Genomic DNA, 144,179 nt, shown 5'->3' with positions numbered 1-144,179 from the left:
CAAAAGGCTGATGCGCCTGCAGCCGTTGGTGTAGGGAGAGCATCCAGGATCCAGGGCCAGGGCCTTCCAGGTCGTTTGAAGGAGTATGGACTTTATCCCCATGTCACGGAGGCCTCTGGAGGGCTTTAAGCTGGCAGCGAAGTAACTGATTTATGAATTTGAAAACTCTCTGCTGTGGCACCATAGACCGTGGGTCAAGGGCAAAGCAGGGGTCGGTGAGGAAGCTCTGCAGCCATCCAAATACGCGACGGCCGTGCCTCAGAGGGGGCGGTGTGCTGAGGAGTAGTCAGATCCTGGATACAGTTTGAACATGGAGCTGGCAGGACACGTGGTGAGGGAAAGGGACGAGAGGAGGGAGATCCTAGGTTTTTGACGGAATTGCTAGTTGCTGAGGCCTGAGCAAGCCCAGGGCTTGGCGCAGGCTAGCACCCAGGTGGTGTGACATACATCGTTTGGCTGCCTGATGGACAGCCAGGGACTTCAGTGAGCAGACAGTGAACTGGAGGGTCTGGGCTTCAGGGAGGGCATGCAAATTTCGGAGCCACAGGGGTAGAAGCCCATGAAGTCATCAGGGAGAGCCCGCAGAAAGAAGCGCAACACCGAGGCCTGGGCCCTGGAAAAGCCCCCAGGATGCAGGACCAGCCCAGGAGCCCAGAAGGTGCGCAGGCGAGCGGGAAGGACACGGAGGAGCATGCGCCTGGGAGTGAGGGAAATACCAAGGAAAGGACAAAGGATGTGAACCCTTCTCACAGGAAACCTTCACAAGGGCAGTGGGGGGCGGGGTGCAGAGTAGGTTCGAGAAGGAACACGAAGCCAGAAAGCCAAGCTCGGTGCTGCGTGGAGACCGGGGCCAGGACAGGGATTGGGCTCCGCGGGACGGGGCTGAGGCCCTGGTGCCGTCCACCTCCGCCAGCTGCAGGTTAACCAGCACCTCCTTCCAGCCAAGCTGGACACAGAACTAAAAGGAGAATTTAAAAGTTGCCTTCTTGGGTGGGGGTGGGTGGAGTGAGGGCTGTAGGAAGAAGATGGCTAATGGAAACAACGAACTTACTCTAAGTATGAAAATAGGGCCAGTGCAAGGGTGCATGGAAACACAGGAGGGGCCCATCCCCTTCACCCAGGTCTGTCTGTTTATGGAGGATGGGGGGAATTGTACACTAAGATTTCCAAGGGTTTAATCCAGGCAAGAGCCTGGATCCCACACATGCTGTCAGCAAGATGACGGTGCCCAGTGTGCTGAGTCAGATTCGGGGCAGGTTGGCCCTTCCCAACTCACAGCCGAGACTTGGTGGGCAGGAGACCAGCGTTTCTTTCCACCCTCAGGGTGTTAAGAACCAGGCTGGCCGCCTCCGTCGGTTTGTGTCCGGCACACCCTGTGAGTGAGGAACGCCAGGTCCTTTGAGGCAGCAGGGCCCTGAACACAGAACCCGGGGCCTGGAGGAAGTCACTTCATCTCAGAGCCTCAGTTTCCAAATCTGTGACTTTGGGATAATCGCACTTTGGGGTGCCTGGGAGATGGTTCAAGACAATGTGTGGAAGCTGCTTGTGACCCTGCAGGCTGTGGGCATGATGGGAAAGTCCTCAGTACTCCATGGAAGCATCACATCCACTAAGAATTATCAACAGACCCCAGAGGGAGGGTCATTATTTGTGAGCGAAAAACTTTAGGTATAAAAAATTATCAACGTTTCTTTCCACTTGTCCCACATTGTTCCTTTTTCAATGCATTTAATGTTTGAAAATAGAAACACAGTGGTGGCTTGACTTCTTCCCGCATCCTGCCGCCTTATCGCCCTGCAGCCTGATGTCTGTGTGGCCGGTTGCCGCCTGCCTGCCCTCAGGACCACTGCTGCTGGCTTCTCATTGGTGGATCTGAAGGTCCTGGATACTGTTGCCTTGGTGAAATCACAACGTTGTGCATGTGTAGGGGCAGAAGCTCCTCTGATTTATTACAGTTCTTAAAAATGGGGGTTATCTCCTGATGAAGCTTAAAATCGGTTATGACTCTCTCTCTCCACCGTTTTATTTTTCTTCAGTGTATGCTTCTGTGAGCAAGCAGTGGGGTTTTCTTTTCTTTTGATAGCTGAATGAACAGAAAAAGGAGGAAAAGCAAACTCTGCTGTGTCCCCGTTGAGTCTCCTCTGCCTAACCCTTCCTGGAATGAAGAGAGAAAAATCACAAAGGACGCACCATAATGTTTCTGAAATCAGGTGTCAGTGGCGAGCGGCAGTGGTCCCCTCTGAGGGACCTCACTCCAGCCTGATTTTGGCGCCCGCCGTGCGGTGCGGGGAGCCGTCATTTTCCATTCTGCCTTGTCTTCCTGGGCGAGCTTGAGGATGAGGGAGAGCATCTGATCCCACAGGGCTCTAACAATGGCAGCCGTGCAGCAGACGTTTGTGTGGTTGAAATGTCCTCTGACAGCCAGTGGAATCAAAGTTGATTTTGACGTTACTGTGGTAAACCCACTCAGGAAAGGAACTTTCCCAACTTCCTGATAAAATCACCTAGTGTATCCCTAACCTGTTCATTAACTCAGAACCCAAATGTAATTTATTTTTGGCATTGTCTGTATTACTACTTTCCTCCAGAGGCATATTTAAGAGCTGACCATATAGGTGTTTAATAATACCATACCGTTATTACTAGAGTGATAAAACATCTTAGTGAAGCACATTTCTCACAGGACTACATTTTAACTTGAGTGTGGATGATTATGTTAATTATAATTTTAGACCAATGGTTCACTGATGCAGGAAAATCTACATGTTACAGGTGGTTTTTGTGAACAAAATAGGGATGACATTTTGCATTTTGTAGGTCAACCTAATGGACAACCATTGTTCTAGAATTTATGCAATACGTAGGGCCATTTTAACTCTTTAAATCATGGCATGATAGGGTTGGGAGTGTGCAGGGAAGTATGCAGAAATTGTCAGCATAAACAGTGAACTCAGAGAGAGTGCTGGTGTAAGGACAAACCAATACACACAGAGTGTGCAGCGATGGTCTCATCATGGAAAGTTCTCCACATGTTCTCCAGCTGGGTTTGGAGTATACTGTTTAGAATTTCAGGCTAGAAAAGGACAGTGAAGTCAGAGAGAAGATAAGCAGGGCAGAAAGGGAAGAATAGGTCAGAGAGGCTGGTGAGAACACAGGCCATGGCTACGAAGAGGAGGGCCAGCCTAGGAATGCAGGCGGGGCTGGCTATCACTTTTCCTTTGGAAATGGAAGTACAGGAATATCATTGCTTAGTCTTAAACTCAGAAGGCCTGAGTCTGGGGGCAGGGGTGAGGGGAGATGGTCTCTACTCTTAGACCACCCCAGTGTGCGTCTTACCCACGTGCACCTGCATCGACGCAGACTCGGAGGGAAAGGCTGGCAGCAGATGTGAACCTTGGGACTGGAGGAAAAGGAGAAGGTGTTCACCCTCCCTAGGAATCAGGAAGACCAAAAGCCTAGAAAATCAAAGAATGTGAGCTTTCTCAGGGTGCTACTTCGGAGCCCAGACTTCCCGCTGTCCTGCGTCTGACATAGAGTCATGATCTGAGGACTGCTCTTTCTGTCCTTATGCTATCTCTGGGGAGGGACTGAAAAAGGAAAGAGAGAGAGGAAAGAAGGATCTGAGACTCAGGGAAAGGTGGAGGGGCCAAGAAATAATAATCAAGATACTTATGTTTCCATGTAAGACGGAAACGAAAACTGCAGATGATCTGCTGCGCTTAGTAATTCAACGCGTGCCTCAGGTACCTCTGGGGTGGTGCGCGGCCAGGCCCAGGCGAGCAGAGGGCACAGAAGTGGCGGGATGAGCTTAGTCAGCAGGCCTGGTGTGCGGGGACTAGTTGCACAGAGGAAATGCTGGTAGTCCTGGACTGGACCATTGTCTTGATTGCCGAGTAAAGAGGAGTCAAGCAGAAGAATGCACTGTGCCGGCTGCGGAGTCAACAACTACTTAGCATGTGTTGAGTGCCAACTATATGTCAGGCACAGAGTAGTTTGGGGCACAAAAAGAGAAAAATGAATCAAGGGAGGCTGCTTTATATGTTTTTGTGCATTCAGTGCTCCCAGTCACTGTCTGAGCCAGGTGCTATTCGTTATCCTCGTTTTCCACAAGAGAAGCTCAGGTTTAGAAAGGTTAAGTGGCTTGTCCAAGGCTACACAATACTTGTGATTCTTATTTTTATGTGTGAGTTTGTCTAGGCCATGGTGCCTAGTTATTTGGTCAAACACCAGTCTACAGGGGCTGGCCCCGTGGCCAAGTGGTTAAGTTTGTGCGCTCTGCTGTGGCGGCCCAGGGTTTGGATCCTGGGCATGGACATGGCACTGCTCGTCAGGCCACGTTGAGGCGGCATCCCACATGCAACAACCAGAAGGACCCACAGTTAAGATATACGACGACATACAGGGGGGTTTGGGGAGATGAAGCAGAAAAAAAAAATGTTGGCAACAGTTGTTAGCTCAGGTGCCAATCTTCAAAAAAAAAACAAAACACCAGTCTACATGTTGCTGTGCTAGTATTTTTTAGATGTGATTAACATATAAACCAGTAGACTTTGAGAAAAGCAGATTACTCTCCCTGATGTGGGTGGGCCTCATCCAATCAGTTGAAAGCCTTAAGAGCAAAGACTGAAGTTCCTTGAAATAGAAAAAACTCTCCTCAAGACTGCAACATAGAAACCAGCCAGTTTCCAGCCTGCTGCCGAGTGGAATTTGACTCAAGACGGCAGCATCAACACTTAACTGAATTCACCCCCTCATGGGGCTTGCCCTATGGGTTTTGGACTTGCCTGTCCCCACAACTGCATGAGCCAATTCCTTAAAATAAATTTCTCTCTCTCTCTCAATATATGTATATGTGTATATATATATATATACACACACATAACATATATATATAACATATAAATATATAGCTATATCTATTTTTTTGTTTGTTTGTTAGTACCATTGAGTGGATTCCAACTCCTAGCAACCTGTGTACAGCAGAGAGGAACTGTGACCAGAAGCCAGGCAAGGAAAGGGTTACGGAAAATCTGATCCATAAAGGAACGTACTCTGTCAAATGTTTTCCAGACAAGGAGAAAACTAAATGCTGTTTTTCAGAAGTTGGTGTCCTCATTTTTGCAGATGTTGCCACTCTACAGTGAAACTTAAGGGAACTAAGCTTGCAGCAGGACCCCTGCAAATTGCTCCAGCTCTAACTGTCCAAAAGTTATCATGGAACTGTTGTGAATGATGCGTTCCTTGAACCTGTTATGTAATGATGCCTTGACCTCGTTACGCAATGGACTGTGCATGTGCCCTGATTAGGCCCAGTTGTTACACAGTCGTAACATATCCTCTGCACTCTAGTGTATAAAGTCTCCACTGGCATGGAAGAGTGTGTGTGTGTGTGTGGGGGGGGTGTTCTCCATTGCTTGTGCAAGCAATAAACCTTTTTCTTCATCCACTTCAGCCTTGGTTGTGCTTTTTGGCTTTGCTCACCAAGAGATGGACCCCTTGATTTTGGTTACAGAACCCTGCCCAGTCTTTTTGTGCCATCCTCTCACCTTGCAGCACTATATCAGACAACGCTCTGCTGCTATTCATAGGATTTTCATGGCCAATGTTTTCAGAAGTGGGTGGCCAGGTCCTTCTTCCTAGTCTGTCTTAGTCTGGAAGCTCTGCTGAAACCTGTCCACCAGGGGTGACCCTGCTGGTATTTGAAATACTGGAGGCACAGCTTTCAGCATCACAGCAACACGCAGCCTCCACAGTATGACAACTGACAGATGAGTGGAGTGTTTCTCTGACTGGGAAACGAACCCTGGCTGCACAGGTGAGAGTGCCAAATCTTAACTGCTTGACCACCAATCTATATATCGATATCGATATTGATATCAATATCTATATCTACCTATCCTTTTCTCCTTACTGAGAACAAGAAGTAGAAGGGAAAAGGAACAGAAATCACCTCTTTGACAAACCCCAGAGGCAACTATAGTCCAGGATCCCGTGATACTTCCTGAAGGACTGTGATCAGTGGGGGCCAGATCTCAGCCTGCTGGACAGGGCTGGCAGGACATCATGCTCTCCATGGAGGGGCTCATCACTGAACCACCAACCCAGCCAAGGCCAGGGAGAGCCTCCTGGCCCTGCAAGAGGAGGCACCATCACAGGGAACTCAAATCCTCCCAGGTCAGGCTCAGGGACCCCTGAGAGCTTTGCCCCAAGACTACACGGTTCTCCACGCAGCCAGAAAAAGGAGAGAAAGAGGATGTGTACTGTCTTAGTGACTAGACTATGATAATGGGGCCTCAAGTTTATATTTAGATTAATAAGCCTGGTGAATGGTAAAATCGATTAGATATGTTAATTAAGCACAGTAAATGTTGGCTTGTGCACTTTCCTATGACACTTACTAATTATCTTAACAATGTAGATATTTATAAGCAAGCCATAAGCAAATTAAAGAAAGCTAATGGTTTGCACCATGCCTTTGGGAGAGGGGAAGGACATTGGATGGAGTAGGGACCATTTCAATGGATGCTTTGAGTTCTCGGTTTATTCCAGTCTTTCCTATTAGAGAGTCTGTAGCGGCAAGAGATGACCTCAAAGGCTTACCACAGGGCAAGTTTTATTCTAGCCCATAAAACACGTAATTTGTGAGTCGAAAAATCAAATGAAGGTCACTCATATTTGAGCAACTCCAGAACGTCCCATAAAGGAGTTGAGAATTACAGTTTTTTTTTCCGGGGGTGTGTGCGGGGGTTGGAGAAAAGCACTAGAACACATTTTAGGGGATCACTACACAATTCTTAACCCGTGTTCAGATTTTAGGATTTTACTATTGAAGTGCCTGGTTATCTGGGATGTGCTGAATGAGCAGCATCAGCCTGTTTTGGGCTCCAACAAAGAAGAAAAACTGACAGTCAGGCGCACACTTCAACAGCCTCAACAGCCTGTGATAAAATGGTGCTCTCCAAGTACCATCCTTTCATGCTGTGGAACAAGCCAAGAAGTCACATAGGGGCCTGGGCATGTCCTGGAAAATATGGACATTGGCAAAATGATTTGTGTATGGCCAGAGGACACAGTGGAATGAGAATTACACGCAGAGGAAGAAAACGAAAAGTAAAAGATAAGACTTTTAAAGGTTGCAAACACACTGGGAATGTTAACGTACTTGTTAAATAACTGAAGGCTTTGTTCTCGATCTTCGGTCTCCAGGGCATCGCTGTGTTCAGGTGGAGGTCCAATCCTTCTTTCTTCTTCTGCAGCAGATGCATCTTGTAAGATCCTATGGGTTTGCTCTGCATTTTAACATAAACATGGATCACCGTTCTGGCAAGAAGCCCACCCATTTGTTGCTGCACTGCTCTAAAGTTGTATGTTGCTGGAGATTTGGCATTCCAAATTGTGTATAAAAGGACAAAGATTATTCAGTTCACATTTTTCTAAACAAATATCCATTGGTTCATTGAAAAATGAGTCATTACAAGTTGTTCAAAATAAATAATTGCTCATTTTGGCTAGGAATAGAGTGGCAGTTTTTCAAAACTGCATGCTGGTATTTTTCTGGTTTCAGGGGTTGGAGTAACATATATATTTCTTTGCAATATATAAAAATGGGTTTCATGGAAACAGGGGAAGAAGGGAAAGGAGGAGCCAGAATCTCTTTCAAACATGACTTCTTTCTGAACTGCTGACCAGTGACATACGTGACCTTCCCAACCTTGGATTTGGGCTTTGGTTTGTGAGCCAGAGTCACAGGAAGGTTCTGCTGACTTTTAACCCTCACCAGTAAAACTCATTTTCTTCCTCCCCAGGACCTCACCATGATTTCTGCCATAGCTTGGGCCAGCATCTTCTCCACACCCAGTTCAAAACCTCAGAGACTTTTTTCCCAGTGAGCCTCTTTCCCCACCTCCCATCAGTCACAAGAGACAATCTTCCCAGCATAGCGCTGATGGCACCCCAATAAAAAACTTCTATGGAGCCCCTTCAGCATCCAAAGTCCACCCAGCCAACCTTTTGGCCCACTCCCCGTCCTGCACTGCCCCTCACCCTCATGTACACCTCCTTCTGTCATGTCCCTCTCCTCCTCGACCTCCTGGAAAGCAGTCCCCATTCTCCCATCCGTGTGTGTCCAGTGCTGGGTCCTGAACCTGTGAGGTACAGACATGCTGTGACCTGTGCAGTCAGATCAAATTGTATGGCTGTGGAAAGACTCATCCGAAGAGACGAGCTATGGAAGGGGCTGCCTTTGGCTCCACTCTCCCTGAGCTCTTTGTATGCTCATGCAGAAATTCTCCTTCCAGCTAGATCTTGCCTCCCCTCAATGGGACGGGGATGGAAGAAGAGAAAAGCAGTGGCCACTGTGAGGAGTGGGAACTGCCATAGGGATTAGCCTCATACCCTGATATGGCGGCTTATCCCCTATGATTAGGGATGTCAGGCATTCTTTTCATCCTTGTTGGCACAAGTGACCTGCGGGAACAACCCATGTTGTCCACAAACAACATTAAAATGTGGGCATAAAACATGAGACACTATTGTGCTCCCGGGCTCTGTGATCCCACTAGCTGATGATATTAAATGAAATACAATGGCTTCTTTCCTCTATCTTTATATCGATTAGATAATTTTGGCTTCCACAGAGAGCTCTGAAGCATAACGGCTCACCTGGAGCCTTTCTAGCTCTGTCACTCTGGGATGCATTTCTCTAATAGCAGGTATTTCTAATGATGGCAGCTGGCCCTTTTTGTGTTGTCAGAACTGCAGAGCCTCCTCAGCGTTTATACAAGCTGGTTCTCCCCTCACAGTGAGAGGAGATGGCTTTCCTCCTGAAAGTGGATGTGATTAAAGCTCATTATAAAGAGCCTTCTGGGGTGCCCACAAAGTCCCATGGAGCACAGGGTGATCACACCATGCTGGAGGAAAGTGAGCCTTTGAGAAGAACTTGCTTAAAAGCCCAGAATTACCACCTAGGAAATCACCTACAAAAGTTAGTTTAAAACTCTAAATTCTCACCATTCATGTGACATTCAGGTAGCAAAAGAAATGGAACATTTTAGAATCTTATTTTTCAAAAATAATGTCTCCAGTTAAATTTTGATAATGTTATTGCTATATATATTTTTTAAAACTTTGAATGTTTAAGTAGTTTTAGGCTCACACAGAAGTTGTAAAAATAGTACAGAGACAGAGGTTTGTCAAGATGGTGGCATAGGCAGACTCTGCTCACCTCCTCCCATGAACACAACCAATTTACAACTATTCTTAGAACAATTACCCCTGAGAGAGAACTGAAAACTGGATAAAAAGAACCCCCACAACAAGGGACAGTACTGACTGAGGTGGAAGAGGCATAAATTCCTTTCTGGAGAGAAAAAAAGCCACCTTCATGAGCCACAGAGCTTCACAGCCAGCCAGGAGGAATCCTAAGGCATGTAGCCATCCCTGGAGGGGTGGGAGACCTGAGCAGGGGAGCATTACTGTGATAAGCATCCTCTGGGCTTAGCACAACTGAGACAAGTCTCATAATATCTGGCTTTGCTGGCTATTAACTACAACAGCCCCACTCTGCTGCAATCCTAAGAGAGCTGACAACAGACTTGCAGGCCAGAGGCCTACAGCAACTGTAAGTCCCTGAGCTTAGCAACCAACCATGCTGGGGGCCTACTCTCTTGACAGAAAAACTGCAACAGGAATGTGCTATTAGACCTTGCAGCCAACTGGTTTGGGGCTCCTCAAACCAAATAAAGTGACTGAAGGGTCCAGAGTGAAGGGTCTCAGCCACACGCAAATGAGAATTACAACCAGTCAGTCAGGGGGACAGCCTAGGCTCCCCAGTCACCTTCAGCAAGAGCAATGCTGTCACAACAGAAGGACATAAGTAGCCCACATAGGGCTCACCCTTGGAACATTTGGAACTGGCGATGAGAAGGAAACACACTGTAGGCCTCATAAGGCATCTCTTACATAAGACCACCTCTCCAAGATCAGGAGATACAGCTGACCCACCTAATACATAGATATAAGCAAAGAGAAAGAGGCAAAATGAGGAGGCAAAGGAAACGGGACAAAACCTCAGAAAAAGAAGTAATTGAAACAAAAATAAAGAATCTACCTGACAAAGAGTTCAAACAAAAAGTCATAAAGATGCTTACTGATCTTGGGAGAAGAATGGATGAGCTCAGTGAGAATGTCAACAAAGAATTGGAAAATATAAAAAAGAATAAATCAGAAATGAAGAATACAATACTGGAAATGAAAAATTCACTAGAGGGACTCAATAGCAGAGTAGATGATACAGAAGAAGGGATGAGTGAGCTGGATGAAAGAGGAAATCGCCCAAGCTGAATGGATAAAAGAAAAAAGAATTAAAAAGAACAGGAACAGTCTAAGGGAGCTGTGGGACACGATCAAGTGCACTAACATTTGTATTATAGGTGTGCCAGAAGGATAAGAGAGAGACAAAGAGGGAGAGAATCTACTTGAAGAAATAATAGCTGAAAACTTTCCTAACCTAAGGAAGGAAACAGACCCAGGTACATGAAGCACAGAGAGCACCAAACAAGATAAACCCAAAGAGGCCCACATCAAGATATATTATGATTAAAATGTCCAACATTAAAGATAAAAAGAAAATCCTAAAAGCTGCAAGAGAAAGGCAACAAGTGACATACAAAGGAAAGCCTATAAGGCTATCAGCTGACTTCTCAGCAGAAACCTTACAGGCTAGAAGGGAGTAGCACAATGTATTTAAAGTGCTGAAAGGAAAAAAACTACAGCCAAGAATACTCTACCTGGCAAGATTATCATTCAGAATCAAAGGAGAGATAAAGACAAGCAAAAATTAAAGGAGTTTATCACCCAGAAACCAGTATTACAAGAAATGCTAAAGGGAGTATGCTAAATGCTAAATGCTAAAGTGGGAAAGAGAAGACCACAAATAGGAATAAGAAAATTATCCCCCCCAAAAGGCAACAAAATCACTGGTAAAGGCAAAAATACAGTAAAGGTAGCAGATCAACTATCTATGAAGACAATATGAACGTCAAAAGATAAAAGTACTAAAATTACCTATTTCAATGATAAGAGGGTAATGGATACACACATACCAAAAAAGAGGTTAGATATGATATCAGAAACATAAAATGTGGGAGGAAGGGAGCAAAATATTAGAACTTTTAGTAAGAAGTCAAACTGAAGAGACCATCAACTCAATATAGATTGCTACATGCATAGGTCATTATATATGAAGCTCATGGTAATCACAAACCAGAAACCTATAATAAATACACAAATAATTAAGAGAAAGTAGCCCAAACATAATAGTAAAGAAAGCCATCAAACCACAAGGGAAGAGAGCAAGAGAAGAAGAAAGGAACAGAGAAGAACTACTAATATGCACAGAAAAAAATTAACAAAATGGCAATAAGCACATACTTATCAATAGCTACTTTAAATGTCAATGGACTGAATACTCCAATCATAAAGTGCAGGGTGGCTGACTGGATAAAAAAACAAGACACATATATGCTTCATACAAGAGACACACTTCAGACCTAAAGACACTCACAAACTGAAAGTGAAGGGATGGAAAAAGATACTCCATGTGAACGGCAATGAAGAGAAAGCTGGGGTAGCAATACTTATATCAGACAAAATAGACTTTAAAACAAAAAACTGTAACAAGAGACAAAGAAGGGCACTACATAATAATAAAAGAAACAATCCAAGAAGAGATATAACACATGCAAATATCTATCCACCCAACATAGGAGCACCTAAATATATAAAGTACTTATTAACAGACACAAAGGAGAAACAAACAGTAACATAATAATAGTAGGGGACTTTAACACTCCACTTATGCCAATGGATAGATCATCCAAACAGAAGATCAATAAGGAAACATTTGTCTTAAATGACACATTAGACCAGATGGACTTAGTAGATATATACAGAACATTCCATCCCAAAACTGCACATTACACTTTCTTTTCAAATGCACATGGAACTTTCTCCAGGATCACATATTAGGCCACAAAACAAGTCTCAATAAATTTAAGAAGACTGAAATAATACCAAGTATCTTTTTTGACCACAAATGTTTGAAAGTAGAAATCAACTACAGGAAGAAAATTAAAAAAGCCACAAATATGTGGAGATTAAACAAAATGCTACTGAACAACGATTGGGTCAATGAAGAAATCAAAGGAGAAATCAAAAAATGCCTGGAGACAAATGAAAGTGAAAATATGACATGCCAAAATCTATGGGATACAGAAAAGTGGTTCTAAGAGGGAAGTTTATAGCATTTCAGCCCTACCTCAACAAACAAGAAAAATCCCAAATAAACAATCTCAGAGTGCACCTAAAGGAACTGGAAAAAGAAGAACAAACAAAGCCCAAAATCAGAGAATGAAGGAAATAATAAAAATCAGAGCAGAAATAAATGAAATAGAGACTAAAATAACAATAGAAAAAGTTAATGAAACCAAGAGCTGGTTCTTTGAAAAGATAAACAAAATTACAAACCTTTAGCTAGACTCACCGAGAAAAAAAGAGAGAAAGCTCAAATAAATAAAATCAGATATGAAAGAGCAGAAATCACTACAGACAACTCAGAAATACAGAAGGTTATAAAAGTATACTACAAAAAGCTATACACCAATAATTTGGATAATTTAGAAGAAGTAGATAAATTCTTAGAATCATACAACCTTTCAAAACTGAATCAAGAAGAAACAGAGAGTTTGTATAGACCAATCATCAGCAAGGAGATCACAAGAGCAATTAAAAACCTCCCCAAGATGAAAGTCCTGAAACAGATGGCTTTCCTGGAGAATTCCAGCAAACATTCAAAGAAGATTTGATACATAGTCTTCTCAAACTCTTCCAAAAAATTGAAGATGAGGGGAAGCTTCCTAACTCATTCTATAGGGTCAACATTACCCTAATATCAAAACCAGACAAGGACAACACACAAAAAGAAAATTACAGGCCAATATCACTGAGGAACATTGGAGCAAAACTCCTCAACAAAGTACTAGCAAATCGAACACAACAATACATTAAAAAGATCACACATCATGATCAAGCGGAATTTATTCCAGGGATGCAGGGATGGTTCAACATCCACAAATCAATCAATGTGATACACCGCATTAACAAAATGAAGAATAAAAATCACAAGATCATCTGAATAGATGCAGAGAAAGCATCTGACAAGATACAGCATCCATTTATTATAAAAACTCTGAATAAAATGGATATAGAAGGAAAGTGCCTCAACATAATGAAGGCCATATATGACAAACCCACAGCTAATATCATTCTCAATGGAGAAAAACTGAAAGCTATCCATCTAAGAACAGGAACCAGATGAGGATGCTCACTTTCACCACTCTTATTTAATACAGTATTGGAAATCTTAGCCAAAGTAATCAAGCAATAAAAAGAAATAAAAGGGACCCAAATTGTAAAGGAAGAAGTGAAACTGTCACTATTTGCAGATGACATGATTTTATATATAGAAAACCCGAAAGAACCCACTAAAAAAACTTTTAGAAATAATAAATGAATATGGATAATAAATGAATTTGGTAAAGTTGCAGGATACAAAATCAACATACAAAAATCGGTTGCATTTCTATACACCATCTATGAAATAGCAGAAAGAGAAATCAAGATTTCTCTTTTACATTCCAATTTACAATCCCATTTACAATTGCAACAAAAAGAATAAGATATCTAGGAATGAACTTAACCAAAGAGGTGAAAGATCTGTACACTGAAAACGATAAAACAGTGTTGAAAGAAATTGAAGAAGACACAAAGAAATGGAAAGATATTCCATGTTCTTGGATTGGAAGAATTAACATAGTTAAAATGTCTATACTTCCTAAAGCAATCTGCAGATTCAATGAATCCTTATCAAAGTTCCAATGACATTTTTCACAGAAATAGAAGAAAGAATCCTAAAATTTATGTGGAATAACAAAAGACCCTGAATAGCCAAAGGAATCCTGAGAAAAAAGAATAAAGCTGGAGGTATCATGGTACCACTCTCCCTGATTTCAAAATATACTGTAGTAACCAAAACAGCATAGTACTGGCACAAAAACAGATACACAGATTAATGGAACAGAATTGAGAGCCCAGAAATAAACCTGCACATACGTGGACAGCTAATTTTTGACAAGGGAGCCAAGAACATACTATGGAGATAGGAAATTCTCTTCAATAAATGGTGTTGGGAAAACCAGTCAACCACATGAAAAAGAAAGAAAATAGACCGTTATCTTATACCATACACAAAAATTAACTCCACATGGATTAGGAGAGACATCAGCATCATGGCGGAGTGAACTTGCCCAGGACTTCCTCCCCTCCAACATACAACAAAAAGGGACATCCATACTCCAACAGAAGACATCCTAACAACACAAAAACCTTGGAGAGACACGCAGGCACATGACAGAGGGCAGAAAGGCTGGAGCCCCCCTCAGAGGAGCTGGAACAGGGTAAGAGAGAACTTCACTCCCCCCCCAAAAGATTACAATCACTGCTGCAGGAGGCTCAGGAGGGAAGGAGTTGGGGAGGGGTCGCATGTCCATGGGATCACCCAGGACTCCCACAGGCCCTTGCACCCTAGAGGGAAGCCCTATAATGGGATGAAAGCTTTGGCACAGGGTGACCTCATGAAGCCAAGACCCCAGGAGACCAGATAGCTAGAGCTGGTGGAGAAATACTGGAGTACACGCAGGAGAAAGCATCCCTCCCACGACCCACTCAGCAGGGCTCTAGCCCCTGGGATCTCTGCTGAAGGCAGAGGGCTCAGAGCACGCGGCTCTCGACCCTCACCCAGTGGCGATAGACTGTAACTACAACTGAGTAATATCAGAATGAGAAAGAGCAGAGCTTCCAACATCAGATACTACATCAAATCTCCAGACCAGAGAGGAAATGGCAAGCACCCAGAGCTCAGTCCTGAGGATGCAGAAATCTGTAAGCTAGACAACAATGAATTCAAAATAGCGATGATCAAAAGAATCAACAAAGCAAAAGAGAATGTAGAGAAACAATTCAATGAGTCAGGAGCTAATTCACAAAACAGATTGAAACTATGATGAAGAATCAATCAGAAATATTAGAGATAAAAGACACAATGGAAGAGATAAAACACAATATGGATTCCCTGAATGCTCGAGTGGACCTCATTAGAGGAGCGTATTGGCGTAATCAAAGATAGACATGTTGAAATGCTCCAGACAGAGGAGGAGAGAGAACTAAGGCTAAAAAATGAAGAAAGTCTCTGAGAAATATCCAACTCAATGAGGAAATGCAACATAAGAATTATAGGTATTCAAGAAGGTGAAGAGAAGGCAAATGGAGCAGAAAGCGTGTTCAAAGAAATAATAGCAAAGAACTTCTGAAATCTAGGGAAATATGTGTGGAAGAAGCTTCCAGATCTCCTAGATTTGTCAATGTAAAAAGACCCACTGCAAGGCATATAGTAGTAAAACTGGCAAAAATGAATGACAAAGAAAGAATACTCAGGGCAGCAAGGTAGAAGAAAATAACCTACAAAGGAACACCTATCAGACTTTCAGCGGATTTCTCTGCAGAAAACTTAAAAGCTAGGAGACATATTCAAAACTTTAAAAGATGAGAATCTTCAGCCAAGAATACTCTACCCAGTAAAAATATCCTTCAGATATGAGGGAGAAACTAAATCTTTCCCAGACAAACAAAAGCTAAGGGACTTTGTAGCCATGAGACCCTCCCTATGAGAAATCCTCAAGAAGGCTCTCATACCTGAAAAAGGAAAAAAGGGAGAAAGAGGTCACAAAACACAGAGTAAGGAGATAAATAGGTATACAGAATCAGAATAGGATAGGAAATATTCAACTATAGCATTAGGCTAAAAGGAAGGAAAAGACCAAAAACAAAGATAATCTTGTCACTTTAACCACAAACTCACAACACAAGTGGGAATAAGATATGAGAAAAACAACTTGGGAGGGGAGGCGGAAAGGGACTGAATTGGGTTAGACCAAGAAAATCAGAGGCCATCAGAAAATAGACTATCTTATACATGAGATTCTGAATACAAACTTAAGTGTTACCACTAAACAAAAAAGCAGAACACAGACACGAAAAAATAAATAAGCAAAAATAAAAAAACACGTCATAAAAAACCACATAATTCAATGGGTAGACCAAAACACACAACACATGAAACAAAGGAAATGCAGGAAAACCAGAAAATGAGTCATGTAATCATAGCATTAATTCCTCATACATCACTAATCACCCTAAACGTTAATGGATTCAATTCTCCAATAAAAAGACAGAGAGTCGTGAGATGGATTAAAGAACAAGACCCAACAATTTGCTGCCTCCAGGAAATACACCTCAGCTCCAATGACAAACACAGGCTCAGAGTGAAGGGGTGGAAGACGATACTCCAAGCTAATGGCAAACAAAAAGAAAGCAGGTGTCACAATACTTAGATCAGACAAAGTAGACTTCAAGATAAGGCACATAAAGAGAGGCAAAGGGGGCAGTATATAATGATCAAAGGGACACTCCATCAAGAAGAATTAATGCTTATAAATATCTATGCACCCAACACAGGAGCACCAAAGTTCATAAAGCAGCTATTAATAAACCTAAATGAAGATATTAAAAATAACACAAAAATGGTAGGGGACCTCAACACCCCACTCACATCAATGGATAGATCATCAAGACAGAAACTTAACAAGGAAACAGTGGAACTAAATGAAAAGCTAAACCACTTGGACTTAATAGACATAACATAGAACACTTATCCCAAAACAGCAGAATACACATTCTTTTCAAGTGCCCATGGATCATTCTCAAGGATAGACCATATGTTGGGAAACAAGGCAAGCCTCTATAAATTAAAAAAAAATTGAAATAATAACCAAGCATCTTTTCCAATCATAATGCTATAAACCTACAAATTAATTACTAGAAAAAAGCTGAGAAAGGGACAAAGATGTGGAGACTAAACAACATGCTACTGAACAAACAATGAGTCATTGGAGAAATTAAAGGAGAAATAAAAAATATCTGGAGACAAATGAAAATGATAACATACCATACCAAATCATATGGGACACAGCAAAAGCCATATTAAGAGGGAAATTCATCACAATACAGGCAAACCTTAACAAACAAGAAAAATCCCAAAAAAGCAATCTCAAATTACACCTAACTGGATTAGAAAAAGCAGAACAAACACAGCCCAAAAGTCAGCAGAAGGAGGGAAATAATAACAATCAGAGCAGAAATAAATGCTATTCAAACAAAAAAGGCAGTAGAAAGGATCAATGAAACAAAGAGCTGGTCCTTTGAGAAGATAAATAAAACTGACAAACCCCTAGCCAGACTTACCAAGAAAAAAAGAGAGAAAGCTCAAGTAAACAAAATCAGAAATGAAAGATGAGAAATAGCAACAGACTCCACAGAAATACAATGGATTATAAGAGAATACTGCAAAAAACTATGTGCCAACAAAATGGATAACCTAGAGGAAATGGATAAATTCTTAGACTTTTACAATCTCCCAAAGCTGAGTCAAGAAGCAGCAGACAGTCTGAACAGACCAATCACAAGGAAAGACATTGAAACAGCAATCAAAAGCATCCCAAAGAATAAAACCCCAGGACAAGACGGCTTTCCTGGGGAATTTTACCAAACTTTCAGTGAGGATTTAATGTCTATCCTTCTCAAGCTATTCCAAAAAATTAGGGAAGATGGAACACTTCCTAACACATTCTACAAGGCCAACATCACTCTGATACGAAAGCCTGACAAGGACAGCACAAAAAAGGAGAACTACAGGCCAATATCGCTGAAGAACATAGATGTAAAACTCCTCAACAAAATTTTGGCAAACTGAATACAGCAATACATCAAAAGGATCATACATCATGATCAAGTGGGATTCATACCAGGGACACCCTCCAGTTCAACATTCACAAATCAATCAACGTGATACACCACATTAACAAATTGAGGAATAAAAGCCACATGATCATCTCAATAGATGTAGAGAAAGCATTTGACAAGATCCAGCAGCCATTTATGATAAAAACTCTTAACAAAATGGAGATAGAAGGAGATGACCTCAACATAATAAAGGCCATATGTGACAAACCCACAGCCAACATCATACTCAATGTCCAAAAACTGAGCTCCATCCCCCTGAGAACAGGAATGAGACAAGGATGCCCACTATCCCCACTCTTATTCAACGTAGTACTGCAGGTTTTGGCCAGAGCAATCAGGCAAGAGGAAGGAATAAAAGGAATCCAAATAGGGAGTGAAGAAGTGAAAATCTCGCTGTTTGCAGATGACATGATCTTACACATAGAAAACCTCGAAGAATCCATCAGAAAACTAATAGAAATAATTAACAAATACAATAAAGTTGCAGGCTACAGATTCAACTTACAAAAATCAGTTGCTTTTCTATACTCCAGTAACGAACTTACAGAAAGAACTCAAGAATACAATTGCATTTGCAATCGCAACTAAAAGAATAAAGTACCTAGGAATAAATTTAACCAAGGAGGTGGAGAACTTGTACAATGAAAACTATAAGACATTACTGAAGGAAATTGATAATGACATAAAGAGATGGAAAGAGATTCCTTGTTCATGGATTGGAAGAATAAACATAGTTAAAATGTCTATGCTACCCAAAGCAATCTCAGATTCAATGCAATCCCTATCAGAATCCCAATGACATTCTTCATGGAAATAGAGCAAAGAATCCTAAAATTCATGTGGGGCAACCAAAGACCCCAAATTGCTAAAGCAATCCTGAGAAAAAAGAACAAGCTGGAGGTGTCACAATCCCTGACTTCAAAACATACTACAAAGCCATAGTGATCAAAACGGCATGGTACTGCTACAAAAACAGGCACACAGATCAATGGAACAGAACTGAAAGCTCAGAAATAAAACCACACATCTACGGGCAGCCAATCTCCAACAAAGGTGCCAAGAACATACAATGGAGAAAAGACAGTCTCTTCAATAAATGGTGTTGGGAAAACTGGACAGCCACACGCAAAAGAATGAAGGTAGACCACTATCTCATGCCATACACAAAAATAAACTCAAAATGGATTAAAGACTTGAAGACACGTCCTGAAACTATAAAACTCCTGGAAGATAATATCAGTAGTATACTCTTTGACATTGAACTAAAAAGGATCTTTTCAAATACCATGTCCTCTCAGACAAGGGAAACAAAAGAAAAAATAAACAAGTGTGAATTCATCAGACTAAAGAGCTTCTGCAAGGCAAAAGAAACTAGAATCAAAACGAAGGGACAACCCACCAATTGGGAGAAAATATTTGCAAACCATATATCTGACAAGGGGTTAATATCCATAATATTTAAGGAACTCACACAACTGAATAACAAAAAGACAAACAGCCCGATCAAAAAACAGGCAGAGGAGACGAACAGACATTTTTCCAAAGAAGATATACACATGGCCAGTAAACACATAAAAAGATGTTCAACACCACTAATCATCAGAGAAATGCAAATCACAACTACACTAAGATACCACCTTGTGCCTATTAAAATGGCTACAATCACTAAGACTAAAAATAACAAATGTTGGAGATTGTGTGGAGAGAAGGGAACCCTCATGCTGCTGGTGGGAATGCAAATTGGTGCAGCCACAATGGAAAACCGTATGGAGATTCCTCGAAAAACTAAAAATAAAACTACCATATGACCCAGCTATCCCACTACTGGGTATCTACCCAAACAATTTGAAATCAACAATCCAAAATAACATATGCACCCCTGTGTTCATTCCAGCACTATTCACAATAGCCAAAACATGGAAGCAATCCAAGTGCCCATTGACTGACGATTGGATAAAGAAGATGTGGTATATATATATATATATATATATATATATATATATATATATATATATATATATATATATACATACATACAATGGAATACTACTCAGCCAGAAAAAAGACAAATTCATCCCATTTACAATAACATGGAAGGACCTAGAGGGAATTATACTAAGCGAAAGAAGCCAGTCTGAGAAAGACAGACACCAGATGATTTCACTCATATGTGGAATACAAACAAATACATAGACACAGAAAACAGTTCAGTGGTTACCAGGGGAAGAGGTTGACAGGTGGGCACAGGGGATGAAGGGGAGCACTTATGTGGTGACACACAAGAAATAACGTACAACTGAAATCTCGCATTGATGTAAACTATTATAAACTCAATAAAAAAAATTAACTCAAAATGGATTAAAGACTTGAATGTAAGACCTGAAACCATGAAACTTCTAGAAGAAAACATAGTATGCTCTTTGACATTGGTCTTAGCAGCAATTTTCAAGTACCATGTCTGACTGGGCAAGGGAAACAAAAGAAAAAATGAACAAATGGGACTACATCAAACTAAAATGCTTCTGTGCTGCAAAGGAAACCATCAACAAAACGAAAAGACAACCTAACAATTGGGAGAAGATATTTGCAAACCATATACCAGATAAGGGGTTAATATCCAAAATATACAAAGAACTCATACAGCTCAACAACAAAAAAGCAACAACCCAATTAAAAATGTGCAACAGATATGAACAGACTTTTTTACAAAGAAGATATACAGATGGCCAACAGACACATGAAAAGATATTCAACATCATTAACTATCAGGGAAATGCAAATCAATACTACCATAAAATATCACCTCACTCCCCTCAGAATGGCTATAATTAACAACACAGGAAACACGCGTAGGAGAAGATGTGGAGAGAAGGGAACCCCGTACACTGCTGGTGGAAGTGCAAACTGGTGCACCCACTATGGAAAACAGTATGGAGATTCCTCAGAAAATTAAGAATAGAACTACCATATGATCCTGCTATTCCACTGCTGGGTATTTATCCAAAAAACATGAAAACACAAAGGCGTTAAGATACTTGCACCCTTATTTTCATCGCAGCATTATTCACAATAGCCAGGACTTGGAAGCAACCTCGGTGCCTGTCAAGCGACGAATGGATAAAGAAAATGTGGTATATGTACACAATGGAATACTACTCAGCCATAGGAAATGATGAAATCCGGTCATGTGCAAAAACATGGATGGATCTTGAGGGTATTATGGTAAGTGAAATAAGCCAGGGAGAGAAAGTCAAATACCATACGATCTCACTCATCAGTAGAAGATAAAAACAGCGACAAACAAACACATAGCAACAGAGATTGGATTGGTGGTTACCAGAGGGGAAGGGGGAGGGAGGAGAGCGAGAGGGGTGACTGGGCACACGTGCGTGGTGATGGACTGTAATTAGTCTTTGGGTGGCGAACACGATGTAATCTACACAGAAATTGAAATATAATTTTGTACACCTGAAATTCATATAAAGTTATAAACCAATGTTACCACAATAAAAAAAAATAGTACAGAGAGTTCCAACATACCCTTTAGTCAGCTTCCCTCAATGATGACATTTTACATAACCCATACAATCATCAAAACCAGGAAAGTGATACTGGCGCAATACTAAACTATAGATGTTATTCAGGTTGTACTAGTTTCTATATGCACTCAGTTTTTATGTGATTGTTGTGTAGTTCTATAAAATTTTATCATTGGTATAGATTTGTGTAACCACCACAATAAGATTATTTCTTTTTCAAATCAAATATTTCTATTTTTATTTTTATTTAAGAACATTTTCAAATACGCAGAAAAGTATGGAAATAATATAATAGATATCCATGTTTCCAACTCTAGATTTAACAAATGTTAACATTTTGACACAAACATTTGAGAATTTTTAAAAGAGTAAGTATTGAGGATATAGCTAAAACCTCACTTGCTCCCCTTCCCTTCCCCTCTTCCTTCTCACCCAAGGTTATTTCTTATCTTTTCTTTTTTGCTGAGGAAGATTGGCCCTGAGCTAACATCTGTTGCCAATCTTCCCCTTTTTGCTTGAGGAAGACTGTTGCTGAGCTAATATTTGTGCCAAAATTCCTCTGTTTTTTGTATATGAAATGCCACCACAGCATGGTTTGATGAGCAGTATGTAGTCCTGGGCCCGGGATTGAACCCTCGAACCCTGGGCCACCAAAACAGAGTGCGCAACCTTAACCACTACACCACCAGGCTGGCACCCAAGGTTATTTCTTTGCAAGCAAAATTAAGCAGCAAATAAACAAACAAAACTCCCTCTGTAAAGTGTGAGCTTTTCTTACCTGAAAAGTTAAATGATTACTATAATAGATATTCAGACTATTTTTGACTTAGCATTTTAAATTACATTGTAAAAATATATATCAAAGTTTTAAAAATGTGTAATAGATATTTGATAGCAGTAAAGCGACTTGAGAATAAAAAAATAAAGGAATGCATTGGTCTTGTTTACCGTAGTGCTCTATAAAGTTGTAGTGAATCAATAAATGAATGGATGAAAAAATACTTCCATGATAAATTCATATTACATTACAGCCTATAAGAATGTATTACATGACAACCTAAAATAATGTATAAATAAGAAGTCACTTATAGATACTCACTTTCACCAACTTGACGTTTTCAATAGGTGGACCATTTTACTGAACGTCATGGGGCCTGTGGTATGGGAGTTTACCATAAGACTATAATTCATAACAGCTGCCCTAAAAACCAAGGATAATTTTTTCATTAAGTCAAACCTTAAAATACACGTAACTGTTGGGGCTGGCCCCGTGGCCGAGTGGTTAAGTTCGTGTGCTCTGCTGCAGGCGGCCCAGTGTTTTGTTGGTTCGGATCCTGGGTGCGGACATGGCACTGCTCATCAACCACGCTGAGGCAGCGTCCCACATGCCACAACTAGAAGGACCCACAACGAAGTATATACAACTATGTACCAGGGGGCTTTGGGGAGAAAAAGGAAAAAATAAAATCTCTAAAAAAAAAAATACATGTAACTGTTGTAAAGTCGGGACCATTATGGTTCAGTCTCGGAGAAGTGTTGCGGGCAAATGAAGACCAACAGTCAAACACGGCTTCAAACAGCTCAAATTCTTTTCTGCAATGGATACGCAAGTACACAGGCTACAGCATCTCAAACAAGGATCTCCTTTTGCCTCTGCCTTCATCACTCCTACAACTGCCCCAGAACATCCGCTGCCATCACTTTCCCCAAACTCTCCTCCTCTGTCCAGCTCTACGCTGCTTTTCTCTCCCACGCTCACCTTTCCCTCCTCCACTCGTCACTCCTTTTTATACTGACCAACCCAAACTAGCTCTTAGCAGGAAAGAATCCTTTTCCTTTAGAAGGAACAGGGTAGGGAAATTGGGAGAAGCAATTACAGGGCTCTCTTTAGAAAGCTAGGAGAAGAGAAACAGCTAAGAAGACTTCTGTGCTAATTTTTTTAATAATAGCTTTATTGACAGATAAAACATATATCATAAAATTCCTCCTTTTAAAGTAATACAGCTTTGTGGTTTTTAGTATATTCATGGATGTGCTCAATGATTGCCACTATCTAATTTCAGGACATTTATATCACTTCCCAAAAGAAACACTGTATCCACTGACAGTTACTCTCCATATCCCCTACTTCCAGTCTCTGGCAACCACTAATCTACTTTCTGTCTCTATGGATTTATCTATTCTGGACATTCCATAAGAATGGAATCATACAATACATGGCATTTTGCAACTGGCTTCTTTCTCTTAACATAAGATTTTCCAGGTTCATCTATGTTGTAGCATGTGTCAGGTCTTCGTTCCTCTTTATGGCAGAATAATATTCCATTTAATGCATATACCACGTTTTGTTTATCCATTCACCAGCTGACAGACATTTGAGTTGTTTATACTTTTTGGCTATTATAAATAATGCTGTTATGAACATTCTTACACAGGTTTCTGTGTGGACACATTTTCATTTCACTTGGTTATATACCTAGGAGTGGAATTGCTGGGTCTTATGGTAACCTAACATTTTAAGGAAACGTGATCACTTTGCGCCTTCACCGGCAGAAGGAAAGCTCAGTCCAGCTTCCTTAACCAACTAATAATTTGTGCCTTGCTCTTGACAGTTCCCATTAAATCAAGTAAGGTGCAAATCTTTCTATGAAACAACTGAAATCATCGCCCAGGTCATGTCAGGGGTTATGTAGGGTTTTATTTGGCATCACAGACATTTACTTCTGTATCCTGAGATTTTAGAGAGAAGCATAGGATATTTTTATTGAAATAAAAATTAACACTGCAATGAAGCTCATTACTACATAGTGTTGCTGGGGTGCTGGATATTTTGATTAGACCATCATCAAGCTTACTGCTTTTCAGAGCAAACTCTGTTCTTACCTTGGTAATAAAGAAAAAAGCAGGTGAGCAGGTAAGGGCAGAATTCCTCCAGATGAGAGCAGAAAGCACAGAAAGCCTTTGGACCTTTGGAGTAAAGCTTCAGAAAAAAACACTCCACTCTCTTCTGACAGCAATCCCGAGAGAGGATCTCTTTGTACTCCTTCAAGGAGAACACGCCGTCGTACACCAAGTGTGGCAGCATCCAGCTCACGTTTAATTCCTTCAGTATCTTCTCTTTATAACTCACCGGTATTTCTGAGAGCTTCTTGCTCCTCTTCTCCTTTTCTCTCTGTGTCGTCGACTCACAGTAATAGAACCAGGACCTGGGCCCTCTCTCAGCCATCTTGGCATGTGTAGAGCCAGGGAAATGTCTCCCTCCTGGGCCTTGCTGCTCTGCAGCCTCTGCGGGCAGTGTCCACACCACACGGACCTCTGGAGGCAGACTCATCCTGCTGTCTGGAGTTATTATAGCTCTGCAGGGAGAGGCGAGGCCTCAGATTAAACCAGCAGTGCTGACCGTCACGGCCTAAGAGGATTGCGCGGCACTAATTAGCCCCTTGTAGCAGTTAACTTCGAAAGATGAACAAGGGATGCGGTCTGCCTAACTCCTGTTCAGTTTAAATTCTTCTCCTCATCCCCAAAAGATCATTTCCCCAGGTGGTCCGCTATGTTCTCTCAAATGATCATTTTGGGAACACAACACGCTCACAGTCTGTACGGAATGGTCTCATCACGACGTTGGAAGCCTATCAGGAGCTGGGCTGCTCATCTCTCTCTGGACTTCTCACCACTGCCCTGTGGTGTCAGACACGGCCTTGCAGGAAAGCCTGGACAGCAGAGGAATGTTGCCAAAGCCGGCTGTTGCATGATGGCATTTCCATTTTGAATTGTCTACTGAGTACTATTTCTTAGTAACATAGTCCCTTTTCTTTTAGAAATTGGAACACTTGTACGTCATTGCTTGGTTAAATGATCCAATCCTGTAAATGACCCCTTTCCCTGGTGTTCACTTAATGAGGTCAGATTAGAAAAAGGGATTATTGTTGGCTCAGGGGAGGCCTCTGCCACAAATGATGCCTCACTGTGGATCGTGTGGATATAATACGATTGCTCCAAGCGAGCCTTCATGTGTCCCCCTGGAGTCACCTCAGGACACTCCCGTCTCGGTCTGCAGCTGACCAGTCTTCTCTTGCCCATACCCTCTCTGTCCCAGTCTTCTCCATCTGCCCATATGAGTGAATTATGGCATCCGGGTCCTTCTTCCACTCACGTCGCACGTGTCTCTCTAAGAGTCACCCTAAGATTGTTTGCATTTCAGGAGAAATGATTTAAAGACGCTCAAATTTTTTTCCAGTTAGGAAATTGATGAAAAGATCTATGGTTATTGTAATATTCTTGCCGGTTCAGTTTAGAAGCAATTGGATATTTCTCTACATCATCCAGGTGGAAGACATTTTCCAGAGATCAAACCTCGCTGTGGCGGTAAACCACAGGCAAAGACTTTCCCTGCCTTTGCTTCTGACCTCATGTGCGACCTTGAGAGAACAACTTCATGTCACCATACTCCATTGTGTCAACAGTGTGTTTCTCATGTTTTGACATCTTGGGATCTTGCTGACCCTGGAGAGAGCGACCCTCTTGGGGCTAGCTAATTCCTCAAGACAGCAAATACTCACCTGCAAGCGTGACTTTCATATGTAAGACAAGCAATCCCGAGACCCCACCCCAACCACCTCGTTTATGGGGCTCTTACCCTTGGGGCCACTATCCATGTGCCTTGATCACCCCAGGGCCAGGTACTGACAACAAGGGACAGCCCCCATGCCCCAGGGCCCATCCAAATTATTCCAGCTAGCCAATCCTAACCCTGCTTACCCGGCCTCACCTGTTCCTCTGTGTGGAAACCACAATCAAGGCTCTTGCCCACATTTCCCTCTTGCTCCCTCTGTCTCCTGACCGACCCCAGTGCTTCCCTGTGTGGCCCCTGGTGGTGTGATGCGCCCCCTCCTCTTGAGAACTATGAGTAACAAACTACCTTTTCAATGGCAGTCTTCTCCTGATCCGTTGGCCTCATCATACCTGAAAAGCAATAAACTCTACCTTTTAAAACATCAATGGAAAGTACAGACCTGGGGCTGGGCTGTGACAATATCGTGAAACACTTTGAGTCTCATGAAGAGCTGGGACAGGAAGTCACAGAATCCCCGCTGCTTTCTGCAGCACCAGCAATTGAGGTAAATGTGCCCCGCATTGAAACTTCTGAGGGAAATAATGCCATCCTGTGATATTTTGTAGTCTCTCTGGCCATTTTTTTTCTTTTTCTTTGTGAATGACATTTATTTTTTTAGAGCAGTTTTAGGTTCACAGTGAGGTTGAACAGAAAGTACGATGAGTCCCCATATACCCCAACCCCATAAACTCCCCCCCTCCCCCATTATCAACCTCCCCCACTGGAGTGGTACATTTGTTACAATTATGAACCTAATTGACACCTCATCCCCACCAGGAGTCCATAGTTTACATTAGGGTTCACTCTTGGTATTGTATGTTCTGTGGGTTTGGATAAAGTGTAAGGGCATGTATCCCCCATTATGATATCATACAGAGTATTTTCACAGCCTGAAAAGTCCCCTGTGCTCCACCTTTTCATCAGTCCCTCCCCCCTAGCATCTGGCACCCTCTGATCTTTTTACTGTCTCCAGATTTTTGTCACAGGCCATTTTTGCTCTAAGATTTTCTTTTTTGAATGCCCACTTTGTGCTGGTGCATGATATAGAATCGTGGTGAGTGAGGCAGAAAACTCTACACCCTGGCGAAGAGGTGTGGGGAGGGATAGAAGACAGGAATAAAAAAAAGTCGGGTGGGGAAATAAATAAAATGATTACAATACGGCTGAAAAGGATGCTGAGAGAAAATGGGGTAGGGCCACCTTAAACAGAGTGGAGAGGTGGCACATAAGCCCAAAACTGCCAGGATGAAAAGAAGTCAGATATTAAGAGTGGACAGAAGATGTCACCAAGCAGAGGCTCAAAATGTGTGAAATCCCAGAGGCAGGAAGGAGTGGGAGGTATTTGGGCATCTGAGTGTTCCACAAACCAGCACATGGGGTTAGAGGGCGTGGGGTCATGAGATGATGTTGGAGAGGCCGTCAGGAGCTCCATCTTGCTGGCCCGGTAGGTCCTGATAAGGAATTTGGATTTTCTTCTGTTTGCAGTGGAAAGCTCCGGAAGGCTTTACCCAGGGGAGTGGTGTAAACTGACAGATGTTTTCAGAACTGATATTAATTTTCAGAAGCCTTATGTTTGAGGCTGTTAACATTTTACCCTTTGCTTTATCATTTATTCTCTCTCTCTCTACAATTTTTTTTCTGAACTATTTTGAAATGTTACGTACAAGATGACTCCCTACCCCTAAATATTTCAGCTTGTTTTTACTAAGAATGGAGATATCCTCTTCTATAGCTTTAGAACAATTATCAACTCCATAAATCACATTAACATAATATCACATTAGATATTTTGTCTGATATACCATTCTTTTTCCAGTTTTGTCTGGTTGATCTAATAATGTCCTTTGGAGGTTTTTATTAATTTGAGGTCAGGTATCGAGTATAGTTGTTATGACTCTTGAGCCACCTTTAATCTAGAATGTTTCTACAGAATTTATTTTTTATAATGTCAACATTTTTGAAGAAAACATTTCTTCCCCCTCCCATCACTTAAAAAAAAATTGTATTCCTCATTTTATGCTTGTCCAGTGTTTCCTTGTGATGTGATTGGGGTTATGCACTGGGGGTATGAATTCTGTACGGGCAATGTTATACCTTCTTCAGAATATTACATCTGTAGGTACATGATGCCCACCTGTTCCTCATAGGTGACGTTGATTTTGATCGCTCAGTCAAGGTATTGCCTGGTGTCTCGACTGTACTATTACATCTTTTTTCTCCCTTGCATCTAATCAATAGTCTGTAGGAGGACACTTTACGACCATGCAAATATTCTGCTGCTTCTTACAGCTGCTCCCTGATGGGCATAGATGTTAGCTCAGGGCCAGTCTTCCTCAGCAAAAGAGGAGGATTGGCAGTAGTTAGCTCAGGGCTAATCTTCCTCAAAAAAACCCCCCAAAAACTGCTCCCTAGATGGTTCTTGCCTGATCCAATCTTTACCGTGATGGTGGCAGACTGACGATTTTCTAATTCCACGTTTGCTGTTTAGCCCTATTTTCAGTATGGACTCATGAATTCCTATATTTGTCAACGCTTTATCCTTCCTTACCGTACTTAATTGTTTTTGTTGTTCAAATGGCCTCAGATTTGCCTTGTGGGAGCCCCTCCAAGCTGGTTTCCGTGTCCTTGTGACATGTTCCCATCATTTTGGGGTGGTGGTGAGCACTTGCTTTCTTTCCAGCAAAACAAGGTGCTCCAGGCTTATCTTGAACCTCCGTGCCCCAGCCCTGGAATCAGCGTTTTCTCCCAGGAGCGCTGGTTCCTTTAGTGGGGAATGGTACTAGAGATCAAGAGCTTGATGCTAGGGGTGCTCATTGCTACTGGGTATATTTGCTTCTTGACTCTTCCAGCATACAGCCTAGGAAATATATGCATGCACATATATACATATACACATGCACATGCAGGCGTGTGTGTATGTACATGTGCACACAAACAAGCATATTCACATATATTTTAATGAGTTCATACTGATCCCTTCAAATCCAATCTATTCCCATAGGGCTGTTTCCTGCCTTCCCCTACTCCATATTCATTTCTATCTTCTGCAGAGAGAACTGTAGTTCCCAATGACATCATTTCTCCATCCTATAATATATCAAAAGTTATTTCAGAATTCCTTTGCCCATACCACTACTAGAAACAAACCTTCTAAAGAGGGTTCAGTATTTGTTCGAATTTCTTCCCCGACTCTTCCCTGGCCAAGACTGAGGATATGTAGTCATTCACTCTTTTTTTCCTTCCTTTGGTTTGGTCATGGCATTCATATCAACTTATCAAGTTTGTTTCAAATTGCTTCCAATTTAAGCTTTCCCCTTTCCCATTTCTACTGATTTAATTTGAGTTTTTGAATATGTACGATATTTATATACCTCCAAAACTCAAAACTATACAAAAGAAACACCCGGGAAAGCATCATTCCCTCCTTTCTTCCTCCTACTCCTTCTCCAGATCCCTCGTAGATAAGCAATTTCATAGTTTTCTGGTTTATCCTTCCGTTGCTCTTTTGTGATGATATGCAGACATATGCATGTTTTCTTATTTTCTCTTGTTTCTTACAGAAATTTCTCTTCTTTCTTAATTTATTTTCAGAATTTAGCATACTATATATGCTCTTTTGAACTTTGGTGGGGTTTTTTCACTTCATAATGTCTCCTGGGAATCAGGCCGTGTCAGTTCTTAGAGCTCCTCCTCATTCTTTTTTAACAACTGCGTAGTACTTCACGGTGTTGATGTGCCATAGTTTATTGAAACAATCTCCTATGCAGTATGCTACAATTACAAATGATTTTTGTGCATATGTATTTTGTATTCTTGGCGATGGATCCTCAGAATAAATTTCTGGAATTGGGATTTCTAGATTGGAGGATAAATGTATATGTAGTTTTATCAGAAATTGTCATAATCCCTTCCATAGTGGTTCTATGAGTCTGTATTCCTGCCAGCAATGTATGAGAGTGCCTGTGTCTCCACAGCCTCACCAACGGGGGAACTGTCAAACTTTTGAATTTTTTTAATCTGATGGGTGAGAAATAGTATCTTAATATAGTTTGAATTTACATTTTTCTTATTAGTAGTAAAATTAAATAGCTTTAATACTTTTAAGGGCCATTTTTCTATTTCTTTTTGTAAGTTGTTGTGTCTTTTGACCATTTTCTATAGGATTTTTGGTCTTTTTTTCAAAGTCTTCATAAATTTGCGAGATTAGTCCTTTATCTGTGATGTACATTGAGAATATTTTCTCCCAGTTTGTCATGCTTTTTGACTTGCTTATAGTGACTTTTGCCATGCGAATTTTTTAAATTTTTAGGTAGTCAGATGCATCCATCCTTTTTCTTTGCGTTGTCTCTGGATTTTGAGTCAAAGTTAGGAAGTGTTCACCTGCGCCAAGGTTACAGAGGAATTCACCTGTTTACTTCCAGTACTTGTATAGTTTTAATTTCTACACTTAGATCTCTCATTTATTTTGAATTTATTCTCGTGTATGATGTAAGGAATGGGTCTAACTTCATCTTTTTCCTAATGATGATTGAGCTGTCCTTACACCATTTATTAAAATCCCCACATCTTTTTTTGTGTGTGAGGAAAATTGGCCCTGAGCTAGCATCTGTTGCCAATCTTCCTCTTCTTGCTTGAGGAAGATTGTCGCTGAGCTAACATCTGTGCCAGTCTTCCTCTGTTTTATGTGGGATGCCGCCACAGCATGACTCGATGGAGCAGCGCTAGGTCCACACCTGGGATCCCGGCCTGTGAATCCCCGGCCACTGAAGCGAGTGTGTGAACTTAGCCACTACACCACCAGGCCGGCCTCCTCTACGTCATTTTTTAAAAGACTATATATTAGTTATTTGAGATACTACCTTGATCATCTACTGGATTTTTATATCTGGTTGGGCCTATTTTTGGACTATCTGTTGTATTCTGTAGATATATCTGTCCGTTCGTGCACCAGGTCCATATTCCTAATTATGTAGCCTTTTTAATATGTTTTAATATCTAGTAGGGTTAGCCTCTATGTATAGTTCTTTCTTTTCAGTGTTTTCCTGGCTATTATTATGTGTTTATTTTTCTATGTGAATTTTAGAATCAACTTTTCTATTTTGATGAAAAAGCTCACTGGAATCTTTATTAGGATCACATTAAATTTCTAAATCCACTTGGGAAGGCTGACATCTAAAGGATGTTGAGATATCCTAACCAAGAACAAGGATGTTTTTCCATTAGTCCAAGTCTACCTTTGTGACTTTCAGAAGCATTTTAATGTTTCTTCATATAACTTTTGAATATTTCTTTCTGGCTTATTTCTAATATTTTACCTTTATTGTTCCTGATGTAAATGGGCTTCTCCTATTCATTATATCTTCTGACTGGTTACTACTTGTGCATATGACTACTATTGATTTTTGCATATTAATTTTATATCCTGCTATCTTGAAGAATTCTTCTCATTTTTTGTGTTAGTTTTATTTTTGATTATCCAAAGTTTTCAAGGTATACTACCATGTCATCTTGAGATAAAGACAATTTATTTTCTTTTTGATTGTTATTCTTCTATCATTTCTCTAGTCAAATCTTATTGACTAGTACCTCCATAACAATGTTAAATGGTAGTGGAGTTAATGGGCATTCTTGTCTGTTTCTCACCTTAGGGGGAATGCCTCTAGGGTCTCCCCATTAAGTAAAACTGTGGTTTTATGACTCATATATATATTTATGTTAAATTATATTTAACATATTAAATATATTATATATATTAAATATAAATTTCTGGTATAAGTCGTGCTTGATCATGATATGCTAGTTTTTTGGGTTTTTTTTCAGGAAGAATAGCCCTGAGCTAACTACTGCCAATCCTCCTCTTTTTGCTGAGGAAGTCTGGCCCTGAGCTAACATCCGTGCCCATCTTCCTCTACTTTATATGTGGGACGCCTACCACAGCATGGCTTTTTGCTAAGTGGTGCTACGTCCACACCCGGGATCCAAACCAGCGAACCCTGGGCCGCCGAGAAGCAGAACGTGCGAACTTAAGCACTGTGCCACCAGGCCGGCCCCCTGCTAGTTTTTTTATATAGTATGGAACACTGTTCATTTTTATTAATATTTTACTTAAGATTTTTTCTTTTTCAGGGAGATTAGCTCTGAGCTAACATCTGTTGCCAATTTTCCTCTTTTTTGCTGAGGAAGACTGGCCCTGAGCTAACATCTGTGCCCATCTTCCTCTACTTCATAAGTGGAACGCCTGCCACAGCATGGCTTAGGTCCGCACCCGAGTTCCAAACTGGCGAACCCCAGGCTGCCTAAGTGGAACATGCCAATTTAACCACTGTGCCACTGGGCTGGCCCATTATTTAAGATTTTTGCATCAATATTCTAAATGATGTTGAACTTTAATTTTCTTTTTTAGTGCTGTCTTCATCAGGTTTAGGTATCAATGTTATACTTGTTTCATTAAATCAGTTAAAATATTTTCCTTAATTTTGCATGCTCTGAAACAATTTATTAACATTGGTGCTCTCTGATCTCCAAAGGTTTGATTGAATTCCCCTGTGAAATCATCGGGCCTGCTGCTTTTTGTGGGCTAGTTCTCTGATATAACTTTATCTCTTCTATGAAAATTGGTGTGTTTATGATTTGTACTTCTGTTGGAGTAAACTTTATTTACCTAAGAAATTATCCATTTCTTTTCAGTTTTCAAATTTATTTGCAGAGGTATGTAAAGTAGTCTTTTATAATTTATTAAATTTCTTCCATATCAATAGTTACTTCCTCTGTATCCTTCCTTATCCTTTTTTCTCTGATTGCAGAAGTCAGTGGTTTGTCCATTTTGCTTATTTTTCAGAGTTAGATTTTGATTTACTAATTTGAACGAAAGGTTTTCTGTTTTTTTTATTAATTTCTGCTTTCATCTTTATTTTTTCCTTTCTTGTGCTTCTTTTGGGTTTATTTTGTTGACATTTTTCTAGATTTTTGAGTTGAGAATTTCTTTTCATTCTTTTGTTTTTATTGACATAGGTGTTAGGGTTATGAATTTTCCTCTGATCACTACTTTAAGTGTATCCCCTAGATTCTTTTTTCTTTTTTTATAAGAGTGCCACCTGAGCTAACAACTGTTGCCAATCTTCTTTTTTTTTCTGCTTTTTCTCCCCAAGTCCCCCCAATACGTAGTTGTATATTTTAGTTGTGGGTCCTTCTAGTTGTGGCATGTGCGATGCCGCCTCATTGTGGCCTGATGAGCGGTGCCATGTCCATGCCCAGGATCTAAATTGGTGAAACCCTGGGCCGGTGGAGCACATGAACTTAATCACTTGGCTGGCCCCTATCCCATAGATTCTTAAGTGTAGAGTTTTCATTATCATTATTTTAAAGAAATTCTATAATTTCCGTTTGTTTCCCCTTTCACTAAAGAGTTGAAGTGCTTTCCATGTCCACGTGAAAGATCTTTCTTTTCATTGTTTAATTTCTAATTTCCAATTTTATTGCACTGAGATCCAAGAGTGTTATAAATGTTTCTAATTTACTGAAACTACTGAGGTTTACTTTGAGCTCTAGTGCATGATTAATTTTTGTGAAGATCCATGTGTGTTTAAGAAAAAGGCGTAGTCTCTTTTATCAGGGTATAGTTTTTGATATATATCCAAAACATCTACCTTTTCTGTTATGTTTTTTGGCCCTTTTACCTTCTTTCTTTTGTGTGTGTTCACTTGACATGTCTTGAACAGAGTAGTGTCCTAAGTTTTCCTATTATTAGTGTGTTTTGATCTATTTTTCTGGCAGTTTTTATTTTATATAAGTGAATGCTATTTAGTTTGGTTTATAGATATTAACAATTGCTATATGTCATTGCAGAAAGTGGCTCTTTTTATATTACAAAGTGTCCTTGTTTGTCTCATTTAACACCTTTTAGCTTGAATAATTTTTTAGTATAAATTAGTTCCAAATATTGAATGGGACATACTTATACCAAAAATTATTTGTTGTTTATCTGAAATTCAAATTTAACTGTGCATCATGTATTTTAAGCTGGCAACCCTAAATACAGAGAAGTCCTAGAAATAAGGATGACTGCCAGCACCCAGATTGTGCAGCCTAAACACCAGTGCCCACTAAAAGGGACTAGGGCATGGTGCCTTGGAGAGATGACAGTGTGCATGTATACAAGATGAGTCTGGAATATTGTATCGTACCAGAAAGCAAGGGAGCAACTAAATGTCTCAGGAGTCAACTTGAAGAGGCTTTTACTCCACAAGAGTAAAGAGCCATCTGTAAACCAGGCTCAAATATTTTCTTCCTCAGTCAACTGTCCATATAAAATATCCCATTAGGCCATAGGAGCTGTTGCTTATGCGACTAACTTGTGCCTTGAGAATTTGTTTGAGTTTGATCTTGTGTACACCTCTTTATTTGATGATGGAGTGCTGCCATGCATGCCCAGACTTAGCGCTTGGTGGATCAGACAACATCCAGTTCATGATGGGCAACTTAGGTAGCTTGTAATTTCATGGCCCACAATCAACAATCAGTCTCCACTATGGTCCAGTAGCAAACCAGAAGCTGCTTCTTAAAAGCAGGAAATGACATGCTTTCCCTCCCAATCCTAAAGGAATATGCTGTGATTTACCTATTAGAGTTGTCAAAGGTTACATATGCCACCCATATCTGCACTTTAAGCACTGTCAAATCTATAGGATCGTGTGGTCCATGTCAAAAAGTAGCTTTCACAGCGGTTGCACATAATCTTGTTCTGTTCTTAGTCCCACTCAAAGCCTGCAGTCTTTTGAGTTACATAGTAATTGGGTCAGAGTGACATGCCCAAATGAGTTATAAATTATCTCTAAGATCCAGAGATGCCCATTAAGCATTATGCCTCTTAGTGAAAAGAGGACAAGATTCAGCAACTTTTCCTCCACCTTGAAAATGATATGTCTAGATGCCCTGAATGACTAGATTTGGGGATTTATTTCCCTCCCTATAGCTTTCATAGGTCTTATCATGTGACTACAGTATTTTCTATTTCCTGCTCACCAGGTACAATCAACATGATGGTATCATTTATAGGGCACCAGCATGATGTCTTATGAAGTGGAGCACCAATCAAAGTCCTTTTGGACTAGATAATGACATAAAGCTAGAGTTTATATAGTCCCAAGGTAAGACAGTGAAGGTATTGCTAGTCTTGTCAGCTGAAAGAAAACTGCTTTTGATGGCCTTTAATTAACAGGTAGAGAAAAAAGCATTAGCCAGATCAATAGTTGCATATAAAGTGCCAGGGATTATGTTGATATACTCCACAAGTGATAGCATACCTAGAAGAGCAGTGGCAGCTAACGTCACCATCTAATTAAATTTATGATAATCCACTGAAATTCTTCAATATCCATTTGTCTTCTATACAAGCCAAATAGGTAAGGTAAATGGAGGTGTGGTGAGAATCTCCACACTTGCATCTTTCAAGTCCTTGAGGGTGGCAGTAATCTCTGCAATTTCTCCAGGAGTGGGTATTGCTTTTGGTTTACTATTTTCAGAGGATGAGAAAATTCTAGCAGCTTCCCCTTGACCCTTCATACTAGAATAGCCTTACGTCCGTTGATCAGGGAACCACTGTGAGGCTTCCGCCAGTTGCACGTATGACTGTACAAACGCTGCTTTCTGAACCCGGGGGAATAACCACAAGGTGAGTTTGAGAACGTGAGGAGCTCACTGTGAGATAGAGCCTAGACCAGACCTGGACACAACCCAAATATCCAACCACAGATAAATGGATAAAGAAATTATGGTATATTCGTACAATTGAATACTGCTCAGAAAAAGAGAGAAAAAAAGAAAGAATAAAATGAATAATAGATACACCCAACAACATGGGTACATTTCAAAATTATTATGCTTAGTGAAAGGAGCCAAACAAAAGAAGTACGTATTGTATGATTCCATTTACAGGCATACTCATTTTATTGCACTTCACAGATATTGCATTTTTTACAAATGGGAGGTTTGTGGCAACCCTACACCAAGCAAGTCTATCGGCGCCATTTTTCCAACTGCATTTGCTCACTTCATGTCTCTGTGTCACATTTTGGTAATTCTCACCATATTTCAAACTGTTTCATCATTGTTATACTTATTATGGTGATTTGTGTTCAGTGATCTTAGATGCTACTGTTGTAATTGTTTTGGGGCTCCACAAACTGTGCCCATAGAAGACAGCGATCTGAATTGATAAATGTTGTGTGTGTTCTGACTGTTCCACCGACTGGCTGTTCCCTTATCCCTCCCCCTGGGCCTCCCTATTCCCTGAGACCCAACAATATTAAAATTAGGCCAATTAATAACCCCACAATGGCCTCAAAGTGTTTAAGTGAAAGGAAGAGTTGGACGTCTCTCACTTTAAATCAAAAGCTAGAAATGATAGAGCTTAGTGAGGAAGTCATGTTCAAAGCCAAGATAGGCCAAAAGCTAAGCCTCTTGTGCCAAACAGGTAGCCAAGTTGTGAATGCAAAGAAAAAGTTCTTGAAGGAAATTAAAAGTGCTACTCTGGTGAACACATGAATGATAAGAAAGTGAAAAAGCCTGATTGCTGATATGGAGAAAATTTTTGTGATCTGGACAGAAGATCAAACCAGCCACAACGTTTCCTTTAGCCAAAGCCTAATCCAGAGCAATGCCCTAACTCTCTTCAATTCTCTCAAGGATGAGAGAGGGGAGGAAGCTGCAGAAGAAAAGTTTGAAGCTTTTGAAGTTCATGAGGTTTAAGGAAGGAAGCCGTCTCCGTAACATAAAAGTGCCGGGTGAAGCGGCAAGTGCTGATGTAGAAGCTGCAGCAAGTTCTCCAGAAGGTCTAGCGAAGACAATTCATGAAGCTGGCTACACTGAACAACAGAGTTCCAATGCAGATGAATAGCTTTATATTGGAAGAAGCTGCCATCTAGGGCTTTCATAGCTGGAGAGAAGTCAATGCCTGGCTTCAAAGCTTCAAAGGACAGGCTCACTCTTGTTAGTAGCTAATAGAGCTGATGACTTTAAGTTGAAGCCAATGCTCATTTATCATTCTGAAAATCCTAGGGCCCTTCAGAATTACGCTAAATCTACTCTGCCTGTGCTCTGTAAATGGAACAACAAAGCCTGGATGACAGCACATCTGTTTACAACGTGGCTTATTGAACATTTTAAGCCCACTGTTGAGACCTACTGCTCAGAAAAGAAGATTCCTTTCAAAGTATTACTGCTCATTGACAATGCACCTGGTCACGCAAGAGCTCTGATGGAGATGTACAATGAGATCAATGTTGTTTCCATGCCTGCTAACACAACATCCATTCTGCAGCCCACGGATCAAGGACTCATTTCAACTTTCAAGTCTTATTTAAGAAATACATGTCATAAGGCTATAGCTGCCGTAGATAGTGATTCCTCTGAGGGATCTGGGCAAAATAAGTCAAAAACCTTCTGGAAAGGATTCACATTCTAGATGCCATTAAGAAAATTCGTGATTCATGGGAAGAGGTCAAAATATCAACATTAACAGGAGTTTGGAAGAAGTTCATTTTGAGGGGTTCAAGACTTCAATGGAGGAAGTAACTACAGACGTCATGGAAATAGCAAGAGATCTGGAATTAGGAGTGAGGCCTGAAGATGTGACTGAATTGCTGCCGTCTCATGATAAAACTTTAGCAAATGAGGAGTTGCTTCTTAAGGATGAGCAAAGAAAAGAGGTTTTTAAAAGATGAAATCTATTCCTGGTGAAGATGCTGTGAAGAGTGTTGAAATGACAACAAAGAATTTAGAATATTACATACCCTTAGTTGATAAAATAGTGGCAGGGTTTGAGGGAACCGACTTTAATTTTGAAAGAACTTCTACTGTGGGTAAAATGTTATCAAACAGCATCACATGCTACAGAGAAATCTTTCATGAAAGGAAGAGTCCATTGACGTAGCAAACCTTATTGTCTCTTATTTTAAGAAATTGTCACAGCCACCCCAGCCTTCAGCAACCACCACCGTGATCAGTCAGCAGCCATCAATATCGAGGCAAGACCCTCCACCAGCAAAAGGATTACCACTCACTGATGGCTCAGATGACGGTTAGCATTTTTTATCAACAATGTATTGTTTAATTAAGGTATGTACATTGTTTTTTAGACATAATACTTAGACTACAGTACAGTGTAAACATAACTTATACGCACTGGGAAACCAAAAACTTTTGTGATTTGCTTTATTGTGTATTTGCTTTATTGTGGTGGCATGGAATGGAATCCACAATATCTTCGAGGTATGCCTGGATAGAAAACTCTAGGAAATGAAAACAAACCTATAGTGACAGAAAGCAGATCAGCAGCTGCCTGGGGATTAGGGGTGGGTGGCCAAGAGAGACAAATTACAAAGGAGCCCAAAGAAACTTTTGCGGGCTTAAGTGGGACCACGACATTTGACAATACATAGGTCATGGCAGTGAGTCTCTGTCAGGAACTTATCCAGAATCTTGTCAGGAAAGGGACTAAGAAAGATACAGTGGTATCAGTGTTGTACTTTAGGGAACCTCCTCCTGGCAGCTGTTTTTGATTCCAGTTAGCTTAATCCAATTATCCTGCGCCCCGCCCCCAGCTCCTTCCAGCATGCTGATTCTGCTCCTAGAGTGGCATTCATCTACCTCCCCACCTGCGCAGACCCCTCGGCCTGCCCCACTCCTCCCGGTTGCCCCGTCCCCGTTGGTTTCCAGTGTCTGCCAACCTTTATTCCAGAAAATTGCTAACTTTCTCAACTGCATCTCCAAACTAAACTCTCCCATTTTAGAATTCTGATAGCATTTTTTACCTGTATCTTGTCATATGACATGTTCAATTAAATCTTACCAGAGTTGAAAGGCACCATAGTATTAAACACATTGACACTGGCACCAGATTATCTGAGTTTGAATCTCAACTCTGTCATTCTGTAACTGTGACCCTGGTCAAGTCACTTAGCCTCTCTGTGCTTCAGTTTCTCCATCTATAAATGGATATAACAATAGCATCTGTTATAATAAGTATTAAAGGAGTTAATATTTGTAGAGAGCTTAGAATAGTGTTTGCTACATTCCAAGCCCTAAGAATGTTAATTAAAATCAATCTGTGTTCCTACTACAGGAAGGTTGTGCTCCTGGTTATGAAGGATACTGAGATGTATGTGGCATTTGCCCTAGCCTCAAGGAGCTAACAATATCATGCCAGTCAGATTAAATTTTTGTAGAGATCTGTGCGCCCTGGCCCAGTGGCCTTTGCACTTAGGCAGCCTTATGAAGTATGAAGGCCAGTATGAAGGCCAAAGAGGGTGAAAGCTCAACGGCCACTTTTCAGAACCTGATCGCAAGGTGCAAGAATGTCGACTGCCAAAGTTCGCGAGGGGAAAGACAGGAACCATTCTGGAAGGGAGATGTCAGCCTGCCCAAGAGTTTGGATGATTTGCATTTTAACTGACCAATGGCGACATGCTGGTAACACTGGAGTCACCATGAGCCTACCCGGGCCCCACGCAAATCTCCGAGCCTGGGCCACCCAGCGTGCCGGCTCCCAGCGACGCCCACCACCACGCCGCGCCCCACCTCGGCCCCGCCTCCCGCACTGCGCAGACCCCCGCGGCCCCGCCCCACTCCTCCCGGCTGCCCCGCCCCGCTGATTTGCATAGCCCCGCCCCGCCCCCCGCCCCGCCCCCTGCAGCGTGCCCTGCGGCTACCCGGCTCTCCCAGCCGCCGTAGCCGGCCCTGCTCCCACCGCGGGGCCCGGCGTCGGTCCCCGAGCCCGGCAAGCGCCATGGCGGCCGAGGCGCTGGCGGCGGAGGCCGTGGCTTCGCGCCTGGAGCGGCAGGAGGAGGACATCCGCTGGCTGTGGGCGGAGGTCCAGCGCCTCAGGGACGAGCTGCAGACCGCGCCCGACCGCTGCCAGGCCGAGGGGCCGTGCCTCACGCGGGAGGTGGCGCAGCTCCGGGCCGAGAACCGCGACCTGCGCCACCGCCTGTATCGCCTGCGGCTGTGCCTGGCCGAGGAGCTGAGCCACCAGGCGAAGCTGGAGAGCGCGGCGCGGGCGGCGGCTGCCGGCGCGCAGGTAACGGGGCGGCGGACTTGCCTGCGGGGCCCCGGGCCCGGTGAGCGCGGCGCCCGCGGAGCGGCTTCCCCTGGGCCGGGCCGGGTGCGGGTGCGGGTGCGGGCGCGGGCGCGGGCGGCCTGCGCCCCCGGCCCGCTGCGTGTCCCGCAAGCGCCCGCTGGAGCGAAGGGTGGAATTCCCTGCGGTCCCAGGAAACGGCCTGCCACACGCCTTCTTCAGTACCAGAAATGGGGTTTCCCCATGTTTGAAAAACTGCTGGGGTGTTTGAAACCCACTCCTCTTTCCTTGGACGGGCGGACCAACAGCGACATACGGAAACCCTCCGTTTCCATTATTGAGCCCCTGGCGCTGAGCCCTGACCACAGGTGGTTTTGGTTTCTTTGGGTGGTCTGTCTTGAGATCTGTGTCTTTAACATTATTATTTAATAGAGTTTTAATATTTGGGTTCATTTAAAGACACATTGTCTGCTTCCTGTAACATCATAAATTTTCTGCGTTCGGAAGGCTTTCTCAGACTGTGGGGTGTCCCTCGGTCCTTTACCCAGCGTCACTGTGGAGCGCTAGCCACATCTTCCTGAAATAGTGCGTTTAAAATCCCTGGCAGCAGCTACACAACCATTTTTCCAATGACATTATTTGTTTAAAGATTAGAGGAAAAAACCTTTAAAGAGCAGAACATATTAAATGTGCTTAGCAAGAATGTGTGAAAATGCACAGACAGGAAGGACTGAACCCCAGCAAACGACTTGCGGGTTGAGGTTCGTTGAGGGTCGTGGGCGATGGTCCGAGAGCCCAGCTATGGCCTCTGAACCGGGGACACTTGCTGCCTGCGGCCGGGCCCCCTCCTTGCTCCGGTTTCAGGTGTGTTGCTCTTTCTTTTCGTTGGTATGAGTCGTTTACAGTTTATCTTTATTTCTCAGCCTCCTTCTAGTCAAAGCCCAGAAAAGGACAATAAAAAGAAGAAGGAAAGCGGGCCTGACAGTGAGGTAAGTTGTTGCTGTAGAAATAATATAAAATACTACCTGGAATTTAAATATGCTTATATAGTTAACTGCCCAGGATTTTTAATTAAAACATAATTACTAATTAAATTACGACTTAGGCCACAGTAGGACATTTAAAACTTTGTAAGCCTTCAATACAAGATGTCTTAGGGATGAGTTATAAAGTGCTCCTTAGTCTATTTAAGGTCGGATAGCAGAGCTCTTCTTTTGTGTTAAGGAAACTGGCTACTTTGCTTTTTTAGGTGAGTCATTTAAACGACCAGAGAGTATTTATCAGGCATCAGCCTTTGGTAGGAGCAAAGCAGGAATATCTGGCCTCAAAGGGATCAGTCTGGTTGAGGAGTTCAGACAAACACAGGTTTGAAACCACTAGAGGACAAAGTAGGATGGTGTCTAAGGGCGGGCTGAACTGTGTGACTGCGTACACATGTGCTGAACGTGTGGAAAAAGGGAGAGGCCGGTGGGTGTGATAGTTAGAAGAGGTTGGCTTTGAGCTGGACCCTGAGAACTAAGGAGTCAGATCAGTGGAGAGGAGTCTTCTGGAGGTGAGAGTGAGAAGTCAACTGATCCAGACTAGCCCTGGAGGTGACCTGGGGCCTGCTGAGAAGGGGGTGGAACTTCCTGAGAGCTGAGCAGTTAGGAAAAAGTGGGCTGTGTATGTCAACCTTATGGTATTCTAATGATTTTCAGGTGAAAAATCAACCAAACTTCATAAAGGAAAGATTGAAGCTTTTTGAAATATTGAAGAAAGATCATCAGCTCTTACTTGCCATTTATGAAAAGAAGGGGAATACAAGCAATGTGATCACAGTCCGAGTGGCTGATGGGAAAACAGTGGAAGGGGAAGCTTGGAAAACAACACCTTATCAAGTGGCTGCTGAAATTAGGTAAACCGTAGTTTGGAGAAGATATTCAGTATTAAGTATTGTGCCAGAGCTTGATGAAAATGTGTTCTTAGGGACTCCTAAAATGTTTTTTTCCTACTCGGTTGAATAAGTTAAATGTAATTAGTTAATTTTTTTCCCTCTGGCTTCTAAAGAGGCCATTAAACAGTAGTTGAATATCAGAACACAATCTCTTCCTCTTTAAATAAAAGGTCCAAATTTTAAACTTCTAATAAAAATACATAGTAGAGAAAAGTATATAATCTTTGACAGGCCACATTATATTGACTTTGTTCATCATGAAGATATTTCCATGAGATTTGTCAGGTCTTTTGCTGGACTTGACTCCAAGCCATTGGTCCATCAGGAAGTAACCGTGGGTGGCTCTTTGATCCAACTTGGGCAGATCCCTAAAGCTTTCCAAGCCTGTTTTCTTACATCTTCAGTGGAAATAATACTTTTCCATTTACCTTGTGTGGTTGTAAAGGTTAAATGAAATGCTGTATATGAAAGATACTCTGAAAACTGAAGTGTCTCTAGAAATGTACAAAAAAGCTTATTAATTCTAGATTTAAGATGTATGTGTTAGAGCTATTATTGGCCCTGGAATAAGTATGTTGACTTTCCTAGAAATTAGATACATTAGTGAAGTTATGTTGTTTTGACTAATGTTAATTCCTAGCATTAAATACAAATTTATGAAAGTATAGCTCTAAACTGCCATGTAAATAAAGTTTTATTATTTAAAAAGCAAACTTTTTTAACAATTGAAATCCTGACATTTCCTTTGGAAACTATGGTTAAGATTGTATTTCCTTTTCATCCTATCATATCGTGTACCCTAAGGGCCCCTCCCAACCTGTTCCCATGTTTTCCAAGAGAGATGAATAGATGTACTGGGGAAAAATGGGCTTTGAGGCAAAAATAAGTTGATGTTTCATCCTGGAGAGTCACTGTGCATGTTAGCATGTTAGAGACTGACAAGCCTGCACTGAAGAAACCTGTTCAAGCTTTGGAAGCAAAGTTATTGATTATGGAACATGTGCTTCTTTGTACACTTAGCAATATGCGTTTCCACAGGGTACTAGCTTAGACACTCCACCCTCAGGTTTAATGACAGAGGGGTTGCAGGAGTGTCTAAAAAGTAAAATCATCCAAAACTAAAGGATGGGCCAATCTTTATTGGGCAAACCTGATAAGAAAACAGCGGCCGTAATGTTACTGTCAGACAGCAGAATTCAGGACTGAAATCATCCAGTGGGATACTGAGGCTTACTTTAAAAATAGGTGAACAGTATACAATTATACAATCCACAGTGATTATTTGTCATGAGCCTTTATGAGTTAAATAATATAGCATCATGGGGCCGGCCCGGTGGTGCAGTGGTTAAGTTTGCACGTTCCGCTTCTTGGCAGCCCGCAGTTAGCCAGTTCGGATCCCGGGTGTGGACATGGCACTGCTTGGCAAAAGCCATGCTGTGGTAGTCATCTCCCGTATAAAGTAGAGGCAGATGGGCATGGATGTTAGCTCAGGGCCAGTCTTCCTCAGCATAAAGAGGAGGATTGGCAGTAGTTAGCTCAGGGCTAATCTTCCTCAAAAAAAAAAAATATATAGCATCAAATTAGAAATACAAAATTACAGAAACTCAGGAGTGGTAGACTGTAACACTCCTCTTGACAGATCAAATAGGCAAAATTAAGGTCATATGTGTCTGAGTAATGACACTGTAAGGTAGACTTCATGCCTCCTTGCCCATCTCTGTGCTCTACAGGCAGAGACACTGCCTTCTCTCTTGGCACCTGTGGTCATGCTTTTGGCTCCTCAGAATCCTAAATAAAATGCAGAAACATACAGTTCACATTCTGTGAGTACAGTGAAATCACTTACAAACGCAGTAAACAGATTAATGACAATAAGACAAAAAGTAAAACTTGAAAATTAAAAAAAAAGCTCTTTAAAATAACTTGGGTGAAAGGAAATAAAAACAAGCACAGAATTCTTAGAAAATATTTCTAATGAAGAGAATACATTTCAAAATCTATCACCACTACATCCAGAGTGGTTATCAGAAACAGATTTGTGGCGTTGAAGGCTTTTATTATTGAATAAGAAAGAATGAAAGAAACAGACTAAGAATTCAACTCAGGCAGTTAGTAAAAGAACAGTTAAACAATTTAAAAAGTGAATTAGAGAACAGTATTAACTAAAAACTGTTAGAGTAAGTAAGGGTCCTGGGAGGTGGCTGGATATAAAATAATAGCTTTATTCTGTTATACTGCCTGTTCCCTTGTTTAACTGAGAGCAGACTGCATAGGTGGTTATTCCTGCTCTGGGGGAGCGTAGGCCTTTCTAAGCGTAACATGTGAGGTAGAAATCATTAAGGAAAAGATGTACAGATTCAAACTGCACAAAAATTAAACACTTAAGAAAAATGGCCATGTGTAAAAATGACACACAAAAAGGGAAATGACAGTTGTGGAAAAAAATGTACCATGTAAAACATGATTGCTCTCTAAGTGTTTTTCAAATTAGTAGGAAGCAGATGAAAACTTGAACAGAGGAAAAAATAATCTTATAAATGCAAATGAAAATAATTACCTATTACCTATTGATTTGTCAAAGATGTATGGAAAATAGTTAATATTGATACAATTTTGAGGACATGACCCTGCTGGAGGCAGGATGAATCCACGCAGTCTCTTTCAAGCTTTTAAAGCCTTAAAAATGTGCAGACCCTAACCCTTGGACCTAGGAATTCTATACGTAGCCATTTACCCTAAGAAAATACCCCAGTCGAAAAAATGGGCAAAGGACAGTTCATAGTAGTTCATGAAAGAGTAGTTCTCAGAGTGTGGTCCCCAAACCAACAGCATTAGATCACCTTGGAACGTGTTAGAAAAGCAGACTCTTGGGCCCCATCCCACACCTCCTGAATCAATTAACAGTCTATATTTTTATGAGAGGGGCTTCTGATGCAAGCTAATGTTTAAGAACCACTGAGTTAGGCTAAACTTCTGCAAAAAAGAGACCCCCAAGAAAGTGGCTTAAATAAGGTGGACCTCATGTTCTCTCACATAACAGTACAGAGATGACCAGTCCAGGATGGTGGACATCTCTGGTCCATGCAGTCATTTATGGACCCTGGCTCCTTCCATCTTATGAATCTGCCATTGCCTAGGTAGGGTTTGTTAATGTCTTGGCGTGGAAGCTGGGTCCCATCCGTGGAGCCGCCTGGAGGCAAGGGGAAGAATGGCTGAAGAACGAGGATGCTTGGAGGCCAAGACCCCTAGTGGCACACTGTAATTTCCACTTACATTCTGTTAGCTCACATTTGGTCACGTGGCCACCCCTAGCTGTAAGAGAGAATGGAAGTGTAGCTCCTGCTGGCCAGCCACATGTTCAGCTAAAGCATTCTCACTGTGGAAGAGAGAAGAATGGTTTAGGGGAATAATGTCTGCCACAGTGTGCTCCTCTAACGTCCAGATATCTGTGAGCACCCTTCTTTCATCATCCCACACATTCATTCTCTACCCAAATGAGACAACTCCAGGTCCCATCAACTGGAAGCCCAGGATTTCCAAGTGTTGTGCAGAACACCCCCGTCAGGCTGGCTCCTTGCACTCTAGCAACAAATAAACTAATGGACAAGGCTGCCCATCCACACATGTATACAGTGGTGGAATAAACACAGACAATCACAAAGTTCTATTTGGAAAAAAGAAGAAGGAGCAGTATGGCAGGCACTGGTGTACAGAAGCCATCAGATCCTGCTGGCAGCGGTTGTGAGGCCCACAGCTTGGCAGTGGGTTGTGCTTGGGTCAGCCCATCTGGCCACCCTTTGTTCGCTGGGAGTGGCTCTCTTGTCCACAGTCTCTCGAGGGCCCTCATTTTGCTCTTTGGGAGGTTCATAACTGTCCATCAGCATCATTTGCTGCATCTGAAGTGCAGGGCTGTTTGTCCTCTTGGAGGCCGTGTGGTTTGCACAGCACAGTTCCCACTGGTGCACACTTGGAGGCTGAGGGCTCTTTTCAGGATCAAACAGTCAGAGGTATTTGTAAGCTGGATTTGTAGTTCATTTGGCAATAGAATTCCCTCAAGCAGTTAACTGTAATAGGCCCTTGGTCTGTTTGCTTCTAATCAATTCCGAGTGAAAGTAATCTCACTTAAAGAATTCTTCTAGACAGACTTTTCACCCCTTTATTCCCTGGCTTTTGTACTTGGCTCACTCCCTTCTGTCTCAGTTTAATGGGCTGAGATCAGATGAAACAACAGGCTGTTGTTTACCTGTAATCCTTGTGCCAGATGGGCCCCTGTTGCCTGTCTTGATGCCTGGCCTTTGGGAAGGGCTGTCAGTGCCCGTCCTTCTTGCTGTTTGGGACAGAAGATTGTGTTTCCAGTCTTGCACAGCCTCACATATCCAGGCTTTGTCAGTTTGGGTTACAGGCCATGGGCTAGAAGAGCCTCCCTTGGCAAACCCTGTCCCTTCCATCTCTGCTTGCAAACTGGGCACGTCTCCCCTGATCTTATCTCATTCTGGTTGTATCTTGCTAAAAGCTAAAAGTGGATATCAGCATTCTGCCCTTTTATAACTGCTTCCTTATGTGCTACAGGCATTGGAAGCACATTAGTTTGCCTGCAGTTTTTATCAAATCTTTTGTTCTGCCATAACAAGGGTTATTGGCTTTCCGTATTTTAGTATCTCTTTCCTTTATCCACTGCCCATCTGCTCACCCAATGCCACATGTTTTGTTTTTGTTACTCACTTCCAGGTCCTTATTTCTGTATTAGTTAAGATACAGGTTAAACTACTGCAACAAAAAGACTACAGAAAACTCAGTGGCTTCAATATGGTCAAAGTCTCTCTCATATAGTAGTTTGGAGGTGTGGGGTCCAGGTTGGCAGGGCAGCACTTCTCCATACAGTCATTTGGGGACCTAAAGTCCTTCCATCCAGTTGCTGGGCTGTCTGGTACGGTGTTGCTCTTGTCTACATGGTCCAAAGGGAACAGTACCTCTGTGCTCCAGTCCATAGAAGGCAGGGAGTGGATGGAGAAGTGCCCTCCATTGTCTTAAGGCTGAGATAGAGAAGTGCAACATATCACTTCTGCTTGTATCACGCCTCCAAACTTAGTCACATGCCACATCTAGCTGCAAGGGAGGCTGGAAAACTTACTGTAGAAGAAGGAGAGTGTGGATTTGAGGAGCCCTTAGCAATCTATCAGAGCCAGTAAAAATGAAAATAAAATGCTATTTTGTTAATAACAATGTCTAACATTTATAAATTGTTATTAGGAGTACATTTTATTTAATTCTTAGAATAAGTGTATGAGGAAGGTCCGACAATGCCCAATTTACTACTGGGAAAACTGAGGCTTAGAGAAACGGAGTAAATTGTCCAGTGTTTAAACCCTGGTTGGCCTGACATCAGAGTGCATGCTCTTAAGCACAGTGCTGCACCACTGCTCAAGTTACTCACGGAAATGCAGATTATAACATTACATTGTAAAGAGGGCACAATTTAGTAGTACCTAGCATTATGAGGGCACAGAGAAAAGGTACTCTTGCACCCTTCCTGATAGGAGAATTCGGCAATATGTTCCAACAAAAGTTATTAAAAGTATATTTCCCTTGACCCAAAAGTTTTTCTTCTAGAATTTTTCCTGAGAAAATAATTGGGTACTAAGATGTATGTTCAAGAATGTTCATTGCAGCATTATTTGTCATTACCAAAACAAAACAAAGAAACACAAAACCCACAAAGAAATAATCAAAATGCCCAGCAATAAGGGATTCATTAAGTTCATCTACTGCATTAAATAGCATGTTTTACTAGTCTGTCTAATGTTAGGGAAAATGTTGTGATTTATTGTTAAGCTTAAAAAGTAGGTTACCAATTAGCATATGCAGAATAATACTATTAAACTTTTTATATTGGTGTATATATTTATGAAAATATGTGGAAGGACATACAGCAAAATGTTAACAGCAATTTCTGGGCAATAGGATTGTGGATGATTTTTTTTTCTTGGTGCTTTTCTGTACTTTCCAGGTTTCTTTTAATGTTTTTTTGTAAATTTTCAAACAACAATAAATGTCATTTGAAAGACACACAAAAAAAAGGAAAGGAAAAGATCAACGCATCAATAGAAAATAGGTAAAGGACATGAACAGTTAAAAAAAAAGTAAAAATGGCCAGTAAACATTTACTAAAATTAATAATCAAATAATTCAAGTTAAAATGACAATTCCCAATGTCAAATTGACAAAGACTTAAAAAATCTTTTGGGGTGCATGGAAGTGGTACACTCAGACAATATTTGTCAGAAATCTTTCAAAGGCTCGTGCCCCTTGGCCTGGCAATTTCACTTTGAGGGCTTATTCCCAGAAAACAGTCACGGGAGACACAAAGCTGGATGTGTCTGGATGTCTGTGCAGTCAACTCTATGATAGCAAAACACAGGTGACCGGAATGTGCAGAGTGGAGGCTTCCTCAATGAATATGATACTTCTAGACTGTTTTGGAATCTGTCAGATGGTATTGCAGTGAAAAAGCAGGCTATAAAATTATATTGGCAACTATGCTTTTAAAACCAGTATATATGTTTATGTGTGAGTCGGGGTGAACATAGAAAAAAGACTGGAAAGACATGTACCAAATGTTATGAGTAGTTATCTCTGGGTGATGAGATGTATATGTGATTTTTGTTTTATTCTTGTGCTGTCTGTTTTCCAAGTTTTTTACAGTGAATGCATATTACTTTTGCACTTAATATTGCAAAATAAAAAAATCTGTCTTATTAGTTTACATTTGTACTTTCTATCCACTTAAAAAAAACCCTGGAAATTATTATTATTTTTTATTTTGTTTTGTTTTTTTGCCTGAGGAAGATGAGTCCTGAGCTAACATCTGTACCAGTCTTCCTCTTGTTGTATGTGGGTTGCTGCCACAACATGGCTAACCAGTGGTGTAGGTCCGTGCCCAGGATCCAAACGCGTGAACCTGGGCTGCCGAAGTGGAGTGTGCCAAGAGTGCGCTGAACTTCACCACTTTGCCACAGGGCTGGCCCTGCCCTGGGAATTATTTTAATCTTTTGTTTTAATGAATTGTTGTAGAATGTGATAAGGTTAACTCCCAAGTGACTTTTCTCTCACTAGTCAAGAACTGGCTGAAAGCACAGTGGTAGCCAAAGTCAATGGTGAATTATGGGACTTGGACCGCCCGTTGGAAGGGGACTCCACCTTGGAGCTGCTCATGTTTGATAGTGAGGAAGCTCAAGCTGTAAGTATTTAAAAACCAACCAACCAAACTTTGGGTGGTTATGTTATAAACTACTTTATATACAAAGTCACAAACTGAAGTCAAGAATGAGGAGTTTTGTGGCCAAGATTTAAAATGTGTATATTGGTATTTAATAAATATTTAATATGTTTTATGGAATGAATATATACAAGTATATATCAATTTGTTGTTTCCTTAAGTTAGAATGCCTTAATTATTAAATCAGTGTGTATTTGAAATGAATTTTTATTAGACTTAAAAATGGATCTACTTTATAATTTAATATGTGTGGGAGAATTGGAAAAAATTATCAAAACTCAAATATCCTTTAAATACTTGTTTGTGTAATATTCCATAAAATAGATACCACATTTTCACATAGGTCTCTGATATACACTGTCACCCTCACTTTGCAATCTCCCTTTAAGAGGTCCGTTGTCTCAATAAAACCTAACCTGTGAATAGCTTAGGTTGCATTAGTTGTGAAGCTTACGTGGAATTTCTTGATTTATTAATCCAAACTGTAAGAACCATATTATAATTACTTCTTTGTTTAAAATATGCAGAGTATAGCCATTTAATAGTTAAACAATACAGTATTAATAAAATCATATTTACAAGCGATTCAGAAAGAGCAAGTTTTTTAAAAAATAAATAGCTTATATCTATTATTTAATTTTTCTCTCTAGTTCTTAACAATTGTCACCTAACTTCATCCCAGGTGTTATCCCTGGACCTGTAAAATTTTATTTATTCCCTCAGTCAACTGACCAGTGTCTAAGGCAAGGGATGCAGGTGCGAGGTTCTGTGGGGCTGCAGTGGACAAAGCATTGAGGCTCCCGCTCCAGAGTTCACATCTAGTGGGAGGAGATAGTGAACAAGAAAACAAACAATAGGTGCTTTCAGATGGTGTCAGTCTCTGGATAAAGTAAAATAGGGTCTGGAACAGAGAGCAGCCGTGGTAGTTGGTTAGTTTCAGTCCTCTTCTAAGGGCCCAAATGCTGCCTGAACCTGGGTGTGAGCAAGCCTTGCGCTTTCCCACACTGCCGGGCTCTTGGTTGACCTGCAGGCATCTTTCTGCTACCCTTCTCTAGCAGTCAGCTGTTGAACTCGCACTGTCAGGGATTTGAGTGGGGGTGGGGAGGAGCTGCCAAGTTCAGTGTTCCATGGAGGTGTTGGCTCTTTGGAGTTCTTTCATCCTTGTGTTTCGTGAGGTCATGAAAAAGAAAACACTCATTATCATTGGGAATCTTTCTAGACTGCCTAACCAGCATGCCCTCTGCTTGCCATGATACTAATGTGGTTCCTGACATTGCATTATGGGGCTTCCATAAATATTTGTGGTTGTTGATGAAAATGATAACGGTAATAAACATTGACTGAATGCTTGTTATGTGCCAGGCACTGGCCCCAGCTCCTTATGTGCATTATGTCATGAGTCTTCAGTTACTCTATCACACAGCCACTGTTTTAATCCCCATTTTACAGATGAAATAGCCAGGGCTTGGAACAGTTAGGTAACTTTTTCAAGATCTTGACGCTTCCTCTAGTGTAATTTAGTAACAAAGGTTTTTTTTTGTTCTTGGATTTTATTTTCCTATTACTATGAACATGTTAGCAAGATTTTGAACATAAACCAATTTATCAATATTTAGTGACTATCCAGGAAAAAGAAACCCTATAGGAAAGTGAATCTAGAAAACTCAGATCTACAAAATGATAAATTAATGATTTTGTAAAAGCATTTTTTGCTTTACTGAAAAATTCAAGTCTCCATTAAATAGCAAACTCTCACTTTTATTTTTTTGGTGAGGAAGACTGGCCCTGAGCTAACGTTTGTTGCCAATCTTCCTCTTTTTGCTTGAGGAAGATTGTTGCTGAGCTAACATCTGTGGCAGTGTCTCTCTATTTTGTATGTGGGACACCAGCACAGCAGGGCTTGATGAGCAGTGTGTGGGTCTGTGCCTGGGATTGGAACTCGTGAACCCTGGGCTGCTGAAGTGGAGTGTGCGAACTTAACCACTATGCCACTGGGCCTACCCGTCACTTTTATTTTAAAAGACGATTCTAGGACTGGCGTAGTGGCATAGCGGTTATGTTAACACAGTCTGCTTCAGCAGCCAGGGGTTTGTGGGTTTGGGTCCCAGGTGCAGACCTACATGCTGCATGTCAAGCCACACTGTGGTGGCATCCCACATACAAAATGAAGGAAGATTGGCAACGGATGTTAGCCCAGGGCCAATATTCATCACCAAAAAAAAAAAAAAAATTGGCCGGCCCCGTGGCCGAGTGGTTAAGTTTGCACACTCTGCTGCCGTGGCCCAGGGTTTCACAGGTTCAGATCCTGGGCACGGACATGGCACTGCTTATCAGGCCACGTTGAGGCGGTGTCCCACATGCCACAACTAGAAGGACCTGCAACTAAGCTATACAACTATGTACCAGGGGGATTTGGGGAGATAAAGCAGAAAAAAAAAAAAAAAGATTGGCAACAGTTGTTAGCTCAGGTGCCAATCTTAAAAAAAAAAAGGAGAGGATTCTATTTATAAGAATATTTAGTGCATAATGTAGCATACGAAAGGACTCCCTGCCCTCTGGATAAATTCATATGGAAAATGACAGAGTGAGAATGTTCATGTAAGGTTGATAAATACGCACACCAGAAACAAGGGGTGTTTTATAAAATGATAGAGCTTTCAAGTTTAAATATATATCTAATTGCTATTTGCTTTTGTAACCATCACGTCTGGTAAAGGGTGTATTAAGGTCTATGTTCTGCCCTGAATCTTTGTGAAATTGCAGGAGCAATCCGTGATGTGCAGCCGCAGTCTCATTCTCAAGAAAACATAACGTGCTTATTTGGAGGTGTAAACAAACAAAGCAGATTCTATAAGAACAGATGCTGCTAGTTCTGCGACATGCTTGTAGTTAGGTTCAGTGACCTGTCCCAGGGTCTCATGACATTAGTTTGACATCACCTGCAATTTCGATGGCTAGCCGCCCGCCCCCCCCACTCCCCATCCTATATATTTTCGCAGCAAAATTGACAGTTAACCACTCCCTTCTTTTTTTAAGGTTCTCCATGTCGCCAGTGCTTTCCTAGTTTTATTCTCACCTCTGGTTGTTTTTTGTCAGTCTTCTTTGCTGGCTTTTTCTTCTTCATCCACCTCCAAATGTTAAGAATTCCTCCGTGTTCAGTCATAGCCTCCTTCTTTCTTTAACTCCTGTTCTAAGCTGTCATACTCATCTATAAACTGTCAACTCTCAACTCTTCTATCTGTAGCTAGAATGCCCTTGTCTTATGTACACTCCTGCCCATGTGGCATCTCCACCTACATATTGTACAAGAATCTTTACTTCCATTCGTCTATAGTGAAATTCTTGATTTTAACCTCAAAACTTCTTTCTTACCTGGCTGCCCATCTCAGTGTACAAGTTTACCACGTACCTAGTTGCTCAGCCCAGAATCTTGGAGGTTGCATGTGATGAGTCCCCGTCCCTCAACTCTAGTCTGTAATTTATTGGTAGCCGTTACTTTCATAATGTGTCTTGAATCTGCCCACTTCTCTCCATCTCCACTGCCACTAGCCAAGATTCTATAATCATGCCATTTGTAGCAGTACCCAAGAAACTGCCCACCTGCTATCTCGTTCCTCTGAAATCCATTCCCATATTGCTACCAAACAATGTTTTAAAATGTAATTGAGTCCATTTCTTTTCTGCTTAAAACTCTTTAATGTGTCCCATTGCATTAGAATAAAACCCAAATTCCTCCCAAGCCCTGCGTGGTCACTGGCCCTCTCTTACCTCTCTAACCTTTCTCGAGCTACTCTTTGTTCGTCTCCAATGTATTAGCCACCCAGGCCTTCCTGACTCCCTGAGAATGTAGAGGCTTTGCTGCTGTTCTTTATTACAGTGCTTGTTCATCTCCTTTTAATTGCTCTTCTCATCTTGTGATTATGTACTTACAGATTCATTTATTGCCTGTCTCTCCTCCACCAGGCTGTAAACCGCATGAAGCCTGTGACTAAGGTGTTTTCACTGTTGCATCCCCAGCACCTAACACAGTGTTTGGCTCAACAAATAGCGAGGTGTGGACAAAGCACTGAAGAGGAGACTTGGGCTGGTGTTGGCAGTTGGCCTGCCATCCCGGCACCATCCACAGCAGAGGGGCTCTGCCCCACGGGCTGACCCTCTGTGTCTGTTTGCAGATCATATCCCAGCCGAATGCCGTGGGTCAGGATTGCACGTAGTCTGCTCAAGCAGCTAACTCCCTTTGCTCTGGGTTATTTATTTTATAAAACATCTGTCTAATTTTGATTTGTTTCCTATTTAATAAAGGGAAAGAAAGTGCTGCCAGAGGACTCAATTATCTTGTTCCTTTGGCACTCGTATGTATTTGGTGACTTTGGTTAGTTTTAGTTTATCTGTAAACCATTGATTATTTGGGAATTCAGTACTGAGTTTTCTGAACTTTTAGAGCTGATGACTGGCCTTTGGACTATGGTAAATTAACTCATGTATTTACTGCTTCGAGGTTTCAGGCAGCCAGCAGGCTTCCCCCCGCAACACCTTGCCCCCTCCACTAGCCATCTTTCAAACGTCCACAGTCATGTGCTGTTCAGCATGTGAAGACTGCCGTGTAGATGCAACATTTTGTTAATGTTAGTGATGTCATAAACAGCGTCTTTGGCCCTCCACATTCTGTTCAGATGCTGCCCCTGAAGAAAAAGGAAGGCAATTAGTGTCTGTCACTCCCCGCCTTCTTGCACTCTGGGCTGAGCCAGGCTTCCGTGTGTCTACTCTTCTCAGTGTCCAAGTGGGTGGTTGAAGCTTTTAGGCAATTAAAACACACAGAAGGAAATGATTTAGGAGCTGTACTTTAGCTGTGACTCAGAACAGCAGTTTTACGCTAGAACCAAGCAAATGGCTCTGGTGGAAACTCAGAGTGCTCAGAAAATATGCTCTTCCAAGTGGGCATTGGAGATTTTCTTTTGAAATCACTGTTGCCCTGTGTGTTGGTGTTTATCCCCTTAAAATTTATCAACCTGCTTACTCATGTTTTTTTACTAATAATTTTCCATGACATAATTTTGATAGCCAGTGACCTCTGTGTCCTGTGCCCTGCAGGTGTACTGGCACTCCAGTGCTCACATTCTTGGGGAGGCCATGGAGCTTTACTATGGAGGCCACTTGTGCTACGGTCCACCCATTGAAAATGGATTTTATTATGACATGTTCATTGAAGACAGGTAACACCACTGGATAGTCACTTCTGAATGCATGTGTTTATAGTCCATTTTTTTAAAAATAATGGTTATGTATTAATTTAGTGAATTATATGTTACATAATGTGATTATAGATTGGATAGGTATGTTTGAAAATTATTTTTTTTATGAGTTTAGATTCCAGGTAACTTCTTTAATGTTTTCTTTCTTTTCCCCAGAAGGAAGTGATATACTATTTATCTAATCTGGGACTTGCTAGAGCATAGTACTAATTGAGACTGGGAACGAAGGTTAATCCCTGGAGAGCCGTTATTTCGGTTCTGGTCCATGGTAATCGAAGATGCTGTCCATCTGGGCCAGCATCTCACACAGATGAATACCAGATGGGGCAATTCACAGGGGCCTCACATTCAATGGTCTGTTCTTGAAATCATTAGCAACAGGCCCAGCCCAGCCCACCTCCTTCCCTGCAGTCCTCATGGCTCTCAAGGATACCACGAGCAGTCCAAACTGAAACTGGAGGGTCCTTCCAATTCCTCCCTGCTCCTCATCCCCACCCCACCATCCCGTCGCTCAGTCCAGTTCTGCCAATTTCGTCTACTAAATAGCTCTCCCATCCTCCTCTCCTCCTCTGTACTTCTGCCTTAATTTAGACCCACAACATCTCCTGCCTGGATGACTATGGTACATTTTGCCTTTACTTGTCACCTCCATCCTGCTTAAATGATCTCCCTCATCTCTCCTGAGCATCCAGTATTCTGTAGTCCTGCCTTCAGGCAGATCCGGCTTCATCCCCTGTTACCACCGCTCCAAGATCCATTCAGCAAGATTTTTTGACTGCCTACTATGTGCTGTGCTTGCTGCTGGTGATTCAGCAGTGAACAGATCAGCCTGTCCTTGTGGAACTAACAGTGTGGTTAGCTCAGACAGACAATAAACAAACAGCATCCACTGTCAGGTGGTGATGAGTGCCATGAAGGAAAATAAACCAGGTATGGGGAAGTGTGTGCTGTGACAGGAAAGCAGTCAGGAAAGGGTAAAGTGACTTTGAAGCAAGCACCAGAGTGGAAGGAGGGAGCAAGGCTCTGAGGCTGCTGGGGGGTATTTATGGTCCTTTAGGGGAAGAACGTGCGAGGCCTCTGTGGAACAGCCCCTGTGTGGGCATATGCCGTGCTTGTTTGAGGAGTGGCAGGAAGCCAGCGTGGTTGGAGGGGAGTGAGCTGAAACCTGGGAGTGACTGAGGGAGGTCAGTCCATGCCTGCAGAGGCCCACTGCCCTCGTGAGCACCCAGCTCTGACTCCGCCACTCACGCACACAGATCTTCCTTCAGCCTGGGCTCCACGGTCAGTGAGGGCAGGGACATGGCGAGCACTTCATACAGCCCTCTGAACGAAAGTATAAATGTGTGAGGGACGAGGAAGACCGCACAGAATGGGCCTGAAAGGAGCTTACAATCCACCTGGGGTCGTTTCTAATGGGGTTTTCAAATGGCACGCCTCACTGCAGAGAAGAAGTGAAGTTGATGGCTGTCTCCTCTTTGAGAGATAGGATCTGCCTTGTATGTGAATTTTTGACTTTCTGAAGTCCTGGTACAAAAAACCCCAAATTCCTCAATTTGGAAAGTGTGTAATTAGAGACAAAGTCTACAGGACAAAGGTCCACACAAAGAAACATGCATATTGTCTGAAAAATCTGTGTTGATTCTTACTTGCTCTTCCTTTTAGAGCAGTGTCCAGCACAGAGCTGTCAGCGCTGGAGGGCATGTGTAAGACGATCATAAAAGAAAAGCAAGCCTTTGAAAGATTAGAAGTCAGTAAGGAAGTCCTCCTGGAAATGTTTAAGGTAAATTCAGGAAACTCTTTAGAATAACAAAGCTTTTTGCCGGGAATATTAAAAATAATTAACATAGACAACCTTTTTTTTTTTTAATAAGTAATTGACTGGTACTAGCCCAGTTGTTCCAAATGATTTGGCAACCTATTGTGATGTTGTCACCAGTCACTCAATGTGCTATTTCCCTACTATTTCCTGAGAATTTTAATGCAGACATAGGTAGGTAAAGGGCCAGCTGAATAGTTTTCATGTATGTATTTATAAATCTGATTAATTTTTAGTATTAATATTCTGACTACTAACTTCAACAATATTTTTAATACCGTATACAATTCTGGCTTTTCTCTTTCCTTCGGGGTTGTCTGTGGTTATTTTTTTTCTTTTTTTTTAGATTTTAGCTTGGAGTAACCTGTATAAAATTTCAGTTTTCTCTTTATGTTGTTTTAACCAATGTACTTAGATATATTCATAATTTTATTTTTAAAATCACAAATATCAGAGAAAGCACATATAGTCATACACTGCATAATGATGTTTCAGTCAAGGGCAGACTGCATATATGACAGTAGTCTCCTAAGATTAGTACCATGTAGCCAAGCTGTGTAGTAGGCTATACTATCTAGGTTTGTGTGAGTACACTCTGTGATGTTCATACAACGACGAAATTGCTGAATGACACGTTTCTTAGAACGTGTCCCCATTGTTAAGTGATGCACGACTATAATTTGAAAGCACAATATTGTTAGTTTTATGGGCTTGAATTAAAAAAATAGATTTGGATTTAGTAAAAGTTGCAGCTACTCTTTTTTTGGTGGTAAAATATCCAAAATATAAAATATATCATTTTAATCATTTTTTTTTTTTTTTAAAGATTTTATTTTTTCCTTTTTCTCCCCAAAGCCCCCCGGTACATAGTTGTGTATTCTTCGTTGTGGGTTCCTCTAGTTGTGGCATGTGGGACGCTGCCTCAGCGTGGTCTGACGAGCAGTGCCATGTCCGCGCCCAGGATTCGAACCGACGAAACACTGGGCCGCCTGCAGCGGAGCGCACGAACTTAACCACTCGGCCACGGGGCCAGCCCCTCATTTTAATCATTTTTAAGTGTGCATTGGCATTAAGTATATTCATATTGTTGTGCAACCATCACCAGCATCTATGTCCAGAGCTTTTTCATCTTCCCCAACAGGAAACGTGTACCCATTAAACACAAACTCCTCATTCTCCTTTCCCCTCCATCTGTCTCTATAGATTTGACTACACTTAGAACCTCATATAAATGGAATAGTACAATATTGTCCTTTTGTGACTGGCTTATTTCACTCAGCATGTCCTCAAGGTTCATCCATGTTGTAGCATGTGTCAGAATTTCCTTCCTTTTCTGAGACTGAATAGTATTCCTTTGTGTGTATACACCACAGTTGGTTAATCCATTCATCTGAAGACGGACACTTGGGTCGCTTCCATCTTTTGACTATTGTGAAAAATTATGAACATGGGTGTACAGATATCTGTTCAAGTCCCTGCTTTCAGTTCTTTTGAGTATATACCTAGAGTGGAATTGCTGAATTATATGGAAATTCTGCGTTTTACTTTTTGGGCAGCTGCCATACCATTTGCCACAGTGACAGTACTATTTTACTTACATTCCCACCAACAATGCACAAGGGTTCCAGCTTCTTCACATTCTTGCCAACACTTGTTATTTTCTTTTTTTTTTGCTAATAGCCATCCTAATGGGTGTGAGGTGGTATCTCATTGTGGTTTTGATTTGCATTTCTCTAATGACTAGTGATGTTGAGCATTTTTTCATGTGCTTATTGGCCATTTCTATATATTCTTTGAAGAAATATCTATTTAAATCCTTTGCCCATTTTTGAACTGAGTTGTTTGTTTCTTGTTGTTGAATTCTAGGAATTCTTTATATATTCTGATCCCATTATCAGATACATGATTTACAATTATTTTCTCCTATTCTGTGGGTTGAGAACTAAATTCAGTAAAGCCTTCATGAAGTAAAATGATTTGATTTTAACATATAAGTATGAAACAGTTAAATCATACAAATCTATTTTTTCTCCCAACAGCTACCTCCTTTCAGTAGTTGTTTAATATAAAGTACCAGCATCATAATAATAGTGATGAAAGCATAAAAGAAAAATATCTGCTAAGTTTTTTAACATAATGATATCTTTTACTATAAACTTTGTTTTAATTTTTACACAAATTAATAATGTAGCTGTGTCCTCAGAATTTTATTTACTTATTTCTTGTAGTTAAAATTAGAATCTTCTGGAACAGGACTGTCCGATAGAAGTATAATGCAATCCACAAATCTGAGCCACATATGTAATCTTAAATTTTCTGGTAGCCACATTTTAAAAGTAAAAGAGGGGCTGGCCCCATAGCAAAGTAGTGAAGTCTGGCATGCTCTACTTCAGCAGCCTGGGTTGGCGGGTTCGAATCTCAGGCACGGACCTACATGACTTGTCAAGCCATGCTGTGGCGGCAACCCACATACAAAATAGAGGAAGACTGGCACAAATGTTAGCTCAGTGCTAATCTTCCTCAAGCAAAAAAAGAAGATTGGGAACAGATGTTAGCTCAGAGCCAATCTTCCTAACCAAAAAAAAAAGTAAAAGAAAGATGAAATTAACTTTTATAACTTTTTTAACCCAATATATCAAAAAGATCACTTCAACATGTAACATAATAATTATTTTTAATTAAATACAAAAATAATTAACGTAATTAATGAGCTACTTTATGTCCTTTTTTCACATTATGACCCTGATCCAGTGTGTTTTGCATTTGCAGCACATCTCATTTCAGGTTAATTGCCTTTCCAGTGCTCAGCAGCCTCAAGGGCTTGTGGCTCCCGTGCTGGACAGTATGGCTCTAGGCTGTGAGCTCTTCATATCCCCAGGGTCTCAGTACCTAACGCATGGTAGATGGCCATTCAATGTTTGTTGAAAAAAGGAAGTTTTTTTCCATTCAAACATTTTATGTAATAACATGTAAATATATTTTTCTTTGTAGTACAATAAATTTAAATGCCGCATCCTGAATGAGAAGGTTAACACGCCAACTACCACAGTTTACAGGTAAAGTGTGTGTGCATAAATTTTAAACTCTGCTCAGTGGTAAACCTGAAGGCGTTGGCAGTGGAAGCAGTTTGTCTCTGGCTGTGGGGGTCGATGTGTAAATTTGCATAGTTGATATACTGCTTCAGTTAGGGACTCCAAAATGTTATCACCAAAGGGAATTATTTTTTTCTTGTTTGTATTCATCAGGATGGTACAAAAACCCAAATTTTGTTTTCTGATGTTAGCTGTAGCAGCATCTTTCTCCAAGTGGGTGAGACTGTGTTCGCCCAGAGCCTTACATTTTTGAGGGGTTGTTAGGGAAAGGAATTTTGTTGATCCTCCCACATTCTTATGAAGGTGGCGGTGGGCCATCTCCTCACACAGTGATTTTCTGCCTTGTGCTGTAGTGCCCAGAGTCCAAAGTGTGTTTTCGCTATTATGTGAAAAGTCACATATCGACCTTTATGCGTTAGCAGATTATTCACGATGAAACAAAAAGTTGGAAGCAAAGGCAAAGTCAAGTGGTAAGAAGAGGGAAGGGAAATTAGTACAGTGACTTAGTTCTGTTAGTTTAGCGTTAGGCTCCTGACCCCTTTTTTATTCATCCGTTTCTAAGCTGCGTTACAGGTAATTGCTGTTCCCCATTTCTGTGTCTTCCGGCTACCTGGCTGCTGCTGTGACCTTCATGGTCCCATCTTAGAAGATCTGGTGTCTGTATAGTCTATACTATCACACATATCCATTGGGACACTTGTTTTCCACAGTCAAGTACTTATGGTTTTCTGGTTTAGTTGAACTATAAGTAAAATCATACCCCTTCTGTGAGCTATGCACAGGGCATTTCTTAAATTATGATATGAACTCATTGCCATTTGACATTGAAGTGGGATACCATGTTTATCTTATTTTTGCCACTATCTCATGACCTGATAAGGTTTTCTTATTTATTACCTATAATTCAAATAAATGTTAGGATAGCCATTTTAAAGTATAAAAATAAATGAAGAAATAGAAAGGGTATGTTAAGTTTTGAAATTCTGGCTTCTGCTACTTGACCTTTTTTGTTTTTGTTTTTTTAACTTTACTTAGATCAACATCAACACTTCTTATTGTATCAATTTGAATGGCTGTATTTAATTTTTGGAAAATAAATGACTTTTTTTCTGTGGGATTATTTAAAGATTAGAGTATTGAGGCCTTTCATGCTAATTAGACATTCCTTCCATTGCTCTGAACGTTGATTTACTCCATTGTGGACAGAGAACAATATATTAAAGCTTCATTCTACTTTGTTGAATCAGCCAGTCCCTTTATGTGTTCATTGTAATTTTTAACTTTTTAACCAGTGAACTTTAAAAATATTTAAAATTGGTTGGAATAGTTAAAAGGAATAACTTACTTTTGTTTACTAAATTTTCCTTATATTAGTTGATGTTAAGTAACCTTCCCTCTGACCTGTGTTATGAGTATTTTGACTCTGTTAGTGTTCCTGTACTTGAAGAAAAGGCTGTGCTCATTAAGATTTGGGAGTCCTTGTTCATGACAGATTTGGAGGTCCTTGTTCATCATAGGTTTGGGGGATCCTTGTTCATTATAGGTTTGGGGGTCCTTGTTCATTATAGGCGCAAGAGAGTCCCTGGCTACAGCCCCATGTGTTTTAATAGCGGTGTCATCTCTGATCTGAACTTTTGCCTGAGATTTGCATTGTAAGTCAACGTGCTGTTTTAATCAACCAAGAGACATTTAGGCATTTTGTCGTGAAACCAGAGAGCCTATAAACAAACAAAAAATCCTTGAAACTTATTTATTTTTTTAATAGACTTTATTTTCTAGAGTAGTTTTAGGTTCACAGTGAAATTTGGAGGAAGGTACAGGTTTCCATATATCCCACATGTGTACAGCTTCCCCTACTATCAACGTCCCCCACCAAAGTAGCACATTAGTTACAGTCCCTGAACCCACATTGGCCCATCATAATCACCCAGAGCCCAGGGTTTATATTATAGTTCACTCTTGGTGCTGTACATTCTATGGGTTTGGTGAAGTTTATTTTTCAATGGAAGGTGTCAAATTAATGCCTTTTGTATAAACTTCATATAATTTTGGTTTTGAAAATTAATGTAGAGCAGGGAAATGGCTTTTTGATTTTATGACAGTAGGAAGTTTGTAAGAACCTTGGGATGTGGCAATGAAAAGTGGTGTCTCTGTATGCAGTTTCTTTCACAAGATTCTGTAGCTTTTGAATTAGAGGAAAAGAGAGAAGACTGGGATCTGAGACTAGATGAATTGCCTCTCCTTCACCCTAAATTAAAAATTAATTTAAATTGCCCCCAAATTAAAAATTGCCCTCAAACTTACAAATAAGTGAAATTCTTTACCTAAAACATATGAGAACATGGTTTATAATGAATAACCCAAAAAGCTGTAACTCTGTGAGCATATTTTAAATATTCCATTATAGGTGTGGTCCACTAATTGACCTTTGTAAAGGCCCCCATGTAAGACACACTGGAAAAATTAAAGCCATAAAAATTTTCAAGGTAAGAATTGATTTTTTTTAATATAGCAAACTTAAGGTAAACTAGATAAGAAGGTATTTCAGTCCTATATTTTATAATCTGAACATCATGCTATTTTAAAACATTTCATTCTTATTTGATTTTTACATGGACTTCTAAAAATAATATGATGTTTTAGAATTTTGGTAATTAGAACATTATATGTAGCTTTTAATTGTTTATGATTTAACCTTACTGTGTTATAATGCATTTCTTTTTTGTATGATATTTTAAGATATTGTTCTGCATACTGTTGTTTTCTTGAATTGCCCTAATGTGAACAAGAACATTTATCTGGATGTGAGAATAATGTACTGTAGGAAAAGGGAAAAGACAAAAGGGGATATGGTGGTATAATGGAGAAAACATTGCTCTGGGAATGAAGAGGCTGGGGACTGACTTTGCAGTCCTGGCCTCTCTGGGCCTTATTTTCTCGCAGGTGGTGAGATGAGGGTTGATGACAGCACTGTTCTTAACCACTGGCCGTGGATCAGCAAGGCCTGTCTTCGCTTCCTGCCTCTCCTTCCTCTGCTGCTCCCCTCCTCGGTGATCACAATTGCTGTTTAACCTTCCCTCACTTCCACTCTTTCTTTCTCACTTTCTATTCCTAGAATCTACCACAGGCTCAACATAATTTATGACTAATGATATAATTTGGGCTGGGAAGTTTTAGTTAGAATTAAAGATTTTTTCAAGTGCTACAAAAAATCATCTTTAAGTAAGCTATGTTGTTAGAGTGGAAATTTGTATACGTGCTTAAGAGCAGTTTTGTTTGTAACCAGATATTTTTTATATGTTGACCAAAATGTTGTTTGATGTTTAGAATTCCTCAACATATTGGGAGGGCAATCCTGAAATGGAAACATTACAGAGGATCTATGGGATATCCTTTCCTGATAACAAGATGATGAAAAACTGGGAAAAGTTCCAAGAGGAAGCCAAGAACCGAGATCACAGGAAAATTGGGAAGGTATGCTGCACACCCTAAGCACTACTGGAGTGGGAACATTCTTTTGTTGGCTTACGATTACATCTCATAAAACCATATTGTTTTAATAATAATATTTCTTCTTCTTCTCCTATCTTCTATTTTGCTGACACTCATAGTTTGCTGTTGAGTGCTTTCATGCTAATACCCTGGATGTCTTCTAACCTTGTTCCTTCCTGTATCTTTTATTAGATTTTAAAAATTACACCCTTCTCTTATTTTCATTTTTTTTTTGAGGAAGACTAGCCCTGAGCTAACTGCTGCCAATCCTCCTCTTTTTGCTGAGGATGCCTGGCCCTGAGCTAACATCCATGCCCATCTTCCTCTACTTTATATGTGGGACGACACCACAGCATGCCATGCCAAGCAGTGCCATGTCTGCACCCGGGATCTGAACCAGTGAACCCCGAGCCGCCAAAGTAGAACATGGGCACTTAACCTGTGCCACCAGGCTGGCCCATTCTCTTATTTTTATCATGATATAAAAATACCTTTTAAGAAATTATGTATACTTGGTAATAGACTTTTCATTTGGGAAGTAGAACAGAAAGAAAGAATGAGATGTGAATGCAGGTACACCTAGTTTTAATCTCAATCCTGCCACTTATTAGCTGTCTTGTATGATGGGCCAGTATTCACTTACGGAACTGCATGTCCTCGTCTCTTGCTGGGCAGCCTTGCAGGGCTCATGCAAGGACAGACGCTAGGTGATGGCATGGGCAGGCTCTCAGAATGTGATAGCCGTGATGATGGTCACCATCACTTAATGCCCACCTCCGGCAGTGAACTTTTCTGATCTTTTTTGTCATGTTGATCCATACTCCATGGTGCCAAGTAAGAAATTAGCCGTAAGTAGAAGTTGAAGTAAAAGCTAAGCAATCGTAATATGAATTATAATTTTACATGTGCTTTTACATATATTTAGATATAGGTATTGAGAGACTTTGGAATGTCAGTTATTAGAAGATGGAAATGATAACTGAGTATATGTTTTACTCCTAGCATATCCTAGCATGTGTACAGTAAATATTCAGCAATAGCAGTGAAATTTGAAATGCAATTATTGTTTTAATCTAGGAACAAGAGCTTTTCTTTTTCCATGATCTGAGTCCTGGAAGCTGTTTTTTCCTTCCCAGAGGAGCCTTCATTTATAATACACTTATGGATTTCATACGAGTAAGTTAATTTAAAAAATATTTTATTCTTATTCAACTCCATTTTACATTTTACTATTTTCTCTCACAGTAAAATGGCCAAGCATTTTTTTTTTTTTTTGAGGAAGACTAGCCCTGAGCTAACTGCTGCCAATCCTCCTCTTTTTGCTGAGGATGCCTGACCCTGAGCTAACATCCATGCCCATCTTCCTCTACTGTATATGTGGGATGCCTACCACAGCATGGCGTGCCAAGCAGTGCCATGTCCGCACCGGGATCTGAACCAGCGAACCCTGGGGCACTGAATGGGAATGTGTGCACTTAAACGCTGTGCCACCGGGCCGGTCCCAAGTATTTTCATTCATTTTATTTTAGTAATATTAAGAATTTTGAACCTAGAAGAGAAATAGTGGATTTTGCCTTCTAATAAAAACATTGAGATAATTTGTATTTTCCCTAAATAAATTCATTCTTGGGTTTCATTAAATGCACCTATTGTCCGTATAAGTTTCTAGAGAAGCCATACAAAGATACATACAATACAAAGACAAGCATTAGACCAAGTGCAGAACTCTCTGTGAAAGAGAAGAAAGCAGGAAGTGTCATATTTGGCACAGAACGCTAAGCTATGAAGCACCGCTTCTCCACATGTGGTCAGTGGACACTGGTGCTCCTCCGTCGTCATAGGTGCCTCCCAGGTGATGTGGCAGCTCCAGAGCAAAGAGTGAAAAAACAGTTCTGTAAAATACCTACGTGTAATGCCAGTCCATGGATTAGAAAGTCTTCGTTAGGACCTTATAGATACTGTTCAGAGGTATCCATGTGGGCTAGGAGGATTACATTTCCTTTCTTGTGCTTTTTTGTGGTCTTTCCTATAATTAATAATTTTCATTTACTGAAAATTTTCATTTACTCAGTTTTCTATGTGCCTGTCACTAATTCATCCTCACCTTTCCATGAAAATCTGAAACTCCTTGCAGCATGTTCTGATGGTTCAGATAATCTCTGAGTCAATTTTTTTTTTTCAAATTTAGTTCTCTCACTCCAGAATTAACTTGCTGCTAAGATTCTTGCCAACTGATGTCTTAGGACTTCTTTTCCTCCTCATCCTGGCTACTCCCTCATGTCTTTCCTATGCTGATTCCCCTCTTTCCTGATCCTGTGTCTTCCTCTTCCTTGCTTATCCCTCTCACTTGGGGGAGCAGTTTCTTCAGTAACTTCCTGAAAAGGGTACATGGAATGTACTGGTCATTCTCTGTCTGCTTCACCTGACTCATTTTCCTTCCTTCTCTTCTTGTGCTGTGCCGCTGGAGGCTGACCACTTTGGACTCTGTGACCTGGGTTACATACCTTCCATAGGGATTGGCCAGTGCTTAGCCATGGTAGAAGACCAGAGGGTGGGGAGGTGCGACTTGAAGAATCATTGAAGATTACTGGAGACTTCGGCAGGTGGTAATGACCATCACAGCTGCTGTTTTGGATGTACTGTTTTTGCTGGAAAATTAACACAGCCTTTGACCTCTTGAACTCTAGGTTGGGGGTGAAGTGTGTGAATAGACAGAAAGTCTCTGTGGTTGTATGATTGTATGGGTTGCAAATTGTACAACCATTGAAATACACAACCCCAGTGGTCTCTCATACTAAGGTAAGGGCACTGATAGGAAGGAGTGGGTCCCTGAGGTTTGGAAAGGAAATATTTAGCAGATAGAGATGAGGTGGAGAACTTTGAACTCCCAGATACCCTTGTCTGAAGAAACTGGCCTTTCCATGAAAAAAAAATAAAACAACCAAACAAATTTTTAGGAACTTTACCTGTTTTTTCTCTTGGTTATCTGTTACATGGTCTTGCCTCTTCCCATACCTAGAAGTTTTTTATTATATGCTAGATATTGTATATAAAAATAACTGCAGAGGTTCTAGATAATATTATTTCCCACCAGAGCATTTACCCTCTGCCAGAATTGAAGGCTGATCGCTCAATCCAGTCAGAGACTGAGCTGAATTAGGGCTGGGCTTCCATTTTGATAAATCACGTTCTACCTCTGATTCATCCCTGTTTCTAGGGCATGGCCCTCTGAGTTTCCAGTCGACAGTCTGGTGGGTCATCATCTCTTCAGCCCCAAAAGACCGAAGGAGAGTCCATTCTGCCCTTCAGATGTGTTCTACTACTGAGAAAAACTATTCCAAGTGTCCTGTGATTATCACGTGGGCTCACAATCTACTAATGTGTCATCTCAGTCAGGTGTAGGGGCAGGTGAGCCTCCTCAGGTGCAGTCCCTTAGGTACAGATCATCAAGTACAGTTCCTCTCCGTTATAAGACCTGTGAACTGAAGAGACAAGTTATCCGTGAGCCACCCCACTATTCCCTCCCCATGTTATAAAATGATGATAGAGGAATAGGATGCAGTAGGTACTCCCATTCCAAAAGGGTTGGGGGAGAGTAGCAGGCACTAGTAGTCACTGATCTATAGAAATCTTGATAACGTACCAGTTCTCCCTGCTACAGGGGCAAAAAATGCACATTGATTAGGACTCAGTTTTGTTCTTTCTGGGCTGTGGTTCTGAGTCATCCTTCTTTTTCCCTAAGAAATGGCCCATGTGAACCTCTGAGTAGCTTTCTCAGTGTTCTTAACCTGATTCCTTCTGTAGAAGGTTGGGGGTCCAAAGGCCTCATTTCATTTTGTGATATCTCTGTCTCTTTCAATCTAAGCTACTACAATTCCTTTAAAAACTTTGGGGTATTTTACATACGTTTATAATCAACACCTAGATAAAAGCCATGCTTGCATCTCTTTCTGAGACCGAGCCTTCTCTACCTAGGGCTGCCTGTGAGGCTGCTGTGAGATAATACTTAAAAATATAAAAGCCTTAATGTTTCACTGAGAGAACCTACAAAGCACACTCGTACGGGCTACAAAGCTGCAAAGTTTAAGTCTACAAAGCACACCTGAGGCCTGCTGGGCACTCAGGTCACACTGAGTCTCAACCCCGAGGCCACGCTCGACTCACTGTCACCTGGATTTTATCTTTGTCCTGATGCTATTCTTATCTTGTGAGCCTTCTACTGGGAGAATCTGATGATAAGAAGTTGTATTTTTGTGCCCAAGTAGGTCCTGGCACTTTTATATTTCCTCTAAATTTGGCTCAAAAGTGTTATAGTACTCTCTTTGGTTTATGACTCTCTTCTTAGATTTTAGCATAGACAGCTAGAAGTCAGTTGTCCTTGTTGATGCAAAATAACTAATAACCGTTCTATAGATGAGAGAAATAAGGTGAGTTTTGCCTTAGCCAGAGTGAGGGTTATAACCCAGGAAGGCCTTGGAAAACATTCCAGAGAAGTATGGTTTTCAGTACAGTCTTACATCTTTTTAGAACAAAAAACATACATTAAACATACTCAGGATACATTTTCAAAGTTTCAAAGATGTATTTAGTTGCAAATTAGCAGGTCAGCATGACCCTAATGTCAGGAAAGGGACTCATACTAGCGTTACCAATAGGGCATTACCAATAGTGCGTAGGAAGGGAAGTATTGCTTGAGGAAGATTGTCACTGAGCTAACACCTGTGCCAGTCTTCTTCTATTTTTTGTATGTGGGATGCTGCCACAGCATGGCTTGATGAGCAGTGCGTAGGGTCCGCACCTGGGATCTGAACCTGCGAACCCTGGGCCACCAAAGTGGAGTGTGTGAACTTAGCCACTACACCACCAGGCCAGCCCCATGCATTCTTATCTTAAGAGAGTGTATTCTTTACTTTAATGGTTAAAGCAGATGTACAACATATATTTGATAGGCCATAAGTCAGGCTTCTTTAGTTCAAGCCAAATCAGTTTTGAACCCAAATAGTTACCCCATATACCTCAATATGTGAAAATCTCTTGTCATCCTTTTCTACTGTCTGCCTAGATATCTTCCCAGCTAAATCCATGAGTTCTTTGGCTACTCTTTCTGTTTTCCATGTTTCTTCTGGTGACGGTGTTACCAAATGTCTGTCACCACATAACAAGGGTTCTCTTTTCTTCAACTTCCAATAACATTTTCCTTACTGTCCTTCAAGACCTTGCTGATACTCTCTTTGAGGCTCTTCTGGCTTCTGCCCACCACCTGGCCCCAAAGCCAAAGTTACATGTTTTCGGTTATCATTATAGCAGCACCCGCGTCCAGTGCAAATTCTGTCCTGGTTGTCTATTGCAGCATAACAAAGTGTCCGAAGATTTAGTAGCTTAAAACTGACATTTTTTCATTATTATCTTTCATGGTTCTGTAGGGGAGGAAGAATATTCCTCTACCCTCTAAGTTCTTTTGGCTGGTCTAAGAATTAAATTGACATGAGACAGAATAACAGGAGAAAATCAAACAAAGTTTAATGATATGTATACATGGGAGAAACCCAGGAAATCAGAGTAACTTGCCAAAGTGGTTGAAGCCACCACCTTAAATATTGTCTTCAGCTACAGACAAAAGAAGATGTTGGGGTAGTGTTTTGGGACTTAAAGGGGAGGAAGGCAGTTTACATGGAGATGGAAAAGCACATGTATGGTAAACAAATGTTTGCTGGGCGTCTCCAGACAGTGGGACCTGAGAGGGAACTTTGATAAAATGGGCCCTGCCGGGTGCCTTTCTGTCTACCACACCTAGTTATCCATGGTGATAGCTCCTTCCTGGAACAGGCCTTCTATCTTAAATTCTTTTAGGCAGTTATGGGGTAAGGTCAAAATTTCTTTCTGAGTCTTTTGTTCTTAAAAATAATCAAATCAAAGAGACACATTTTGGGGAGGCCAATTCTGAGCTCCCACAGTTCCGAGTGTTAGACTCACATGGGTGACTTTTGCATTGGGTCCATCATGTGACTGCGTTCAGGTGGAGGCTGATGCCAGAGTTGCTGATTGAAGTGTAAGTGAGCTTCATGAAAATGCACAAAGCTGAAGCTCAGTAAATTTTCACCCATTATACATCTACACAACCACTACTCGAATCAAGACATAGAAAACTTCCAACTCTCATAGTGTCCTCTCAGGTCTCTTCCCAATCAGTACCTGCCTCCCCTCCTCTCCCCTGAGATTTCTGTTCGCATAGATTAATTGTGCCTGATCTTACACTTCATATAAACGGAATCATATAGTGTCTGCTATTGTGTTTCTGGCTTCTTTTGTTCAATTTAATATCTGAGATTCATCCAAGTTCTGTATTTAATAGTTTCTTTTCCTATTTGTTTGTGGTATTCCATTTTATAAATATGTTTGTTTATTCTCCTGTAGGTATACATTAGGTTGTTTCCAGTTTGGAGCTCTTATATATGAAGCTGCTGTGAACATTCTCGTACATGTTTTTTGGTGCACACAAGTACTCACTTCTCTTGGGTATACACCTAGGAGTGGAATTGCTAGGTCCTAGGGTAGTAATGACTAACTGTTTAAGAAGATACTGAACAGTTTTTAAGTGGTTGAACCAATTAATGTTCCTTCTAAAAACATATGAGCATTCCAAGTGCTCTACATCCTTATCAGTACTTGGTTTTATCAGTCTGTCATGCTGGTAGGTATACTGGTTTTATTTTGCGTTTCTCTGGTGAATAGTGATGTTAAGAATCTTTCATATGCTTATTGGCCATTTGAGTGCTCTCTTTTGTGTAGTAGAATCTTTGTCCTAAACAAAATAATCATATATATGACTACATATATATTTTTTCTGGGTATTTAGTCTGTTCTTTTGTTCCCTTTGTTGTCTGTCCTTGCATCAGTACCACACTGCTTTGACTATTGTAACTTACTGTAACTATATTTTAAGTCTTCATATCTGTAGTTTAAATTCTTTAATTTTATTCTTCTGCAGGATTATTTTGGCTATTCTAGATTCTTTGTATTTCCATATATTATTTTACAATAAGCTTGTCAATTTCCTAAAAAAACCCAACCCTGCTGATATTTAGATTGGAATTACATTCAATCTATAGATTAACACCTTAACAATATTGAGTTTTCCAACCTGTGAATATGGAAATTTTATCAATTCATTTAGATCTTTATTTTCCCTCAGCAATATTTTGCAGTTTGTATTTTAGAGGTCTTACACATCTTTCATCACGTTTGTTCCTAGATATTTTGTTTTTTTATGGAAATGGCAGAAAAGCACGTAAAAAGATGCTCAACATTGTTAGTCATCAAAGAAATAAAATTAAAGCTGCAGTGAGGTACAATTATACACCCAAAAGAATGTCCCCCAACCTTGCTACAAGATAGACTGAAAATACCAGAGGTTGGAGAGAATGCAGAGCAATTGTAACTTTTGTTGCTGGTGAGAATGCAAAATGGTATAGTTACCTTGTAAAGTGGTTTGGCAATTTCTTAAAGTTAAACATATACTTTCCTTGAGACCCATCAATACCACTTATACTTGTTTACCCAAGAGAAGTAAAGACATGTGTCCATACAGAGACTTGTATTTGAATGTTCATAGGAGCTTTATTTATAATAGTACAAAACTAGAAGCAACCCAAATGCTCATCAGCTTGTGAAGGGGTAAACATCATGTGGTATGTCCATGCAATGGAGTACTACTCAGCAATAAAAAGGAATGAAGTATCGATACATACACAAGAAGGATGAATCTCAAAAGCCTTACGCTGAGCCAAAGAAGTCAGCCAGAAACTCTATATGGTATGATTCTGTTATATGAAATTTTAGACATGGCAAAACTACAGTGATAGAAAGATGATCAGGTGTCCTGGGGGTGGGGAGAGGGGATTGCCTACCAAAGGTCAGGAGGGAACCTTCTGGCATGATAGGAGTATTCTATGTCTTGATTCTGGTGGAGGTTACATGACTGCATACCTCTGTCAAAAGTCATTCAATTGTGCACTTAAAATCAGTGAATTTTATCGCATACAGATTATACCTCAATAAAACTATTTTTTTTGGTGGTAAAATATACATAATATAAAATTTACCATTTTAACCATATAGTTTAGTTGCGTTAAGTACATTCATCACCACCATCATCTCCAGAACTCCTTTCATCTTGCAGAACTGAAACTCTCCAGAACCTTTTCATCATCCCAAATGAATCTCTGTACCCATTCCTGCCTCCCCCAGCCTCTAGTAACTGCCATTCTGTGTTCTGTCTCTGTGAATTTGACTATTCTAGACATCTCATATAAGTGGAATCACACAGTATTTGACCTTTGTAATAAAGCTAATGTTTTAAAAGCCAACTTTGATATTAACTTAGGCAAAACAGGTTTCTTGTGTTAGGGTTTGCATGATAGATCTTTTGCCATCCTTTTATTTCCTGGATGTCTCTTTCTATATTGAAAGAGTGTTTCTGGAAAAAAGAGAATATTGTTGGGCCTTATTTCTGTTGTTCAGTCCGACCACCTGTGTCTTTTTTCCTGTACCCCCTCCCTGTGCCTCACAGTCCTTCTCCGAGAGATGATCCAGTCAGTTCTGTTAATCACCACCCAGTAGAGGGTGTACAAGTGGGGCAGATTCTCAGTCACACCAGGTCACTTCAGGGGCCATTGGCCATCCAGTATCAGCAGCCTTTGGCTTGGCATCAGGTCCTGGTCCAGTCAGTTGTGGCCAGAGTGGTGGGGATACATGGTACTGAGCACAGTGGCCTCTGCAGAAGCAGTCTGCTATATAGGGCTATTTTTCTCAGAAATAGAACTGCCGCCTTTCTGTGGAAGGTCATGCAGGAGGGCGTGTTGTTCCCACTGAGAGAGAAATTTCAAAGTTCGTGAGTTTTTGACTGTGGACTGAGATGACCTCCACTTATATTTAAGTTATGGTGAGTGAGCTTTTGGATGTAGATTGGTTGCTGACTGTATGAAAAACTAATAGCGAATAAGTGTAGAGTCTTTTTGTTACTCTCCTTGAAATTCTTTTCTCCTGTTTTCTGGAATATGTCTGTCAACGGGTTCTTTCTTTGTCTTTCGTTCCTCCTTTAAAATTGTTTTGGTTCTAAAATTTCATATGGTGAAATTCACACTTTTTACGAATGTGCAGAATTGTGTTATCACCACAACACTTAAGATACAGAACAATTTCATTACCCCAGAAAATTTCCTCATGCTACCCGCCTTTAGAGTCAAACCCTCTTCTTCTTGATCCTAGGTAACCACTGATTTGTTTTCCATTCCTAAAATTTTGGCATATAAATAGAATCATAACTGTATGTAACATTTGAGACTAGTTTCTTCTCCTCAGCATAACACCCTTGAGATCCACCTAAGTGGAGTGTATCAATGATTGGCTGCTTTCATTGCTGAGCAGTGTTCCATTGTATGGACATTACACAGATTGTTTATCCATTCCCCAGCTGAGGGATATTTGAGTTGTTTCCAGTTCTAGGAAATTAAGAATAAAGCTGCTATAAACATTTATGTACAGGTTTTTATATGAATATAGGTTTTCATTTTACTTGGGTAAATATGTAGGAGGGTGATTTCAGGGTCATGTGGTACATTTATGTTTATCTTTATAAGCAATTGCCAAACTGTTTTCCAAAGGGACTCTTGTCTTGCATTTCCACTGGCAATGTATGAAGGTTCCTTTTGTAAAACTCTTCTCGGTCACACCTTTTGAGTTTGCTGGTTTCGTGGAGTCTGCCTGATCCATTGATGCACATCTGGAAGTATGGAGTGGAGAGGGCAATTGCTTCTGTTGTTTTTATACTAATAACTCATGGAGAATTTTTGCTTCCTGTTCCCACAACCTTGGATTCAGTGGATTTCCAAATCAAACTTGTCTTTGCAGACATGTGAGATATCAAAACATTTACCTGCTGTGCAGAGAGAGTCCTGACAGGTGCATTCAAAAGGTTTAACTGAAGACAGTCTAGTGAAGGAAATATTTATGGAGGTGTGGGTCCAGCTGAGGTAACAACAAGAGATGGTAGAGCAGGGATTACCAACAGCAGGGATTACCAACAGCAGGACCCCTTTACCCCAACCCCTAGGCCTGAAGAGGTGAGGAGAAGAATAGTGTTACTGAAACCTAGAGAGAGCTTGAAGCCATGGAAGAGAGGCCACTCAACAGAAGCTGTAACTGGAGAGCACAGTCAGAGACAGAATAAACCCAAGGCAAGGAAGGAGTGGGGAAAGGGGGAATAAATACCCTGACATCTCTCTTCTCTCACCCTCGAATCCTTTTAGAACCTCGCATTGGTCAAACCCGACCAGAAGTCAGAAGGCAAGTAAGCCTGGTGATGGAGTCCATGGAAATCAGCCTTTGGGGACACAAAGCAGGCCATAGAAGGGAGGAAAATGGATCACTATGGTGTGGGACAGTGGGTAGCAAATGGAGAATAACCAGCACGACCCATCCCTTTCGCTACTCAGCATCCATTTTTGTCCTTTGCTTGGATGAAGACATTTGTTTCCTCACACAAAGTCCCATAAGCCAATGTATCATCATGTGGTGACGTCAGTTCAGTTTCACCTAAAATCTAAATTGTGATATTAGCCACCATCAGTGCTCTTCATGTGAATATGCAGAGAAAAGAAATATTTAAATGTAATGGTTCCAGCCTCAGCCTCTGGAGATGGAAACAAGGCCTAAGTTGATAAAGCAGAGTTTCCTTCTTCTGCCACCCACTTCGTCTTCCCCTTGTCCACCCAGCACCTCAGATGGACAGAATGTTTTGCTTGGTGGGTGTATTAGCCTCACCTTTGTTAGGGGGCCTAACAAAGCACCATAACGTATTGCCTTGCAGTTCTGGAGGCCAGACATGTGAAAGTAAGGTGTTGGCAGAGCTGTGCTCCCTCTGAAACCTGTGGGGAATCCTTCCTTGCCCCTTCCTAGCTGGTGGTGGTTTGGCAGTATCGTTGGTGTTCCTTGGCTTGTTGTTGCATCACTCCAGTCCTTGTCTTCACATCGTGTTCTCCCTGTGTCTTCACATTGTCTTCCCTCTACATGTGTTTGTCTCATCCAAATTTCCCCTTTTTATAAGGACACCAGTCATATTGGATTAAGGCCCACCATAACGACTTCATTTTTACTCGATTATCTGGAAAGACCCTATTTCCAAATAAGACCATATTCTGAGGTCCTAGGGGTTAGGACTTCAACATATCTTTTTGGGGGGACACAATGCAACCCATAATGGTGGATGACCCAAATCTTCTTCCCAAGTATCCAAATTCTTAGTGATCCTGTCTTTATTGGTTTGCTAGGGTTCCCCAATCATTGTTGGATATGGAAATACTTAAGGCTCCTCACTGATTCCAATAGTCCTCCTTACTCTGCTGTTTAACAGCAACACAATCTCCCCTAGTAACTGGGCTCCATAATCCTGGCCAGAAGAATAAGTGATTCTCTGCCTGTTAGTTCAATGAACAAGGGACAGTCTCAGCTCCCAACAGGAGTGTTCCGGGATTTTTGGTGAAAACATTCTTTCCTTGGGCACCAAGGCACATTACTGAGAGACTCCAAAGCTTTAGGGATAAAGAAAAGATCCTAAAAATTTCCAGAGAGAAAAAGCTATAGACATAAGAACAGAAGACACGAACAATGCCTTAAAAATGTGAAGCCTAGAAATTTATATATAGCTAAAATAGTCTCGCTTCTGGGGTTCTGCCGTTTAGTTTTCGTTTTCTCAGGTCTGCTGAGGCAATTGTGCATCTGCTTTCCAGATTCTCAGGTATATAGCTTTCGTTTTCTTTCCTTTTCTCTTTGACCTTGTAGATTTATGCTTTTATAAAAACTCTGTTATTTTAGTGTGGTTTTGGAAAGCAGCTGTTAAACTGGAATTGCTTTAGTTTTTATAGTGAAAAATTACTTAAAAGCATTTCTCTGATATTTAGGTGCTATTTAGGTGTTTCCAGGCAACCACATCACCAGGCGCAGGAGAGTCAGTACCTTCAATAGCCTGAAACTGTACCTTCAGGGATGAAATATGATTTTTAATCTTCAGAATAAGCTTTTGGGATTTCTTCAGGAGACCAGACTGAGCTGTGAACTGTTCCATCACCATGACTTTACTCTTCCAAGAACTTGATTTTCTTTACTCTTTAGAGAAAGAAATTGACAACATGGCATCAGACCTACTTTTTCCCCAACATTTTCTTTTGAAAAGTTCAAACCTACAGATAAGTTAAAGTGCAGTACAGTCAACATCCGTATATCTTTCATCTAGATTTATCAGTTAACATTTTGCCAGTTTGGTTTATCTCTCTCTTTCACGTGTGTGTGTAAAAGAGACCGAACAGTATATATTTATTATATATGTATATTATAATATATAGAGATAGGACAGTATACATATTATATATGTGTACATATTTTATATATAAATGTAGTAGTAGTTTTTTGCTAAACCACACAAGATAAGTTGTAGACATTATGACACTTTCCCTCACAGGGCATAGTTTAAAATCATTTCCAAACACCTCAACAAAACATAAATTCCTAACATGATGGTATCCAGAGTGGATTAAGAATCCATTGATCATTGTCTCCTGCGCTAAGCATTGAAAGTAGCCTCAGTAAAAAGAAACAAACTCACAAAAACCCCTTTAATCTCTGGGACCTTGTTTAATCTGGATATATGGAGCCATCTGACTTAGCCACTAAATAATTACTGCCGTTTGTACTGATCTATAATTTTGTTAAAATTTTCCAACTTAATGAAAACAGAGGATAGGTAAAGCAGCTTGGTGGATGGCTGAGACTCAGGCTATCCACAATTAGACTGAAAAGGTGGTCTGCCAAAGAGGAACGAATAATATCCCTGTCAGTGATACAAACTTGTTGTTGTTAGTAATTTAAAAATATTCTATTTTATATGTTTTTAATTGTCATTTTTTTTTTACGTAGCTAAAATATGGTGGTCTAGATTTGTGCCAGATGTCCATTAAGTGATTAACAAATGTTGAAAATCTAAGGAACACCCAACAAAGATCACCAGATTGATATCTTGAAGGAAAAAAAACAAGAACAATGTTTAAATAAAATAGGAACTTTGCTTGAAATCAAAACTCTTGTTTCCCACCCCCAGTGACTGAATTAGGGAAGCTGTTTACAAGTAAGGAGGGAGAGAAGCCAGTAATGACTTGATATCAACCACTAGGTGTTATAAGTTAAAATTCCCAACTTTATTTCTATTTAAAACTAAATCGATCAAAACTGTAAGTTAACATGCAACATGGCATTCAAGCTTATTGAGCTATAAAATTATTCTACCTTTTTGAGTAATAGAGAAAACCTGCTGTTTATCTAGAATCTAGAAGGATTTTGGAGTTTATAGTTACAGGAAGTTTAATATATGGTATTTCAATCACTAATTTTCAAAGAATTAAAACATTATATACTATATGCTATTGTATACTATAAAATAAATGTACCTAATGTGAAAATTATACTGAGCATACATTAATCTTTCTTTCATGATCCAGAAAGCACATTAACCACAAATTAATATGGCATAATCTCGAGTTAAAAAATATTTGTTGACAGTGTTACTTTGCATGGAATTGTGATCTGTCATAGCAGATTTTAACTTTAAATGCATTTATCCTAAAGGAGGAATATCACCAACGTAACTTCACAGAAGTGCTCTCTCCCAATATGTACAACAGTAAACTCTGGGAAGCCTCGGGCCACTGGCAGCATTACAGTGAGAACATGTTTACCTTTGATATTGAAAAGGACACTTTTGCCCTTAAACCCATGAATTGTCCAGGGCACTGGTGAGTATTCAGAGTGAAGCAGATCTTTGCAGAAGAGCTCATAGCACACTTCATTAAAATTAGCTTTTAATGTTATTTTACTTTTTGGAGTTAAGTAATTCCTTTATCTGAAGATTGGTGGCTATTATCATCTTTACCAAGCTATTTCATTCTGGAAGTGAGTTCACTTTTTAAAATATGTTTGCTTTTTGGCAGGTGTGGAATTTTAGCTGGAAACCATTTAGTATTTTGTTCTTCTCAGAGGATAATGTTATGTATCAACTTTATAAATTATTATAATGTTTGTCTTCCTAACAGTAATATACTTCAAATATACATGTTTACAGAACATTTAGTTCTTATATGCTGTTTGGGTCTATTATGAGTGAAATCATAATCAATGGGTTACTGGATTTAATTGATTCCAAGATACGGCTTCCTCCCGTATATCAACATCCCTGAAATTGGGATGCATCTTATAATTCATAGCATCGTAGCATTATGTCATAATTTAATTAATGGGTTATTTTCTTTCTTAGTGATACAGAAAATAATGGTACATCTTAGAATCAATGCTGTCTTATATTCTATGAAAAAATTTAATTATCATAAAGTTATATGGTATGCAAATTTAGCCTTGTAAGACAAGTAGATTTGACAACTAGAAGTGAACAGACACAATTCTCCACAAAACATTTTCCAACTATTGTAGTTTTGTATCGTCAACATACGTAGTTTCAAGTAAATTGACCTTAGAAGGTAATTACTAAAACAAACCTCTGAACATTGAAGAAAGCTCTTTGCCCTTTGCAGTAAAGACTGAAGGAAGTCCAACTTCATGATGACAGCATGTAAAAAGTATATGTTTACATTTAATTTTATAAAAACTGATATATAAATATTCTGTAACTTCTCTTTTTAAACAGACGGTGGAGGCTAACCTAGTGCTTTGCATTCTCTAAAACAGTTGTGTTAACAACCTCTTAACTTAGTTTCCCATTAGGTGTCATTTGAGGCTGTAGCCTGTGATTTCAACTATAATGATAAGAAAGCCTGAATGAAAGTAGAGAATGTAATTTTGTGTCTTCATGCCTCAGAATAAGGAAGCAAGACCACAATGGCTCAGTGCTGATGGGCTATGGGAGCCAGGAGTGCTTTCTGCAGAAGAGGTCTTTCATTCAACAGAGAATATTAGTTAATGCTTACAATGCCTTGTGCTAGAAATATAGAGGTGATTAAGACACAGTCCATTTCATCATGGAGCTCAAGAGAGGAGTGGGGCAGGAACAGATATATAGGTAGTCAGTTATAAAAAAGTAAGACTAGTGTCAAGATAGTGGCATGTTCCAGGTGTTCTTGGACCTAAGGAAAGACTACCCTAGCCCTGTCTAGGGAAGCGTCCAGGAGGACTTGACTTAAGAAGTAGCCTTTGAAATGAATTGTAAACGGTAAGTGGAAATTCACTTGGTGAATGAGAATCAGGAACAGCATTTCTGGAAGAGATAATAGACAGAGTTCTTTCTCAGATCACTACAGTGCTGTAAGTTCAAGGTTCAATAATTCATAGGTGAAGAAATTTTTTTTAAACTGGTGATCTAAGAACCAGAACAAAGTGTTTACAAATCTTGAGACTTAATTGAAATTTACTAATATTTAGATAATTACTTAATTTTCTCTATGCTGAGTAAAAGTTATGTGTTACTGCATCTTTTCTAGTCTAATGTTTGCCCATCGTCCGCGATCTTGGAGGGAAATGCCTATTAGATTTGCTGATTTTGGAGTTCTTCATAGAAATGAACTGTCGGGAACTTTAAGTGGCTTGACCCGAGTTAGACGCTTCCAGCAGGATGATGCTCACATCTTCTGCACAGTGGAGCAGGTATGATACAGGGTGAAGCATGGTCAGCACAAATTCAGTGTGTTGCCTTGGACACATCTCTTGTCTTTCAGAGTCACTGTGAAATAAGATGTCTGGTCTAGTCTCTGAGGTCTCATTCAGCTCTAACATTTTGTGATTCTCTCTAATTTGGGTCATAGATCAGTAATCTCTTGACATGAAATTTATTATTTTTTCTTTTAAGTTTCCTCCAATTATAATAATTTAAATATGTTAAGTGGAATGTTTTAAGGGATTTGTTAGAATTTTGGATGTTTTTGTTTTTCACTATTGCCTAGAAGTTAAAGTTTACTTTTTCAAGTTTTCATGTTAATTCAAATTCAAATTGTCATGCAAAGGGCCACTATCAAACTGTTTGACCTAATTGACATTTATAGAATACTCCAACAGTAGTAGCAGAGTACACATTCTTTGAAAGTGCACACAGAACATTTACCAAGATAGACCATATTCTGGGTCATAAAATGTCTCAATAAATTTAAAGGGATTTGATTCATACAAAGTATGTTCTCTGACCACAATGGAATTAAAGTAGGTATCAATAACAAAAAGCTATCTAGAAAATTCCCAAACATTTGGAAGTTAAACAACACACTTGCTGAATAACCCATGTGTCAAAGAAGAAACAAAAGGAAATTAGAAAATATTATATAACAAATGAAATGAAAAGGAAACACAACACATCAAAATTTGTGAGTTGCCATTAAAATGGCACTTAGGTGGAACATTTATAGCACTAAATTGGAAAAGAAAGATGGTTTCAAATCAGTAACCTCAGCTTCCAATTAATAAACTAGAAAAAGAAGAGCAAATTACATCAGAAGTAAGCAGAAGAAAGAAAATAATAGAGCAGAAATCAATGAAATAGAAAAAAGAAAAACAATACAAAATATCAGTAAAAACCAAGGCTGGTTCTCTGAGAACATCAATAAAACTCATAGACCTTTAGTCAGACTGATTAGAGAAAAAAGAGAAGACATGAATTAAAAATATTAGGAACAGGAGAAGTGACATTACTACAGATTCTGTAGATATTAAAAAGATAATAAGGCACCATTATAAACAACTTTATGCCAGTAAATTTGACAGCTTAGATGAAATGGGCAAATATTTTGAAAGACACAAACTACCAAACTTCATTCAAGAAGAAATAGATAACCTGAATAGCCCTATGTTTATTAAAGAAATTGAATTGGCAGTTAACAACCTTCCCACAAATAAAACTCCAGGCCCAGATGGAGTCACTGGCGAATTCTACCAAACATTTAAAAAAGAAGTAATACCAATTCTGCACATTCCTGCTAAGAATTAACAAGGACCCCTATCCTCACCCCTATCCTGTAGTGTCAATGGAGACCATGTGGGAGCCTGGAGTTCCACTCTCACCTGGCAGTCACAAGGTGCCTCTCCCACTTCCTGCTTGAGTAGCGTCAGAGGAGGTCCAGTGGAGACACAAGACTTTTACCACCACCCCACAGTAAAGAGGCCACGCACCCTATGTGGTCAGTAAAGGCCATGTGAGGAGCAGTAACAAGATACTCCTACCTCTCCCAGCCAAAGCATTATCAGGGGAATCCTAGTGGGGAGCCAGAACTCCCATTTAAACCCAGCAGTAATGAGGAACCCTTGCCTCCATCACGGGTCCCCAGTGGGAAACCTAGGCATCAACTCCAAGCTTTCAGTAACCAGGCAGTATTGTCCTCTCTCTATTGGAGCAGAGTCAGTGGATGATAGCTAAAACAGAAAGTTTAAATAAAATCCAAAGTCTTATAGCATAATGCCCAAAATGTCCAGATTTCAGAAATCAAAAATCATTTATCTTTTCAAGAACTAGGAAAATCTCAACTAGAATGAAAAAGGACAATCTAGAACTCTAATGTGGAGGTGACAGGGATATTAGAATTATCTGACTAAAATTTTAAAGAAGGCATCATAAAAATGACTTTAGCAGTTACAAACACACTTGAAACAAATGAAAAAATAGCCTCAGCAAAGAAATAGGAAATCTCAGGAAAGAAACAGAAGACATAAAGAAGAACCAAATGGAAATTTAAGAACTGAAAAATGTAATAACTGAAATAAAATGCTCAGTGGATGGATTCATGAGCAGAATGGAGGAGACAGAGAAAAGAATCAGTGAACTTGAAGGTAACAATAGAAATGACCTAGTTTGAAAAACAGAAAGAAAAGAGACTGAAAGAAGAATGAACAGAATCTCAGAGACCAGTGGAACTATAACAGAATATCTAATATTCATGTCACCAGAGTTATGGAAGAAGAGGAAAATAAGGGTGGAGGTGAAAAAGTACTCAAAGACTTAATGGCTGAAAACTTGCCAGATTTGGCAAAAGACATAAACATACAGATTCAAGAAACTGAGAAAACTCCAACCAGGATAAATAAAAAAAAATCCACACTAAGACACATCATAATGAAATTTCTGAAACTAAAGACAAAGAGAAAAACTTGAAAGCAGTGAGAGAAATGACACATTACCTTTAAGAAAAAAAATTTGAATGACAGCAGATTTCTCATCAAAAACTAGGGAGGCCAGAAGGAAGTGGCACATTTTTCAAATGCCGAAAGAACTGTTGACTCAGAATTCTCTATCCAGAAAAACTACCCTTCAAGGATGAAGGGAAAATCAAGACATTGGACTTACCTTAAAAGAATGGCTGTGGGAATTCCTTTAAGCAGAAAGGAAATGACAGAAGGAATCTTCAGACATTAGAAAGGAAGATAGAACAATTGTAAAAGTAAAACGGGTAAATATAGTACATTTTCCTCTTCCTTTTGAGTTTTCTGAATTATGTTTAGTAGTGGAATCAAAAATTATATTACTGATATGGTTCTAAACATATGTAGAGAAAATATTTAAGAAAATTATACTATAAATGGAGGAGAGTAAAGGGAGGTAATTTCTGCACTTCACTTGTACTAGTAAAATGATGACATCAGTGCACTGTGGTAAGTTATGTAATACCTAGGAAAAACACTTAAAAAAGCCATACACAGAGATACACTAAAGAAAAAAAAAAAAGAGAAGTCAAAGAGAAATTCTAAAAAAATGTTAAATTAACCCATAGAAAGGCAGGAAAAAGAAAATAGAGGAATGCATAACAAGAAAGTACAAGAAGTAAATAATAACAAGAAAAAAGGGAAACTTAAGTCCTAACATATTATATTAAATGTAAATGGTGTAAATAAACCAGTTAAAAAATAGTGATTGGCAGAGTGATTAAAAAATATGTCGCAACTATGTGCTGTCTACAAGAAACATACTTCAGGTATAACATAATAGGTTGAAAGTAAAAGGATGGAGAAAAAGATATTATGAAAACATTAATCAAAAGAAAGCAAGAGCTGCTATATTCATATCAGATAAAGTAGACTTCAGAGAAAATTACCAAAGACTGAGAGGGATATTACATAATGAGAGTTAATCCATCACGGAGATATAGCAATCCTAACTGTATAAAAGCCGTACAACAGAGCTTCAAAATATTTGAATCCACGAAATATTATAATCCACAATTATAGAACTGAAAAGAGAAATAAACAGAATCAACAGAATCTCATTTGTCATTTATAAAGCACTCCACCCAATAACAGCAAAATACACATTCTGTTCAAATGCATGCAAAACATATATACCAACATGGACCATATCCTGGGCCATAAAACAAACCTTAACCAAATTTTAAAAAATTAAAATCATACAAGGTGTTTTTTTCTGACCACAGTGGAATTAAACTAGAAATCAATAAAAGAAAGATAACAGCAAAGTATCTGAACACTTGGAAACTGAAAACACACTTCTAAATTATCTGTGGGTTCAAGGGGAAATCTCAAGAGAAATGAAAAAAATACATTGACCAGAGTGAAAATGAAAATACAACATATAAAAATTTATGCTACAGAGCAAAAGCAGTACTAAAAGGTAACTATATAGCATTAAATGTGTATATTATAAAAGAGGAAAAGTCCCAAATCAGTAATCTAAGCTCCCTCCTCAAGATCTAGAAAAAAGAAGGGACAAGTCCAAAACAATAAGAAGGAAGGAAACAATAAAGATTGCAGCAGAAATCAATGAAATTGAAAACAGAAAAACAATAGAAAAAATGAATGAGACAAAAAACTGGGTTTTTGAAAAGGTTAATAAACCTTTGAAAAGGTTAATAAAATTTACAAATGTCTATCAAGACTGACAAAGAAAAATATTGAGAAGACACAAATTACCAATATCTGGAATTAATAGAAGATATCACTACAGACCCTGAAAAAATAAAAAGCATAATAAGGGAATACAGTAAACAACTCTACACACATTAACAATTTAACAACTTATATGAAATGGACTAATTCCTTGAAAAGCACAGACTACTGTAGGTCACCCAACAGGAGGAAATAGATCATTTGAAGAACACTATCACTATAAAGGAAATTGAATTGTAATTTTAAAATCTCCAAAGAAGAGATGTCCAGGTTCAAATGGTTTCACTGGAGAATTCTATCAGACATTTAAAGAATTAACACTAATTCTATATAGTCTACTCTGAAAACAGAAGAGGAAGGAATACTTCCTAGTTCATTTTATGAAGCTAGTATTACCTGATACCAAAACTAGACAAAGATAGAACAAAAAAAGAAAACTACAGACCAGTATCTCACAGAAATACAGATGCAAAAACCCTTAACAGAATATTATCAAATAGAATTCAACAATATATAAAAAGAATTATCCATCATTAGCGATGTAGGTTTAGCCTTCAGGAATGCAAGGCTGATTCAGTATTCAAAAATCTGCTAGTGTAATCCGCCATATTAACAGGTTAAAGAAGAAAAATCACATGATGATATCAGTTGATGCAGAAAAATAATTTGACAAAATTCAACACTCATTCATAATAAAAACACTTGGAAAACTATAGAGGCGAACTTCCTCAACTTGAGAAAGAGCATCTACAAAAGAGCCAGAGATAACATTGTACTTAATGGTGAAATACTGAATGCTTTCCCCCTAAATTGGGAACAAGGCAAGGGTGTCTGCTCCTGTCCCTCTTATTCAACATAGTACTGGAAGTTCTAACCAGTGCAAAAAGGCAAGAAAAGGAAATAAAAGGCATACAGATTAGAAAAGAAGGATTAAACTATTCCTATTAAAAATGACATGATTGTCTACATAGAAAATCTCAAGAAATAAACCTGCTAAAACTAATAAGTGATTTCCACAAGGTCTCAGAACATAAGGTCTGCCTGTGAATATCAACTGTATTTCCTTATACTAGCAATAATCATGTGAATGCTAAAATTAAAACTACAATGTCATTTGTAATCACTCAAGAAAGAAACATTTAAGGGAAATCTAACAAAATATACCAAAGTCTTGTATGCTAAAAGCTTCAAAATGCTGAGGAAAGAAATCAAAGAAGTTCAAAATAAACAGACATTCTGTGTTCACAGATTGGAAGACTCTGTGTAGTAAAGATGTCAATTCTCCCTAGATTGACATAGAGGTTTAATGCAGTTTCTGGTCAAAATCCCAGCAAAAATTTTTTTGTAGATGTAGACAAGATTATTCCAAAATTTTCATGGGAAAGCAAAGACTAGAATAGTTTTTGAAAAGGAATAGTAAGTGGTAGAAGCAGTCTACTTCATTTCAAGACTTACACAGCTACAATAGTCAAGACTGTGTGAGTTTGGCAGAGGAGTAGAAACATAGACCAGTGGAACAGAATGGAGAATCCAGAAATAGGCTCACACAGTATAGCAAAGTTATTTTTGACAAAGGTGCAAAAACAATTCAATGGAGGAAGGATAGCCTTTCAATAAATGGTGCTGGAGCAATTGGAAATCCATGGGCCAAAAAATAAAAAACTTCAACCTACACTTCACACCTATATAAAAATTAACTAAAAATGGATTGTGGATATGATGGACACAAATATGTGGACACAAAAATTAACATTTTGTATGTCAGTTTGACTAGGCCATGGGGTGCCCAGATAATTGGTTACACATTATTCTGGGTGTGTCTATAAGGGTGTTTCTATGAGATTAACTTATAATTGATAGTTTTATAATCTCTGTGAGATTGACGCTTGAATCCATAGACTGCATAAAGCGGATTATCCTCCCTAATGTGGTGGGCTTTGTCCAGCCCACTGAAGGCCTGAATGAAAAGGCCTGAGTGTCTTCGTGCTGGAACAGCAGTCTTTTCCTGCTGCGGCCTCGGGCTGGAGCTCACACCCCTGGCTTTCCTGGCTCCCCTGCTTGCTGGGGGCAGATCTTGGGATTTAGCCTCCATTACCACGTGAGCCAATTCCTTGTAATAAATCTCTTTACACACACACATGTAGGTTCTGTTTCTCTGCAGAACTGAGACTAATACAGTGGACTTAAATATAAGATGTAAAACTTATGAAACTGTAAAAAAACAACATACAAGACAATGTTTAGGGTCTAATGCTAGACAAATAGTTCTTAGACTTGACATCAAAAGCACAATCCTAAAAGGAAAAATTGATAAATTGGACTTCATAAATCTTAAAACCTTTGCTCTTTGAAAGACTCTATTAAAAGGATGAAAGATAAGCTACAGACTGGAAGAAAATATTTGCAAACTATATATCTGAGAAAGAACTAGTATCTAAAATATATAAAGAATTCTCAACACTCAACAATAATAAAAAATACACTTCGAAAATGGACAAAAAACATGAGCAGACATTTTCCAAAGAAGGTATATAGATGGCAAATAAGCATATAGAAAGAGTTAACATCATTATCTATTAGGGAAGTACTGTATACCTGTCAGGATGACTAAAAAAATAATGACACCACCAAATGCTGGCAAGTATGTGGAGAAACTGCTATCATTCATCATTGCTGTTGGGTACAGCAATGATGCAGCCACACTGGAAAACAGTTTGGCAGTTTCTTAAACTAAACATGCAACTACTGTATGACCCAGCAGTTGCACTCCTACGCATTTATCCCAGAGATATGAAAAGTTATCTTCACACAAAAATATGTACATGAGTGTTCATAGCAGCTTTATTACTAATAGCCAAAACCTGCAAACAATCCAGATGTCCTTCAAAGGGAGAATTGTTAAACTGTGGTACATCCATATCATGCAATAATACTCCACAATAAAAAGTAGCAAACTGTTGATACCCAAAACAACTGGGATGAATCTTCAGAGAATTATGCTGCATGAAAAAAAGTCAACCCCAAAAGTTTATGTATGTTGATTCTATTCCATTCCATTCTTGAAATGACAAAAACGTAGAAATGGAGAACAGATTAGTGGTTTCCAGGAGGGGTGAGGATGAGAAAGAAGTAGGTGTGGCTATAAAATGGCCACATGAGGTCTCCTTGTGGTGATGGAATTGTTCTGTGTCTTGTATCTTTGTTGATATCCTGGTCGTGATAATGTACTGTGGTTTTGTACGATGGTGTTATTGGGGGAAACTGAGTAAACTGTAGAAGGATCACCATATTATTGGTTACAACTGCATGTGAATCTCAAAATAAAAAGTTTAACTTCAAAAAATGGCAAAAAGATTTGAACATTCACTTTACCTAGAAGATAGACAGATGGCAAATAAGCACATGAATAAGGTATTCAAGATCATCAGTCACTAAGGAAATGAAAATTAAAACCGTAATGAGCTACCACTCTATGCCTGTTAGAATGGTTAAAATTAAAAAGTCTGACTATAATAAATGTTGAGAATGTGGAGGAAGTGGTCATGGGAATGTAAAATGATACCATCACTTTGAAAAACAGTTTCTTAAAAAGTTAGACACACATCTACAATATGACCAAGCCATCTTACTCCTTCCCCACCCCCAAAAAAGAGCACAGGTCCATACAAAGAAAAAGAAAGCACATGTCTGTACAAAAACTTGTACACAAATCTTCATAGCAGCTCTATTTAAAACAGCCAAAATATAGAAACAACCCTAATGCCCAATAGCAGGCGAATGTATAAAGGAGCTGGGGTATATCCATCCAATGCAAAAGTACTCAGCAATAAGAAAGAATGATTTATTGATGCATACAACAGCATGGGTGTGTCTTGAAATAATTATACTGAGTGAAAAAAGACCAAAATGAGGATGATTCCACTGATAAAAATTCTAGAAAATTCAAACTAATCCATGGTGACAGAACACAGATCCTTGCTTGTCTGCTCTCTCTCCTAAAAGTCTCTCTTTTTGCTGACCCCATCTGGTTTGCATTTAAATGTGCTGTCCTTTCCCCCTCTCAGAGATGCCCTCTCTCAGCCTCACAGCCCCCAGCTCTGCTCTTCTCACTCTGCACTTTCTCTAGCTTCAGTTACGCTCTGAGCTCAGCCCCCAGTCTCACCTGCATCTCAGCCCTCCCTCCTGAGCTCCAGACCTCAATCCTGCAGGGCCTGGTGGACGTGGCTGCATGGCCATCGCAAGCACCCTCACATTTGCCAAGTCCGAAATCGACCCCTCTTCTACCCTCCCCCGACACTGCTTCCTCCTCCTTTTGGGGATGCACCAACATCCTCTCTGCCACCCAGGCCAGGAACCCAGGTGTCCTTACTTTTCACTCCTCATGTCCAGTTTATCACAAGCCCTATTGATCACTCTCCTTAAATATATTATTCAGTCCTGAATTCCCAGCACTCAGCACAGTGCTTAGTACGTGGGGCAGTTACTATCTGCTAATGAATGACAGGATTGATATCCTGCAAATGCATCAAATTTCCTACATTCCAGGTGCTTCTCTCTGGTTCATCTCGCTCCTGAATGACTCCACCAGCTTCCTACTGGGCCTCTCTTCTAGTCTTGCCAATCTATTTCCCATACTTCAAAAGAACAAAGCAGAGGGTGTTAGTCCCCTACTAGAAAACTCTTCAGTGGTTTTCCATTGCTCTCAGGCTAAAAAGTGCAGACATTACCCTGGCTTTGAAAGCACTTAATTTTCTCTGCCCCTTGCCTGCCTCTAGCCTGATCACCTACCACCCTCCCCTCTGTGCCTCTCTTCCCCATCACATACAGCTGAGTCCCATGGCAGCTCCCTCTGGCTCCCCACCTTAGCCTGCTCCTCTGTCCTCTGGGCCTTCACCCTCAGTATTCCCTCTGCTCAGAGAGCTCCTGCCCTCTCTTTCCACGGAGAACTCTTAACTTACCCTCTGGCTGCAGGTTGGCCATCACTTCCTCTGGACAGCTGCCCTTCCCCTTCCCTGCGGCACTGCTCACGGTGAGGTGCCCCTGCCTGCTTCTTGGTCCAACCCCTGCACTCGACGGGAGCCTCTGGCAGCCTGCACATGCCTGGCATTTGGTGGGCATTCAGTGAATACTCGAGTAAGGAATGGATGAACAACCAAAACAGTGTCATTGACTGAACTCTGTAGTAACAACATGCTTTATTTCTATCTGACATGGAGAATTCTCTTTATTTTAAAAAATGCCATCAATGTATTTAAGTTAGTGTTCTTTTAAAAATATTTCATTTGCTCTAATTTCAGATTGAAGAAGAAATAAAGGGGTGTTTGCAGTTTTTGCAATCTGTTTACTCAACATTTGGCTTCTCCTTTCAATTAAATTTGTCAACAAGACCAGAAAACTTCTTAGGAGAGATTGGGCTCTGGGATGAAGCTGAGAAGGTATGGAGAAGCTAGGTGCTCGCCTTTCATTTTTGTGAACGTGGAAACCGCTGAGGGACTGCGATTATCTTGCATGAGGATGCAATGCTTTGCAATAGAAATTTTAAATTGGAGGTTCCCGGATAAAGAGGGCAATTGCAGAATCTAGTTATCCAGTTTTCTCCGAAACAGTGATATAATAATATCTTGCATTTGTTTCACACTTCAAATTTATATCAGGTTTTTGCTTATACTCTCTTAGTGCCAGTCACTAATAACCATTTTCATAGGTTTTTGAAAAAATCCTCTCGCTCCATCTTCAGCAGCTCTGGTCTGGCCTCTACCACTGCAACCAATGTAAAGCCATCAGCTCCTTAACCCCAATCCGAGTCTCTCCCTCGTCCCAATTTTCCAGAGTTGCCATGAGTCATTAAGATCCCTAAGAACATTACAACCCCACGCTCACACAATTTCAAGCAAAGTAACGTGTCCAGAGCCCAGCACATACCACAGTGTAGACCTCCAGTGCTACTGGGAGCCAGTGACTTGGTTTACCTGGGGAAGGAGACAGACAGCAGCGGAGAAAAGGAGATCTTGATTTCTCCTTCACCAGGGTGCCAGGCAGGCCACACCAGTGTCCACAGACGTGTCCTGTGAGGTGCAGCGGCTCAGGCTCCCCTCACACGTACACTTCTCCCATACCTTGCATAAACCAAAAGCTTTCTTAGCCTTGGCCGCTTGTTTTGGGCCTTCCTATCCCTGTGTCATCAGAGGCCCGGTGAGGCACAGTGACCTCTGCTTTATGCTCTTCCTCAAAACCTGGCCTTTTTTGGCTTTTTAATTCCCTGAGACCCCCAAAATTCTTTCCATCACTTAGTTACCTGCTGTACCAGAGTCTCATTTCCTCTGTGAACATATACCAGTGTATTTCCTCCTTTCAGAAACAGAGGAAGGGGGAGGGTAGCCTCCTAGCTTGTGAAGTGCTCTATGGTGGTGGCCTTCTCTGGTCCTAAGTGGAAGGGAAGTTGCTTCAGTAGGATTAGGCCCAGGAGGGAGCCTCCTGGGATCTTAGCCAAGACCGGTTCCTGACCCACTCTGACTGTGATCATGGAAAAGCTTAAAAAAATCCCAAGAGTCAGCTTTCTTAATAACTCTATATTTGGCCCCAAAAGACCACCACTGCTTTGACTTCACTGTCAGGTACTTCACTCCCAAATGTCAGTCCCCCTCATGGGCACCAATATATTGAGGAGATGACAGGAGTTTGGGTGGCATTTTGACAGTATTCTGGGCAAGGACTTAGGAGTGCCCCAAAGCTTTCCAAAGAAGCTTTATTCACAGGGAATAGCCAAAGACTCAAAGAACCCTTTTATTAACATTTATATATATTCACCTTCAGTGCTGAGCATCTTTACCTCAAGCTAACTGGAAAGAATTTATGTGCTTAGTCTAAAGACCAAAGTGGGCCTCCTGCTCCCACACCCCTATAAATCATCAAGCAGCCCTACTCCCCAGCTCCATGTACAGAGGTAGAGGAAAAGCAGGAGAGAGGTGGCAAGGCCTGCCCTGTCCCTGGTCTTCTTACCCAGCTAAACACAGAGTAGATGAGGGAGAAAGGTCAAAGCTTTCACGCCTTTTAATGTGTGGAGCCCCCACCTCAAGGAGCTGGTAAGTGCATAGGGGTGAGGGGGTTTGCCTTGGCAGGAGTGCCAAAAGCATCCCTTTCTAATGCTTACCTGAAATTCACTGGAACGATTTAGTAAGTTATCTTTTTTCCCCCAATTAAAATGTGTATGTTTCTTGAGAGCAAGTAACATCTTAATGATCTTTTTGTAGTCCTTGCTCAGTAGTTTATTGAATGCGACAGATACTCAATAAATATATGTTGAACTAAAATAGAATGTAATTAAGATTTATAATAACAATTTTTGAACTATATGAGAGAAAAGATAAAATGTACAATAAGTAGAAGTCTTAAATGTTCTCTTCTTTAAAAAAAATAGCAACTACAGAATAGCTTGATGGAATTTGGAAAACCATGGAAGATGAACCCAGGAGATGGAGCATTTTATGGCCCTAAAGTATGTAGACTATATGTTTCAAAAAGAATAAAATTTAAAAGAAAAATAAAAACTGTCTCTAAACAAACATCATTTAATTTACAGATTGATATAAAAATCAAGGATGCTATTGGCAGATACCATCAATGTGCTACAATTCAGCTGGACTTCCAACTACCTATTAGATTTAATCTTACGTATGTTAGGTGAGTGATTGAATGTGACGGAATATGTAGTACTAATATCCTGATTATTTGTCATTCGAGCATTAGCAATACAAAAACAAACATTAGTGAATGTTTAGTTTATGTGCAATGTACTCAACATATGTTTATGTGCTTATAATCTAGTTGGAGAGCAACTTGAATTTTCTCAGGACATGGTCTAGTGGGGGAAGGAAGATAAATAAGCATAAGATTAGAGATATGAACAAAGTACCATGAAAATGTGATCCAAATTGCCAACTCTCCCTGAGGTGGAGGGGGACAACTTCATAAAGAGCTGACATTGGATCTGTCTTGAGGATGAGGTATTTGCCAGGGAAAGCAGAGGAAAAAAGGCAATTTCATCACTGCAAACCAAAAAATCTTCTTAACACGCAGTAAAGTTGACTGTGTGTGTATGTGTGTGTACAGTTCCATGAGTTTTACCATCCGTGTAGAATGGTGTGACTACCACCACAATTATGTTTCCCTCGTGCCAGTAAACTCCTATGCTGCTCCTTTGCAGTTACACTCTCCTCCCACCCCTAGCTCCTGGCAACCACTTATATGTTCTCCATCTCTGCAGTTTTGCCTTCCTCAGAATGTCATATACATGGAATAATACTATATATAACCTTTTGAGAGTGGCTCATTATATCAAGGTGCGTGGTACCAATATGACTTATAACCCATGATGTTAACCTCAATCACTTGGTTAAATTAACGTTTGCTGGGTTTCCCCACTGTAGAGTTACTGTTATTCCCCTTTCGTAATCTGTTCTTTGGAACCAAGTCATTAAGTTTAACAAAAATTCAAGCTTACACTTAAGCTTCACCTCCTGGAGAGGGGAGTATCTACACTTATTATTTGGAATTCTTCTGTAAGGAAGATTTGCTTCTTCTTCATTTGTTTATCTATCCAATCATTTATTTATATCAGTAGAGACTTGTGAATATTCATCTTACATTTTGGGTTATAATAAAATAGTACATTTTAAAGTTCTCTTGCTCAAATTGTGCCAGCCTTTGCCAGTGGGCACTCTTTTGTGTTGGCTCTTGTTCCCTTTGACGTACCCCATCCTTTTCCCTTTTTCCTTTTTTTTTAAGCACTTCTTTGCTCACTGGCACTACAACATGCTGCCAGCTCATCTTGTATTTTCTCTGACATGACTTGTGAATCAGCCATTTTTCCAATGAAAAATGGAAATCTTAGAACTGAAAAATGCAATAAATACAATATTGGAGAATGATATTTAGAAATGAAGATCTAGATGCTGGTAAGACCATTTACTTTTAATGTGATTATTGATATGTTTAGATTTAGGCCTGCCATTTTGTTATTTGATTGTTCTTTATCTTGCATTCCTCTATTTCCCTTATCCTATTTTCTTTTTATTATTTGAATATATTTTAGTATTACACTTAAATTTAGCTATTGAGTTTTTGACTATATCCCTTTGTATAGTTTTTTAGTGGTTGCTTTTGGAATTACAGTATATATACTTTCTTTTTTACAGTTTACTTAGAATTAATATTTTATGACTTCAGATGAAACGTAGAAACCTTACTACCACGTAAGGCGCCTCCACCCTCCCTCTTTCGTGTTATAGTTGTCATACATAATACATTTTACATACAATGAAAACCTCACCGAGCAATATTACAATTTTTGCTTTCCACCATTGTACATGTTTTAAGGAGCTTAGGAGGAGAATATTTTGTTATATTTACCCAGATACTTACAATTTCTATTACTCTTCCTTCATTCTTGATGTTCCAAGTTTCTCTCTGGTATCATTTCTCTTACATCTGAAGTGTTTCCTTTAACAATTCATTTAAAGCAGGTCTGCTTGTGATGAATTGTCTTAGTATTCCTTCATCTGAGAATGTCTTCATTTCACCTTCATTCCTGAAGGATATTTTCTTTGAGTATAGAACTCTGGGTTGAAAATTACTTGCTTTCAGCACTTTGAAAATATAGTTCTGTGTCCTTCTGGCCTCCATGGTTTCTGATGAGAAATCTGCAGTAATTTGAGTTATTTTTCCCCTATATGTTATATTTCATTTTTCTCTTGTTGCTTTCAATATTGTTTTCTTTGTCTTAATTTTCAGCAGTTTGATTATGATGTGTCTGAGTGAGGATTTATTTGAGTTTATCTTTTTTAGAGTTTGCTAAACTTCTTGAATCTGTAAGTTTATATCTCTTGCCAAAATTAGTTTTCAGCCATTGTTTTTTTCATATTTTTTCGGTACAATTTCTCATCTCCTATTCGGACCCAGATGACATGAATATTAGGCCTTTTGTTATTGTTCCACAGTTTCCTGAGGCTCTGTTTATGTTTTCTTCCGTTTTTCTTCTATATATGTATATTTCAGATTGGATACTTTGTATTCATGTGTCTTTAAGTTCACTGACTCTTTTTCAAGTTCACTGACTCTTTTCTATCATCTCCTTTGTTGTTGTGTTCGTCCAGTGCATTGTTTATTTCCATCATTGTATTTTTTAGTTCTGCAATTTCTTTTCTTTATACCTTTTATTTCTTTGCTAAGACTTTTATCTTTCCAGTCGTTTCAAGTGTGTTCACCTTTACTTGTTAGCGCATAGGTATGGTAGCTGCGTTATAGTCTTTGATAATTTCATCATCTGTGTCATCTTGCTGTTGGAATCTGTTGTCTTTTCTCTCATAAATTGAGATTTTCCTGGTGATTAATATGCAGAGTAGTTTTGTATTGCAGCCCAGACATTTTTAATATTATGTTTTGAGATGCTGGGTCTTGTTTAAGTCCTAAGGAGATTGTTGATTTTTTTTTAATAGTCTGCCTGGTTAGGCTCAGGCTGTAATTTCCAACCACTCTTCTGTGGTTCCCATGACAGTTCCATTCCAAAGCCATAACGGTAATATTCAGAGCTGTTCTCTGTGTGTGGCACCCAGTGGCCAAGTTCCATAGTTCAGTTCTCAAGCCTTCTGTATGCTGTTTAGAGTAAGATCTATCCATGTGCAATTCAGAAGTGAGGCCAGGTGAGTTGATACGCTACTTTATGGGATAGCTCTTTTGTGCCCCCTACTCTCTGTGATTTCCCTGATACTTTTTGGTTCCCTGAATTCTCTTTTTGCAGTCCTGTGGCCAGAAAGCTGGGGCTTTAGCTTCCCCACTCTGCCATGTTCTATTTCATGACTATATCCATGTCAGAGACAAAGCATCAGAAGGCCAGAGATAGAGAGAGAAAGCCACAGAGATTCACCCCATGTACTTGGGATCATAGCCTTTCAGGTCAGAGAGAAGATCCCATTCCTCAGAGTTTTAGGTGCCTGTTTAGTCTTCATGCCACTGTGGGAATGCCTGGGAGCTGGGGAGAAGAGAACAGCAAAAATGGGAAAAAAACAGCCAGGATTTCCCACACCCTCACGCTTTCTGAAACTCAGGAGTTATTTTTCTGGCTCTTGGCCAGAAAGTGAGGATTTCTCTTGACGCTTTTTCTGTCTGCATCTGGTGGGTACTTCTTGGTGGGCTGTCTTTGAGTCCAGGCCACACAATACTGGAAGACAAAATTACAGGAAACTAACTGCTGGTTTGGTGGTGCTTCACGTTCTGGTCTTCTTTGGCAATCTACCTGTCACGATTCACTCTTCAGAGTCTTCAGGTAGCTGCTCCTTACCTTCTCTCCAGGACCTCTGTTTGCATTCAGTGAGAGAGCTAGAGTAGAGTATGTTTACATCATTTTGCCTGAAACTAACTTCTTTTTAAAGACCATTCCCCTGATCTGAATTACACAAAATCACAACAACATTCCTGTAAACTCTCCTCTTCTCACCATGTCCAATTTAGATGTAGTGTTGATTAGATAATGTGTTGAGTTCTTTTTCACTCAACATTATTAATAAAGGCAAAAGAGGAAAAATTATTGGCATGTTTTAAATCCAGTAATTTTTAATGGAATATTTTCATAATAAGATTCTTAGAATAAATGAACAACTACCATTTTCCCAGAATGTGTGATTTTATGGATTGATCTCAATTTATGTCCAAGCAACAGAAGTCTTATTTTATTTTGGATTCTCCACCTTCTGTTTTGATTACGAGTTATAGAGCTACACTAAGAGTTAGGCCTGGGAGAAGTTAAACAGCTGAAGGAATAGGTGAAGTGTTTCATACAGAGTTACACCAAGACCTGAGAATAATAAAAATGCTCAGAGAATAAAGGAGAACATGCAGACCTTTCAAAAATAAATTTGGGCCCTTTGGGAAAGATGGTGTCTAAAGTTCATATTTGCAAAACTGTCTTTCTCCAAAACCTACTAAAATGAACAAAAAGAATGAGAGGTGGGGGACCTTCTGCTAAAATAACCCAACTTGTTCAATGAAATTTGAACACTACTGACCATGCAAGGAGGGTGTGGAGGAGAAGCAGATCAGCCAAGCCATCAATCCATCTATCCTAGGTTTTGTGTGGAAAATGGAGAGTAGGGGAGCAAAAGGGGCAGCAGTGGTCTGTAGACCAGGTAAGAGATGATGACAGAACAAAGTGGTAGTAATAGAGATGAAAGAAGTGGAGATAGTTGGGGTATATTTTGGAGGTAGAACTGATGTGATCTATTCATGGCTTAGGTATGAGGGGAGCATCAAGGTCATTACCATGATCAAGTAGGGTTTTTTCCTAAGATAGCAATAATGGTTAAGATTAAGAAATATATTATTGTCATTCATTACATTCAGCTGTGCTGAAAGGCATTGAATAAAATTTGACATTCATCCCTGTGAGATTAACAGAAAGTATTTTGCTTATTATGATAGAGAATATTTATTGGAAAACAACGATGACATCTCAACTTAGTTGAGAATAACGTGAATATGCCTGCTATTTCTGCTGTTACTTAAAATTGTTTTGGGAGTACAAATATTTGAAATAAAGAGATAAAATTATCATTATTCGTAGATGTTAAGATGTCTAGAAATGCAACAGAATCAAATGGAGGAAAATCAAAACTAATATAGAGTTAAGTAAAGTAGCTAGCAATAAGGTTAAAATGGAAAAAATCAATTTGCTTTCATACATATTAGCAATAATCTCCTAGGAATTGCAATGGAAAAAACATTTTAGAAGCAACAACAACAAAATACAAAATATCTAGGAATAAACTTAATAATAAATATATAATATTTATATGAAGTATACACCATAAAATTTTATCACAGGCCATAAAAAAAGAATTGTTTAAATGAAGATTCATGCTACACTCTTGGAATGGGAAGAATCAATATTATGAAGATTTAATTCTCTCCAAATTTATCTATAAATCTAATGTAATTCCAACTAAATCTACCGGGATTATTGGGGGGGGGGCGAATTTGATGTTAATTCTAATGTTTATCTGAAAGTATAGATGCGTTGGCATAGTTTAGGTCACTTTTTGCCCTTCTTAAGGCTGCCCTGTCCTTAATTCTTTTAAAATAAATGATAGGACAGAAATTCCTGGTACCCATGTGCTTGTGAAAGGATCATCCTACTTCTCTTTCATTCCCTACACAGAAGCAACATATGTAACATTCAGGAATATACCATGCTGGTTTCAGTTCCTGGAGTAAATTATTTGTTCATATATCGGAGAAGGACTGGACTCAGCCAGCTACCCCCACCCCAAAGCTTTCTGTGGGATCTAGACAGAGGCTTTGGCCTGCAGCCAGTCTGTAATGACTCTTAGAAATGACTAGCAATGACGATATCCAGTTATAACTCATTTGAAGTGAGTTTAATGAATGGGTCTCTCTCTTTCTGTTTGTTTGCTGTGTGTGTGTGTTTTAGTAGTAGCTAACCTTTAGTAGCTGGTAGAATTTTTAGATAAAATTTTCTCAGAAGAACTTTGTAAGTGTCACATGTTACATTTATTGCAATAATGTGAAATTTATCTGTCTTAAGTGTGCACAGATCTTGGGGTGACTTACTTCATTACAATTAATAGTCATAATTTGCTTTTTCCAACTTTTTCTGAAAGGTAGGAGAGAATCAGTAAATGTAAGGTGCATTTCATGAAGATTTCAGGTCTGTAAAGGGAATTTGACCAGTGAACTTCTGGAACAAACATCAGAAACATTTTGAAGAATGAGGTTTACAATATGGGTGGTGGATAGTGTCAGGAATGAGATGCATTTGGATCAAACAAGATCGGCTGTGAGTTGATGTTGGCGAAGCAGGGAGAGGGTTATTTCGGAGTTCATTATACTATTCTCTCTACTTTTGTATATGTTTTCAATGTCTCTAATAAAAAGTTTTAGAAGTAAAAGAACAAAGATTAGCAAACAGAGTAGTTTGTTTTGAGAAACACTCTTTTGTTTTGAGAAAACAAGACAGTCACAAAACAAAACAAATACAGTTCATGGGGGAGAGATCCAAAAATATTCATCTAAATCTATAGTCAAAATGCTGTGAGAAGAACCCGAAGCACTCTGCTTTGGCGCTCCCCGTCCCAATCCCCCCCGCCCAGATGTAGAGATTGCTAAGTGACCTAGAAGCAGACAATGTTGATGGCCACTTCCCTGACTGTGCTGCTGTGCGATGACTTGACCTGGTCCACACCAGTGTCCTGCCGGTACCTTGACCGTGGTGAGCCTGCATGCCCCTGGACTCATGCTGACTCGCCTGGAAGGGGCTCCTGTGAACTCTCAGGGAAGTTTACAGGAAGAGAGTCCAGGACTCCATTCAGCGCCTCTTCTCTGGGGAGTCTCCCCGCAACGGTGGTGGTCCTACCCCAACATTACACAGCTGGGCGTGCATGTACTTGCTGCTTGGTTTGCTTAGAAACTAAATGGTAGTCCAAACCCCAAAGAAAAGCAAGGATGGAGGAAGGGGGATATGATTGGGGAGGAGTCCATTTTAAGGTTCTGGTAATATTATATATATTTTTAGCACAATTTTTAAAAAATATTCTTTAAAGTAGATATCAATGATTGAAACAATCTTCACTACAAATAATATATATCACAATAAATTTTTAAATTAGAAAAAAAATAGTGCTATTTATAAATGAAGCAATATAGCCCAGATACAGACTTATGAAAGAATATAGTACATGAGAAACGAGGCATTTCAAATCTATGAGGAGGAGATGGGTTCAATAAATAACATTGGGACAATTGGCTATCCATTTGGAAGGAAAATGTGAAATTCCATTTTTCACTCTAGATACAAAAGTTAGTTAAAGCTGGATAAACTATTTTTTAAAAATCCATCAAAGTAGGAGAAAATGTAGGTGAGTCTTTTTATTATGTTGGGGAGAGAAAGTTCTTTATTATATAACATTAATGTTAAAATTCATAAAGAAAATGATAGATAGCTTTGACTTCTCCAAGATTAAAAACTTATCATAGAAAGGATAGTACCAAAATAGGCAAATAACAAGTAAATAAATAAACTTGGAAAAAGTATTTTCAATTTTGCTTATTAGAAAAGGAGTTAATTTCCTTAACATGTCTTTATATATTTGTTTACTATATATACAAAATATACATTTACACATATATGTTTATGAGTTAATTACCCCCCACCCCCCAAATTTCCACTAGTCAGTGGACAAAGGGCACAAGTAGGCAGTTGAGGAAAAACAAGTATCATTAAACATGTAAAATGACATTCAACTTCACTAATTACAGCCATACAAATTTTTTTCTATTTCATTTTCTATCTTTATAACTTACAAAACAATTCATCCCATGATTTATTTTTAGTGTTTATGAGAAAATGAGAATTTAGATACAGAAACCTGTTTCCTTTATTTTTCAGTATCTTTGACACAGTTCAATCGAGTACTGGTGAAGTAAGCCAGAGTTCAAAATAAAGTTAATCTAAAAAAATTACGACTTGCAAGATTGCCTGTCACTGTTAGTAAAATGATGTAAGCCAGTAGTTTAGAATAAAGAGAATCAGTAGATGTAATAGAGATAGTGATATAATACCATCTTGATTTTTCCTGGATAATGTATTTCATTTCCCTTTGGTTTGTAGAAGATACGATAATTTGAAAAAAACCCTTTGTTTCTAATAAATGGGACATTATATGCTTGAAGATGATTTATGAGGAATCCATCATTTTACCTACTTTAGAAAAATAAGTTAAATATAAGGTAAGAAGACAAAATTATCACTGAATCTTAAGAAAATACTTACATATATAATTTTCATTTTTTAGTAAGGATGGGGATGATAAGAAGAATCCTGTGATCATTCATCGAGCCATTTTGGGATCAGTGGAAAGAATGATAGCCATTCTCTCAGAAAACTATGGGGGAAAATGGTAAGTGATCTGGAAAAGAAAAGCTACATGTCTTTTATTCTTAAAAATCTTGTCTGACAAGATAAAATTAGTACGAAAAATTGGTGGCTCCTGCTTTATAATTAGCAAGTCTCCAAACAGCAGATAAAAAAATTCTTGTTGCATGTGCCTGATCAGAAAACAAAAGCAAAGTGGCATAAAACTGTATCATTTATCTTTCTGGGAACTCAGGAGAATTAAAGAGTTATCTTTTCACCTACTTCAAGCCCTGCAAAGACCTATCTGCTGTCTGGCAAATATATCGCCCACACTCCCAGGGTCCTGCCTCTTGGAAACCTCATGGGGGCCTTATCACCATTGACTCAGGAGGAAAACGTGTAAACCTGGTTCACAAATGGCTCTGACCAATATGCTAGCACAAACCCAAAGAGGACAGTTACAGTAGCACAGCCCCATTTAGGGATGAAGAGGGAAAGGGAAATGCTCTCGAGTGCAAGATTTTGAGTGGTCTATCTTTTTAGTCCTCTTTGCCTGGAAGGAAAAAATGGCTAGAGGTAGGGAGTTACACGGATGCATGGGCTCTGGTTTACTACATTGGCTGCAAGGTCAGAGAAGTAATTACTTAGAAGTAATTAGATTGGAAAATAGATGACAAATAGATTTGGGGGAGAGGAATGTGTATGATCGCTCAGAATGGGCCACAGAGGTAGTGTTATCACCCAAGGGCCCTCACTGCGAATAGTGTTTCAGTATTCAAATACAAGAGAACCCATTCTGTTATCACCAGCTTCTTTCTTCTCCTAGTGATTGCTCAGTGGTTCATGAACAAAGTGGCCAGTAGGGGGCATGCATGGTTTAACAACATGGACCTCGCCAAGTTCCATCTGGCTACACCTCTTCTGAGGACTCAGTTTGCCATCACTAGTGATCACTCCTAATCCCTCATAGGGCACCATAACCCAGGGAAAGAGCCAGCTCTCTTGTAGAGGGTCGATGACATTGGATCCCTTTCATCATGCAAAAGGCCAATGACTTGGCCTCACTAGAAAAGATATCAACTCTGGATTTTGCTTTGCCCTTCTTTCCTGCCATGCCTCTGCCAGCAGCACCATATAGATCCTTACTAGCCTTCTTCGCTGTCAGAAGTACAACAATACTTCTGACCATAGAAGTAACTTGTAGCAAAAGAAGTAAGGCACTGAACTGACATTATGGGATTTGCTAGTCAGGGCACCAGCTGGCAGATATGTCTTGTGATGGCGCATCCTACAGCATGTGGAAATGCTGCAAACCAGCAACTACTTGTGAAATTTTTGCCTCCCTTCCCATTTTGAAGAAACCAACTGAGCATCTGCTCATGCAGTTTAGTTGTGTCTTCAGGACCTACTGGCCCCACTGCTACGATAGCTGGGCACAGTCCCTGCAGCTGCCATGGTTGACACTGGGCACTGGACGCTACTGCTGAAGTCACTGCCTCAGGTTCCTCCCAAAGCTCCGTGTCTCTCTATCACCCTTGCCAGAACCGATATCACGTAGTACCTCCCTCCATGTGCCGCTCTGTCCCAAATCAACGTGCCATGCTTGTCCGTGCTTGATCACATGCATGGACTCTAACATCCATGTCTAGGGAGGCTAGGAAAGCAAATTTCCGAGCAGGAAACACAAGGCAGGAAATTTCCCACACAGAGGGTCTTCAAAAGGTCCTGGGTAGCTAGAGTCTGTCCATATCCCTGAGATTTTATTTGTGATCTTAGAAAAATATCCTTAGGTGTCATAAGGTATCTAAGCTATTAAAGTTACAGATAAGCCAAAAGTATAGATATGAATATGTATGCTACCTAAGTATGAATTAACGTTTATATTTGTTTCTAGTTGATTCTGTTTCAAGTAGTTTAACACAGGTGAGAGAAGGTGGTGTCTTGCAGTAGAAGAGTAGAGATGAAAGTGGTAATAAAAAACCAAAACCTAAAAAACTAGTGGAATCAGGAGACCAACAGGGAGATGGGAGATGGTGTTGGTGCACTAAATGTGCCATCCTGCACAGCAGAGACTCAGTGCATGCCCTCTGCAGTTCATAAATCAAGAGTTCACACACCTATTAGGATTGTGATGGGGATCTCCCCAGGAACTAAAAATGGAAATGTTTAAAATGTGGCTCCTCTTGGGGGAGCAGGACTGGGGATGGGATGAGGATGGAGCTCCAAAGGGAACATTTACTTTTCATCTTAAACACAGTATCACTGTATTTCTCTTTTATCATATGTATTATAACTTTTATCATATGTATTATTTTGCTTTTGTAATTTAAGAATAAATATATAAATACATACATTCATAAAGTGCTGTCTGGTAATAGTACCCCTTGCATTTCCTTCCACCTTCAAATTAAATACTCACATGATGAGGAAAAAGGCAAACACTTCCCGCATCAAACATTGCTTATACTCACCTTTCCATCTTTTTTTTTTTTTTTAAGAAAAAAGCATTCCAGTTGGAGATAATTGTAGAGTCACATGTAGTTGTAAGAATAATATGGAGGGGTCCAGCACAGCCTTTACCCAGTTTTTTCCAATGGTAACAACTTGCAAAACTATATCGAGTATCAGGACTGGAACACTGACTTTGATGCAATCTCCTAATCTTATTCAGATCTCACCAGTTTATGTGTACTCATCACTTGTGTGTGTGAATTTAGTTCGGTAAACTTTATCACATGTATAGATTCGTGTACCCACCACCGGTCAAGATACAGGACAGTTATGTGACCTATAAGGATCCCTCGTGCTACTGTTTTATTGCCACCCCCCCCCCCGACCCCCATCATCAACCTCTGGCAGCCACTAATCTGTTCTCTATCTCCATAATTTTGTCATTTCAAGAGTGTTACATAAATGGAATCATAAAGTATGCAGCCAGTTGAGGTTGGCTTTTTTCACCCAATGGAATTCCCTTGAGATCCATCCAAGGTGTTTCAAGTATCAATAACTGGTTGCTTTTTATTGCTGATAGTGTTCTGTGGTGTGGATGCACCAGTTCACCCGCTGAAGGACATTTTGGGGTATTTCCAGGTTTGGGCTACTATAAATAAAGCTCCTATGAACGTTAGCATGCAGGTTTATGTAAGTTTCCAGTTCTGTGGGATAAATGCCCAGGAGTGCAATTCCTGGGTCGTATGGTAAGTGATGTTTAGCCCTGCCATCTGTCTGCCAACCCATTCTTCCCTCCTTTTCCTATCAAAATTCCAAGTTTCCCCTTTTGTCTACTCTGCTGCCTTTTAACTTTTAATATAGTTTGCCTTACTTCCACACCACTCTGCTGAATCTGCTGTCTTGTGAAGTCTTCAAAGAAAATCTTTGGTTTAATCATGTAATAAATGGTCAGTTTGAAAATACATATTTTTAAAATATTTTTCAGGCCTTTCTGGCTGTCTCCTCGTCAGGTAATGGTCATCCCTGTGGGGCCAACTTGTGAAAAATATGCACTTCAGGTAATCAGAGACATTTAAAGTACATAATAATTTTGGCATTATGGTAGTCTGTGAAGGTCATTGACTTGGAATGTTATTCATGCCTTAAAATACTGCATAACTAACACATTAATTTACCAACCCATGTTTTCAGTAATTGGGAGTAACACCTGAATCATGTCTGTGTAGGTGTATCATAACTATTTTATTTCTTAATGTTTTTGAGAATTGGTATTTTAAAATATCACATATTTAAGTTATTCTTTTCTACATGGCTCTATTAGGGAAGAATACTTACATTATCTATTGCCGCATAACCACTTACCTCAAACCTTAGCAGTTTAAAATAAGAAACATTTATTATCTCATAGTTTCTGCAAGTCAGAATCTGGGAGCAGCTTGGCTGGCTGGTTCTGGGTCCGGGTACCTCGTGAGGCTGCAGCCCTTGGGGACACAATCACCTCATTGTTGGGTGCCTCAGATCCTCACCATGCAGGTTTCTCAGAGGTTGCCTCCGTGTCCTTCCAACATGGTGCTGGTTTTCCCCAGAGGGAGTAATCTGAAAGAGATGAAAGCTGCAGTCTTGTAACTTAACCTCAGAAGTGACATGCCATCACTTCTGCCCTTCTCTATGGTCACAAAGGCCGACCTGGTACAATGTGGAGGAAACTACACAAGGATGTGAATAGTAGGAGGCAGGGACCCCATGGTCATCTTGGAAGCTGGCTGCCATACATAATGTAATAATAAAAGTGTTTCATTTTCTTGTAGGTATCCAATGAATTTTTTGAAGAAGGATTCATGGCTGACGTTGATTTAGATCATAGTTGTACACTAAATAAGAAAATACGAAATGCGCAGCTGGCTCAATATAATTTTATTTTGGGTAACTTAAATTTTTATATATTTTCACAATGCTTAGGTTTTTTTCCCAGTTAAATTCCAAAAAACAAAATAAAGAATATGGTATAACTACTTTATCATGACAATTTGACTGTTTAATACTTATACACAGAGGAGTCTGTGGTGTTCCTGGGAAGGCTGTTCCTATGTACTCTTTGTTATTTGCTGGAAGAAGAGTATAAAGTTTCACAGGAATCCTGTAATAGAATATTACTAGCAAGAAATAATATCTCAAACTAACAATGGAAAAAATGTGAAAAGGATCTCAGTAAAATTATACTACTTATATTTCAGCCATGTAACAGGCCTTAAATATTCTCCTTTGCTTTTCTGGTTTATTAGAAATCTTTAAGATTAAACTAATGAGTGGAAAAGTTTCCAAATTTAAGAAGGTCAAAAGAATAGAATTAAGCAAAAAAAAAAAAAAGTTTTTGAGGCACATGAGTAACTGTATGCGAATCTCAAATTTTGACTTTAAAAAATGATTCAAAATCAAGAGAAACTGATAGTGATATAGCTGCAGGCATGATATTGTTCTCTCTTATAAGTTGCAAGATTCTGTAGAAGGCAAAATAAATAGGCATGGAGTTGTCCTATCGGCAGCTTTTCATCAAGAGTGTTGACTCTGTATTGTGTGTTTCAGTCAGACTTCTTATGGTGACAGAAATTTCTAATTAGCTTAGGCAAAGATGGAACTTGTTGGAATGGTGTTGGAGTCTCATGACATGGAAGGTAGAGTTAAATAGGCAAACCATTAGAATAATAACTGGAACAAGGAGCTCCACCCTTACCAGGACTATTTCTCCCCATTTCTGGTCCCCCTGTTTTGCTTTTATTCTTAATTCTTCTCTGGAATATCTGCTTTATTCCCCTTACTTGTTCGCCAATTTCTTTCTTGATGAAATATGCAAGAAATATGGCTGCAGATTCCTGTGTCATCTCATGGTACGGGTCACTAAAGAGAACAACTTTTTACCTGCATTCCAGAATATTCTGGTTGGCTGCTTGGGCCTGGTTCTGGTGGCCACCCCATGATTATCAACTATGCCAGGTGGAGTCAAGAGGCCTGTAAGAGCTCCTTGCTCCCGTTTGTACCCCAAGACCACAACAGATGTTCTCCCAAGTGGACAGTAGAGAGATGGGATTAGAAGTCATTACTTCCCTCCAGAAACTTACTATCAGAGCATGACCTAATGGTCATTAGATTGATATTTAGTGATTAATACTGAGGAAAACTCAGTAAGACACATGTGTCATGTGACAGTTGACAATATTTAATAAATCATTGATTTAAAATGTTTATTTCCCTTTCTTTTCCACAGTGGTTGGAGAAAAGGAAAAGACAAATAATGCTGTAAATGTTCGAACAAGGGACAACAAAATTCATGGAGAGATTTCAGTAACTTCTGCCATTGATAAGTTGAAGAATCTCAAGAAATCACGTACACTAAATGCTGAGGAAGACTTTTGAACTTCTTTCCTTGTACTCACTTCTGTGTAACCTTATTTTGACCCCTGAAAATGCATTTTTCTTAATTAACGTTAGTACTTCTTTTAAGAACTTTGGACCCACCGACGGGTCCACTGATGGGAGCAGTGAGAAAGGAGACAGTGAATGAGTAGCTGAAATGTACAAAGCTTAATTCACTAATATGTCTGAGGACAGTAAGAGGACAAGCTTGGGAAACTTTTAATTTCCCAAATGTCTTGAGAGACTTAAATGGGAAAATGTTATTCATTGAAAGAGGGAAATACTAGGAAATGAGGATTATGAGATGTTATTATCTAAGATTTGTGATTTTCAAAAGATTGGTTTCAAATATAAGTCTGCAAAGCTTTTTTGAATATAAGGGAAAATATTATTTTCTAATAACATTATTTCTCAGGTATTTTTATGGTTGTTTTACTAAAGTTCACACTGAAACTTTTATCTCCAAGATTGGAGTCATTACTTAATTTATTTTAACTAACCAACAACCACAAAAGAAGCAGCTAGTGCTAAATACTGAATTACTGACAAAAGACTCTGAACTCAAAGAAATTCATTGTTCTGGAAACTCCTGTTGTTTGCACTGTAGTTTAAGAATTGCTGTTTTAATGCTTCTAATTGACAATTGAGCCTTGTTCATCTTTACAAAAAATAAATTCCCAAATAAAATGCATCACATAGTGTTTCCACTGTTTCAGCTATGGGCTTATTCCACAGTAATCTGCTGCCCTAGAGTTAAATTACTTTTTTGATGGGATGACATTCCACTGATTTATAGACTCAAGTGGATTTCTGATTTTAACTGAGAGGAATACTTTACTGCTCAGAACCAAATTAAAATGGCTTAATGCCAATAGAGAATTTAGCTACCAATCAAGAAGTAGTTTTGAGTGTTTATTTGGCTTGGTGCTACAGAATTAAAAATAAATTTAAGACATGCTCTCTCTTCTCAACATACTTATCATTTAGTTTCCTGGACATTTGGTAAATAAAACAGTATTATATATCAAACCTGTATAGTGCTATAAGGTGCAAATTATGTGACATAATTTTTCACACTAACAGTTATTGAGGCCAGAAACAATTAGATTTTTTTTTTCTTTTTTAAGGAAGATGAGCCCTGAGCTAACATCTGCTGCCAATCCTCCTCTTTTTGCTGGGGAAGACTGGTCCTGAGCTAACATCCCTGCCCATCTTCCTCTACTTTATACTTGGGACACCTACCACAGCATGGTATGGTGCCATGTCCGCACGCGGGACCCGAACTGGCAAACCCCGGGCCGCCAAAGTGGAACGTGTGCACTTAACTGCTGAGCCACCGGGCCAGCCCCTTGATATATTTTTCATTCACCAAACGTGGTAGTGAGGAAGTGGGGAGTCAGAAGATCCCCCCCCACCCCCAAAATGATCTTGTGGCAGGCAGCTGGGAAGAGGGAAGCATGTCAACAGCCCAGGACAAAGTATACTATGATAGAAATAGGTGCAGATGGTGGCCTGGGGTGAGGCTCACCCCCAGAGCTGGCCTTCTCCAGGGAGGGGCCCATGCTTTGGACCCTCCTCTTGCATCCAGGGCTCTTGTCCCAGGGCCTGGGGGCTTCTCCCAGTCTTGGAGGAACGCTCTGAAGTAATGCGTGTCTTCGAGGTGTCGTCGAAAATAATCCATAACAAATCTATAAATGAAAATTTGGGTGAGTTTATTCTGAGCTAAAATGTAAGGACCATGGTCCGGGCCTTTCTTCCCGAAGGAAGAAAGGGCACTGAAGAAGTGGGGTGCACAGAGTGGTTATATACCCCCAAAGAGGATGTTTCACATGATTGAAATGTCCCTTTTACAATAGTCGTGAGACTGCTCTGTCCACACAGCAGTTGATGGAAACAGCAGTTAGGTCTGCTGTCTTGGTGAACACAGCAGGGTGGCGGGTCTGTTGTCTGGAGCTGGGCGGTCAAAGGCGAGTGCAGCAATCAGTTCCTAGCCTAAGGAAAGATACTTGTCCTTAAGGAAATGCCAATGTAGGGGGAAGTTGCACCTTTATCTCAAGGCCATTTGTTCTTGCCATAGGAAATGTTTAAAGCAGATATACAATGCGGGCTCAACGGCCACAGTCAGGCCCTTTTGGAAAAAACAAAGTCAGGCCAAATTAGGTTTACACGAAATGGCTTCCCCACACACTCGAATATATCCTACTGTTTGCCATTTCTATTTGTCAAAGGATTAGGCTCGTGGGGCGCCCACGCAGGCCGCGGAGAGACGCTAGCTGCGCTGACCCGGGCCAGCGCTGGGATCACCAGGAGCGGCTTGTGCAGGGCCACCTGGCACACCTGGGAGTCACTTCCCGTACAGTTTGTGCCACGGTTTCTTCATCTGTAAACAAGTACTTCTTTAGTGTGAAATTATATGTAATGTCATTAAAACTTTCCCCTAGTACGTAGCACACAGTTGCAACTTTTATCTCTACGCATACATATCCAGCCACATACAAATGGTGACCAACTTCCCAAGATACCCGCCTCTGCTTTCAGTCACTTCAGGGGCGCATTTTGGTCCCAGGTGACCTTCCCCGGTCTCTGGCCATGAAAGAAGTGAGCACCTCGTGCAAGTGAGCAGCTCTTGTGAACCGAGCAACCTCACACCGTCGCATCGGCCCCGGCCCCTCACCACCGCCTCCCTGCTCCCGGGAGCTTCCAGCCCGGGGGAAGAACCCCTGCAGCACTAGCTGCGCGCCTGCGCGCTGGGCTCCCCGGGGACGCGCCCAGACCCGCCCCCTCCGGCGCCCCCGCCCTCGGCTTAGCCCCGCCCCCGGCTTAGCCCCGCCCCGCGTCCCGGAAGTGCGCGCGCGCCGGTAACATGGCGGGTGCAGCGGTCTCGCTGCGGGCTCTTCGCCGCCTGTGCCGTGTGCTGCTGTTCCTCTCACAGTTCTACATCTTGTCGGGTGGTGGTGAGTTCAAGGCCGGCGTCCACTCCGGGTCGGGCTGAGTGGCAGGGGGCCCCCGGGAGCTGCGGGAAGCGTCCGGGCTGGGCCTGCGGGCGGAGGGCGGCGGGTCGCTACAGCCCGAGTCTGGCGCGTCCTGAGCGCAGATCCGCGACCGCCCCTCCGCTCAGGAACCCGCAGCCGCCGGGCTCTCGGCCGGGCAAGCGGAGCTGGATCCCGATACCAGGCTCTGTTCCCCAGTTGCCCATAGATCTCAATTGGTGTAGACCCTTTTGGCGTTTCATTCTTTAGTTTTCTGGGCAGTCAAGCTGTGAGGGTTTCATGAGCAGTTGTTGGACCCTGCGTGTTAACCACACAAACCAAGGTGTTCGTATCCCAGGATAACATGTTTCTCTAATTGTAGGATCCTTAAATTTAGACCTTTCGCAGCCGCTGGCTCAGTCACTAAAGGATCCGGGCCCAACACGTACTTTCACAGTAGTTCCCAGGGCAGCAGGTACTAGACATTTTCTATTCTAGTAAATGTGTATATTCATATCTAGTGGTTTCTCTTTTTCTTTTTGGGTAAAATCACGTTCCATCTTTTGAGTATTTTATTTATTGTATTTTAGGTTATGTGAACTAAAAGGCAGATACACAGACCTTTCTTTTCTTTCTTTCTCTTTTTTTTTTTGGTGAGGAAGATTGGCCCTGAGCTGACATCTGTGCCAATCTTCCTCTATTTTGTATGTGGGATGCTGCCACAGCATGGCTGATGAGCAGTGTATAGGTCCGCACCTGGGATCCCAGTCCATCCCAGCGAACCCTGGGCCACCAAAGCGGAGCGCCTGAACTTAACTACTAGGCTACCAGGCTGGCCCCCAGATACACAAACATTTCCATAGACAGTCTTGATATTTCACTACCTTTTGGCATTCCTGTCTCACCTCTTTTTCCAGTCCCACACTCTTCATTTCCATTTCTTTATTTCTATTATTTTTCCATTTTGTCCTTCAAGATAAACTTCAGCCAATGCTTCTGCTTTTTGAACCCTGTTCCTGCTGTTGGACTTTAAAGGCGCCTCCCAGGGCTGTGTGTAATGGAAGGATCACAGAGGGACTGAGAGAGACTTGGAGTCTAGGTCTGGCTGTGCTGCTGGGAGCTTGAGCAGATCATTCACCCCGTGGGCTTCGGTTTCCTCATCTTTCAGGAGGTGAGGTTAGCCTGGCCCTATAAAGTCATTTCGGCTTTGTGATTCTAAGGGTCCAGCCTCCAGCCACAATAGTAATAGGAAGAAAAGAAAAGAAAAATGGTATTTTGTAGAATTGCCTACTTAATGCAGTGACTTTGAGACCATTCTTAAATGAGTATTAGTGTGTTTTGCTAAATGGAACCATTGTCGCTCTCATTTCATCCCTTTAGAGTTCAGTTATTTCAATGAATTGAAACTGGCAGAGGTATTTACTGTTTGTTATTTGGATATGAAAGACTGCTAGAAGATAGCAGCATACTTGAATTTAAAACATAGGTTATTTTATAGAGAAAGCACAAGAATTTTTTATTCTTCTGGATGTCTTTGAAAGCTTCTCTTCCTCCCCAAGAATACTTGCAATTTTGATCCACTTAATTGATAAAAATATATCGTGCTTTTGGCAAGGTTGGCTGGAAAAAGAATTGCAACCCACTGAACAAGTTATTAATATAGAGAACTATTTTGAACTTTGGTAGTACAAAACTGTAAATGTTATTAGCTAATTATATTAGTAAGGTATGGCTTCTTGACGTACCAGTGTGGAATAATGACAGAAGATTTTCTGGAATTGGTACCGGTTGTACCCATTGATTCAGTTAAAAAGTCATTGGCTTCACTTCCAAATTAGTGAATTCATGTGAAAAGAACATTGAATTGGAAACAGAGATTTGGGTTGTGGTTCCAGTTTTGTCACTCCCTCTGTGATCTTGAACAAACTCCACCGTTTCTAAGCCATAGTTTTTCATCCTGTTACATGGTAGATTTTTTGAGGCCCTACTTATACCTAGCATTATATGTACATTATATGTACATAAGCACCTTTGATTTTCATAGTCATTTTGGGGACAGTAATTAAGTCCTTTTTACTTAGCTGTTGAGCTGTCGAATCCTGCTTTAATTGCAGGTGTCTCTGACTCCAACTCTGCTTTCTCCATTCTAGCACGGTATCTCATTGCTAATGATCGTGTCCCTTAACCTTAGAAAGTTCTTTTCCTCTGTGATTCCCATCAGCATTATGAAAGAATAAGCTTCTCTCTCACTTCTCACAGAAAGTACCGATATGCCACCTTATGTGATGAAGTGTCCAAGCAATGGTTTATGCAGCAGACTTCCTGCAGACTGTGTAGAGTGCAAGACAAATTTCTCCTGTGTCTATGGGAAGCCTGTCGCTTTTGACTGCACAGTCAAACCTTCTGTTACCTGTGTTGTAAGTACTGCAACTTACTTGTTCTAAACAAACTCAGTGTAAACCTCGAGTTAAAAGTAGAGTTTAGACTTGACTGTGGGGGAAATTCTGGAAGAAAGTGCTCTGCATTTGATAATTAATATTTTAGGAACACAGTCAACTTTATCAGAAGACTGAAAGTTGTATTTCCAGGTAGGGTTTGATCGTAAGGGTTCATATGGCAATTTTTTGACCTAAGGATAAATTGGAGCAAATATCAGCCTTCTTACAGAAAGTTGGAAGTAGAGAAAGTTCAAGTACACCGGCTATTGCCTCTTAGAAATGGCCCTGTTACAATCATCACACCTCCATCCTCTCTCTGGTACTTGACAGACAGGATGGAGCCTAGAAAGGCCTTGGTAGTTGGTGTTCCTTGGAGTGTCCAGGGCTGCCTGTTTCTCAGCTGCTTCGCTGGGGCTCCTGTTAGAGTCCTGGCGGCAGCCCCAGAGCCGCTGACTGTGGATAGCTCAGGGAGACTCGGGCATCTGCGTTTTTTAACAAGTAGCCCAGCAAGTCCTTGCACATCCCATTGTTTGGGACTACCGTCCTAGCATCTGGGTGAGCTAAGGAGTAGAAATGAATAGTGAAGCAGTGTTTTACTCTTGGTCCTGCCATAATTAACTGTGTGATTAATTAATCTTTCTCTTGTTAAATGAGGGGATGGGCCCAGAATAGCTTTTCCTAAAGTGTTTCCATGGGACCCTGGTTCTGGGAAATGGTCGAGGAGGAAAAAACAGATTCCATTCTATATCCTCTTTCACAGATTTCTTTTGACACAGCGTTTGTGGCATGTCCGTCACTTACTTGAACAAGGTACTGTTTCCCCGGTTCTTTGGAACTTGGTCTGGGAAGGGCTAGATTGGAAAGTTCCTTCCACCGCCAGGCTCTTTCTGTAATTCTCCCAAAGTCTGGTATCAGGAGACTATCAGGAGAGGGAGCCAGAGAGGCTTCCCTCCAAAGGGGAGATAGGGTTTTATGCCGTGTCAGTGTCTGAATGTGGTTTTTGTAAACTTAAGTCTGTCATTTTCATTTGTCAGTGTTACCCTTTAAAGCACACTGGAAAATTGAGCTAATTGCCAGATAGTCTTCAGAACTGCCCTTGAGTTATTAGTCATCAGTCTTTGGCGCTGTTTTTTCAATAGAATTTTCTCTCTACCTGATGGTTAAGCCTACGTGAAGGCTTTTAAAATTTTCTCTCCTGGGTCTGGAGCGTGGTAGGTACTTAGTGAAGGACGGGCCGACTTTGCCGTTGAAGGGAGCCTTCGTAGGGTTTGCCTCCTCTGTGGTTTGCTTCCTCATCTTTGACATTCAGCTCTCAAAACTGGTTACAGAGGGAGACATGGTCCTCAATCTCTTCTTTCTGTAGGTGTTCTGAAAACAGTTTCATTTAGTGGAAAATGGCAGAGGATAAGAAAAATAACAAAGGTAGGGAAATTACAAAGCTTCGGGAAGTTTCTGAACTCCTTGGTCTCACCTCCTGGCTGAGATGTGCCCTGATTAGATTCTTTCTCTCCTCCTACTCCAGGTGTTTTCATCTCACCTGCTTGCTGTACTAGCCAGTAATAAGAATCCTCTAAGATAGCAGGTGCCCAGTCCTCGGGTGTGGAGTTTGAAGTCTGCCCCAAGAAGAGTCTGGCGGTCTGTTCCTTCTTAAAAATGGAGAGCAGTAAAATATGTGAATTGCCTGTCAGGAGGTGTGGGTCCTAGGACCACCGTTGCAAGGAGATCCCGGGCAAGCCATGTGTTCTCTCCTTATTTGTTTAGTGACAATCTGTAGGGTCCCTTCTTGGTAAATAAGTTCCCGTTTCAAGAAGAAATAATCCCCGCCTGTCACATGCACACATGCAAATACTCGTTCTCCTTTGCTTGTGTGTGCATGCACTCAGGCCCCTCTCGCTCTCTTCCCCCACTTATCTTGAACTTAAAATTAATGGGGAAAAAAGCTCTTCCAGTCCTTCTGCATGTGTACAGGCTAAGAGAATCTCAACTGGATTACACCATTCAAAGAAATTATTTTGTGATGGCCCTGTTAAGTATATAAATAGAAATAAATGTAAAAATCCTGCAACTTCTTCTGTATCAGATTGCTCCTGTTCCAATTATAATGGTAACTGTCAAGCCAGTTGATGTCAGCTCTAAATGTGCTTGAAGAAAATGTTGCTTTGTATTAACTTGGAGAAGATACCAGTCTGCTAGTGTGCCCGAAGCAGGTAGAGTTCCCTCAGATGGATTCTGTGTTCTTAGTAATGACAGCTGTTTCACAGAGGGACAGGTAACAAATCTTTTCACTCTAGATGAGCTTTTGAACAGGTCTGTACTTCTCTGTGGTGAGAAGATAGATTCAGTAAATGTTGGGTTTCCTGGATAGCTATCTGGAAAAAGATTAGGAGGAATCCCTGTCTTGTCCAAAATAAATTCCAAGTAGATCAAAGATTTAATATGCAAAAAGAAACCATGAAGTATCAGAGAGAGCATGAGATAGTTTTCTTATAATCCCAAAGTCGGGAATTTTTTTCCAAATATGAAATAAAATTTAGAAGCCATAAAAGAAAGAATCGATACATTTGACTTCTACAAATTTGAGATTTCTGCATGACCTAAAAAACATAAAAGCAAAAGATAGATGACAAACTAGGAAAAAGTATTTCTAACACACATGACAAGTAATGTACTAATGTTGATAATACATAAAGATTTCCTAAAAACCAATGAGAAAAGGTGACAATCCTATAGAAAAATGGCATTAGGACATGAGCAGATGGTTCATAGGAAAGAAATACAAATGGACTTTCAACACATGAAAAACATGTTTAATTTTTCCCATAATTAAATAAAATTAATACTTCTTTTAACCTATCAGATTGGCAGAAAAAGTCAGAAAGTTTGATAACACTGAGTTTATGAGGGTATTAGGGACAAACGCTTTCATTTCTTGATACTGGGTGGGCAAATTGATCAACCTCTTATAGGCAGTTTGTCATATCTATGAAACTTAGAGATACACATAAACTTTGACCCAGCAATTCCATATCTAGGAATTTATCTTACAGATATTATTGCAGATGGATGCAAATCAGTATGCCTAATGACATTCTTAGCTGCATTGGTTCCCTGGGCAAAAGACTTGAAACAAGCTAAATGTCCAAGAGAGAACTGTTTAATTTATGGTTCACTGTGTACTGAAATAAATACATTGCACCTATTTAAAAGGATTTGGCAGCTTTAGAGATATTTCCTGATAGCTACAGAATTACGTGAAAAGTAAATATCAGTGGGAAAGTTAAATTTTAAAACAGAAATATATGTGCCATAAATGTGCCCATGCATCGACCGAACTCACTGGAAGGCCTCTGGGTGAGCAGTGCGCGGTGCTGGCAGGGAGCGGCTGCTGAGGGCAGAGCCGACTTCCTCCTCACTCTCCTGTCACGTCTGGGAATTTGTACCACATACATGTATTACCTAGTTTTAAAAAACAGTTGATAAGAAATGTTTGTTATAAATGCATAACTGGAAATATGCAGATGTTTAAAATGATATTGCCTGAATCAAGTGGTCTTACCCAGTTTTGAACGCTATCCATAAAAGCTATTTTGCATTGATCAAGAAAATTAATAAATATGATACTTGCAGAGGTGATTGTGTGACCATTTAAAAATGATTTTGAAAAATATGTATCATATAGAGTCAAGTGGGAGTAAAAAGGATACCAAATGCTGTCAGTAAAGTTCCACTTACATAAATCTATGTTACAGGAGGAAAAAATGGAAGAAGATGAAAAGTGGTTCTCTGGAGAGGTTACAGGGTTTTTTCTGTAATTTCCAAATGGCAGCATCCATAGAACGTGTGCTACTTCATAAGCAGAAAACAAAATAATGACTTTTTAAATGGAAATGAAATGGGTGTATATTTTTATGATTATAGGACTATATACATTTGTTTTGTGTACATATTGTTTTGGTACCTATTTTTCTGCCACTTTCTGCTAGGTCATAAATTTAAATACTTTAGGAATTTTGTGCCATATGGTATGTAGTTTTATTGACATATTAACAATTGACATGTTAACATAACATTAGCATATTATGATTGATTAGTTCTGTGTCCTTTGGTATGTAGGATCAAGACTTCAAATCCCAAAAGAACTTCGTCATCAACATGACTTGCAGATTTTGCTGGCAGCTTCCAGAAACCGATTATGAGTGTTCCAATTCCACCAGCTGCATGACGGTGTCCTGCCCTCGACAGCGCTACACTGCCAACTGCACGGTGCGGGACCACATTCATTGCTTGGGTAAGTTGGAGTTTAAGGAAATTTGTATGCAAAATGTTTTTCTCTAAGCTTGCTTATGGAACTTTAACCAGAAATTTGAGAATTAAATTTAAATGATTTACTCAGAAACGTTTGTCAGCACTTTTTAGTTATGCCAAGCCTCGTTAATAAACTCAATGAACTAAAAAAAAATCCAGAGAATTTGAAATTTTCTTATCTTTTAAAATGTTTTCTTGATAAAACAAGAAAAAATGTGTGGGGTCTAGAGCATAGTGTATGGTCATTGAGTTGTACCCAATCAATCAACTGAGGCCATCTGCTACCCTCGCAGCTAGCCGCCTCCCCTTTGAGGTAACCACCCCTCTGAATTCTCTTAGCATCCCACTTCCTCTTCTACATTATTTACAGTTCTGTCACATGTAGATGATAACATATAGTGTGACATATTATCCAATAGGGCGTGTTTTAGAATTGTATAAAATAATAGCAAGCTGTTTATGGTCTTCTAGGACTTTGTTTTTTCCTGTCAACATTATGGCTCTAAGATTCATCCATATGTCTTCTCTTATTGTTTTTGACTTCTGTATCATAATCCATTGTAAGATCGGATGATAGTTTATCCATTCTACGTGTTTGGATTATTTACCGGTTTTTACTCTTACAGATTGTGCTGCTGTTAACATTTTTGTACATGTTTCCTGGTTTCACATGTGTACAAGCTTGTCTAGCATATACTCTTGTCTAGCATGTATTTTTGTGTAGCATGGTAAGTGGTTTGATCGATTTCTATTCCCCCCAGTGCTGCATAACTCTTCTTGATGATCCACAGCCTCTGCAATCCACATCTCTAAGTTTTATCTTTTTCTTAAAGATTTCTAGGAATTCTTTTATATTCTGGATGGTAACCTTTCGTGTCCCTGAAATCATCTCCCAGGTTTTATCTTCTTTTGCTTTTCCACTTTCTTTTGGTATCTTTTGATGAATAGAACTTTAAAATTTTAATTAGTTGAAGTTATTAGTCTTTCAGAGTTAGCTCTTTTCATAGTTGTAGGAAATCTTTTCTTACCCCGGCTGCATAAAGATAATTTCCTGTGGTTTGTTTTACAATTTGTAAGTTTGGCCTTTCACATTTAGGTCTATAATACACCTGGAATTCGTTTTGGTATATGGTGTGAGGAAGATTCAAGTTCACTTTTTTCTCACACGGATAGCCAGTTGTCTCAGGACTCACAGGAGGTCTTTATACGTGTGTGGTCTGGCCACTCTCTTTTCCCATCACTTGATTTGTCCATCTCAGTACCACACTGTTCACTCTTCACTTTACAAAGTCTCGATAGCTGGTAGGGCATTTCACAGTCAAGCTGTAACCCTTACTTAATTGATTTAAATATTAAACCTATGCTTATAGATAGTAAGGACTTGCCTTTTACCATTCATTGTAGTAAACATTTGTTATTGTAAAGGGAGTTGACTTTTTAGGTTTTCAATTACAAGGCCACTAGTTATAATTGTCTCTGTGTAAGAGTATTTTTGTACCCATGTTTCTATGTACTTAGAGTGTTTTTCCTTTTTTTAAGGTAACCGTACTTTCCCGAAAATGCTGTACTGCAATTGGACTGGAGGTTATAAGTGGTCTACTGCTCTGGCTCTGAGGTAAGCTTTATTACTAAGAAGTTAAAGACGCCATTTGGATTTCGTTGGGTTTAATGGAGTCTTCCAGACATTGAGCTCAGCCAAGCTTCTCCTTCACTCAGCTCCTCCCACATGTTAGACCATAGGAAACATCAAGCTGCAGGCAATTACTTAGATGAGCAGACCAGTACCTTCATGGAATTTAAGGCCAGGATGTAGCTTTTCTCCCAAAGTACCTGCATATTCTAGAGATGATTTGGTTGAGTCATTATTATATCATTAGAACCAGTCAGGGTTTTCCATCTTGAACGTTACCATGAGTCAGTAAAATGCCGTATGCTGTTTAAAGTAGGTAGGTTTAGGGTGTATATTTTTACTTTCTAGTGACTTGCTTCTTTATTTTAAAAACTAATACATGCTTAATACTGAAAACTGGAAAAAATGAAAAAAACATTAAACATCATCTATAATTCCACCATCCAGAGATAATTATAGACTTATAATTTTTACATAAAAATGTGCTTATATTTGTTAAACTTTTCAACAGTTTGAAAAAAAATTATACCAGTTCTTCCCACCAGAGGGATGCTAGTTAAATGAGTCACTAATTAAAAAGTTGTGCTGTCTGCAGCTGAAGATTTAGAATTAGAGCCTTAGACGCTGTGGCTGCAGCGTGACATGGGGCAGCATTTCTCAGACTCGTCAGTGTTGACATTTGGGCCAAATCCTTCTTTGTTGTGGGGGTATCCTGTGCATAGTAGGATGTTTAGCAGCATCTGTGGACTCTCTTTTCTAGATGTTAGTAGCACTTCCTCCCTTCCCACCCTGAAGTTGTGACAATCAAAAATGTCTCCAGATACTGCCAGATTGCCACTTGTTAAGAACCCCTGCATTTGAATTTGGGCTGGGGAGAGAGAAGGCTCCTGCCTGGCAGGAAGGCTCAACTGGAAAGTAGAAGAGGAGTCTAGATAGGAGATAGATACAACAAGAACAAGGTTTGACAGCGGCCATGGTCACTGTCAGCAGAGGTTCAAATTAAAACTAACAACTGGCTTTTTTTTTTTAAATAAACTTTTTGTTTTGGAATAATTTTAGATTTACAGAAAAGTTGCAAAGAGAGAGAGTTTCTGTACACCCCTCACCCAGTTTCTCCCACATTGTTAACATCTTAAATTATCATGGTACATTTAACAACTGACTTTCAAAAAGTAAGAATAGTTTTCTTCTCAAGGCTCAACATAGTTTCTTTCAGACTGTTCACTGTGAATGTGGTAATGTCCAGGGTTTGCTTCACAGCCCTCTGGGTGGGGAGGAGAAGGGTATGGATGAAGCAGGGTTGGCCACGTGCTGATAATTGTTGGAGATGGGTCATGGGTACTGTTCTCTTTACTTTTCTGTGTTTTAAAGTTTTCCATAAGAAAAACTTGAAAAGAAATACAATGGAAGTTGTCTGAATATTGTTAGATCTTGGAATTTGAAGGAAGCTTAAAAGTCATTTGTTCGTAACGCTAAATTTTCAGCGATGAGTGACTGACAAAGTTAGGCGGCTTAATCCAGGTCAGCCAGATGGTGTTGGCTGCCTCACGCCACCGACTGCATGTTCGTGCACTTTCGGTTAGACCCAGCCCCCGCTTTGTTCTCCTGGATGTGCCATTTTCAAAATGAAAAAGCAATGAGATCAATTACTTTTCTATAAAAAAGGAACATTAAATTTCAGTACAGCTAAAAATTGTGTGTTTACTTTTGGCATTTAAACAATCTTCTTGCTCATGATTATTTGGTGTTGTAAATTGTGAAATAGTCATTCTGTTCTAATTAAGAGTTATGATAATTTGAGGCCCTTTCACAAGTGGGACTTGGCGTGGTTACTGAGCCCCACCTGCCTACAGTTGGGGGCCATCTGATCCATTCCAGTCCTGTTTGCTGTTGCAGCATCACCCTCGGTGGGTTCGGAGCAGATCGTTTCTACCTGGGCCAGTGGCGAGAAGGTCTCGGCAAGCTCTTCAGCTTCGGTGGCCTGGGAATATGGACGCTGATAGACGTCTTGCTAATTGGTGTTGGCTACGTTGGACCTGCAGACGGCTCTTTGTACATTTAGCTGTGGTTCTGTGCTTCAGAAAGAGAGCAGTGCTTAGAAAAAGCCCTTTTGCCTGTAGAAATTGATGTGTTGTGAGTGATGTATTCGTATGTTGTTTTTAATGTACAGCATCTGTACTTTGCCTGCCTTGATGAAGGTAAAATAAAAAACTGAATCCTGCTTCTCTGGAATTTGTTTTTATTTGCCTGAAATATATTTTTTTCTGTGAAAAAATTTAAACTTAAATTAGAAGAACAACCTTTGCAGTGATTGAATATCTATTTAATTCCTGTGACATTAGTTTTATATTGCTAAGTTGAAGTGTGTCACTCATATCTCTGGCCTGGATGTAATTTGCCTTGAAAAGCTTTTCAGCTATGATTGCAGAAAGTGGGAAGTGTTTCAATTCTTTAGCTAAATAAAGTTATCTACCTAAACTTGAGTCGTCTGTCAGTTCTACAGTGTAATAGCGACGTAGTCTTGTCTTCCTATGACTGTTTGAAGTAAACTGCACACCTGTTGTGTCTAGTTGATGTGGTTTGAATTTTGTTAGTAATGTAAAAGGTTGCACGAGTACTGGAAAATTAATAAAATTACAAGTCACTTTAAAAATGTAGTTTTTTTTCTGTATGTTTTCTACTTTAAAATATAATCTGGAATAATCATAGCAACTTAATTTTATTATTAAGAAGTAAAATGTTTATTTTTAAGGCATTACTCCATTTTAAGATATATTCATAATTGGCTGATTTATTGACAGACTGGAAGTGTTTAGAAATGTGTGTCAGTGTGATAAATGTTTTTGAGTCTTTGTAGATCTGCTGTTGACCCTTTATTGGAAAGAAAAACAATTATTAATCCCAAATGGGTTTTACTCAAGTTTCTTTTGAAACATTTACAAATTGTTAGCATTTTTCCTTTCAAATTGGGTGTCTGAGTATTACTTTTTAAACATCTGTGTTAATAGCTAGAAGACTTAATCAGCCTGTCAAATCTAAAAGCTGTAAATATTTTTTGAGAATATCTTCATAAATCTCATGGGACAGACCCATATTTTCTTCATCAGATTATTAGTTACAGTTTACCTGAAAGGGGAACTGAATCGCTTTCGTGTGATAACTTGCCATTTAAGAATGGGCCTCTTGTGAAGCTCAGAATCTTATGCTTAGGTGTGTTGGTATAGTGAGTGACACTTCCAGCTCTGGTCACTAGGTGGTGCATCCCCATCACATCTGCTTTCCCACGCTATTTCCAGAAACAGCCAATGTTAAGTTGTTTTTTGCTTGGAACGTGAGCTTGGGCACAGAGCAGGGCAACACTTCCAGCTAGGTAGTCCCGTTTGCATGGCCTTTCTTTTGTAGGGCAAACGCTTTCTTATCTGTCATGGCTACATGAGACTCTTGGCTGAGCAGGTATTTCTTTAGAGGAAAACCTGTTCCTGCAAGGAAGCGGCCCCTTTGCTAACAGCAGTAAAGATTTCCCCTGAATCCGCTCCGTGTTTAGCTCTATGTAGAAGAGAATCTCCAACATTTCCCTGTTGAGCTACCTCACGAGGAGGAGCCAGGGAAGCGATGGGAATTACTGGTTGCACATGTGTTCACATGGGAAATAAGTAGCAGCTGCCTTGACAATTGACCGTCTTTATGGCTTTGGGGCCTGGGTTAAATAAGGAAGCTCCAGTATTTGACAGGTGAAAGCTGAAATATTCCATATCCATGAAGGGAGATGAAGGAACTTGTTCCCCAATCCTAAAAAGTCTTTACAAGAGAATAGACTTTGGAACCTAAAGGATGTCAGCAAATCGGGGAGGCTTCCTATCAAGCATTTGATGGAGCTGATGGCCTCTGAGACAGAGAATTAGTAGGAAAATCAAGGAATTCCCAGATACAATTTAAACAAATTTATGAATGATGAACTCAAACATGGGCCCCTAAAAGAAACTGTAATAAAAGTACACGTTCAAAGGGCACCAGAGATGGTGGGTGTGATCTCTAGCAAATTCCATGGGCCTGTTCTGGCAGCAAAATGTCATGTTTGGGTCTGACCTTCAGGCTCTGTTTCTGTGTGCTGTGAGCTCTGACTAGGGGCTGTTCGGTACGGAACCTCTTCACAGGCTAGGAACCAGATCAGTCACCAACCTCTGTTGACGGTTCTCTGGAAATTCAGAATTTATCACGCAGCGTGCCACGTGTCATTACTTCATCTTAAAACTCTCTACCTTGCTTTGTCAGCACTCTTCCACTTGCCCCAGTAATTCCTCCGGGGCAGATGCTGTGTTATTTATTTCTGTCTCCCTCGTTGTCCCTAGCACAGTGCAAACAGTAGGTCTCATATATTTGTGGAATGAGTGGATGTAATGGATGTCTTGGAGTGTTGCAGTGATCAAGTGGAATTCTGGGGACTCAACAGTTGAGGTGGCTGCAGGGAGGTAATCCACAGAAATTGGCTTCAAGTAAATAGTAGCCATGGCATCACGTTAATCTGATTTCTGCAAATTGCTGAGGTGCAACTATTTATGCTGTTTATAAAAAGATTTTTAGGGGCCAGCCCCGTGGCCAAGTGGCTAAGTTTGTGTACTCTGCTTCAGCGGCCCAGGGTTTCACCACTTTGGATCCTGGGCGCGGACATGGCACTGCTCATCAGGCCATGCTGAGGCAGCGTCCCACATGCCACAACTAGAAGGACCCACAACTAAAAAAAAAATGCAACTATGTGTTGGGGGGATTTGGGGAGAAAAAGCAGAAAAAAAGATTGGCAACAGTTGTTAGCTCAAGTGCCAATCTTTAAAAAAAAAAAGATTAAAAATTTTTTAAAGATCTTAAGCTTCAAGATTTAAAATGTAAAAATGTCTTTTCTGTGCCACACAACTTTGTTTCCCTATACTTTTTAAATGTGTTCTGCCAGAATTGCATTTACTTTTGGCACATCATCAGCCAAGGAATTTGCAAATGACTTTAATTCATCCTGTAAGCACTGAGAGGGAAATGAGCTGTGTCTGATGCTGCTTTTCAAGTACAACATCAAGAGAGCTTAAAAATGAAGGCAGGGGCCAGCCTGGTGGCATAGTGGTTAGGTTCCCTCGCTTTGCTTCAGCGGGCCAGGGTTTGTGGGTTTGGATCCCAGGCGCAGACCTACATACCACTCATCAAGCCATGCTGTGGCAGCATCCCACATACAAAATAGAGGGAGATTGGCACAGATGTTAGCTCAGGGCCACTCTTTGTCAAACACAAGAGGAAGATTGGCCACAGATGTTAGGTCAGGGCCAATTTTCCTCACCAAAAGAAAAAAGCTTCCTTGCTCCCACTCTTCAGCTTCTGCTCTGCCCATGCCATATCTGATGAAAGCACCTTTGCTAGACTGTGAAGTCTCAGAGGAATGTTATAGGGTGAGTTAATTATATAACCTAGGCAAATTTGGTATAAATTCTTAGGTTTGGAGTATTGAAATTGTCTCTTATAAACACATTTTTTATGCAAAGTAAGGAAGCTGATTGAGACACTTGGACATAATTTACTAAGTGGCTCCATGAGGGCTGGACTCTGGATCTCTGCTGTAGCCTGGCTTTGAGAGCCCTGCCTGGCACACAGTAGGTGCACAGTGACTATTTGTTCAATGAATGAATAATAGGGAATCTCCAGGAGTAAGCTAAACACCTGAAAGTTTTGCTAAGAGTTTTTGGATAAAGTGTGAGAGTGCAGCTGGATCACAGCAGCTCCTTTTACAAATCCTTAATGACATGAGCGCAATATGGTAAAAACTTGCGCTTCCTTCCCACAAAAAACATGCAGGCAAAAAGACCCCAGCAGCATACAAGGAAAAAGACACAACCAAATGTCAAAAACATCCAAAAATAGTAAGAGAAGGGAAGAACTGTTGTTCAGGTGTGCAAGGCTACTCCTGCAAATGGCCCTGGTGAGTCAGCCAAATCCCGGAACTCTCACTTGCAGGAGAAACAGGCAGGGTGAAGGCAGATGTCCTTACATTTCCCCTGGTGATGCTGGGGGAAGTGGAAAGGGCTGCTGGGAAGACACCCATGAGAGAGGGCTGGTGAACGACCCATTCTCTGATGGATGTGGGGCTTCCACACTGTGCAGAGAGTGGATCCAAAGCCCAAGGTGACCCCCAAGGTCATGAAATCCACTCCCTAACCAGGGGAGGAAACCTTAGTTCAAACATGTAGAAAATCTTAGTAAGGAGACCAGATATTCTACCAAAGATAGTCTCAGCTGAGCTCTTCCCTGCCCCACCCCTGGCTATCAGGCTACAGAACATTGTCTAGAACACAAGATAGAACTTTCAAACTGCTCAGAGAGAAGAAATAAATAGAATCTGTTCACATGGTATCAGGAAGTTGCCCACATATCACAAGAAAGCGATAAAAAGAAATGACACACCACCTTACACCCACTAGAATGACTATAATAAAAAAGACTGTAACAAGTATTGGTGAGGAGATGGAGAAATTGGAACCCACATACGTTGCTGGCGGGGATGTAAAATGATTACAACCTCTTTGGAAAACAGTTTGGAAGTTCTTAAATTGTTTTTATTGAGGTGAAATTTGTATATAACATATTAGTTTCAGGTGTACAACATAATAATTCGATGTTTGAATACACTACAAAGTGATCACCACAATGAGCCTAGTTACCATCCACCATGGTACAATTGACCCTTTCACCCATTTCATCCACCCTCCAAGCCTCTTCTCTGATAAGTACCAAGCTGTTTTCTGTATCTATGAGTTTTGTTTTGTTTGTTTTCTTTTTCAGGTTCCGTATATAAGTGAAATCATATGGTATTTTTCTTTCTTAACTTATTTCATTTAGCATAATATCCTCAAGGTCCATCCATGTTGTCACAAATGGCAAGATTTCCTTTTTTACGGCTGAGTAGTATTCCATTTTGTATATACACCACATCTTCCTTATTCATTCATCCATAATGGACACTTAGGTTGTTTCCATACCTTAGCTATGGTAAATAATGCTGCAATGAACATAGAGGTACATGTATCTTTTCAAGTTAGTGTTTTCGTTTTCTTCAGATAAATTCCCAGAAGGGGACTTGCTAGATCATATGGTAGTTCTATTTTGAATTTTTTGAGGAATCTCCATACTGTTTTCCATAGTGACTGCACCAACTTACATTACCACCGGCAGTGTATGAGGGTTCCTTTTTTGCCACATCCTCTCTAACACTTGTTATTTATCTTTTTGATAATAACAATTCTAACAGATGTGGGGCGATATCTCATTGTGGTTTTGATTTGCATTTCCCTGACAATTAGTGATGTTGAACATCTTTTCACGTGTCTGTGGGATATCTGTATGTCTTCTTTAGAAAAATGTCTATTTAGATCCTCTGCCCGTTTGTTAATTAGACTGTTTTTTGCTATTGAGTTGTATGACTTCTTTATATATTTTGGATATTAACCCCTTATCAGATATATGATTTGCAAATATTTCTTCCATTCAATAGGTTGCCTTTTCATTTTGTTGATGGTTTCCTTTGCTGTGCAGAAGCTTTTTAGTTTGGTGTAGACCCACTTATTTATTTTTGCTTTTGGAATCATATCCAAAAATTCAACACCAATACCAATGTCAAGGAGCTTACATCGGTGGATGTTTTCTTCTAGGAGTTTTATGGTTTCGGGTCTTAGGTTCAAGTTGTTAATTCATTTGAGTTGATTTTTGTGGATGATGTAAGATAGTGGTCTAGTTTTGTTCTGCATGTGGTTGTCCACTTTTCCCAACACCATTTATTGAAGAGGCTGTCATTTCCCTGTTGCATAATCCTGGCTTCTTTGTTGTAAATTAATTGACCATATATGTCTGTGCAAAAATGTAAGCATAATATTGATTCCATTGGACTCCTTCCCTCATAGAGGGGACATTGATTTATCCTCACTGAGATAGACACATATTCTGGATATGAGTTTCCTTCCCTGGCTTTATTCACTGCTTCACACAAACTTGCTCCTAATCAAAGAACTCATTTCACAGCAAAAGAAATGTGGCACCAAGTGTGGGATCATGCCGAGAAAGGGAAAAACGACCACGATAGTCGCCAGGCTGTGATTTTAACCTCTAAGTTTAAAAATTGCCCAGAACACCAGCAATACTCCCTTCCCTCTTTTTTTCTAGTTTCTTCAGGTGGAAGCTTGGGTCATTGATTCAAGACATTTCTCATTTTCTAATATAAGTATGTAATGCTATAAATTTCCCTCTAAGCTTTGAGTACATCTCACAAATTCTGTTGTGTGTAATATAAAATATTTTATAATTCTTCTTTTGACTTCCTCTTTGACATGTTATTTTTAAATGTACTGTTTAATTTCCAAATATATGGTAACTTTCAAATACATTTTTGCAATTTCTAGTTGAATTTCATTGTGATCAGAGAATAAAATTTGTATTTTAATTCTTTTAAATTTGTTGATTTGCTTTATGGCTCAAAATATGGTCTAGCATGCTGAATGTTATATGTGCACTTGTAAAGAATGTGTGTTGTACTGTTCCAGGTATTGGGTTTTATAAATGTCAATTGGGTCAAGTTGGTTGATAGTATTTTTGGGGATTTATGTATACTTGCCAATATTCTATCTACTTATTCTATCAATTACGGACAGGGCAGTGTTGTAGTCCCCAACTGTAATGATAGATTTGTGTATTTCTCTTTTCAGTTCTATCAAGTTTTGCTTTTGTATTTTGAAACTCTGTTGTTAGGCATTCTTTTGTTAGAATTGTGATGACTTCTTTTTTTTTCAGTTGTGCTAAAATATATACGGCACAAAACCTACCATTTTAAGTGTGCAGTTCAGTGACATTAAGCGCATTCACATTGTTGTGCAGCTCTCAGCACAATCCATCTCCAGAACTTTTTCATCGTCCCAAACTGAAACTGCACCCATTAAACAACTCCTTATTCTCCCCTCTCCCCCAGACCCTGGCACTTATCATTGTATTCTCTATCTCTATAAGTTTGACTACCCTAGGTACCTCATATAAGTGGAATCATACAAGATTTGTCCTTTTGTATCATTTATCATAATGTCTTTAAGGTTCATCTCTATTGTAGCATGTGTCAGAATTCCCTTCCTTTTTAAGGCTGAATAATATTCCATTAAATGTATAGACCACATTTTCTTTATCCATTCATCTGTTGATGGACATTTGAGTTGTTTCCACCTTTTGGCCTTTCTCACTAATGCTGCTGTGAACATTGGTGGACAAGTATCTGTTCGAGCCCCTGCTTTCAATTATTTTGAGTATATACTCAGAAGTGGGATTGCTGGATCATATGGTAATTCTATGTTTAATTTTTGAAGGAACCTGTCATAACTTCTTGGTGAATTGACCCCTTTATTATCATGTAATGTCTTTCTTTTCTTTCTTTCTTTATTCCTTGTTTGAAGTCTACTTTGTCTGATATTAGTATAACCATCCCCACTTTTATTTTTTTAGTGTTTGCTTGGTATATCTTGTTCCATCCTTTTATTTTTGTAACCTATCTATGTCTTTATATTTAAACTGAATCTCTTCCAGACAGCATATACTGGGTCTTGGTTTTTCATCTAATCTGATAATCATCCTTTTAACTGGGGATTTTAGACCATTTACATTTAATGTCACTAGTGATATGGTTGGATTTAAATCTACCACCTTGTTAGTTGTTTTCTGTTTGTTTCATCTGCTCCTTTTCCTCTTTTCCTGCCTACTTTCAGATTAGTTGAAGTTTTAAAAAATTATCTTCAGCCGTTTTTCTTCAAATATTTTTTTCTGTCCCACACTCTTTCTCCTCTTCTGCTGAGACTCCGGTGATGATGATATGTGTTAGGTTTTTTTGTTATTGTCCCACAGGTTCCTGAGGTACCCTTCTTCTTCTTCTCCTTCTTGTCTTTTTTTCAGATTGGAAATTTCTATTGATCTCTCTTTGAATTCACTGATTCTTTCCTCTGTCGTCTCCAATCTACTTATTGCTGAGCATGCCCAGTGAGTTTTTAATTATAATTATTGTACTTTTAGTTATATAGTTTCCCTTTGGTTCTTTTTTACATGTTCTATTTTATTTGCTTAGATTTTCTATTTTTTATTTAAGAATGTTCATAGTTGCTCACTGAAGCATTTTTATGATTGCTGCTTTAAAATCCTGGTCAGATAATTCCAACATCTGAGTCATCTCAGTGTTGGCACCTGTTGATTATCTTTTTTCATTCAAATTGTAATTGTCCCAGTTCTTGGTGTGACAAGTGATTTTCTGTTGTATTCTGCACATTTGAGGTATTGTGTTGTGAAACCTGTTTGATGTTTATTCTTCTTTTAAAATCCTTCTTCTATTTATAGGTAACGTGCTGGTCCAGGTCGGGGAGCATGTTCAGCTCCCTGTTGGGTTTCATTAACACCACCTGGCAAGTGTGGAGCGCTGACTCACATTGCCTCATTGCAGATGGGTGTAGCTTAATCACAAGGAGTCCTTGAAGAACCCAGCTGCTATGATATGAACTGCCTATTGAGGGCCACGTGGCTGGCAACTGTGGGTGACCTATAGGAGCTGAGGGCCTCACTCCTACAATTGCAAGGAATTAAATTCGTCCAACAATATGTAAGCTTGGAAAAAGACCCTAAGATCCAGAAAGGAACACAGCCCTGCTGACACTTGAATTGCAGCCTGCTGAGACCCAGATAAGCCATCCAATTAAGCCATCCCAGACTCCAGATCCATATGTTTTAAGCTTTCCAAATTTATACAGCAATAGAAAACAACAACACTCTTTTGTTGCTCTTCCTCATTCCTAATGATCCAAGTTTCCTTATGTCATTTTCTTTCTGTCTGAAGAACTTCCTTTAGCGTTTGTTGTTTTGTAGAACAAGTCTGCCAACAACAAATTTTCTTAGATTTCCTTCATCTGAGAATACCTTTATTTCACCGTCATCTCTGAAAGATAATTTTGCTGAATATAGACTTCTGAGTGACAGCTCTTTTCTTTCAGTACTTGAAAATGTTATGCCACTTCTGGCCTTTATGATTTCTAATGAGAAATATGCTGTCATTTGAATGGTTTACTGCATAGGTAATACATTATTTTTTTTCTGGCTGATTTCAAGATTTTTTCTTTGTTTTTAGTTTTCGAAAGTTTGATTACAATGTATCTAGGCATGGATTTCTTTAGGTTTATCCTGTTTGGGATTTGCTTAACTTCTTGAATCTGTAAGTCTATGTCTTTTTCCCGAATTTGGTAAATTTTCAGTCATTATTTCTTTAAATTATTTTTTCAGCACTACACTCTTTCTTCTCTCCTGCTGGGTCTCTGATTGATGACATGAATGTTAGACTTTTTTGTTATTGTCCCACTTGTTTCTGAGATTCTATTCATTTAAAAAATCTCTTCTCTCTCTGTTCAGATTGGATAACTTCTATGTTTTTATCTTCAGGTTCGTTGACCCTTTCTAATGTCATCTCCATCTGCTCTTCAGCCTATTCAGTGAGCTTTTCTCATTTCACTTACTTTTCAGTTTTCAATTTTTTATTGGTTTCTTAAGTCTTCTTTTTTCTTTGCTTAAAGTTTCTATTTTTTCTGGAGTGTTAGTATTTGCTTTTTGGGGCATTTTTACGATAGCTCCTTTAAAATCTTTGTCAGGTAATTATAGCATCTGTATCATCTTAGTGTTGATGTCCGCTGACTGTCTTTTCCCATTCAGGTTGAGGTTCTCCTGGTCTTAGTATGATGAGTAACTGTGGAACATGACCAGGACATTTTGAGTGTCATGCTATAAGGTTCTGGTTTCTATCTAAATCTTCTTTCAGCAGTCAAACAGTTTAGGTTCAGAGTGCATGTTCTGGAACTCTTTTGTGGGCTGTGGTTCAAATGCCAATTTAGTTTGAGGTGCTATTCTGGTCTGCCCAGAGACAGGTCTTGTGTGCTGCTCAGAGGACAATCTGACATAAGAGCAGTATTTGACACTGTATTTCAGTTCTCCAATCTTTTGATGTGTTGACTCTGGTTGGCCATGCATGGGCTGCTTGTGGGTCTGCCCAGCACTTCATACACAGATGTAAAGTTCCCTGTCTCCGGTTCTTCTCTCTGTGTAATCCTCATGCCTACTCTCTGATTGGGAAGGGAAGGGTGTATGTGTTGCCTTGTTGCTGTTTGCTTGGCGCATGGCGGGGATGGTCACAGTCTCCGCAGCTGACACCCCAGCGGGTGGGGGAGGAGCACCACCTCCTTGCGGACATTGCTTAGTGCGGGGCAGGCATGGTGGACAGGGATACCTCCAGACTCTCTGCGACACTAGGTATGGAGGAGGAGGGGGGCCACCTCTGCTCATGTTAGTACAGGATCAGACTGGTCGACAGGGTTCACCTCAAAGTCTGCCCAAAGTCCTGGTGTGGAGGAAGAAGATCTCCTCGTTAGTACACGGCAAGGATGGTCAACAGGTCTCTGCCTATAGTCCCCTGGCCATACTTCCAGTGGGGAGGACGAAGGGATCCATCTTATCAGTATAGGGCAGGGGTGGTTGACAGGGCTTATCTTGCAGACCCTGCAGCTTCAAAAGGGTTGGATGGGAGTGGAGGGTCAGGTAGCTTTGTTTTTGAGGTGGTCATCTGGAGCAAAGTGGGTTCTGTCCTGCAGGGCTGCCCTTTATCAAGGCTTCGACCAGAAAGAACAGAGAGAAGCTTTCCCTGGAGCTTTCTTTTTGATGTGTGCTTATTGGCATTTCTGGGTTGTGGGCCTCTCTAGTGCTCAGGCAAGAATATATAAGAGGGCAAAAAGGGGGGGAAAATCACAAAGAACTCGCCATCTGGTTGTTCCTCAAGTCCCAAGCTCCCTGCCCAGTCAACCTTCTCTTCTTCACCTCTCAGAGTCTTCTGATGGTTGCTTTATACATTTGGCACAGAGTTTTGGTTGCAATCAGTGGGAGGAATAAGATGAAATGTGGTTACTCCATTTTGTCTGGAACCAGAAGCTGTGAATTATCTTTTATGGTGATTAAAAATAAAGTCTTTTATATTTACCTGCATTTTTGCTGTTGCTGGTGCTCTTCATTTCTCTGTGTAGATCCAAGTTTCGATGTGCTACCACACTCCATTTAAAAAGTAAGATTCCATTTTTGAAGTTGGACCATTTACAGCTTTCAAGCCCCGCTCCTCCTTCTTTCCTTTTTGTCCCACATTTAGGCCATAGCCAATAAGAGAGCTGATAAGAAAAACTGCACTCCTTCCAGTGGTGCCAGCAGGAAGTTCACACCACACAAACTCCAGTCTCAATGCCTGAACCCTTTCCTCAGCCCCACCACTAGCCACAATAAAAGCCAAAGTCACTGGCCCTCATTTGCTGTTGCCATTTGGACTGGCTTGAGCCTGCCCTTCCCTCCCAGAAAATCCCATGAGTAATAAATCTTTCCATATCTTCTTGGTGCATGTGGCATTATCAGTCTCAACATCTCAACTATTCCGTTGGGAGGCGGTCCATCCCACCCTCCTTGGGGTGACCGTCAAACACTCCTTCTGCTTGAAGAACTTTCTTTAACATTTCTTGTAATGCAGGTCTGCTGTCAATGAATTCTCTCAGCTTTTGTTTGTTTGAAAATGTCTTTATTATACCTTAATTTTAAAAGATATTTTCACTGAATGTAGAATTCTGAGTTGACAGGTTTTTTTTCCTTTCAGTGTTTTAAAGATGCCACTCCATTGTCTTTTGTCTTGTGTAGTTTTTGATCAGAAGTGTTCTGAAATTCTTTCATTGCTCTTTTGTGTATAATCCTCCCTCTTTTCTCTGCTGCCTTCAAGCTTTTCTCTTCATCTTCAGTTTCAGCAGTTTGACTCGGATGTGTATTGGTCTATGTGTAGATGTTTTTGCTGGTAGCATTGGTGTCTTTTTTTCTTTTTGGTATTTGTTCTGCTTGGAGTTCTCTGAATTTTTGGATTTGTGGTTGAATGTCTGCTATTATTTTTGGAAAATACTTGACTATTATCTTCTTCAAATATTTCTTCTCTTCATATTAGCTTCAGATTCTCTCCTCCTTCTGTGACTCCAATTACATGTGCATTAGACCATCTGATGACGTCCTACAGCTCTCAAATGCTCTGACTTGCTTTCACCGCTTTTTTCTCTTTGTGTTTCAGTTCACATCATTTCTTTTGATCTTTCTTCAAGTTTGTTGATTTTTCCAAAGCTATATTCATCCTACTTATGTGGCTGTCACAAGAATTCTTCATCTATGATATCACACATTTTATTTCTAGCATTTCTGTTTTATTCCTTCTTATAGTTTTCATCCTCCTGGTGAAATTCCCCATCTGTTCATGTTGTTGTCCTCTTTTCCACTGGATGCATTAACATATTAATTACAGTTATTTAAAAACCCCCGTGTGATAGTTCCAACTTCTGGGTCATCAAATCTATTTCTGTTGATTACTTTATCTCTAGATTGTTTTCTCTTACTTTTTTTTAATTGTATATTTTTGATTGAATGCTAGACATAGTGTATAGAAGATCAGTAAAGACTGAGGTAAATTATATTTACAGCTGAAAATTAGCATGCCTCTTCTGTCTGGATTTTAATATGTGAGGCCTGTGTCAATCTAGTTAGGAGTTGAACTGGATTTGGATTTTGGTCTTGCTATTGCTACCCTTAGTGCAGCTAAGGCTTCCAACTCCTCAAATGTAGGATGCTTTTACCTTGTGCCTATGGTGGGGAATGGGTGCCAGATGGTTTTTCTGAGCTTTCCTGACACTCCTTCACCTTTGAACTGTTTCTGATAAAGGAGAGCTCTTTCTATACTCTTGGCTCTCCTTCAGGCATAGAGTGCTATTACCTGTTCCTCAACACTAGGCTGATGGTGAGAGGGGGCTTCCTCTGGTGTCCTGGTCCAGCCATGTTCCTTGACAAATCCTAACCCTCAGTGTGGGGCTTTCTCAGCACTCCTGCCTCTCCTTCCCATGACAACTCCATTCTACCTTATGTCTGTGGTTGGTTTTGGATAGAAATTTCATGCCCCTCCCCACCACTGGTAGCAGACCTCTGCCCCATCTTGGTTTCTTGCCTTTCCCCCAGAAGTAGCAAGTTTCTGCTTCTACCCCTCCCACAGTAGGAATAGGTCTTTTCCTGTGTCCTTGGGGCCAGAGGCTTCCTACCCCTCTCCAGAGGCAGATGAATTTTGCTTCTACTCTTTCTTCAAAAGCAACGCATTTTCCCCTGTACCTTGTGGGTAGGAGGATTTGGTACCCCTCCCTCAGCATCTTAGACTTTTGCTTCATAGGAGGGATGGATCTGGGGAAGTGGTGGGGTTTTGTGCCTATCCTCCAGCAGCAGCTGGTGTGTACACCCACATGTCTGTGCCACTGAGGGATGCTCTCCCCAGTCTCCTGCCCTGCTCCTAATATTTCTCTTGAGAGCACTCAAAGATCTTTCAAGTGAGTGCAAACTCCTCCAAGTCTGGATTCCTTAGCTATTCCAGACTTACATCCTGGTCGACACTTGACCTGTAATGATCTGCTAAAATGTTAGACGATGTCTTCATACCTCTTAGTGGCCATGTTTCTCCTGTGCTCCGCCAAGAGAGCACATCTGTCCTCGGAGGTTCTGTTCCCTCTTTGGAATTCAGCTTATTTGGTTGCCTTTCAACTTCACATTTCTGATGGACTCAAGAAAAATGATAGTTTTTGTAGACTATCCAGATTTTTCTCATTCTTCTTTGCAGCTTTCTACATCCTACATGGAAGCAGAAATTAGATGTTTTAAATCAAACTTACTGACTCACTTTCTGCAGTCATCTATCAAAAACATTGCATGAATTTTTTTTCCGATTATATACCTCTGACTTTATAAAATGACTTTAAAAGAATTTTCCAGCCATATTTAAATCTAAAAGCTGTGAATTATCTGCTTTTCTTCTTATTTTGTAACCTAGTAACCAAGGTCATTAATGAATATCACAGTGAAACTTTTTCCCTTTGAAAAAATTCAAGTCACCATATAATCAGACGGTTAATTTTTTTCTTTTTCCTTTGGAAGTTGTTGAATTGTCTTCTTTTAAATTTATATAAGCTCTTTCTAACCAATTAAGACAGTATCTCCTATGGAGTTTAAGAGACCTTATAATCTGATTTATTTTTCTTCCGTGTTAGGTCTGTGTACCTGGGCTTGTTAGTTCTGCAGTGTGGACATAATGACAACATTTTTGTGATTACTTAATGTTCCAACTTCTATGGCTGTGTAACAAATCACCCCAAAGCTTAATGGCATAAAACAATCACTTATTTTCACACGTACTGTGGATCAGAAATTTGGATGAAGCATAGCAGAATGGTTTGTCTCTGCTCCATGACGCCTGGGGCTGGGCCTGGGGCTGGGCCTGGGGCAGATGGGGGCCAGAATCACCTGAAGACTCTAACTTCGCGTAGCTGGTGGTTCCTCTTCACCTGGGCCGCTCCACGTGCTCTCTCTGCGTGGGTTCGGTTGGGCTTCCTTACGGTGTGCTGACTGGCTGCATGGAAGTTGGATTGCCTATTCTAACCCAACTCCAGAGGTCATGCAACATCACTTCTACCACATTCTACTAATTGAGTCAGTTACAGAGGCCCACTCAAGTTCAAGGGGACTGGGCATAAACTCCATCTCTTATTGAGGGAGTAGAAAGATTCAGGAAGAGCCTATGAAACTAGAAAAGTGGACATTTTTAGAAAATGCGATCTACTACAATTAATCTTCAGTCTTTTGAGAGATGGAGAAAAAGAGGAAAGAAGGGAAAAAGAATATGAGAGGGAGCTGCCTACAGTCTCCCTTGGAACCCTTTAAGAATACGTCAGAACTTTCTAGTTCCTGTTTCCTTATGGCTAGGATGGGACAATTAATTTCCAGTTATTCTTTTGTTTGCAAAATTGACAAGTGTCCCTGTTAGAAGAGTTTCTACTTTGTGTTTTTAAGGATTTATTAGTCTCTTTTAAGGTCACACCAATTAGCTTTTCTCATCCAAGGCTTTGCACCTGCCGGCTCTGCCATAGAAGGACTGGTTGGAGGAGACCGGAAGAGCCTGGAGTGTACGTGCTGAGCACAAATCTGAACTCATCACCGAACTTTTTCCTTTCTGACTGGGATTTTGGAATTTGGAATTTTGGAATTTGAATTGAGTTGAGAGGTCTTCTCAGGTCAAGTAGAGAACGTAAACCATTGGATATTCAGGATTGTTTTTTCTATTTGAGAGAATTTTCTATTTGAGAGAAACAAATGCTCTCTTGTTTATGCCAGTTTGTTCCTAGCAGCCAAACACTGCTCCTAACTGAACTGCCCCTGCAAGATCTGCTACAGCGTGTCATGGAAAAGGGGACAGCTGATGTCTCGGCTACGGAATAAAAGACATTCTTTGAGGAAGGAAATAACTCAGGTGGCTTTTAATATAATAATCATGAAGGCATTTTGTAAGTGAATAATGAAACCAGACATTTAGACGTCCTTGCTGGTCTGTGATATTCATGAGGGAGGCTGCAGGCTGCAGGCAAGGTCCAGGGGGCCCACCGTCACTCTGTCCTTCTCCCTCACGGACCAACATGCCAGTGATGTGACAGACATGGTGGGACAGCAGGCTTGATGAGGAGGCAGACAGCAAAGGGTGAAAAGCTTGGGCTCCAGAGCTCTCAAATACTGCTCAAGGCCTCAGCTTCTTCATCTGTAAAATGGGGGTGTTAGGAGTTGCTACCTCATTGGGCTGACGTGGACACCAAATGAGACAATCTATGTCACACAATCAGCAAAACATGCAATCTCTAGATAGGATATTTATAATCCATAAAAAAATGTAAACTTTTGTTTAATTAAAAACATTGCAAACTTTTGTGTTTTTACTGTTATCAGTAGCAGTGACTTGTCACTGTTCTCACAGCTTGCAGTGCCCTCAAGGGTGACAGTCACTGCTAGCCAAGGTTCGGGCCTCAGCTTTATAGTTCCTGGGCTTCTGTTTAATTGACGGGAACCAGGGGCCAGAGGATCAAGTCAATGAGCCAATTCCTGGAGAGCTGCAGAAGCAGAGCAGTGCACAGTGCTGGTTTCCCCACTGCTGCAGGCACCCTTCCCCTGTCAGGCAGCAAGTGGTGGGCAGAGGCTGCCCGGTGGGCAAGGGGTCTAAGCAGAGGGTGACAAGTGGTTGTCACCTCAAATTGTACAAGAACACGGTGCGGTAAAAGCCAACAAGTCACTCTAAGAGGCTGGAGGGTTTCGAGGGCTGTGCTGTGTAAACTCTGCCAGAGCTTGAGGATCAGCCCCGTGACACACAGTTGGGCTGTCCAGGGTGTGCTGGGCCCTGACTCCCAACTCTCTGGGGCTGCAGGATGGGTGTGCGTCCCTGCTTCCCTGAGCCCCAGCTCCAGCCCTCTCTCCCCCTGCTGCAGCCTCTAACCAGGTAGATTACAATGCAATTGATTATGTGTCAGCTTAGCCAGAGCGTTTCAATTGATTATGATGATGTTAACTTTGGTCATTTTGCTACAATCGATCCCCATGGGCCTTTGTAAATCACTCCAGCCACATTGTAGATGGGAAGCTAAAAGACGCAGTGACCTGGAGCCACTTTCTGTACGGGCCCAATGGTCACACTTACTACTGAAGATATCCCCCACAGCCCAAAGAATGACCCATCTCCCACAAGGCAGACCCTGAGTTACCAAAGGCAAAGTAAATTGCGTTTGGAATACTTTGGTTAAGGATAGAAATGTTTCTGATAAAATGCTAATTTGTAATTTTGAGTGATTACAAGTTATCTGGACAAATTAGGTTTCCTTGTTTCCTGCCAAGGCTGAATTAATGAGATGTCACTGTGGGGGAACTCACTCTTTATCAAGATCTCCTTTATGATGTATAATCTGAGGCTGACGGACCCACAGCGCACAGAGCCATTCATCCTGCAATTAACACATTTGTCTGTTTCTACAAATCATGCATCTTCTCTGATACAGGATGAGGGGCCATCGCCTTATCCTGTCATCACCATAATACACACTCACACACACACACACTCGCGATTACTCACACAACGCGCCTCCCCTGGGCTGTAAGTGGGATTTTACTTTATCTACCGAGTAGTGACCGATCAGATAGTCATGTTGTGCACATGCTGTACATGTTCTTTCTCCAAGACTCTGCTTGCTGTTTGGACATGACAACGGCAAGTTTATAAAAGGCAGGGAAGGTGAAAAGATGTGTGGGAGGTAGAAAGCTTTTAAATGAGAGCGGATTCCTGATGGGAATGAGGTTTTGTTCTTCCCCAGTGGCCTAAACATGACTTCTGGTGTCGCACCTTTGATGGTTGATCCAATACTCTGCTAGTACCAGGACATCTTCTAGGGCTGCTTTGCCTTACCTTAAAATGCCAAATGATTAAATTTGGCACGTGTCTCTTTAACATCTGGCTTGTTGATGCAAGGCCTGCCTTGTGTTGCCTGCTTTGAGGTCAGAGCATAATCATGGTGAGCAGCCAAAATGACACCCCACGTGGCAGAGCCAGCTGTGAGTCTTGAGAGTTGAAAATTCCCACCCAGAGGGATGAGAGGTGTTGAAGAAGTAGCCCCTTAGTCAGTAGTTGTCAGCAACAGGGCACCCCACCCTGGAGCTACGGGGGGCCCAGGTGCCAGGCACCTCAGAGAGTCCAGGGTCGCTTTCATCAGTGGGGAGTCAGCTCCAAGCCCCCTCTCCTCCTCTGGATCCCACCCCATGCCCAAACTCCCACCTGTCACTGCACCTGGCTCTGGCTCTCATAGGTGTCAATGTGACATTACCCGGTCATCATGCCGCTCTGCACTGCTCTAGTTGGTAGCCCAACCAATCAGGTCCAGACACAAACCAATCAGGTCCAGACACTGATTCTGATCTGGCTGCTGTCTCGTGGCTGGGTCCAGCTTCCCTCGTTCCCAGGATCTTAGCCCAACCGGGGAAAGGAGGAACGCAGGCTCGGAACTGGCTGTGAATTCCAGGTTTGCTGATCACTTCCTGGGGATGTTGGGCAAAGAGATGCTCTTCCGTGGGCCTCAGCATCCTTCTCTCTCACATGTACCTCAGAGGGTAAGAAATAAGCGAGATGCTGTATGGTGAGGCACTGGTGGCATCACCCAGCACCTGGGGAGTCATGAACTTTAGTTATTATTGTGAGGTGTGGTGAAGGTTGTGTCCTGTGAGCCGCTCGCACGGGAATTCCCTTGTCAGGGGAGCAGGGGGCTGGTAGGTGACAGACTGAGGAAGCCACTTGGGCCAAACCTGTTGCAGGTGTAGGAGGGGACCCACAGTGCAGGGGTCCACATAGAAATGGGATGAGTTGTGGCTGCAGGCTGATGAGGGTTGGAGAGAAAGGACCTGCATAAGTGCCTGGAGGAGGGGCTTTGGGGGCACTGGAGCGTGCAGCATCTGGGGGTTCCCTGCCATGGCCGGGAGCTGCTCACTGACATTTTGTGGGGCAGTTACAATAGGTGGGGAGGCTCTGGGAAGAAGAGGAGGAACAATGGGATCACCAGTCACTTTCCTGTTCACTGTGTCTAAGTGCTTCTTTTAATCACCTCTTCTGAATTTGAGTGATCCCTTCACAGAGTCTATCACTCATTCATTCCACAAACATTGATGAACACTCTGCCAGGCCCCAGAAGAGGCCCAAGCACAGACCCATGGAGGGCAGACAGGCCAGTGAGGATGGAGGCTATCAGCAGAGGGTTGTGGCTCTGGCTCTGTAGGGATGCTGGGAACAGAGAGGGTGGCTGCACTGGCCCGTGCCTGGAGGCAGGATGTGCTTGGCTGGGCCCTGCTCCCACCTGCCTGCCTTGGGCTCTGTGCTTCCCAGGCTTGGTGCTTGCTTATGGCCCCCATGGAGCTAGACCCTTTATAGAGCATGCTGGGCCAACTGGATGCTCACACTGGCCTGTCAGCCAGCACCATGCTCTCTATACTCCAGCTCGTGCCCTTGGGGACATCTGGGTATGAGCCCAGGCACCAGCCCTGCCAGGGCTTCCAGAGGCCTGGACCTGCACCGCCTCCCTGCAGGGTCCCTCCCTCCCAGGCTCCAGGCTCCCCTAGGGAAAACGTGACAGCCAGTCCTTGCCCCGCACTTAACCTTCCAGCCGCAGCCTTCTCCCATAAAACGTGGCTGATAACATGACAAATGTGTGAAAAATACCAGCGGTGCCATCCCAACTAGGTTATCGTTATTACAATGATGAAGGAAACAGCTAATGAGAGCCAAGAAGTTTCCCACACTCTGTGCAGGTGGAACAGGGGCTGGAGAGCAGGCCTCAATTCTCGGTCTACATTGTCCGAGGAGCAGCTCAGCCAGCAGCCACGCACTCTGTGCACCCTGTGTGCCTGGAAAGTGAAGACCCTGGCAAAGCGTCTGCTAAGGCTCACCAACCAACACAGCCTTCTCCGGGATCACCTTCGCCTTGGCTTGCATGTTTCATTTAGCTGGCTCAGTATTTTACACAAATATGAATTTGTTGCCAGCATTTAAATATCGGGAGATTTAAGAGAAAATCTCATTTTCAGTGCTGCATTCCTCATCTCTGCCTCCCTTATTCCTCCATCCCGTATCTTTCTGTCTCTGTTCCCTGAACCTCTCATCCTTCATCTCTGCAAGACATCTTTGCATTCATCATCCCCCACCCCTACATCCTCAAGCCCTGAATTCTCATGTGGTTACATCACTGCATCCCTGCATCTCTTATCTCTGCATCCTTTATCCCTGCTTTCCTCATCTCTTGATTCCTCATCCCTGCATCCCTACATAACACCTGCATTCCTCATCACTGCATCCCTCCTACATCCATCCCTCAAACCTGCATGCTTTATCTCTTAGCCACGCATCTCTGCACCCATGCCTCCATCTCTAATTTCTGTATCCCACATAACCCCCTCCATCACGAAATCCCTTCATTCCTTCATCCCTTTATTCCTGCTTCTCTCATCCCTGAGTCCTTCATCCCTGGACCCGTCCACCCCTGCACCCCTCAACCTCACATCCCTCATCTCTGCATCCCTACCTTTCCCCTCTTCCTTTTCCTCTTCTTCCTCCTCTTCTTTTCCGGCTTCTCTTCCTCCTCTACTCATTAGGCTATTCCTAGTCCCTCAACAGAGGGTACTGGCATTGCTATCCCCTCTGAGATGCTCAAAGCTCTCTTTTTTGTGGTGGGCTTTTAGGGGTTCTCCAGGGACCTCTCTCCTGCATCCTATGGAATGGGTGCAGGTCACATAGCCTCCTCCTGGCATCCCCCACCCCTGTAGGTCATTCTTGAGAGGATCTGGTCAAGATGACACCTGAACTCAGACAGCTTCTGTAGTGTCTCCTTTGTCATGCTAGGGTGGACACTGCAGCCCCTCTGCCTGCTGGCCTCCTTCTTCCAGACTGGGCAAGGTCCAGTCTGTGTGTCCTGACTCCAGGCCCTTCTGCGAGCTCCCTGAGACTGTCTCTTAATGCTTTTCCCCCTGCCCTGTTGGTGCTGGGACCCTCAGAGGCTCTACCTTGGGCTTGAATTGGGGCAGAAGCGGGCAGCCTCCTCCTCCACTCCCCACTCTGGGAGCAGGCATGACATCACAGAGCTCCCATCAAACTGTCCCCAAAGCTCTCTAACAAGAAATTCTCCTGTCCCAGACCCCCTGATCAAGCAGCCTTCTGGAAGGGCTCAAAGTGGTTGAGGGACCTCTTGGCAAATCTGCCTGGACGGGGTAGCCCCCTTTAGGGTCTGGCACTCACAGGGCATCTACTCTGGTGTGTGACCCAGCACCTTTAGCAGGCAGGGCGCTCAGCTCTTGTCACTCCTAGTGTGGTGGCCTCAGCTGGGACGACATCACGTACCGCTATAAGCACTTTCCTGAGCATGAAAACGTGATGTGTCTCAGCACTCACTCGCTGGCACTTCACCAGCATGCTGTGTTCTTTTCAATGGCTGTGCAGGTCTCCACTGCACAGTTCACGATTTATTTAACCAGCCCCTCCTCAATGGTATGTACTTTTGCTGTCACAGCTTGCTGGGATGAGAGTCCTGTGCCTCCCTCTTTGTGCACGGGTGTGAAGAGACCTGTGGGAGAGAGTCCCGAGGGTGTTCCTTACTTACTTGCACCTCACTAGTTAACTGCCATCCATACTGATGTCACCGGCCTGGGTTTATGAGTTCCTGCCCTCTCCCCAGCTCCCTGGGTTCCAGTAGAATCCTGTGGAACACCGTGACCCTCACTAATTTGGTCCTAATCAGTTGGATGGACCAGTCTGTATTTGAAGAACCAGACTGGTTGGAACCCAGCTATTCAGGGAGAAATGCCAAAGGATGATAAACTGCAGCAGTTGCTGGGTACAGCCTGGCTGAGTCAAAGTCGCAGGTGGAGTCCTGAGCCCAGGAAGGGTAATTAGCATGTAGAGTTGCCTTGAAGGAGCGCTGCCTCTGCTCTGCCTCCTCCTGCAACCATGTTTGTGTGGAAATGGTCTCCTGACTCCCAATCCTAAATAATTGCCAAGGGCATGGAAAGGAAGTCAGTGCCCTGGGAGCTCAGAGACTGATGCTGTCGCTGGGGGCTGGAGCCCTGCTCGGTGGCTCCCCAGACATGGAGCAGGCACAGAGGCCAGGCATGTGGGACCAGGGGCCAGGTTACCGGGAGCAGAGTGGACATCTGAGTCCCCCAGCCTGCACCGATATTTCTGGGCATCCGCAGGCATTTCCACGAGTGCCCAGGAATAAGTCTTCCTCTCCCCGACCCCATGCTGCAGGAGCATCTCTCCCTGAGCACGCCAGTGGCGCTCTGTGGCCTAGGCTGTGGAGGATGGTGTGGAATGCAAAGACCGCTCTAGCTGCACTAATTGGAGAGCGAGAGTGGGCACCATCCAGGGCACTGGTGCCAATGCCAAGAAACGGGCATCCATGCAATATTTGGGAGAGGAAACTGAGAAAACTTGGTGATGGGTGGGCATGGGGGGAGAAGGGGCTGTGTCCAGGCTTCTGGCTGGGCAGCAGGAGAAGTATGGTGTGACATGACTTGGCAGGTCCAAGGCAGGTGTCAAGCAGTGGCTGGGTCCCTGGGTCTGGAGCCCAGGAGCAGTCAGGTTGGACGTACAAGCCAAGGGTCCTCTGTGTCTCATGGTGACTGAAGCCGCAGGCATAGCCAGTGTTGCCCAGGGAGAAACAAGTGAGAAGAGAGGGGGCCATGTCACCTGCTCTGCCACCAGGGGCATGAGAACCAGGGTCATTCATCCTCCTGGGCTGGCACCTGCAGCCCTCCATGACAAGCTCTCACCTCTCTGGGCTCTCTCTCTGTCTCCTGGGTAGAATCTTCTCTCTGTTCCCTGGCACTGGATCAGACGACTGGTTGGGTAGGGCCTTGTGCATTTACAGTAGTTGCTATATATAGACATGTATCTGTATATGTACATATGTATCTATATGTATGTATCTGTATATGCACACACATATATACATACATACAGTATATCTACTTATTAGCATATATATTTATCTGTCATTTCATTTCTCCCTCTCTCTCTCTCCAGAAAACCTTCTAGTGGATTAAACTTTAGTTATATCCTTTCTTCGACCTCTTACTAGTGAGACCAGGAGAAGGAGCCTGTGGATGCCAGCGTGCTAGACAGGCCTGTGGGTTCTGTGACTTAGTCTTAGCGACGCTCCGTAGAAGCAAAGGGAGGCACAGGTCCAGGTGCCTGGAGGGAGGCCTGCAGACCAGGCTCCTTGGATGCAGAGCCATGCATCCTGGGCCCATCCTGCCCTTGGCTGGAAGCTTTCCCGGACCAGGTCAGACTTCAGAAGCTGTTTTAGGGAAGAAAGGGTGACCTGAAGGAGAGGTCTTTGGCTGAGGTATGGGAGAAAAGGGAAGAGGAGGGGCAGGTGGCTGGAAGGGAGCCAGTGAGGGAGGGGGGACAAGGGAGGAGGGCGGGGTGAGGGCCTGCTGAGGGAGGCGGATGAGGCGGTTAGAGTCATCGGGTCAAAGAAAAGACAGTCTGTTTTAAGAGAGTCTTTTCTAGGCACTCGTTTTGAGTTGCCAGAGTAAAATCTCTCCAAGAATGCAACGTGGAGCTTTGCCAAGACCTCACCAGCGAGCCCTGGGGTGCCGGCCTGGAGCAGGAAGGCAGGTGTGCAGAGGGGTGGCAGGAGGCAAGGACTGAAGCTGTTGGCCAGGCGCTCTGCAGGCTGCAGCCTGCGTCAGGGGGAGCTGCTTGCCGCTCATCTTTCTGTGTCTGTGTTTGGCTATTTGGGTACTTAGCGTCAGCCCTACACAGGGTACTGAGCATCACCCCTACACAGGGTACTGAGCATCACCTCAACACAGGGTACTGAGCATCACCTCAACACAGGGTACTGAGCATCACCCCTACCCAGGGTACTGAGCATCACCCCAACACAAGGTACTGAGCATCACCTCAACACAGGGTACTGAGCATCACCCCAACACAGGCGTGTCCTGGAACCGCTGTTCCAGGACTTCCACTTAGCATCTTAATTGTGGGAGACGTTCGTCCTCTCTGCACACTACACATGAAGATGTTCCTCATGCTGACCTGCACCCCAAACTGTCCCCCACTGTAGTGAAGTGCCCCAAAGCAGAGAGTAGCTTAGTTCCCTCATTAGCATGGGCTCCAGGTGGCTGGCCTAGGACCTGGACCCAGCCAGCCCAGCTCATTCATGAAAGGAGCGGCTCTCTCGTCGAGCCAGCCCTTGGTGGAGAGCTCTTGGGGCTCCCTGTCAGTGCCTGGCATCGTCCTAAAAGGTGGCAGGGTGAAGAGTTTTATATCTGCACAGGGACTGACTTCTTTGGGTTTTATTACAGAGACTTTGGTCCCTGGGAAGTGGAAAAGGAAGATCATATGTCCCACCTGTGTTTTGTTTTCTCCTGGCGAGGGCTGAGCTATCGGATGGCAGATCCTGCACCAGCATCCTCAGCCAGTTCCCAGGGAGAAGCTTTCACAGCAGGATTGAGCGCCAGTGGATGCTGCTGCGGCTCCTGAAACCTGCAGGTTGTCACCCGCTGTCCTGTTATCAAGGTGGACCTGAAGCAACAGTTTGTCCTGGAGTCGGAAGAAAGCCCAAGGGTCCTCAGTCCCACCCACACTGTAAAGGTGCGCGTCAGGCCTGGCAGGGTCGGCGATTGGCCCAAGGCCCTCAGTGAGGTCAGGACTGGACCCCTGGCTCTCGGACCCACATGGCCAAGATCACTCCCACAGCGTCCCCTTCAATGAGTGAGTGAGAGCAAATCAGCAGCAACCACGACAATGATGACTCTGTGATGCACAGAGAACAGTAGGTCTGACTGTGCTGGAAAGGGGTTTGGGGGCTGCCTCCACATTCAGGGCGGGAGACGAGGGGTAGTCAAGGTCCAGGCTGAAGACAGGAGGGCTGGGGAGGCGGTGAGTGAAACCTTTAGCAGAGAAACTCTTGCCTGTGCCTCCTCCTGTCCCAGCGCCACGGGCCGTACCCAAGACCTGTCTTGATCCCGGAGGAGGTCAGCCCCAGCCCCAAGAGTGCTCAGCACCCCTCACTTGTTTCTGGGGCCCTTTAATCCCAGTGCTGTGCTGGAACCGGCTTGTACCACTCAAGGAGAACCAACCGTTAAATATTCTGGAATGTTGTGAGTCAGTAGTGAAACACAGAAATTATTAACAGTTATATGAACTTACGATTAAATGTTACATTAAAAACAAAAATCACTTCCTAATTATTTTACTACATTTTGCTATTATCTCTGCTGGAGGGTTATTTGCATCTATTATTACTGTGCAGTAGAAACATTGTGTGATGCTGGCTACTAGGTGTCTCTTCCCAACTACACAGTCTGTGACGTCACGTCGGCAGCTTGACACTGGCCATGGTGGGAATCTTTACACCATGGAAATCAGAAAGCACTATAAGTCAGGGCTCGGATTTGTAGCAGTCTGGGTCCCATCAGAGACAGAAACCACACAGTAGGTTCAACGAGGAGTTCAATATAAAATTATTAAGTAATAAAACAGCAATTGTCAGGTATAAGGAAACTGCGTGGTACCCTACGTCTGAGGGAGCTTCTCCAGCAAGGACAGAGTTGTTTGGCACTGACCTTGTTGGAGAACGTATGGCTCAGCCACGGGGGCAGACATGCTGTAGCTCAGGCAGGCCGACGCTGGTCTGGAATTGCAGGGCAAACGACAGGCCGCCCATGGGAGCGCAGTGGGGCTCTGAGCACCTCTGGACCCTCAGAGTGCTCGGATCGGGTAGAGGGTGGGGAGGTCTCAGAGGGAGCTGCCAATCTGGCTGGGCCCCCAGGCAGTAAGCAGGCTGAGGGTGGGGGCGGGGCTGGTTTCTGTTGTAGACAGTCATCACCAAGCAAGGTCGCGGGCGGATAGAGTTCTGGGCCTGATGCTCTGACAGACTCCGCAGAATGTCCTGGCACCTACACCGACCTTCCCTCCAGCCACCTCGGAAATGGAAGGAAGCCCCTCCCCCCTGCAGTGTCCCTCCAGCGCCCCCTATTGAGAAAGCTTAACGTTGCGCTCAGTTTAGAGGAGAGATGTTTGGAGGGTTTTTCTTTGTCCTAAAGGGTATATTGAAGGATGCTTTAGAGCTGAGATGTGATACATTGCTAACTGACCGTGTTAGTTTCCTGGGGCTTCTGTAACAAATTACCACAAACGTGGTGGCTTAAAGCAACGCACATTTATTCTCTTACAGTTCTGGAGGCCAGAAGTCTGAAGTCAGTTTCACTGGGCCCAAATCAAGGACGACATTCCCTCCGGAGGTGCTAGGGGAGAATCCACTTCCTTTCCTTTTCCAGATTCTAGAGCTGTATTCCTTGGCCCATGGCCCATTCCCCAGCTTCAAAGCCAGCAGCTTAGCATCTTCAAATCTCTCTCTGCTTTGTCTTCACATTGCCTTCTTCTCTGTGTCAAATCTCCCTCTCCCCTCTTATAAGGACATTTATGATTGCATACAAGGCCCACTCAGATAATCCAGGATAGTGTCCCCATCTCATGATCCTTAATCGTATCTTCACAGTCCTTTTTGCCATGTAAGGTAACAC

General features: G+C 41.0%; 2 protein-coding genes across 3 annotated transcripts; both read left to right on the top strand.

Moving 5' to 3' along the window:
• Positions 1 to 39,776: 39,776 nt before the first annotated feature.
• Positions 39,777 to 105,475, top strand: TARS3 (threonyl-tRNA synthetase 3). Its single transcript, XM_044763008.2, has 19 exons — positions 39,777 to 40,198; positions 41,119 to 41,184; positions 41,893 to 42,089; positions 49,242 to 49,365; positions 54,496 to 54,617; positions 56,319 to 56,436; positions 59,464 to 59,528; positions 61,972 to 62,050; positions 62,892 to 63,038; positions 64,134 to 64,232; positions 76,731 to 76,897; positions 78,593 to 78,755; positions 88,286 to 88,423; positions 90,406 to 90,483; positions 90,568 to 90,668; positions 98,849 to 98,953; positions 102,347 to 102,419; positions 103,170 to 103,284; positions 104,624 to 105,475. Exons 1-19 carry the CDS (start codon positions 39,908 to 39,910, stop codon positions 104,770 to 104,772), a joined length of 2,397 nt encoding a protein of 798 aa, XP_044618943.1. The 5' UTR covers positions 39,777 to 39,907; the 3' UTR covers positions 104,773 to 105,475.
• A 2,095-nt stretch (positions 105,476 to 107,570) lies between these two features.
• On the top strand, positions 107,571 to 118,498 carry TM2D3 (TM2 domain containing 3). 2 transcript variants are annotated; one of them, XM_014854199.3, is made up of 6 exons: positions 107,583 to 107,726; positions 108,124 to 108,216; positions 110,001 to 110,158; positions 114,293 to 114,467; positions 116,024 to 116,099; positions 118,011 to 118,498. In XM_014854199.3, the coding sequence occupies exons 1-6, from the start codon at positions 107,636 to 107,638 to the stop codon at positions 118,174 to 118,176; spliced, it is 759 nt and encodes a 252-aa protein (XP_014709685.2). In that variant the 5' UTR covers positions 107,583 to 107,635; the 3' UTR covers positions 118,177 to 118,498. The 2 variants fall into 2 exon arrangements, with proteins under 2 accessions (XP_014709687.2, XP_014709685.2); XM_014854201.3 differs by lacking the exon at positions 108,124 to 108,216 and having other exon boundaries at positions 107,571 to 107,726.
• The last annotated feature ends 25,681 nt before the right edge of the window (positions 118,499 to 144,179 follow it).

Source organism: Equus asinus, chromosome 2, assembly GCF_041296235.1.
Source record: "Equus asinus isolate D_3611 breed Donkey chromosome 2, EquAss-T2T_v2, whole genome shotgun sequence".
In the NCBI taxonomy this organism is placed as follows: domain Eukaryota; kingdom Metazoa; phylum Chordata; class Mammalia; order Perissodactyla; family Equidae; genus Equus; species Equus asinus.
This window is presented reverse-complemented; position numbering and strand designations above follow the sequence as displayed.

Coding starts and splice junctions, on each gene's coding strand:
- TARS3 (XM_044763008.2), top strand. CDS start 39,908: ATGGCGGCCGAGGCGCTGGCGGCGGAGGCCGTGGCTTCGCGCCTGGAG. Junction 40,199..41,118: donor CGGCGGCTGCCGGCGCGCAG/GTAACGGGGCGG, acceptor TTTATTTCTCAG/CCTCCTTCTAGTCAAAGCCC. Junction 41,185..41,892: donor AAAGCGGGCCTGACAGTGAG/GTAAGTTGTTGC, acceptor AATGATTTTCAG/GTGAAAAATCAACCAAACTT.
- TM2D3 (XM_014854199.3), top strand. CDS start 107,636: ATGGCGGGTGCAGCGGTCTCGCTGCGGGCTCTTCGCCGCCTGTGCCGT. Junction 110,159..114,292: donor AACCTTCTGTTACCTGTGTT/GTAAGTACTGCA, acceptor TTTGGTATGTAG/GATCAAGACTTCAAATCCCA. Junction 114,468..116,023: donor GGACCACATTCATTGCTTGG/GTAAGTTGGAGT, acceptor CCTTTTTTTAAG/GTAACCGTACTTTCCCGAAA.